Source organism: Dioscorea cayenensis, chromosome 8 (genome assembly GCF_009730915.1).
Source record: "Dioscorea cayenensis subsp. rotundata cultivar TDr96_F1 chromosome 8, TDr96_F1_v2_PseudoChromosome.rev07_lg8_w22 25.fasta, whole genome shotgun sequence".
Lineage (NCBI taxonomy): Eukaryota > Viridiplantae > Streptophyta > Magnoliopsida > Dioscoreales > Dioscoreaceae > Dioscorea > Dioscorea cayenensis.
Genome location: NC_052478.1, coordinates 7,276,270 through 7,400,175, shown reverse-complemented (window position 1 = coordinate 7,400,175; position 123,906 = coordinate 7,276,270). Strand labels below are relative to the sequence as shown.

Here is a 123,906-nt window from a genome sequence, read left to right as displayed (position 1 = left end):
TTAAATAGTATTAATATGAGTAAATGTTTATTATTATTATTTAAAAATAAATTTTAATTTTAAAATATTCCCTCTAATAGAAGTTTTCCTCCAACCCAAAATTTTTAAATAAAAAAATTCCTTATAAATGATTTGGTTTTTTTTTTTTTAATTGAGAAATTCACCATTTTATAATTAGCAAATAAATGTTAGTCAGGTTAGAAATATGAATATTTTAATTAAATTCAAAATTTTTAAAAGAGAACTCTTGTTTTCATGGCCTACTCAACTTTTTCATTGTCTTTGAACCAATTCATTGCTTGTTCATTACCTCTAAACAAGCTTTTCATAGAATCTCAGTAGATCAAGATCATGGCTCATGTGGGTGCCCACAAAAAGTTATATTAGAATTTGTATCAATTAATGTTGTGTTCTACTCTCAACGTTGGGCCAGGCCAGGCCAGCCCAGAAAATTGAAACTCTAGCTCAATCCAAGTCCAAATTTGACAGGTCTCATGAATAGTTTAGATTAGGCTGGGCCAGCCCACATTCCCTAAAATATACAACCTATGGCCTGACTCATGGGCTTGGTTCTTTGGATTAATTATTGGATCGGGCTAGGATCGGTCCATTGCATTTGGCTCAGATCGGCCTTTGTTATTTTATCCTTTAACTTTAGTTAATTAAACTTAGTGATGATTTAAAAATAAAAAAGTAAAATAAAAAATGAATACTTTTACTGATTTATATTATTACATTTTTACTTGAGAAAAATATTGCATTATTACAATATGAGTACATCACAACTAGGTTGGCACCTACTCATTTGTCGATCATATGCATTTTTTTCATTCCACATAAAATCGGATCTCTATGAACGATTGATCAACGAAAATGCGACTCTTTTAAGATTAATCATGGAGGGTGCTATTGGTTGGCATGACATCACTCATGAGGCTGACTCATGACCGTTAGCTATTTAGCTAGTTAGCTATCTTGTATGATGGGCTTATCTCAATCAAACAATCATTTGTAATATTTTTTTAAAATTTTATTATTAATATTTAATACTAAATTTAATGGGCTAGATCATGGGTTGGCTCATTGGATCAGCAAAAAAAAAAGTCAAAAAGGCCGGTCCGTGGGCCGGCCATCACTTAAAAATGATATCTATGTCCAATCAAGGTTTGTTTAGATCGGGCTTGGACTGGCCAGTCAAACATTGATTTTGGATCTGGTTTGAGTCGTGCTTAAGCCAGCCTTGGACCAAATGATGAGAGACTTCTACAGAGGAAAAACAGAATTTTAAAAAAAATTAAGAAGAAAAACTGTAATATAATTTTTTCAAACAAAGTGGAAGGTCAATTCAACTCCCTCTCACAAATTGATGAGACTTGTTTATTTTGTATAAAAAAAACCTTTAATAATTACAGATTTTTATTTTAATAAAATTAGACATAATTTTTTATACATAACTTTCACATTATTCTTTTATAAGGAAAAAAAATTGACATACTAATCTTGAAAGTAAAATACTACTTATGCTAAAACAAAGTATAATTTGAGTATAACTTCTCACTTGATTGAAACTAATTCTGTCATACATGTTTCATAGCTAAATCCAAGCCAACTTGATATAAATTTAGTATCCAGGGATGTTGACCTATCTTTCTAATATTTGAGTTCTTCTATTGATTTTTTAGAGAAATATATAATCTTTTTCAAAAAATAAGTGGTTAGGCATAAGGTTTTTAAAACCCAACCGAATCGGATCGATCGATCAAACCGATAGAACCGAGAATTGGCCAGCAGTCCGGTCCGGTTTTAGTATGTTTGTTGACGAATATGTGAACATATCAAACCCTGCCAAACCCGACGAACCGGGTAGTCCGACCTAAACCGGATAGACCCCGATTTTTTTTTTCTTTCTTTTTTTTTTTAAGCTAGAAAGTAAAGAAACAAAAGACTTAGGTCATGAATTAGCTCATTTTGTTCTTGGTTTCATGATGCTCTTTGAGTCTTGATTTGTTGAAGGTGTTATTTGAATTATTGGAACTTTAGAGTTTGGAAGTATGAGAATGTGAGAATGAAGAAGAAACATGTACATTGTTTAAGAGGTGTAGATCATCTAGGAATTATTTTATTCTATACTTTTATTTTAATGGTAATGATGATCAAATCTAAGAATTAAATTATGTTTAGGGGGTTTTATTTGTTGCTTCTCCTGGATTAAATCTTGAACAATTTTGATAAAATTGTAATGATACTAAAATAAATATTTAAGATAATTATGAGTAAAAATATGATAAAGTTTGTTATTATTATTATTATTATTATTATTATATATATGATGTCATTTGGTTCAACCAGAGGTCAAATATGAGACCGATTCGCTATTCGGTCCGGTTTTAAAAACATTGGTTAGGCACACATAAGAGGTTGTAGTATTTGAGTTCTTTTATTGAAATTATATATATATATATATATATATATAATTTGTGGGAAAGTGAGTGGCTAGACACACATCAAAGGTGACACTGGTCACAAAGTTATGAATCATCAAAATAAAAAGGCTCATAGTCTAGTGGTACTTAGCCTTATTGCAAAAAAATGAGAATAAAACATTCAAAAGATCTTGAGTCGAAGATTCATTTGAAACAATAATGGTAATGGGACATTAGTTATTAGTGTGACCTTGCAACTCAAATCCTCTCATCTTCGATGAGGATGTGCCGGTTGAATAATTAATTCTCAGCTTATGCATATGCCCCTGATATATATATATATACACACGCTTGTTGTTTTTATAAAATAAAAAATCAATTCAAAATATCAATGCATCAAAATAATAATCCAAATATGAATACAGATTAAAAAAAAAGCTCAACCAATAATCAAAATGGGAACTAGGCCTCTTCATGCAATAACCGAATTGTGTTTTACTTTCCCATAAAATATATGTCATTACAATTTATATAATAATTTTGTTTGATTTGCATGACTAATTAAATAATCTTTTTAACTAAATACAAAATAATAAAAAAAAAATACAAGATTAATAGAGGGGTCATGAACAGATCATCCTTTTATAATTAGTTATATTTTTTTTACTCTCTTTTCTGTCACTTAATCATTTTTATGGTTTTATATGACTTATATATTTTTTATTCTGGTCTAACTCTTAAATTTGTATTTATATTTGTTTTTTTAATACATTTTGGATGATTTATTTAGTTTTTTTTATAAAACTCAAAAATAGACCAAATTAATCAAAATTTTTGTGTTAAATTTTTTATTTTTTTACGAAATTGAGAGTCGCAGTTAGTTAAAAGATAAATAGATACAAAAATACACTAATTATAATAATTTATGAGTAACAAATTTTCTTGTGATAAATGATGTCGTGTAATTTTAGAGAGAAATAAAAGTGTTTCTCATGTGGACCTCCTATGAAAGATTATATGTATTGGTGCATTGCTAGTCAAGGGGTCTTGTGAATTAAGAGATGAGTACCATTGGGTATGCCCCGGTCCTTGTTAATTTTTTTTTTTTAAATTAAGACGCACTTGGAGATAATTTTCACATGCAGCTAATGTGAAACCTCCCACAAAAATTAAAACACAAAAAATAAAAATAAAAATAACTCACGAGAAACCTGCCCCGATTGAATGCCACGTGTCCAGAGACAACGTGCCACGTAACCCATACACAGTGCTACCATCTAAGCATAGACACAAATGGTTTTGGGAAGTTCATTGCAGGAACACTCCACTGCTTCAAATGGAAGTCCCCATTGGATCCCTAGCAAAGCTCTGGAGCTTCATCTCTTTCCTACCTTTCTTTTCCCTTCTCCTCCTCCTTGGCATCCTCAAAGGTACCATCTTTCAAATCATTCCATCTTTAATGTTCATATATATATATATATATATATATATGTGTTCTTTCAATCTTTTTTAACAGAGGCAACATTTGTGCTTGTGCATATATACTCCATTCAATTAGTATTTCTTTGAAGCTGTTTGTTTGTCTCTTCACTTGAATATTGAGTGAAAGTGCACTTTGGTTCATGAACTATATGCTTCATGAAAAGGAATTGAGTAGTTGTGGTCGCTGTTAAATAAAGGTTTTTTAATCCTTGGAAAATGAGGAACATTTTATGTTTGAGCCTAGCTCAAGACCAAAAGTGATCTTATATCTATTTCCTAATCGGTTAATTTGTTGCTTGGAATTATATGTAAATGTGTGTATCTTTATTTGAAGTTTTATATGTTGTTGAATTAATTTGTAAAGATTTTATTCATTATGGAAATTATGTTTCTTTGAATCATACTTATGCTTGTGAGTGTTCATGTTTTCTGCAATCAATCTAAAAAGGTGTAATTGTTTCGAGAGTAATGTTAGTTGTGCAAACTAAGTTTTCCTAATAGACTTTTCAATTGATTGAGAGGCAGTACCTTCTGTGAAATATTTGTATTTGTGTGTCTCCTTGCTTGATATATGTTTTTTCTTAATCTACAGAGAAATCTTAGAATTAAATTAACGCTTCTTTGAATCTTATGCATGTTCATGCTTTTCCTATCAGTTACAAAGTCACCAAACAAACATTGATTGCTAAACCATTGTTTTACAAAATTGTATGTAAATATAAATCTCTTTAGTTGAGTATTTATGGCTTTCAATTAAACTACAAAGATTTTCCACCATCCAATCTTTTAAAAAAACTTTTATACCACCTCTAAAGAAGGAGAGTTGGTGCTTAATTTGTTTCCCTCCCTAAGTAGGGTTGAAGGTTTTATCTATGGTTTGTCCATTTTTCTTTATATATATATATATATATATAGATATATATATAAGCTAGTTCAATTCCACTATCCTATTATATAGAAATATTAATATCCTTTTGTTTTCCTTCTCATTGCAGCTGTGGTTATTGGTCCAATTGTAGCTGCCATAATTTTCATTGGAAACTCTGCTGTGATCATTGGTCTTTGGCCTGCTCATTTATTATGGACCTACTACTGTGTCATCAAGTGTGTTTCTCTTTTTTTTCACTTCTTTTTAATTAACACTAAACAAGAATTCTGAAGCAGAATCCTTGAAGATACATTAATCTGTTGACTTCTCCATTTGCTACTTAATCTTTAATTAGTATTCATCAATGCAGAACCAGGAGATTTGGACTTACTCTGAAGATGCTAGTGCTGGTAGTTTTGCCAGTTCCATTGGTTTTATGGCCTGTTCTTGGTGTTCTAGGCAGTCTTGCGCTTGGTATAGGATACGGATATTTCACTCCTCTAATTGCAACATTTGAGGCTGTTGGCGAACATGTAGCGGACAAGCTCTATCACTGTTTCATTGTAAGCTTTACAAATTGGAATACAATGGATCAACATTTAATTTTTTTTAAAGTAAATGTCTAGAATTAAAATAAAGTATCTACTATGAATTTGTTTCGGTTTCATTGAGCAGGATGGATGCTGGAGCTCCATCAGAGGAGGCTGTACAGTGGTCAGCGACTTCTTGGATGTCTGCTTCCACTCCTATTTCTCGTATATGGATGACCTGAGTGAAAACATAGAAGATGATGAGAAGCCTTTGGACGTTGAGTATGAATTACAAAAAATTCTCTTACTACTCATGTTATCAAAATCATTTAACTAATTCACAAAATGAATTGTGGTATATGCATTTCTTTCTTGTTGAAAAGGTTGACGAAGATACCTGGTTGTGTACTTGTTTGCCTCCTCGCATTGCCAATTGATGTGCCTGTGATAAGTACTTTAGCAGTTTTCAAGAGCCCTTATATGTTGTTGAAAGGATGGCAAAGGCTATTTCATGATTTGATTGGAAGGGAAGGACCTTTCCTTGAGACGGTTTGTGTGCCATTTGCTGGTCTTGCTATCATTTTATGGCCAATTGCGGTGACTGGAGCTGTCGTCACTGCATTTATCTGCAGCTTCTTTCTTGGATTCTATGGAGGAATTATTGCTTACCAGGTTTATTACATTTCCATTGAGTTAGATATTATATATGACTGTTTGATTTTTTAATGATTCCCTTGCTCTTGATTTGCTTTGCTTCTTAGGAAGATTCACTAAAAATGGGACTTGCATATATTGTATCTGTGATTTCTTTGTTCGATGAGTACACTAATGACTTACTGTACTTGAGGGAGGGCTCTTGTTTTCCAAGGTATCATCTTAACAAATGTATCCATCTTGTGGAATTCCATATGGCTTCTTAATATAGAAAATGCTCTATTTTCTATTTGAGTGCTGTTTTTTTAATATTGAATGCTTATGACAGCCAGGCTGAATTATCGGAAGCACCAAAATCATTCTGCCACACCTGAAACTGAAAGAAAAAAACTGGGTGAACAATATAAGGTTGAGAATGATAACTTGAGATTAAATGTCAATAGAACAAAGTTGGCTCCTCAGCAATCAAAGACACTGAAGAAGGCCATTCAACAGCTGGAACCGATTCAAGTGAGATATATACTTCATTTGACTCAGCTTTGTTTTCTATTTTGATTGCTGTCGGACTAATGTTATAATCGACAGATATGGGATTGGCTCTTCAGATCTTGTGAGCTAAATGGAAGGATACTGATGAGTGAAGGCTTAATCCGTTTGGCAGACATCGAGGAATGTATCATCAAAGGAAGGTGTAAGAAATTAAGCATAAGATTACCTGCATGGTGCATTCTACATTGTCTTCTTCAATCAGCAAAGTCTGACTCACATGGTTTACTAATATGTATGACCTTTGAACACATTGCAATCTCATTGCTGCTTAGCTCCAGATAAGTCTTTTAATGTTAATTATAATCTTTGCTTTGTTTATTTCAGCAGATGGAGTGGAGCTAACAGACTTCAACTGGCCAAAAGATAAAGTACTCGAATGGTTGCTTGGACCACTAATTATAATGAAAGAGCAAATTAAACAACTCGCGTTGGAAGAAAATGAGGAAAATTATTTGAGGAAGCTGATCATGGCATATAACAATGATAAGCTGGAGGACTGGGATGAAAGCGGTTTTCCATCAGACGATAATGTCAGAAGAGCTCAATTACAAGCTATATTAAGAAGGTATGCTTCTTTCACTAGATAGTCTTATAATCTTTCGTTAAATCTTCGATCCTAAATTTTCTTAGTATTCTTTGCATTTGATTATTATTATAACTTCTAATCATTGTATCACCAAGACTCTAGACTTTGTGTTATTACCATTGCCTCTTAAATTATCGATGTATAAAAGGATGATACCTGCTTGTGGTAGGATACAATTATATCACGTCACATTTTGACATAGAGCTGGTGATAAAGTAGAAACTGTGGTGGCAATTACCTTCAACATCTAGATGGTTAAATTGACAGTTCATATTGCTCATTCAAGAAGTTTTTTCTTTACTCAAAATCTAAATTTGTAGTAATTAAAGTCAGTTCTCTTTTCAAAACTTTTTGTGTCAGTAGAAATCTGCTAATTAATTATCTCTTTAGCATGAAACATTGAATGACACTGTGATCAACTCAGTGTACTTGTTCATTGTTCAATTTTACAACCAGGTTGCAAGGAATTGTTGCATCGATGACTCGAATCCCTGGCTTTCGCCGAAGATTCAACAACTTGATCAAGGCTTTTTATCTGGATTCGGTAAATGCCGGTTCTTCGAATCAAACAGGAACAAAACTTAAATCCAGAAAGAGCAAAGACGACGATAATAACAAAAGGAAAGCGAGATCAAACTCACTTGATATTTCAAGTAGCAACAGAGAAATTGTATAATTAGAGTTTATGTTTTTTCAGTAAATCTCTAAACAAACAGACAGAATTTAGAGATGAAATTAAGCATGCTTGTTGTGATGCTCTCTCTTTTAATGGATTCCGTATTTTGATCCATGTTTGAATAGTTTATGATGCTTTTCATTAAGCAAGCAATGGTTGAAGGTTGTGTATCAACAATGGAATTGATGAACAGAGAGAAATGGAAACTTAGCATTTTTTTTAATAATTAAACATTTTATTATATTTTTATATTAATATACAAAAAATATAATGAAAAGATTCTCTCAATCAATATTTCTAAATAAAAAAAAGGTTTATTTTCTTAGATTTAAATTGAGGGTATTCCAAAAAACTTAGGATTATCCAATAAAAAATAATAGACAATCTTTTTATATAAAGCTTGAACAGAACTACAATTAATAATCTGCATTTTATTTGGATTAACTTCAATAATATTAATTTAAATTTGGTATATTATATTGGAAGTTACAACAATGATTCTGTGAGTTCATGGAGAGATAAGGATGGTTCTAACAAATCATGGAGTGATAAGGTTGATATCTCAGAGTAATATTAAAGTGCAATCGAATGTGGATAGTGACAAGAAGTCTCAAGTTGTAACAAATTCTGGTACAGATGGTTGTTCAATGAGATAAGATTATTTTAATTATTTGATAGGATTAGTTTGTTTAGTTTGTTTTTTTCTATATATAGTTGTATATGGTAAGCTGATGGGATTAATAAAAAATTCCAGCATTTCATATTTTTTTCCAGTTCTATTTTTTCTCTTGGCAGAGATTCACGATTCTGCCTCATCACCATCATGTCTTCATTGTCTTTAAATGTTGGAAACTTTGTCACCTTAAAACTCACACAATCCAATTACCCACTGTGGAGAGAACAAGTATTAGGATTAGCAGAGAGTCAAGATTTAGTTGGACATCTCACCACAGAAACAACAGCTCCAGCAAAATACTCTGCTACATCCTCAACCACTACTACTGAAAACACTACATCACAATTGACCAAGGAATTTATTGCCTGACAAAAGTCTGATCGTCTTCTTCAAGGCTGGATCATCGAAACTCTCTCTGAAGAAGCTCTTGGACTTGTTATTGGCTTAGACACAGCACTTACAGTTTGGGAAGCTCTCAAAGATGCTTATGCACAAGATTCTCAAGAGCGAGAATTCACTCTGCGACAATAGCTGACCTATCTTCGAAAGGATGATAACAAAACTATTACAGAGCACATTCAGATTTTTAAAGGTTTGTGTGACAACCTCACTGCTATTGGAAAACCAGTACCTGATAAAGAAAAAGTTTTGTCTTCTCACAAGCCTTGGCCCACAATACGAAACCTTTACGACAACAATGTTGAAACCTCCAAGATCAACTTACTCTGAACTGATCTCTCAACTACAAAATTTGGGTCAACGTCGTAATTAGTTTTTGAATCAACCAGATGTGTCTTTTACTTCTCATACTCCACATTTAGCTTTTTATGGCCAGCAACACAAACCATCTCAAAGCAATATCTCAAGAAATCACAATAGCAGTTTTAACTCTTCAGGCCGTGGATTTCAGGCACAGCAGTTCAAAAACAGAAATATGAGCTTTTCAAATAACGCTACATCAGTCACACAACAACGACGACCACCACCTCCAGGTGAACGCCGGATGACAACGGCAGAACGAGATCTATATCGGAATGAAACATGTCAGTATTGTGGCAAATCAGGTCATATTGCAAAAATTTGCTGGTGGATTCCAAAAAGAATGAATCAGAATGATGAGCTTCCACACGCGCTTGCAGCTCTTACCTTAGACAACTCCATTGTCGATATTGAATGGACTTCTGATACAGGTGCTTCGAATCACATGACAGGAAATCAAGGTATGTTGACTCATCTTCATAAATATTTTGGATCTGATTCAATCATCGTTGGAGATGGTTCATCTCTACCTGTAACAGGTATTGGAAATTCATGCATAAAACAAAAGGAAAATGTTTTGTCTCTTCATAATGTTCTTTTAGTTCCAGCTTTAAAGAAAAATTTGCTCTCAATAAGTCAATTAACTTCTCAATTTCCTGTTAATTGTGAATTTTCTGATGTTGGTTTTTGTATAAAGGAACGACAAACAAGGCATCCGCTAATAACAGGGAAAAGGAAGGGTGATTTATACGTGTTACCTACTGTTCCAGAAGCTCACTTCTCTTATCGATTCACGTCTGGGACTGCAGAAATTTGGCATCAACGTTTAGGACATCCTCAAAAATCAGCTGTTCATTTATTAAAAAATAAAGGTTTGATTGATGTTAAAGGTTCTTTACGAACTGATCATTTATGTGATAGTTGTCAACTAGGAAAACTAAGTAAACTTCCTTTTTCTTCTTCTGAACATTCTAGTATTGGTATTTTTGACAAGATTCATGGTGATTTGTGGGGACCTGCTCCTGTTATGTCTATTAATAAATTCAAGTTTTATGCATGTTTAGTTGATGATTATTCAAAGTACACTTGGATTATCCCGTTACAACACAAATCTGATTTTTTTGCTGCATACTTAGCATTTGAAAAATATATTGATAGACAATTCAATAAAAAGATAAAAGTCTTTCACTCAGATGGTGAAGGTAGAGACTTGGGTCTACATCTTTTCCATGCTCATCTTTTGTCAACTTCTGATTTACACTCATAGGTGTTCTCAAGTGTCTAGCCTTTTCCAAGCCAAACTTTTCACCAAATTCTGTGCATACTTGGTTTAAGAAATGAAAATTCCTTCTTTGCATTGTTTGATTTGAAAACCCAAAAAGTAGTTCAATTCACCTACCATGCTCATCTCAAACTCTTCTTGCATTAGATGAACAAACTCATCCACTTGCTTTTGTGATGTTGAACCAAATATGATATCATCAACATAGATTTGTGCCACCATAAGATCTGACTTGGACTTTTTTATGAATAGGGTTTTGTCTACTCCCTCTCTTTGATAGCCCTTTTCAAGCAAAAATTTTGTAAGCCTTTCATACTAAGCCATGGGAGCTTGCTTCAAGCCATAGAGAGCCTTTTTCAATTTGAATACATGATCTGAATGTTGAGGATCTTCAAAACCTTTTGGTTTCTCCACAAATACTTCTTCACTTAGAACTCCATTTAGAAAAGCACTCTTCACATCCATTTGATGTAGCTTGAACCACATACAACATGCTACTGCTAACAATAATCTGATGGATTCTAGGCGTTTAACTGGTGCAAATGTTTCATCAAAGTCAACTCCTTCAACTTGTGCCCTCAACATATTTGTACGCTCATTCTATGTGTTCAAACCCATTTCATCAACAGAACACAAAATACCCTATGCAAAGACTAATTAATAGACTGATTAAAAGGTTGTTGGTAACCTCTTGATTTTTCAGTCAACCAAATCATTTTTTTTTAAATTTACCTTTTTATTGTTATATGTTTTTACATTTAATAATATTTTTAAATTTTAATTTTAATTTAATTATATTTTTTAATATTACTTATTTATTATTGTTTAACTTATCTCTACTTTACATTTCCCCTCTGTATCTCACTCCTAAGCAAACTCTCCTCGGTAAGCTCAGGTGTGACTAAAGCCAGAGCGAGGAAAGGGCAGACCAAGTTCACATTTACATTGAGCATTGCTTACTATAGTGGAACTTGGCTCCTGACTGATAATACAGTCACACCTTAGTCAACTACAATGTGACTTATTAAGCCTTGTGAGTTTTTGGTTTTAAGGTTTTGCCAAGATAAGCGGCCAAGCCGCTAAAAAAAAGAGTATGCACAAGTCTCGACAGAGTAAATAGAGGCAAGGTCCGAGTACATATTGGCACTGGAAGTACCCACGCACAACCACTATTTACACTCCCTGAAATGTGCTCTCACTCACTTGTGAAGGGTTTTATGGGGACCCGACTACCAATAGACCACTTGGTCGTTGGTGTCTAGTGAGTTCATCAAAAGAGATGGAATAAATGAGAAAGAAAAAATAGAAAAAAGTAAACATTGTTAACAAACTCATAGCTTAACGGCACTACCCATCTGCATAACATGATGTAGGAGATTTTTATTGGCTCGAGTTTAAATCCTCCCAGTTGCAATGTGGTTGTAACAGGTTCTCAGTGTAGGCTCAAGTTTGCAACCTGAGCTTCACGTCCCCGAATGAGGGCACATAGTTGGATGATCAATTAATGACTTTACGTGTGCCCCAAATTAATTGTGATTGTCGCATTTATTAAAAAAAAAAAAGTTAACATACAATTTCATATGATAAATAAATGTTAATGGTGTGGGTTAAAAAAAATAAGGAGATTTTACCTATATTTGAAGTCTTTTGGGTAAGAAAATTCATTTTACATATATATTTTTATTATTATAATGTAGATGAACTCCTCTTCAAATTGGCTAAAAAAGTATTTTAAATATTCATGTCAAACCAAAAAACTTCACAACCACCGTTAGTAGGTGAGTTTGTATTCCATTCCTTCTTAAGTAAAAAGCTAGGTTTGGGAGTTCCTTTACGTGGCTTCCCCATGTTTCTTGAAAAATCATGATTATCTTAAAAAATTAAAATATTTTTTGATATTCATTGGGTCTATTCCCTCTCAAGTGAAAAAACCAGGTGTGGGAGTTCCTACAACTAATACTGTTTACACATTGTTTAATGGCTCACTAGAACTTATAAAGCACTGTTCAATAGGTTCTCATGTCAGTTTTTTATGAGAGGAGTTATATTCTTCACCCCTCTAGAATTGCATGGGAGAAAAAAATTTATCATTGTGAGGTTATGATCTCTCATAACTTTTTTAAGGAATGCATACAAGTCTTCATTATTTTTCATGTTTGTTCATCCCACATGGTAAATCTTTAGATGAACGTTAACCCACTATAATTAGTGCACCTTTGAATCAGTTTATTCCTTTAACGGTATTCGTCATGTAAAAAAAATTTCTAGATCTTATACTGGTTTAAGTTATTAATAATAAATACCATATGCGTTTAGAGAATCATTAAAGTACTTTAAGTTATTAATAATAAATATCATAAGCGGAGAATCATTGATTACATATTCCTATCTTCATGATTGGATGTGTTTTTAGAGACAACTAGACCTATTTGGATGCGAGTAATGCTATATAGAGCGAACCAACCACACGACTGATGTGGCTGGTGACGTGGCTGGTTCTCTCTCCTCTTTTAATTTTTTTTAAATTAAAAAAGAAATGAGAAGAAATTTTATACTCTCTCTCTCTATCACGTATCTCTCTCGTTCCTATATGTGCCCTAACTTTCTCATTTTCCAGCTCCCGCCGCTCCCCCCTCCTCTTTCTCTTGCATCCCCGCTCCTGTTAGCAGCTTCTTTTTGTCTTGCGGCATGAATTCCCGGCAGTCACTCCCCTCTCTGTTGTGCCCCCTATCTCGGCAGCCGCTCCCCTCTCGATTCCCAGCTTTACTTCCCTCTCTGTTGTGCCCCCGATCCCGACAGTTGTTCCCCTCTGGGTTCCCTGCTCCCATCCACTGCTCCCCTCTCGATGCCTTTGTCCGAGAGGCTCCGCTCGCCTTGAAATCAGGTACAGAGGTAATGATGATGCCCTAAAAAATTCTCTCGTGCCCTCGTCTTTCTATAATGACGGTGTAGTAGTTTGGATGGCCTAGTAGGCCACCGTTACTCCTATTGTTGTAGAGGGAGAGGGAAGGATAGGAGAAGATTTCCACTGTTGAATCTGAGCCTTTTTTTTAATTCTGTTGCTTAATATTTTATATATATTCGGCATGAATCATTTTAATGTGGCTAGTTTGTGTATTTGGTTCGCTCTATATAGCATTACTATTTTAGATGTTCTTGTGGCCATGATGATTTGTCCTATAAAAGAGTATGGAGATTGGGTGGTGTGGCAACTTTAGTTACAGCCCTTGATTTAGGTTTATCCATGTGAAAGAATCGAGGGGCAATATCTGAGCTTTTGATAAAACATGAATTCATTCTCTGAATTTTTTATGAAACCCAGGATCCCCTGATTTTTCTTGCTCAAATCCTCAAATCTACAAGAAAGTAACTTCGGTGAGTATATATGTTAATTTGACTGGATTTGTTAAAGAATTTTCCATGTTTTTGCTGAAAGTGTTACGTACTTGTGAAATTATTGGATTTCGATCACTTGCTATTTTATGTTATATGAATGGATGCGGATTTAATTACGATAAATTAAATCTAGTTGCGTAGTCATTGAGGATGTTGAACATAACAAAAAGATCCACTTCTATTGTTTTCCTAATTTAGTGATTATTCAGTATATAGAGTTCATAAGATTATATATATATATATATATATATATATTATGATCTGCTAATCTATACGAATATATTTTAGTATGTGTGACCGTGTTTGATGGCATCAATGATTAATATCTGTTACTGAGATGACTATAATATCTCATATATTTTAGTATGTGTGACCATGTTTGATGGCATCAATGATCAATTTTTGTTACTGAGATGACCATGTTTGTGAACATGTCTATTTTTTTTTCCAGGTCTCAAAGTCTATAATATCTCAAAATTGGATACAACCTCTTCCATCCCTGTTGATCTTAATTTGGAGAAGAACCCCAATACATCAAGCAAGCCTCAAATTTTGAACCAGAAGAACATGCAATTGAATATTTACTTCCCAAAGTTAAGAATGGTTTGTTGTTTTAGATCTTTGGTTTTGTTTGAGTAATATAAAAGTGCACATATTTATTTAGTAGCATAGGCCAGTTTCTTATTAATGAATACTGCTTGTATTTAAATTATTTTTTTCCCTTTATTTTTTTTAAAGCTCTGACGCCATATTTTGTACATCATGCATTGTCAATCAATTCTCTAATCACTCTTCAATCTTTTTGTAAGTCATTTCTAAGGAAACATAGAGTATCAGGAATTACGTATACATCAGTGCAATAACTGACTTTGGAATATACTACTAATCACAAAGGCATTATTATTTCCTCATCGTCATTCTTCATACCTCTCCATTTAAGCTTGTCATATTCATTAATCTTGATTTATGACAATTATCAGTTTGATTCGTATAGTGCTTATAGAATTGTGATGACTTTATATTGGGGAGTTATACCTATTCCCATAGTGGATTAATTATGTGTTCAGTTTTTATATCTTACTTTTCTTTGAAATGTCAACAAATTTTATATATCTTGCTTATATGTCTTATTTCTATCTGTGTTCAGTTAAAAGCATTTATCTTGTAGCAACTCTGTGATGCACAAGAAAGAGCTAAGCATCATGACTGCTGAGATGGACAAGATTTTTAAGATGGATGGAAGTGCTTCAGACAGACATACTACATTAGATATAGAAGTGGAGGATCTACCAGAACATTAGGTGTGCTAATTTAATTATTCTGGAATTTGTAGCAGTAGTTGTCTTGATTTATACAAAGGGATTAGTGCAATAGGGGGGAAAACAAAGAATATTGGCCTTTGCAAATGTAGAGTTAAATTTTGAGGTGGTTAGAATAATGTTGTTTACTATTCTATCAGTTATTTTTACCTGCATTGACCAGAAAGTATGGCCCTAACAAATGCCAATGTGCATTATGTTTCTTTGAAATTTCTGGAATCAAAATAAAGCAAGCTACATCCTTCCAAGGATGACATCACTAGAACCAATATAAAGTCATGTAAAAATCAGCACACTTGTGGTACCAGTGCAGATGACTTTCCAATAGCCATGCAGGTTATCATTGCCGTAGTGTTTAGGCTATTGTGTTTCTAAAATTTGTACAGTCATACAATTTTCTAAAATCAGATGTTAACTTCATATATCATTGCTAATAATGAATCCTCTATCTTAAATGTTTTATTACTAATGCTTCTCATTTTGATTACAGGCTTTAGAATCAAAATTTGAGCAACTGAACATCATCTCCAATAAGCTACAAGACTGCAAAATTTGCCGAGCATCTGAGCAGAATGTGAAAGAAGCGTCAGCTGCCTTGAATGTAAGTTTGTAATGACTTGAGTGCTGAAGGAAATTGTGATAAAGACGGTCTGTGTTTTTCTAAATTTGTAATATTCAAGATGGTCTTGTTCATAAATATGAAAAGATCATTGGTTGTTGGTATAATCTTGTTGTGTTTGTAATCAAAGTAGTAACAACAAACATGACCTGCAATATATCATTCCTCCAACAAACATGACCTGCAATATATCATTCCTCCAACAAACATGACCTGCAACAACTCCAAGTTTACAATCAAATATGCATGTATCCTGACATATTAACATTAAGAAGAATACAACAATTATAAGAAGAATACAACAATCAAATTTGTTTTTATCCCAAAACCTTGTGATCAATTTGCTCTTGTAATAAGATTCTCCTTCTATATTGCCAATCCCAAAACCTTGTGAACACAAACACGAACACAAAATTTCAGTTTTTCCTTATCTGAAACAATCTTAATCACAAAGTATTGTATACAAAAATAAATACATATGTCTTGCAACTCACCTTAATCAAGGATCATTGCATTGGCTTGTAAAATCTAGAGAAGAACTATGATGCATATCCAGATTGATCGATGTAGAATTTGAATTGACTTAAAAAAAATATTATAGTCCAATAATTCATTACAAAAAATTAAATGATTGAAATACGTAATTTGGACATTAATGACAATTACAAGGGAATAACCATGCTCTCTTGTTTGCAATGATCATCTGGTGCAAATCTCCCTTTGTTTGTGCCTTCTGCCAATAATAACATGGATGTTATACACGAAAAAAAGTGCATTGAAAAAAAAAATCAAAAGAAGTAATGAATATACTACATAAAAATACCTTTTTCTTGTTTTTGATTATTATTTCTTCAACTTTTGACTTTTTCCTTTTTAATGGTGGACGACCCTTACTCCGCTCCTTCAAAGGAGTCAAAAATATATGGTGTGGCACATCAGTCGCCTCCAACAACATAGATGTAAACTTTTTCTTGCAAGTTGTGTTGCCCATTAACTTCTCAATTGTCTCATCCACACATTTCATCAAGAAGATGTATTTGTCATTTGACTCTACTCCAAGTTCTGCAGCTTTAGGAAAATGAGAGCACAATTTATTGTGTTGTTGTTTCTTCTCACTGGTTTGTGGGTCATCATTACAGTTTAGTACATATGTATGCATGCATTTGATGTCCTTCTTCCATCGTGGTAAAATATACCTAGAAGGAATGTCTTTCACAATCTTTTCAATAAGAACCTTGCAAATGTGCCTACAAATAATCCCCTTGAACTCGAACAACCGACAAGAGCATTTAATGTCAAATTTTTCCACGTTATACCACTTGCTTTCACAATCTTCTCAATAAGACCATGTCCTGTTTTTTGACCTCTCGCCTTTTTTTTATTTTTGTGCATGCATTATGGGTAACATGGTAATTTTGCACTAGTGGCATCCTTGCATAAGTGCACAGTAGGTTGTGTGTCAAAGCCAGCTGAAAACCATGGGTGAAAAGGTCTTTTGGACCCTTTTTCATCCTATTTTCTCTTATATGGGCATTTTGGTAATTTCTCTTTTTCTAAAAAAAAATATTGAAAATCTGAATGAAAGGATAAGAAGCAACATGGCTTCTCATCCCTCATTCTTCTTTTTTTCTTCTTCTTCTTCTTCTTCATTTAGCTGAACCCCATTTCTTTGAAAAAAAATTCATCGGAGAGCTTTTTCTTCTAATCAAAGCCTCAAACAATGCGGTTTTACTGTAGCAAATTCGTGTTTACTGTAACAGATCCAAAATTACTTTAGCACCAAAAAACCTTAGCCTTTTCTTCTATTTCTTTGGTCCAAATCGAAACCCTTCTTCCTTGGAATTCGTTGGAACTTGTTTTACTTTGATTTGAGGTCGTTTGGGTCCAAAATGACGTCGTTTTCCTCTAAAACCCTAGAGTTACATATTCGACATGTAACCTTGCATTCACATGCATTTTAGTTTCGATTCTTGTATTCATTGGTTCTTGAATTCCTTGTTTGACTCTAGGTGGCGAAGCTTCCTCCCAGAGGAAGGAAATTGTCGACCTGTTAGCGCGTATCAAGGCGAGACGATTGGTTCGGTGAGTGGTTTAATTGTTAATAACATAAATTTAATAAGAATATTATAGTATTTCTTTATATGTTTTATATCATAAATTTGATGATAAATCCGATTTCGCTTGCTGTATATATATATATATATATATATAGATATTTTGAGCATGGAGTTATTTGGCAAAAATGATTCTAGTATACTTACGAGTATTTATTTTAAAAGAAACATGTTTACATGTAAATGTATTTATATGCAAATGGAATATGGATTGATGTATATTTCTATATTTACACATCATATGCTTGATTACTAGAGTTGGGATCGGAAAGAATTGCATTGTGGCATTTGAATTTTGATGGTGACGGCGGAGTTCAGTCCGACACTGCACTGTGGGGTTCCACGGTCCGGCCTAATGGGAGGCGGCGTGGTTAACCTTGAGATTACCCTAGTCAAGAGGTGCAGGGAGTCATTGACAGGGGTCTTTTATGTAAGAAACCCGATGTCACCACACGGGAATCTCAGTGGCCAACACCAAGGAAGGCAATATTGTGAATTTTAAAAGTCTTAAAACACCTTGGTGGTCCCGTAGCTAGTCGCGACCACGATTAGCTTGGGAATTGTTTGAGGCCAACCTGTATTTTGATCGGTGCTCAATGTGTTGGAAAATGTTAGTTACCTGTACCATTTATGAGTTATTGTATTATCTATTCACTTGTTGAATACATGGATCTACTTTTATATGTTATTATTATTGTGGTAATTACTATTTGGAATGCTTTAGTATTCTATTATATCTATGCTGTCACCACTCGCTGGGTAACATCTGTCTCTGTTCTTCTTCCTCAGGCTGCAACGTTGGACTAGGTTGTGCTGGGCAGGTAGCAGACTAACCGACCCCTTTCGTATTGTCTAGGTTAGTTTGTAGTGTGCATGTAAACTTTATGGATCCACTAAACTTGACTTTGGCGTACTGTTCTTATATTTGTACTTTCTGGTTGCATTTGGAACCCCGACAGGTTCTGTAGTGGAGGTTGTCTCCCTCTTCAGTAAGTTGTAATAGCGGGTTTGTTTTGAGCCTTATGATAACACACCTTCTTTCCCTTTGACAATGTCAGATACCTGAATTGAGCAGACTGCCCCATGCGAACCAGTGATAGTAAGATTGCAATATATCATTCCTCGCAACTCATCTTGGAACAATTTAAAATTTTCATTTGTGTTTGCTTCTTGTAGTTGCTTCTCAAAATAACAATCAGTGATCAATGGAAAACACGAGTAAAAGGAAGCAAAATCAGCTTTCTTCTCTTTCTCAATCTTGTTTTTCAAGGCATTATCATATTGCTTAACAAACTGTTTCAGTGAAGTCGTCGGACCAAGATAACCATCAATAAATGCATTCACACTTTTACTTCTTTGAGTGGTAGACATTCCAGCCCAAAATATGCCTTTAACATATTTAGGAGCCCAACGATTACGAATTTTGAATAGAGAATTCAACCATTCATTTTTCTCAATGTTATAGTCCGCCATCATCTTCAAATATGTGTCTTCAAACTCTTGAATATCCAATGCTTCATATGTGATGCATTTCAAAATCTTTTTCATTGCTTTGTATTCATTTAAACCTCCAAGCTTCTCAGGAACTTTCTTCATGATATGCCAAAGGCAAAGGCGGTTATGGGAATTTGGAAAAACCAATCTAACTATACCTTGAATTGCCATACACTGGTCTGTAATAATTGATTTAAGAGCCTTGCTTGACATACACTCCATCCAAGTTTTAAAGAGCCAAACATATATTTCTGCATCTTCCTTCGACAATAAGCCACACCCAAACAATACCGTCTGTCCGTGATGATTTACACGAACAAACAGAGGAAATGGAATATCATATTTATTCGTCAAGTACGTTGTGTCAAATCAAATTACATCACCAAAAGCTTCATAAGCAGCTATAGACCTCGCATCCGCCCAAAAGACATTTCTCAAATGACCTTCCTCATCCATGTCAATCAAATGGAAAAACTTTATGTTTCTTTGTTGCATGCGAGAGAAATATTTTCCAAATGCTGCGGCATCTCCAATGCCAAGCCTTAACTGCCTTGCTTTCGCAATATAATTTCTACAATCTTTCTTAGTGTATGTTAAATTTTCTTAACCCCCACTTTCAACCGCTAGGGAATGAAAATTTTTTGCTTAGACTTATCCTTGATTGGTCGTTTAATTGAAGCCTTCTTTTCACATATGCATCAATTTTTTTATTGCACTTTTGGAAACGAGTTTTTTGTGGGCTAAGTGCATGATTATGCTTCAAATTAACACTAGAAATGGTAAATCGCCTATCATTCCCAACAATGACATTAATCTTTGCCAGACAATTTACTTTGATGGATAGCCTTAGGTTGAAAGAGTTTTTTGAAGTAGATATTCATTTGCTGCTTCTTGCACATGCTATCGTGTAATATTTCAATTTTGGTATAAATATCAAAATGGTCCCTCTATTTTTCATTTTTTACCCTTTTAGTTCTTCTAATATAAAATCCGCATTTTTGGTCCTTGTATTTGCACATTTTCATCCTTTAGTTGTAAAATTCACCTTTTTGGTCCTCGTATTTACACATTTTCATCTTTTTTGGTCCCTCTAATTCATCAACTGGAAGGACCAAAAGGGCAGATATATCAATTAGAGGGACCAAAAAGACAAAAATGTGAAAATACGAGGACCAAAAAAGCGGATTTTATATTAGAGGGACTAAAAGGGCAGAAAACACAAAATAGAGGGACCATTTTGATATTTTGACCTTCAATTTTCCATCATCAGCTAATCTCGTGTTTTTTTTTGTTGATGCCAAACCGTTCAAGCCGTGCATATTGGACATACAATTTATAAACTTCTTCTTCAGAATCAAGTATCATGCCAGCCTCTGGCATAATATTTTCAATTAAATCCAAATCCACTGGTTTTTCTTTGGCATGTATTTCATAACTTGAACATCCAAATTCAACATTATCTTTTTCTTGCTTAGAATACCGAAGTACCACTTCTTCCATGTTCTTACTTTAGGTATGTCTAAACACAAATTAGACAAACAATAAATTTATAAATAATTTGCATTATTTACTAATTTCAAAATTTACTTTAAAATAAATTTCACTCATTCTTTGGTGGAAAGAGGCTGTGAAAGAAATGACTAATTGATATATAGCACAACTAATTGAAAGAAATGACTAATTGATATATAGCACATCAGAGAGGGAACCAGCGCTCAGGATTGGTGGTGCAGGAGAGAGGAAAGGGGAGCGGCGGACTAGAGCTGGGAACCGAGAGGGGAGTGACTGCCAGGATCGGGGGCACAACAAAGAGGAAGCAGTGGCCGGGATCGCTGGTGCAGAAGAGAGGAGGAGGGAGAGGCGGACCGAAGCTGGGAACCGAGAGAGGGGAGACTGGACATGAGAAAAAGAGAGACACGAGAGAGAGGAAGCGGCTGCCAGGGAGCGACTGCCGATCACTTGTGCTGCAAGAGAGAAGAAACGGCACTAGGATCGGTGGTGCAGGAGAGAGAGAAGGGGGAGTGACGGTCATGAGATGAGAACCGAGAGAGACACGAGAGAGAGAAAGAGAGAGAGTGATAGAGAGTGAGAAAAACATAAAAGTTCTCATTTTATTAAATGTTTTAATTTGAAAAAAATAAAAATTAAAAGAAGAGAGAGAACCCGCCACGTCACGAGTCACATCAGTCGTGTGGCTGGTTCATATGACTAGTTCGCTTTATATTACATTACTCATTTGGATGCACATCATAATGAATAGGGAAAATCATATATATATATATATATATATATTTTAAGAAAATTGGAATTTCCTGTAAAGTTTATTTATTTTTTTTAAGATATAAAGGCACGTGCTTTGCACAAGCCATCAAGAGTCGAACCGAAACTCAAAGCTCCATTTGTCATCATCTGGAGCCCAGAAAAAAAATCAATGCTACGTGGTGCAGTGCCAATTTCATATAAACACGTGGCATGTTAAATGATTGACACGTGGAATTCCACCTCACCGCCTCAAAACAACGCTCTGCTGACTGCTGCTTCTCTCCTCAACCAACTTTTCTGAGCAATGGATCCCGATCCCGTCACCTCCGATGAGCCTAAGACCACCGCCACCAGAACAACAATCACTCTGCCTCCCTTCACTCTCCATTCGATCCCTCATCTCGGTAACCTCACCGTGGAGAACCCCATCGACTTCAGCCCTTACTATCACCCCTCCCCCTCCTTCTACCTCTCTTCGCACGATCTCATTCTCCGCCGCATCCTCTTCGATCTCTCCTCCGGCGAAGCCCTCGCCGAAGGCGACCCTATCATCGCCTACCACCGCGCCGGCCCCCGACGGATGATTCACTTCCCCCCATTGATCGTGCGGGCGGCGATCGTCACTTGCGGCGGGTTGTGCCCCGGGCTGAACACGGTGATCCGGGAGCTGGTGGTGGGGCTCTGGGAAATCTATGGCGTGCGTGATATCTTCGGCGTGGCTGCAGGGTACCGCGGGTTCTATTCATCGGAGCCGATCCGATTGGAACCGAAGATGGTGGATTCGTGGCACAAGCGAGGTGGCACCGCGCTCGCCACCTCCCGCGGTGGCTTTGATCTGGAGAAGATCGTCGATGCCATTGAGAAACAAGGGTTCAATCAGGTTTGCATTTTGGATATCAATTGATAGCTTTTTTTTTTTTTGATTGATAAACTTCATTAATTCTTTGCATTTGTATACAAAACCCTGAAATATTCATTGTATTTGCAGTGCAATGAAAAAGCCTTTGTTAGGGATTTTTCCCCATTTTGACAAATATGGAATATTTTGTATGCATGTATAGACGCACACAAACAAATGAAGTTTTTTGTTGTGGATATATGCTATGAGTTGCATTTTTTTAATCATGTTGGGGTAATAAAAGAAATGTTGAAGAATTTTGATCAACAAAGACATAAGAAGCATTTAACAACATTGAGGAAGATTTTAATATTATAAATTTTACTTAAAAAAAAATTAAAACTTAGATCTTTTTTTTTTAGATTTTAAAGATAGTGGAACTAGATTTCGTTTGTATATTCCTATAGTTAATTAATTTTGACTAATTTTATACTGATTTAGTGAGTTGTAGTAAACAGAGTATCCTGAGTTTATAGGCATTGGTTTGCAGGTGTATGTAATTGGTGGGGATGGAACTATGAGGGGTGCTGTCAAGATCTTTCATGAAATTCAACGTCGAAAACTCGATGTATCAATCACTGGGATCCCCAAAACGGTGGACAATGATATTGGCATCATTGACAGATCATTTGGATTTCAAACTGCTGTGGAGATGGCACTGCAGGCTATCAATGCAGCTCATGTGGAGGCTGAGAGTGCAGTGAATGGTATTGGGCTTGTCAAGCTCATGGGCAGGAGCACTGGCCATATAGCTCTCCATGCCACATTGAGCAGCCGTGATGTGGATTGCTGTTTGATTCCTGAGAATGACTTCTACCTGGAAGGCAGGGGTGGTCTGTTTGAGTTCCTTGATCAGAGGCTGAAGAAGAATGGGCATGCTGTGATTGTAGTGGCTGAGGGTGCTGGTCAAGATAAGATACCGAGGACTGACGCACAGAAGGAAGACAAGGATGAATCTGGGAATCTTGTGTTTCTGGATGTGGGAGTATGGTTGAAGTCTGAGTTGAATAGTTGGTGGGCTCAGGAACATCCAGGAGAGCTTTTCACAGTGAAGTACATCGACCCCACTTACATGATACGAGCAGTCCCAGCAAATGCTATTGATAACATGTATTGTACATTGTTGGCACATTCAGCTATTCATGGGGTTATGGCAGGTTATACTGGATTTGTCCCTGGTCCAGTAAATGGTAACTATGCATACATTCCAGTGGAGGAAGTTGCAGCAGCCAAAAACATAGTTGACACGAAAGACCATAAGTGGGCTTGGGTCCGATCAGTGACAAACCAGCCAGATTTTCTGAAGATCTAGTGCTCTGCTGGCCAAGTAATGTGTGGACTTCTATGCATCCTTAATTAGCACCTTAGCAGATGGTGGTTGGATGATGTAACACTTAAGCCTGAAATACTCGGTTTGGCATGTGCTTTCTCTAACTTTTATGATTTTCATAATTCAGAAATGCTCTTTGATCTCTCTCAGTTCACATATGTCGGTTTTTGGCTAGATTCACACTTGAGTGGTTGTGTGCCTTGCAAATAATCAAAGAAAAAGTCCATTTTCTCTTTAGAAACTGATTATATGCTCTGCTTGATACAATGATGACCGTTGATTGGTATTATTTTGTGATCAGTAATGCCATCACATCATTAAAAGATGACCTTGCTGTAGTACTGATTTTTGACCTTTCATTCTAATGGTAAGTCTCACATCTCAATGTGTTTTGATGTTGCTGAAATGGTGGCTGAATGGTTCTCTGTCAATTTCCAAATATTGTATTGAGCTCAATATAGTTTCACAATAACTTTGTTTATGTTGAAATATTTCTTTAGGAGGATACAGTACACATGCAATAATTTTCTTGCTTATTTAGTAGTCATCAACAAGCACTCGTCTTTGTTCGTTTTGCTCTGTGATATATCTACTCATTGATTAAATTGATTGCTAATGCATTTTGGTTTGCGTGGTTATATGTGGAAGCAATAGCTTATTTAACTACTTGAACGATAAAACTCAGAAGAGATCATGAAGTTATTATTATCACAATAAATTGTGAACAAAACATAGAAATGGTAGCATGATAATATTTTCATGCGACCTTTTTAGTATTATAAAAAACAAGTAGCACGCCTTCCTCTCGGTGGAAAATATGTAAGTATATCTTCTCATTTATTTATTTGAAGTTCATTCTGGTAGCTTAACTCCAATTTCAGAAGGCTTTTCATATTGGTTTCCTAGTTGTCTAGCAACAGTTGTCTCCACAGCATACTCGGACACACCGATAGAGGGGCTTGCTGAAGTCAAACTGGCAGCATCTGCATCCTTTAGTTATTTTATTTTAACACAAATAGGGTCAGTCTCAGAATTAATTACAGAAACCAAAGAGAACTAGTGTTACTAATAGAGTGATCTGTAGAGTTCAAAGGCGTTGAGATTGATAAGTGAGCTTCAATAAGAAATATTTTAGAGTTGATTCAGTTGGAATGGTAGGACTAGAAAATGGATTAAGTTTAAAAATACCATTTGGATAGAAAACATGCTCTGAAGGTCCAGTTCGAGCACTAGCACTCACAATGGCTAATGCTGCCAACATTGCCCATATGAGAACAGCCACAAGAAGGTTTCTCTTCATCTTCTTTCCTTTACCTTCAGAGGTCTGCACTGAATGGTAAGCAACTCTCATCTTGGCCTATTTATACAAGAATGTCTTCTCTAGCCTTCCCTTATCTTGTACTATTGGTTTTTATTCAACTCATGCATGTGTGTGTGATCTGCAGGGATCTTCATAAAATAAGTGCAAGTTGCTAGCTACTGCCAACAACTTGTTTGGTATGTTCGTCTCAATCTCTGTATCTTTATTCATCTTTTTTCCTTTTCTCAAGGGAGTTTTGTCAGTTTCCTTGAAGCTTTGACTGGTAAGATGTCCTGTTAGGCTGCCCATGCTTTAGATCTATGACATTGCTGACTGCGGGTTGTGAGAATGAGTGCTATATGACTGAGAGATGAGTAAGCAATCTGCATGCCAGGCCTTTCTGATTTGTAGCTGATTCTGGGAATATTTTGGGGCTCGGAGTGCTTGTAATCTCTAGGAATAATGTGAACTTGTTGACTCAGTGGTGACTTTTGTGTGAAGCGATTGAAACCATAATCATGAAAGAAAAAAGAGACCTTGATTCCTTGTCCCAGCCCATTGGTTTCAAAAGCGGCTGGGTTAATTTGATAAAGTTCTTGTGAATGATTTGATTTTTTTAATCATAGAACTACTCTTTGAAAATACTAAAGCCCGAAAAGACCCCATTGGCTATAGATTTTCAATCATATCTCAACTGAACAAATTATGCCTTCACCTTTGCTGCATTGTGAATCAAATGATCCATGATACTGCAATTCTTTGAACATTTGTTCATAGATTTTGGGACTATGGTCATATATTTCAAAGATTTAAATTACAATCTGTATGTGAGAGGGTTCAATTATATTCTTTTTCACTAATGGATGCATTTTTCTAGTTTTGAAGTACAAGTAAGCAGATGATGATAATTTAGAGAATGAGGCTTACATGAGAGCCAAATAGGTGAATATAATTCCATTCCTAAATTGTTGTTCATAACTTATCAGATAACAATTGTAAAAGTGGAAGGCTCAAGCAGAAGCCTACATGATTGATTGTTTCTCCTCTAAGCATGGATATTTTGAACTTGAATATACAACGCAGAGCTGGAAGCATGCTAGAGATAATGATTAGCTTTCTTTATGAATGTGCACCTTTCCTTTGTTATAAAGCCTACCATTCCTTTTAACTTGGTCACAGAGCACTAAGTGCTGTATTCATGGAGGTCTCTCTCTCTATCTCTCTCTCTCTCTATATATATATATATATAATATGTATGCATGTATGTATAATTTGCAAACACATGCATTATATGCTAAGCTTTTGGAATTAATTGTGTTAAGGTGATGGAGCTGAAGGTGAATCTACATTGCAAGGCATGTGAAATGTCAACAAGGTGTTATCCAAGCTCAAAGGTTGATGAAATCTTTCCCTGAGGTTTATTTTTCTGTCCTGATTTATATATATTTGCTTAATAGTTAATTAATTTGTTGGCAGGGGTGACTTGTGTAGACATAGATGTGGTATCGAATAAGGTAATGGTCATGGGCTATGTTGATCAGAAGGCAGTCATCAAAGCTGTTAGGAAAACCGGCCGCCAAGCTGAGGTCCGGCCGTCACCACACCGTGATTCCAAGGTGATAAATTGTTTATCTTTGTTCTTCAACCTTCTTTTATTTCTCTTGTGCGCATATGAGATATCCTTGTTTGGAATTATCAATAACTTCATTAGTCATTAGAGATCAACAACTTGATGAACTTCATGTTTGATGTTGATAACCAAATGGGAGTTCTACTGCATTTTTCATATGCAATATGTGGCACAGATCTTAAAGATGAGGTCTTCCGACATTACCTCGAGATATGGCTATCCTGCATCACCTTCTAGAGTTTCCATGAAGATGCATAGAGCCTCTCCTTCAAGCTTGCCAAAGCCATCAAAAGAGAAGCAAACACCGAAAGCTCTTTGTAGAATAAAACACTTGTTATGCATGAGACCTCGTACTGTTGATGAAGAGCCAATGTATACGAAGATGCCATCTAAGTTAGGGTTTCAACGTGATAGAACTTCTGATTTTGGTAGACCATAGGTTATATATACTTACACATGTATACAAATGTATGTGTGACTTGTATGATGTATTGTTGTGGCTTGTCTATTGTTGATCTGTTGGTTTGAGCAAGTTTGTTGTGATTCTACTCAGTGTGGAACTGGCGGGAAAATTTCCTTGTAAAAGTTTAAAATTACCTTGCAAAACTATGGAGATTAATTTTCTTTAACGTTGACAACCACCGTAGCAGTAGTGTTTATTTATTAATCATGGGTAAAAGTTTATTTATAGCAGTACTGTTTATGTTGTGTCCAAAATTTCAAATAGGTCTGGGTGGGTCTCCTATGAGAGTTCATGCTTTTTACTGCTATGGTTGTATAATAGAGGATTTATTTACTTATTATGGTTATTTTAGATTTTTTGAGTGTATACGTGGTGGGTGGTGGGTTTTTATTATTCTATCTGGAGTCTGATTGAATTAATAAATTAATAAATCATTAGTAGAAGGTAAATAAGCCATTGATGAAATGTTTTATCTACTGTTTTTCAAAAAACTTTTAAATGGGGTGTTTAGTGTTAAAAAAAAATGTTAGTATTTGAAATAAAATATTTAACAAAATTGTGCTTATTTGATCCCTAAGTATCTGTACTTGATGAAGTTAATATTAGTTGTTAGTTGTTGGAAAAAGGTTAATTGAAGAAACTGGAATAGGTATAAATTATTTAAAATGATAAATATATAATTAGTGATTAACTAACTCATAATACAGTCTTGGATTCAATGGAAGCAAACTGCTTGCCAATGATGATTGACATCATCGTATGCCTCCATATGATTAATTTGAGTTCTTAATCACAATTGTTAATGGCTATAAGCTTTCGTTAATAATCATAATTAATAACCAATTAACATGGTGACAATTTTGAGGTAGTAGGTTGTTAGCCCACCTTACACTCCTTTGTTGGATGTTGACAAAGATCCATTAGTAACTCTTATTCCTACCAAGTTTTTGATAAAATGTGTTATTCCTACCAAGTTGATATTATTATTAGTGTCTTGATTATCATCCCTTCAAAATTTAAAAAAAAGATTAATATAAAAGTAAATATCAAGATATCTGTATATATATGGATATGTTGTTGTCTAGGTCCCATGTTTTGTCTATATAAGATAGGATATCTCAATCAAAACAATAAAAAAAATTATTATTATTATTATTATTAATTATTTTAAAAATAGAAGCAAGAAGCCTTTTGCTTGCATTGGTGGATGTCTTGCAAGCTAAAGATTCTAGAGAGGACCCCATATGGAATAATTGATACTTTTCTTGTCCATTTGGGATCTCCAAAGAATAATTTAGTGAAGAACACTTACTCTATACTTTTCTCCTCTCTCTCTCTCTCTCTCTCTCTCTCTCTCTCTCTCTCAAGCTATCCCTTTTTTTTTTTCCTGAAAACTTTCTCCTTAAAGAACTTGTAAATAAAATTTTCAAAATTATAATTTTCATAGTAAATATTCTTGAGCGCAAGATCGGATGGTCATACCAGTAAAACAACCATGTCTGCTAATTTACGGAGGTCTTAGATACCAAAAAGTGAATTTTTGACTTATCAGTTGCTTTATCTTCTTTTTTGTCTTTTTTGTGTTATTGTGTGGTTGTTGTTGAGATGTGCTTCACTTCTGATGACTGTTTGTAACCTCATGTTCGGTTGGTTGTTATATATGTTTTTTTTGTCATTTTATTTAAGTTTAGTTTTATTTATATTTGTTTTTCTTCTTAATAAACAGTGGTTTATTTATTTTATTAAAAACAAATAACAAATCAAAATTTGAGACAAAATTTTGAGTTGTTATTATGTAAATATAAATCATTATGACAACATTTAAAATTCACATTGAGTAACTGATTTTCTTAAACATGAAAAATTATAAATTCGAAGTTTTTATTTATGATTTATGAAGGGAATACAATATGAATTAGGTGGTTTATTTTATTTTCAGTAATGAATAATCATATTTACTTTATTTTGAATAAAAAAAATGTTATTTCTCTGATTTGTGTACCTACAATCTCTTGAAAGATAAAAGCTTTTATAATATTAATATATTTATAAATATCATATATATATATATATAGTTGCTAGGATTGGTATTAAAATATGATGCACTGTAATTTCTATCATATATTTTGAAAATTATGAATACTAAAATAAAAATTGAAGCAAATAAGAATTACCATTCTTCTGAATACTACAATGGTAATTCCTCTTACTCTTAACTCAGAGTGAGAGATTGATGGATTTTTTGATTTTTTATTTTTGAAAGTGACAACATTATACACATCAAGAGCCCATGCCAAAAAATTAATCATTCACCCTACGCATTTTGATAAAATATGTGAACAATAATTTCACTCATAACCAAAATAAATTTTTATCACGGTCTTTAGTTACACTTGAATTCGAGACCTCTTAGATGTTAAAAGACTAATTTTTTATAATTTATTAAAAAATTAAACCAAATAAATTATTTTGAATGTTTTTTTAAAATAGAGTAAATTTTTTTTATATAGCACCCAATTATAACATTTTTTCATTTTGGGGTCAAACTTCAATTTTGTTTAATTGAGTAGTTATTTGAGAAATTCTAGCCTATTTTTGATGATATATTTGCTTAAAATTCTCTGTCATTATATATGTAATATACTGCATGTTTAGCTGATAATTCCACGTCACTTACTAATAAAAAATTTAAATATCATATATCATCAAAAATAAGCCAAATTCTATCAAATAATCATACTCATATGGTGAGAAAAAAAAAATGAAGCTAATTAATTATTTTGATTAAATTTAAAACTTAGACCTTAAAATAAAAAAAAGTGTCATAACTCCTTATCAAAAAATTTATCCAATGTCATGAAGTGAATAATATGATACAATGGACATAACTCCAATGTGTACTATTTTGAAAACTTTTGTCTCTTTGTCCAATAAAGTTTTGAAGTAAATAAACATTTATTTTTTTTTATTTTAATTTTTTTTAAAAAAAAATCATATCTCTGTTCATCTTTTCTTCAAGCCAATACAAAGAACCTCTCTCCATCTTTCTTTCTCACTGTCTTTCCAAGGAACAAATCATCTTCGTCAAGTGCAAGCCACTACAAAGCACTTCTCTTTCCCTTCATATTATATATACATAATCCACAACAAGCACCAATCTCCACTGGCGTAGAAGCAATTCCCATTCTCCTTCTCCTTCTCCTTCTCCTTCTTCTCTATCCCCTTTTTGCCATCTCTAAACCTCACAAAGTCTATCCTTTATCCCTTGTATAGCAGTACATGAGGGCGTGGAGTAAAGCTTGGAGCGAAGCTGGGAAAGGCCGGGGAGTTTCTCGGGATATTGGATTGTATCAATGAAGTCACTGCCGCCATTGGTGCCGCCGCGAGCTGGACCGGAGGGATGAGTGAATCGGCTTATCGTGTTGAGACTGCGCCTCGCCTTGCCCAATGGCGTGTCGATGCTTTATCATCCACTACTTACCGCAAGTCCGATCCTTTCCGGATCGGCCTCTGGAACTGGTCTCCATTCTATTTCTCCCCCTTTCTTTTAATTCTCTTTTATATAGGTTTTTTTTTTGTTTTGGTTAAAAATGGTTGTGCGATTGGGGTTTTGGTTGTCTATTTGAGGATCATTTATTGAAGAAAAGATAAGAAAGTTAGAATTTTGGGAACAATTGTGGAGGAATTTCTTGCTATTTGTTTGTTTCTTTTCCTGATTTCTCTAATTTTGTCTCTTTTTTTGGATTAGAGGGTGAACCATCCTTTTTGGTTTGCCATGTGAGTTCTTCTTTCTGTGAATTATTGAGGAAAGTATAATAAAGTTGGGGGTTTTTTTTGGGACTGATGTTAATAGGAGAAAGTTGTGATCTTGGGACCAGTGGTGATGTTTTGGTTTTGCTTGTAAATTTCCAGGTCATTTGATTTTTAAAATCAAAATTTCTTCTTATTTTTCCTTGTTTCTTCATTTTCAAATTTGGTGTTCTCCTTCTAGAGTGAAAACAGATGAAAAAAAGATAAGGTTTTGCTTTTGTAAGTGGTAACTCTACTTCGAATTTCATCCAAATTTACTTTTACCATGATTTTTATTAGTTTCTTTTCTTCTTTTGCTTTTTCTTGTTTGTGTTGTATTAAACAAACTTTTTTTTTTTTTAAATGTTAGCAGACTAGTTAAATACATTTTCAGCATATTAATAATGAATTGATTGAATGACTGATTTAATTTTTTTTTTCTGATAATAAATGTGAAGGTACTTGACAGTGGAGAAAAATAAACAGTTGTTTGTGAAGCTGTATCCTGAAGTATCAAGCTTGACAAGGGAACAACCTCCCATTGTATCATTCATTATCAAACTCATCTCCATCTCCTCTCCCAATCGCAGAACACTCGTTCACCCTGGTCACTTTTCCTTTCCTTTTCTGATTATTAATGTCATGGAATCTAATATTTCTCATGAGCATCATTCAGTCATCTCAACTTGCTTCTGAAATTTAATTCGGAACTTGTTGCTCGAATTATGTTTGTACATGAAAATGTGACTTTTTATTATGCACAAGGATATTAGATTCCCAGGAAATGAAAATATTATTTTGATCTGTAGGATGAGTACTGGATTTCATCCTGAGATATATAGTGTTGTGAGAAATGCGAATTGGAGTAGCTTTTTACCTTCTCTTGTGTGCTAAACAATGACCATTTCAATCCTTTGTTATATAGGAATTAGTGACAAGCTGCTGAAAAACAATGATGATTTTGTGTGGGCAATAGATATCCTCTTCAGTGGCAGATTCATCATTGATGTAGAGTTCCTTGACATCAAGATTGTTCCACAATCTGTAAGCAATTCTGACTCTTTCATTTCGAAATTTTCTACAATTGTTTATTACAATGGAACATCTGATCTGACATAACTTTTTGTAGTTAAGTCTTCAAATGCCTTAAAGATCTTGTCATGTCTCCCATATGGCTTACTTACAAAACCAAGCCTATTTAATCAATGAAAACTTCAAGTCTTCTACTCTATTATGTCTCATATATATATATATATATAAATCCCAAAGATTTAAAATTAGCGTTTAGTATATCCACAACTGAAAATAACTTTTGCTAAATATGTTATTTTCTTAGCAAACCGATAATTCCAGTTTTCAGTGTTATAGGTCCTAAATCATTTTTCAAATGCTCTAATGTCTCAGCATATTTCTTCCTGCTACCTAACTGCAACTCAATGTTGCTTCTTCTATTTCTTCTAATACTTGGCTCTTATGTTCATTTCAAAACACAGGGAGGAGAGCCTTGCTCAATTTGGACTGGCTATCATGTGGAGAAACAATCGGTTGGGACTGCACTTACCTCTTTGGGCCGGATGCTTTCTGAGGGTATCCATACTGATATCATCATCAATGCTGCTGATGGCACAATTGGTGCACATCGCTCAATCCTTGCTACAAGGTCCCCTGTGTTCCGGAGTATGTTCTCCCACAATCTCAGGGAGAAAGAGCTCTCCACAGTGAACATCTCTGACATGTCTTTTGAGGCCTGCCAAGCCTTTTTCAACTATATTTATGGCAACTTCCAGGCTGATGAGTTCCTGGCTAATCGCCTTGCTCTCCTCCGAGCAGCTGACAAGTATGATATCTCTGACCTCAAGGAAGCTTGTCATGAGAGCCTTCTAGAGGACATTGACACAAAAAATGTCCTTGAGAGGCTTCAAACCGCTCATCTTTACCGCTTGCCATTGCTGAAGAGTTGTTGCATGAGGTATCTGGTAAACTTTGGCAAGATTTATGAGATCCGTGATGATTTCAATACCTTCCTTGAAAACTCTGATCGAGAACTAATTGCTGATGTCTTTCATGAAATCCTAGCTGCCTGGAAGGGCTAATACAACAAATTTCTATTGTGTGGGTGTGTGCATTTGTGTGTGAGTAATATTGTTTAGGGTTGTGACTATGTATAGATGGTTTCTCCAAAAGATTGTACAGTATTTGTTTCATTAAACGGAAAGCATTCTTTGGGGTCAAGAATTCATAGCTTACAATACAAATTCCTGATTATAATGAACCAAATAAATATCGATCTCCATTATTCTTTTCATTTTAGATCTGTGCTTCATCTGTTATTCACTGTATTGAACTTTGCCCACTCTGGAGTTCACGCTTAGTCAAGGTATTATTATGCGCGCATTCCCGAGGGTGAGTTCTTGGAATCCTGCTTTGAGAGGTGGGGCTTTTGCCAGCCTTCTTGATTACTTATTGTTTTCTGACAAATATTACACTATCTAATTATATATCTTTTTTGACTTAATGTAGGAACCAGGATTGATGAGGCTTGAGATGTTTAACTTCTGCTTGTAATTGAAGTACCTATTGTTGAAGAGAAAAGCAATGAAGATCTCAGGTACAAAAATGAGAATCTCAATGTCATTTGCCTTTTCTACTCATTTTTCTTGTTTTCACTGTTGCAATTTGTTGGACAAATCTTTTCATTTCTTTTGAAAATTCTCCCCTCAGCAATATCCTGCATAATTATAGAATAATATTCATGTTTTCATCATATACCAATGTGTGATTTAAATGATTTGTCATTTTCCTTCATCTTTATTTTTCTGATTCTATGTATCGATCCCCCTTGCAATAAATTCAGACAGCAGAATTCCCTGACAAAAAATCATGCATGCCTTTGCATGCATTCAAAAGAACTACACACACTTTGAATTGCTTTTTTTTTTCTCATTTGTGGAGCGCATGAGATTCTCAATATCCATAAAAGGATTTTTGTTCTTCTTTGACAAATGTTCAAGCTTTTGCAGCCTTATATTTCAGACCAGAGGAAAGTGTTTTCACTGCCACCACCAAAACAGGTGCCTTTGATACTCCATGTTTAGACTTCTTTCTCATATTTCCTTCGACTTGTGAAAAGTGCAGAGCCGCACAATCTACCACATTAAGCATTGAGCTTAAACGTCTGCCTGATGAATACTCCAAAGCCGGAGGACATAAAATTTCTTTCATGATTTCACAGTTACAGTACAAACAAGATGAAAGTTTTGCATTCTTTTTTCCCAGCATGAGTATGAAATCTCTCTAGTTAAATCAATGTTAATTATCTGTTTACTTGTGTACCATTGTTTGCAGCAAATTTCTCAATCTTGAATGTCATACTCAAATGCAGGATCTTGGCTACCACAATTCAGAAATGAAAAGAAACAGGATGAAAGTTCTGCAGTGTTTCTTCACTGCATCAGTTGAATTTTTTCTCTGATTAATTTTTTATTTTACCACAATCTATGGAAATTTGCTGAACATTACTGAACCACTTGCATTTGCAGAAATTGGACTTTGTATGATAAATTTATTATTCTTCTGGAATAGAAAGAATCTCAAAATTGCAGCCAATTATTGACAATGAAAAAAAGTTGGCAACCAGAGGGAGAATGCAAAGTCAGCAATGTGAAAAACCATTTCAACTTAATAGCCTTGGAAAATTTCATTTATCAATGGAGTTAGGTTCATCCAGAAGAATGAGAAAAATTCAAATTTCAAATCATATTGTGTTTTGTATGAAAAACTCAAACTCAATGGTAGTCATTTTGGGTTTTCTGTTAAATATTCAAATTTAAGCAAATTCCTATTTTGGAAAAGAATAATTCAAATTAAATCACATTTAGAAATTAGAAAATTCTGATTTGCAGAATTTCAAAGAATCAATTATATTTAACAAAGCTAGAAAGAGAATCAAGAAACAAATAAATGAGGATTCCATCATAAAACCAATAACTAATGAAAATTTAAATTTACACTGAGATCAAGGTATAAATAGATAATTGAGGTCACCAATCAATATAGATTGCACAGCCTGTAGCAATTGCATGTATTAAATGCTGAGGCGAAAGTTGTCCCCAAATGATAAATTAATGAAAACAGGATTGAGTTGAATAATCCCCCAATTTGAAGGTCAAAGGAAGGTGTATCACGAGAAATACTACTTCTTTTATATCTTTTTTCAAGATATAATTTTTTTTTTTATATAATTTTCTCAAAGAAGAAGACAAATAATATTTAAAGAAGCTTCTCTGTCCCCCTCTTATATTAGTCTCTTTGAAACAGGGGAAAAACAGAGTGCTCTGTTTCTCTGCAAAACATTGAAAAGAGACAGAGAGAATGAAGGAGAACAAAATGAAGATCACTGCTTCAATTCTCCTAACTTTTATCTACTTCCATTTACTGTTTAATCCCACAGTAGCAGACAAAAAGGTTTGCTACTTTTCCTTGTACTAATTCATTATTTTTTTCTGCTTATTCTCCACCAATCTGCTTGTTTTGTGACAGGCCTACATAGTATACTTTGGAGGACACTCCCACAACTCAAGAGAAGCTTCATTGCTTGACACTGAGACAATAACTAACTCCCACTATGATTTCTTAGAATCATTTTTAGGGAGGTTAGTAATTCCAAGTTTTCAAGTTTTCGTATTTTTTTTTGTAATCTAAATATATAAGCTTGAGTCTCTCATCTTATCAAACACAGTAAAAATAAAGCACAAGAAGCTATTTTCTACTCATACACAAAATACATTAATGGTTTCGCTGCTGAACTCGAAGAAGAAGAAGCTGTGGAGATATCAAGTATGTCATTAACTCCATCTCTTGTTACAAAAATTATTTTTCATTGACTCATTGCCATGTTCTTGTTTGTAGAGCATTCTGGTGTTATCTCAGTTTTTGAAAACAGAGGACATGAACTCCACACAACAAGGTCTTGGAAATTCATGGGATTAGAAAGAGATGGAGGACAAATCCCCAAAATGTCCATTTGGAGCAAGGCAAGGTTTGGAGAAGACACCATTATTGGCAACCTTGACACTGGTTAGTTTTTTAATTATTATTATTATTTACTTTTTTGACAATACGGACCACCATTAAATTCTCAACCATATTTTGAAAAAGAGTTAAATCCTCGATTTTCAGTATAGAAATTAATCACACTACTACCTGTCTATTGCAGTAATGATATTGATTAGTTGTTTTTCAATAATTTTATTTATTATTTTTTGTCTTTTAGATTGGTCATCTATCTGTGTTTGTGTTTGTTAGCATTAGTATGTCCTTGCTCTCAAATTTAAATATGGTGGTTGATATAGGTTTTATTATTTATTGTTAACTAAAATTGGAAGTGCAATAGTAACTGCATTTTTTTTAGATTATTTAAAGATATTTTAAAGATTGTTGTTGAAAAGCCCTTAATTAATTTATACATGACAAGATTTGTTATTATTTTGAAACCGTCTAGATGTTGGTATTGGTTTTATTAATCATTGTTAAGTACACATGGAAGAAAAGATGTTGAATTTTCTCAAATTTTTAATTTATATAAACAGAGAAGTTGTGGAAGCCACTTATGACTATGAGTATATTTTTTGATATTTATCTAAAGATATTTTTGAGGTAGAAGGTTGACTAATAAAATATTTATTGAAAAATTAATTATTGGTGTTTGTTTTGAAGTGTATGTCCATTTGTATAAACACACTTGAGCTTATTTAGATTCTTTTTCTAAAAAATATATTTGAAATTAGAGTTGAAGGTCTTTTATTATTTTAAATATGGCAAACTTATTTTGAAATTTATTTAAATTAATTAGTGGTAAGTTTTTTTGTGTTAAGGTGTATGGCCAGAATCAAAGAGCTTCAAAGATGATGGTATGGGTCCAATTCCTTCAAAATGGAAGGGAATATGCCAAAATAACTCTCCAAACAAATTCAGTTGCAACAGGTTTGTTTTTCAGTTTTTTTTTTCTCTGATTCATTATTTTTTTTTAAAAAAAAGAAATTGATCTCAGTAAGGCTACAAAACGTTATTTTCTGTCTCTCTCTTTTTTTCTGTTAAAGTATTGCATGAAACATGGAAAAGTAAGAGATGATTTTTTTTTTTTTAATAATAGACAATAATAGCTTTTTTTATGTGAATATAAAGTGTATGACAGGGGAGGAATTTGAACCTATGACCTCCTTTTTATACTTTGGTGTCATACCATTGGGCTATACAATGGTTGACAAGAGATGATTTTTATTTGTGTTTTATTTTATTTTTATTATTTTTATTTTTTTAAATATAATAAACACATAGTCAGAGATGTGGGTACAACCAAAAAAATTAATCATCCTGTATTTTGTACATGAGGCCCCATCATATGAGAATGAAAGCCTTATCCGATATGTTAGCCCAACTTTGATCTTTCAATGATTTTCAAAAAAACAATTATAGCGGGATAATTTGGCATTTATTAGTGGAAATATTTTTGTGTTTTTCAATTTTTTTTTTCTTCCTTAGTTGCATGCAAGTCTTTCTCATGACATGACAGTAGGGAAGAAGTATCCATCATCTACAAACCCCCGTGAATTTAAAATTTAGCGGCGTTTGTATTAACTATTGGATTTCAATTTAATAGTTGTATATTGTACTATGAACAATGTCACTATAATTATAAACAGTTAGACAGTGCTTTGATCTGAGTCATTTAATCAATTTGTGTACAGTATTTTGATCTGAATCGTTCAATCAATTTGTGCACAATGTCTCAGTTAATCTCAACTGTTGAACTCTATTTCTTTTAAACTTACAACGACTATAAAAAACCATAACCAAAACCAAAACCTAATCATCCCCAAATGAACTCTATTAAATTTTTTAATTAACACTTACTGTAGTTAATCGTTATTAAACTCAGCTGCGGACGTTCTACAAACGTCCATAGGTGATGTTATATATATATATATATCAATTGCACCTCTGCTCACCAAGTAATTGTTGATTGGAAGTTTTTAATAGAAAAAAATTCCCAAATTTCAAGCCCGCATGTAAATTGTAATCTTGCATTTAAAATTAAGTTTGATATCTTGCAATTAAGTTTATTGCTTATAATAATAAGATGGGAAACAAGAATCATTCACCATTCTTAAATATTTTCATAAATTTTATTAAAAACTAACATCAAAATACAGTATTGCTGAACCGACTTGTAAAGGTAACATTTTACTGGAGAAGTTTCTTTCCTTACAAACAAACAAATGCATTATTGAAAAGAATAAATTTAAACAATTTCAACTCAATATTATTATACTTCTAAATTCCAACACTCAATATATATATATATATATATAGAAATATGAATAACCAAATTTACTTAGAAAATATGATTTTAGAGAAGCATTGGAAAATTCTAAATTGACCTTCATTGACCATAAAATAATATAAATTATATATATATATGGATTTACTGAACTAGTTTAGCAATCAAATCAATTAAAATTTGAAAATCAAACTCAAAACTTAGTTTAAAATCTTGAAAATTTATTCACCGTATAAGATGGCTTCAAATTTAAATCTTTACATGTATAAAAAGCATTCTATTTTTTTTTTATCATAATTTCCGGTATCTCACCCAACTGTATTTATAATCCTGACTTCTAAAATACAAAGATTAAAAATTAAAAAAGAAAAAACTTAGAAAATTCGAAATGAGTTCCCGGCAAATAGACATTTGCATTCATGCCCCCTAAAAATTTTGTATTTGAAAACTTATTGACAGGAAGCTGATCGGAGCCAGATACTTCAACAAAGGCTACAACGCGGCGGCTGCGGCGGCGGCGAGGCACCCTCTCAAACCCAGCTTCAACTCAGCCAGAGACACCGACGGCCACGGCACTCACACTCTCTCCACCGCCGCCGGCTCCTTCGTCCCCGGCGCCAATCTCTTCGGCTACGCCAACGGCACCGCCAAGGGCGGATCGCCGAGAGCCCGCGTCGCAGCTTACAAGGTTTGCTGGCCACTGGACCCATCCGGCGGCTCCTGCTACGACGCTGACATCATCGCCGCCGTGGATGCTGCAATCCACGATGGGGTTGATGTGCTTTCGATGTCGATCGGTGGGGATCCTGGTGATTACTTTGGGGATGGCATTGCCATTGGTTCGTTCCATGCGGTGAAGAATGGTATCGTGGTCGTGGCCTCAGCCGGGAACTCTGGGCCGAAGGCCGGCACCGTGTCGAACACCGCGCCGTGGATTTTGACTGTGGCGGCGAGCACCATTGATAGGGAGTTCCCTTCTTATGTTTCTTTCAATCATCAGCATATCAAGGTTTGTGAATTAAATTTAGGGAATTTTTTTTTAGGGCTAATTATTAGGGCAAAGTTGCTGTTTTTTCTTGGATTCAGATCTTTTTAGGTTTTTATTTTAATAAATGTACACAATTCCATGAATTCAAGAGTTGAAAATTTGTATTGATGTTTTGTTGATTTTATTGTTTTTAAGGGGCAAAGTCTCTCAGAATGGGGACTTCCTGGCAATAAATTCTATCCAATGATCAAATCTGAAGATGCAACAGCTGCAAATGTTTCACTACATGATGCGTAAGTAATCAAAACTGTTAATTTTGATTCACAAACAAACTCAATTTTTACCGAAAATTTAGTATTAGAATTGATGATGCTTGATTGTGTTCCTGTTACATTCAATAGAATAACTAAGAGAGACTCAGTTCTATATGTGAAATAATGAATATGATGTCGGTCAAATCTGAAGATGCAACAGACTCACTTTTAATAATCAAAACTGTTAACTTTGATTCACAAACAAACTCAATTTACCAAAAATTTAGTATTAAAATTGATGATGCTTGATTGTGTTCCTCTTACATTCAATAGAATAAATAAGAGACTCAGTTTTGTATGTGAAATAATGAATATGATGTCGATAGTACAGGAAATTGTGTTTGCTGAAATCTCTAAATCCTGAAAAAGCAAAAGGAAGGATTCTTGTATGCCTTCGCGGGAAAAATGGAAGAGTAGAAAAGGGGGAAGCGGTTCGTGAGGCAGGTGGAGTCGGAATGGTATTAGCGAATGCTGAATCAGATGGAAACGAAATCATAGCTGATGCTCATGTTCTTCCAGCCACCCACATTTCCTATTCTGATGGATTAACTCTCTACTCCTACCTCAATTCCACCAAGTAAGAGCTTTTAGCAGTGCTTCAATACTCTCAATTCACAAGATATCAATACTTGGCTTTATGATTTTTGATTTGGAAATTCTTGTAGGCCTCGATATGGTTATATTACAATTCCTAAAACAGAGTTGAATACAAGACCAGCTCCATTTATGGCTGCTTTCTCATCTCAAGGGCCAAACACTGTCAATCCTGAGATCCTCAAGGTGCAAAACCCCTAAATATTCTTTATAATGTCATGTTGTCTAATTTAAGCATTTGATCAATCAAACAGATGTTGGTTTGATTATGTATTTGTAGTTTTTTTTTTTCTCTTCGTATCAGCGCAACATGATGTTAGAACTGGTATATATTTTACAAGTGTTTACACTATGATTTTAGATGGCAATATAGAATTATATTACAAATAAGTTTTTTCAGAACTTTATAGCATCTCTTTTTTCCTATAAAAGATTACATTTTTGTGCAGTTTCTGCAAGTTCTCTTCTATTACTTGTTCTCTTCTCTCCTTATTCAGTTTCTTGGTTAAATTTGCAGCCTGATATCACTGCACCAGGACTGAGCATTCTTGCAGCCTACAGCGAAGAGGCACCACCCTCAGAACTGTCTTTCGACAAGCGCCGTGTTCCCTTCAATGTACTTTCAGGCACGTCCATGTCATGCCCTCACATCGCAGGCATCGTTGGCCTTCTCAAAACTCTTCATCCTGACTGGAGCCCTGCTGCAATCAGGTCTGCAATCATGACTACTGGTAAGCAACAAAGAACCAAGTCCTACTGCTTCTGCTGCTATTGTTACTACTCAAAACACTTCTTGTCCATAATGAACTGATTGCGTAAATTATCATTCAGCAAGGACAAGAGATAATGAGGAAATGCCGATAAAAAACTCAAGTTTCACCAAAGCAACTCCATTTAGTTATGGTGCTGGACATGTAAGACCGAACCGAGCAATGGATCCCGGTCTTGTTTATGATCTAACAACAAGTGATTACCTCAACTTCTTGTGCACCATGGGCTACAACTCCACAAAGATCGCAAGATTCAGTACGGAAAATTATGCTTGTTCAACCAAGCCTGTAAAGCTTGAAGACTTGAATTATCCTTCTATAACTGTGCCTAAACTTAGAGGTGCTGTTACAGTGACTAGGAAGGTGAAGAATGTAGGATCACCAGGGACATATGTTGCTAGGATTCAAGAACCAGCAGGGGTTTCAGTTAGTGTTAAACCTGAAAGGCTTGTGTTTGGTAAGGTTGGAGAGGAAAAGGTGTTTGTTGTTAGTTTACAGGCTCAAAGAAAAGGTAATGGTTATGTCTTTGGGAGGTTGATTTGGTCTGATGGGAAACATTTTGTCAGGAGTCCAATTGTGGTGAATCTTTAGTTTATGTTTTATGTTCTTTTGGGGATGATTTATTTGTTTGAAATTTAAGCAAAGCATAGACGATGTTTTTCTTTCTTTTTTTTTTCTTGTGCATGTATTTAATTCATGCTGAGATAAGTACAAAGCTAATAATTCAGACCTATTTTTCTTTGTAATGTTTGCTATAAAGTCATCACTAAAATGCTTGCTAACCGTCTTAAGAGAGTGATTCACACCCTAATTGGCCTGGAACAGAATGGTTTTATTCCTGGGCGTGGCGCTTTTGACAATATTATCGCAGCCCAGGAAATTGCCCATAGCTGAGAGACTGAGATTGGTATCCCCCCTAGGATGATTTGCAAATTAGACATTGAAAAAGCCTTTGATACAGTAGAGTGGCCTGCCATTGTTGCTACCCTCCGGAGGATGTTATTCCCTGATGTTTGGATTATGTGGATTCAGGCTTGTCTCTCTTTTGCTACTTTTTCACTTATGGTTAATGGGCAGCACACTTCATGGTTCAAGAGTAGTAGAAGGGTTCGTCAGGGTGATCCTATCTCTCCTCTACTCTTCCTTCTTGTCTCTCAAAATCTCACAGCAATTCTTAACAAAGCCCTCTCCTTTGACCTTGTCCATGGTTTCAATAGACATCTTCCCAGGAACTTTAATCACTTGATGTTTGCGGATGACTTGATTCTTGTTACCAATGCTTCTAGGAGATCTGCTAGAAACTATCAAATATGCCTTAACCTTTATCAAAATCTTACTGGTCAAAAGCCAAATTTGTCGAAGTCTGCCATATATGTTCCCACTTGGTGTAATCGTAAGTTGGCTAATGCTATCTCTAGAATTCTCGGTATAAATCTAGGTTCATTTCCCTTTATTTATCTTGGCATACCTATTTCTCCTAGAAGGCGGCTGATGGTTAACCAACTCCAGTTCATACCTAATAAAGTGAGAAACACAATTCAGGCTTGGAATCACTCTACAATCTCTATAACCGACAGAACTGTTCTCCTGAACAGTATAGTTTTCTCTATACCTAATTACATTATGTCAGTGATGAATTTGCTTGCATCCATCCTGGATTGTATTTCAAAGCTTGCCCGAAATTTCCTTTGGGGTAGGACTAGCAACATGCATGGTTTTCACTCTATAGGTTGGACAATTACTGCTCTTAGCAAATCTGAGGGGGGTCTTGGCATCCGAAATCTTAGGGTTGTCAACCACTCTCTTATGGCTAAGAATATTTTTTCTATCCTAAATTCTGATAACAAAATATGGCTTGACATTTTCAAATTCAAATATAAAGATTGGCATTATTGGAATCTGGTTTCTATTCCCAACTCTTCCTGGTTTTATAAATCTATCTGCAATTCTGCTAATGCCTTGAAACACAATCTTAAACTTCTCTCTTGTAATCCCACAATGGTTGATCTATGGAATGATACATGTATTTTTGATATTCCCATTGCTCAAAAGCCCACTTTTCTTAATAAGACTCTTGATTTGGATGATATTCATTTTAATGATCTTCTTAACTCAAATGGCTTTTGTTTAAATACTCTGGAGACTATGTTTGGTTGCTCTTTGGATTGGAAAGGGATTGGTAAAATTAAAATCAATAAAGAAGAACCTAACCTTTGGATCTGGAACCATCATTCTAGTAAGGCTTCACTCTCCTCTGCAGTTTATGAGATTATCAACAAGGATGTCTCTTCTTGTGATGCTTGGAAGGGTTGGTTGGCTATTTGGAGACTTTCAGTGATGCCCCGCATCAAGATGCATATTTGGAAGCTGGCTCATGGGAAATTACCAACCGGAAACTACTTTTATAATCTCAACATTAGTCCAAATAACCCTTGTCCTCTGTGTGGTTTGGAACCTGAAACAGTTGATCATCTTTTTTGGAATTGCTCAAAAATTTTAGATTGTTGGCATGAATTGTTTGTTAAGCTTGGCCTTGATTTAAATTTGATCCCTTCTCCTAGCTCGGGTTCCTTGCTCTTGGAACTTTATGACACTTGGGCTAAAGCTTTAATTGCAACAGTGGTTTGGCTTATTTGGAAGCAACGATGTAATGTAATATTTAGAAATTGCAATCTGAATGCCAGACTGATCATCCCCCAAGGTTGGTCTCTATGTTCTCAATTCAACAATAGAGCTACCAATGAGTGTTCTAAATTGTGCTTTAATTCAAACACTATCACAATTTATACTGACACTTCTTGGTGTGCAGCCACAAACTCTGCTGGTTTAGGCTTCTTAATTATGCTTAATCTAAATTGTGTTATGATTGCAGGGGTTAGGGATTGACTACGGATTCTCCAATCCAAGCTAAACTGGTGGCGTGAACCTTGCTCTTCAGACTTGTCTCTCAAATGGTTTGTCTCCGTCTTGGCTCTTATGTGACTGCTCAGGGATTGCACAATTGGTGAAGCACAATAATGCCTGCATTGCTTGGCACGTCAACAAGGAGTTTCAGAACCTAAAGTCTACTCTAAATCTATGTCCCAATATTTCTATGGAGACCATACCCCTGGAGGAAAATACAATCACTGACGCCCTTGCAAAATTTGGAAGAATGAGTCCTCATTTATCTCTCTTCTTTCGTGGGATGGCCGCATGCGCTTAATTTTAACTTTTAATTTTGTTTTGCTTTGTTCTTTTATTTTCTTAGTTTCTTGCTCTTTTTGTTAAAAAAAAAAAGGTTTTATTATTACAGTTGGTGAAATAATGACATAATTAAGTTTAAGTACAATCAAATTGATCAAGTATTATACAAGCTCCCTAAGCATCGTTTAGGGTTTAATTAAGAACTAGAAATGAAGTAAATTGTGGATTGATAAATAGTCATGATTCATGAGGGATGCATAAATTAACCCCCAAAGAGAAATCCAGCTGCTTGCTCTTCATTGCCATTGAAAAGTTTTAGGGCTTGTATGACAGCATTCCGGTCAAATCCAAGCTCTACAAGCTTCATAACCTTCGCTTCAAAATCTGGTCCCTGAATTTGCATTAAGAACAAATTAGTAACATAACAAGGAAAATAAAACATTTAAATGTCCCAAAAGAAAACACACAAATTCCTTATTGATATATATATATATATATATATATCTGTTATATCATTGTGTATCTGTATGTTAATGCTAAAAAGGATGGGAAAACAAAAGATCAAAGAATAGTTTCTTATGACGCATCTCAAGTTATAAGAACCGATGAAGGCCATTCAAAGAACAGTCATAATAAAACCATTGACAATATATTCAACTTGGCTTGTCATCAGTCTGGCCTATAAATTGCATTATAAAACTAGACCAACTGAAAATGGTATGCATCAGAAAAATGCTTGAACGAGAGGCTAAGCACAGAAATTTACCTGCGACTGATCTCTTTGTGGATTACCTGAGAAAAAAAAACGAAGCAGAAGAGAAAACATCAATACAAAGGGTATTCAACAAGGCAAAAAAAAAAAATAAATTGAAGGGTATTTGAGGAAATTAAATTTTTAACAAAGATAGGAAAATCTATATAAATAAGTTAATATATAGAAGACAGAGTGGAGGCTATGCTTAAATATAACATTCTAAGACAAACCAGAATTTTGAGATCTTGAAGCAGAACCAGCATTCTTGGATTGAGCTCTTGATGATTCCTGTGCAATTAGGTCAGATCATCAGGCTTATGAAACTGCCCCATAATCAAATTAACCAGGAATAGAAATAGTACAGTTCACCGATATCAGACATTTTCATGGCAATTCGCAAGCTAAAAACATGAACAAATTTTAATAAATTCAAACTAAATATAATCTCTTTCTACAATTCCACTTGATCTCTCTGACTTAAATTTTCTCTTTACAGCAACTCCAAATAACTACTGACTAAAGGTACTCGGATTTTACCATGCATGAGAACAATCAGAGTGTGCACCAGAGATACAATTGCTTACCACAGGGCAATGTAGAAATGATATAACTACTAAATTATGACTTGTGCTGCACAAAATTTAATATGCAATGAAGAAGATGAAAATAAGAAAGGATTTCCACCACACTAAGCATTGAGAAAATGTATCAAAATAGAATAAGAATCCAAGCCGGTTAGTTTTACTCACAGCAGGCGGTCCTTGGCCAAGTGCATGTTGCTTGACGTTCTCTTCAAGATGAATCTGTGAAGGGATATCCTTCTCTGCAATAAAGAAGTTGATTCAATGGTAAGCCCATGTAAAAGTGAAAAACAAACAAAAACAGACATAAGTTGTGAGTTGCCTCACAGACATTCTAAATCCAAGAACAAGAGGATAAGTTGCTAACTAACAACTACACCAAATAAGCAATCCATTTTAGACTGGAAAACATGAACATAAAATAAACAGCTCATCAGAAATAACCTTGCAAAAATGGCACTGAAACCTCTCCACCACCCACTCTTAAAACATTCTCCTTCAAATCAATAATACACTGCACAAAAACAACTTGGAGGTCATCACAAAAGTCTTGAGCATATAAAAAGGGAATATAGCTAGTTAGGCAATGTACCTGATGCTTCCGAAGCATATCCAGTCCAAACAGAAACTCCATATTTTGAGCATCCAAAACAGTGAAGGAGCAGTGGTAAAATAGATGGCCAATCTATCACAAATAAAAGCAGCATTATGATCAATCAGATTGACAGATTTTGAAATTTTAATGAAAGTAGTTTCCGGCCCTCTGAGATCTATGTTTTGTATAGCAAATAAAATAAAAAAATTCATAGCAGCTGAGTAGAGATGAAGGGACAAATGAAATTAAAGCATGAGCAGAAAAGTATAATGAAAGCAGGCACTTTAAGGAAAAATGCACGTAGGTTTCTCCAGCTAGGATATTTCAGTACAATATCTTGCTAACATGGACAACAGAAACTATAACTGATTTTGACTTGTTAAAAAATTTATCTATGGACTGTCTGGTAAGCATGCTCAAGACTATATGAACATGTCAAATTTGAAGAGTTCTAAAAAATCCCATACAAGATGCTATACCCAGCCCCAAGGATCCATTGCTTCACCTCTGTGTTGCAGCTAGACTCAAAAGCATGAGCTAGGGTTGTCAAAAGATTGATGCGCATCCTCGACATCTCAGTAGATGACTGAGAAGTTCTTTCAGAATATTTCCTATAGTTGATTTTTGGTAGTGAAGCAGATGTGTGGGTCTCACAATTTGTCACTTGATCTACTGGCAAGGGATCCAGATGACAACATGAACCTGGAGGATTCACAAAGGGTAGGGGCACAATAGATCCTGACCCAGTGGAGTTTCAGAGGGCTGTGGCCCGGGGAGAAAGAAAAAGTTCAAGTGCATGATTGATAAGGTAAGAGTTCTACTTGTGAAGTAGTTCACTTCCTACTTAGTATTGGATTGAATGGAGGTGTTGGGAGTGGAAGAATGTGCCTAAGTTGCTATGCTCAACATGTAAACTCAATGACCAGCAATGTATTTCTATACTAATACTTTTCTATCTAAAGTATGCTAACTATATATTCATTTTTTGACAACCAGATTTTGTTTACTCACATTTACAAGAATAAACTTTCAGACTTTCAGTTGAATAAAAATATTACCAACTAAAACTGACATCAAGTGATGTGAAAAATCATGCGGAAATTGATGGAGTGCCAAGTTATATAGATCAAAACTAGGATGAACATGTGACATGTACAAAGTGTTAACAAAATGAATGAATCATCTTGACCAACAAGAGAATGATCTGTATAACAGATGCTATCAATGAATAACCGCTGGAAGGACTACCTTGATTGGGGCAACATGTATCCTACCCAGTATCTCTGACTGGCCAACTCCGACTGCAACTCCCTTGTATCTTTGATCTAGTAGCCTCAACAAGCTGAATATATGACAAAAGATATTATATCAGATATGTAACCACAGTCAAAATCATCTAACCTTATATAACACGTACAATATATTCTAAGCTATTAATATAAGTTAATCTATATATATATATGTATTATGAACTACAAGCCTAACTAAGCTGAACAGACAATCTGGTATGTCAAAGAAGAGGCAGGAATTAGTCAAATTCTAAATTTCATTATAACTGTCTATGAATATTAAGAAGTGAATCCTTTATCTTCAATACAGCCATCAACCAGTGATGTAGATGGACTCAAAACCATGCCAACTATGGCAGTTGATATGCTGATGAATATAAATCATTTTCTATTGTATTTCCTCATTACAACTACAGATCACATCCAATCAGAAAGTGTGCAGCATAATTAATGTTTTGCGTGCATGATGTGTACTAAAATCTCAATTTAACTAGTTAAATCAGGTTGAAGCCTCTATGCCCACCAAGAAAGAGAAAGGATGTACTTTACAAAGGAAAAACTTAGCAATCAAGAAGTCAGAGATCAGATATGAGGGCAATTACTCCAGGATATTATATGATTCTTGTTAACATTAAACAAATAAATGACATGTTTCATAAGGTGCACATCAAACCTATAGATCATCTAACTCAATGCCTGCCCTATGTGTAAGTCGGGACGAAACACTAGGAAAGTTGAAACCTTGATGCTAAGTATGAAATAAATATATAAATAAATAAAAATCTCAAAGTAAAAGAATTCCTTCTAGAATTGGCGTGACTTCGTACATTAAAGGTGCTCATAGTCTTAAGCTAACCTTGTGCCTACTTCATATGATAGTTTTTCTAGTTTATATATTTAAGAGCTTTACTAGATGTACATCAAAACTTTAGTTTCATTCAAATGATTATTATCTTATTTTAGGTTTCTATATTTTTGAATCTCCAATGTGGATTTATTCTCTTAATATGCTGTGCCATGTTGTACTTCTCCGCTCACCATTACCAGAAAACAAGAGAAACATAAAAATGTTAAATCTCTTCGAAGCAAGATCATTTCCATATCTACTACAGTCACAGTCAAGATACAGCCAAAAGATCAAAAAGGAAATCACAGTAATATTATTTGACAGTGATTGATTAGCCATACCCACAGCGTTCAGCACAGTTTTTTGATATTATTGTAGATTGTGCTCCACTGTCAACAAACGCCTTCAACCAAAAAGCAGAAAAGGAAATGAAACACCAGTCAGTCATAATTTATGATTGTGCATGCCATTAAAACCCAGAATGTGAATTTATCTGGGCTACTAAACAATTTGAAGCATTACATAGCTCCAATAAGACAAAAAGGAAACCTGCAGACGATAGTATTAATGATCCCTGTTTGAAAGAGAAAGCAACCCTTTTTGAGGCATTCTAAATAACCAAATAATTCATATGCATTGTCCGAACACTTTGGTGACAATTTCTTCTTGCTTTTCTTGAGCTTGATAATTTCAAAGTTACATAAACACAAACCAGGAAATAAATTTTTTTTACAAGACAGAACTTTTTGATACTACCTTCAGAGGTATTCCGTTGACTTCCATATCCACATACAACATTACCTGTCCATAAAAAAATGTATGAATTATATTTGTACAGTTAAACAGCTACAAAAAATAGTAAGCAGCCACATACCACTCGTGCAAATGCTTCAGGATTATACTCCAGTGCAGCTTCCCAATTTTCATCAATCCCTTTCTGCAACCAATAAAGAAATCAACCTACATCAACCAAAGTATGCATATTGATCATCAATGTAATAATGACAATGTTTTTCAAAAGCTGTGGAGTTCCAATGCTGCTTTAACTGGCTTCTGATAGAAATACCAGATATGAACAACATAACTAGCTAAGAGATATATTTATTTTCTACTTTAGCCACAAAGATGATAACGGCTCAGGCAGGAGTGACAAACTTTGTTAAAAAGGATGTGGAAACATATATTTCACGTCAATGATCGAGATTTCATTTCATGTCAATGGTCATGATCTCATATTAGGTCAATGAACATGACCTCTTTCCTGCTCTAGTGACTTCCAAGGTCATGCTCATCATATCAATTGGAGGAAACAAAAATCATGCCACTTTACTACTTTGCTACTTATATATACAAATTGAAAGATGGTATGTAAGTAGATTATGTTTACAAACACATAGGTTTTCTGTTAAAAAAAATCCTCAAATAACCTTCATAACTATTTGATATTTTTTGCCATTATTAGAAGTCTAAGTTTTATTTAATTATAAAATAGCTAAACCTCAAGACATAACTAATCGGCAACACCACAAGGTTTTCAATGTAGCCTCATTACTCTGACAGCATAATTTGAAGAATAGTATGATCAGTATGATCAGTAAATGGATGGCATACTAACCTGCCGAATGGCAGCTTCAATTTTTTTCTGTGCTTCAACATCAAAAGGATCTGCAGACATCAAAGCCTAGAAACCCAGGAGGAAAAAAGCAGCATAAGCAAGAGTATACTTATTAATATTGCTCATAGTCTAGCACTTGCATCATGCACATACTCAAGAACTAACATAAAAAATTATTTATCCATAAATGTCACATTCACACAGCATCATCAAATAATGAATACTTGATTAGCACCACAAAGACAAACTACAACAGCCAGATAAAATTATGAAATAATATGTCAAATAATAGCTCAAGTTTGTGTCCTTTATTTTTAAGATAGATAAGTTAGTATCTACAAAAGATAGCATGGCTAAAAGTATATTTTTCCCCTAAGACAAGAAAAAAAATAACATGAGTTAAATTGTAATGGCACTTACAAGCTCCTCTTCTTGTTTACGTTGATACTCCAATCTCTGTTGATGACGTTCACGCAGCAGGTTCTGCAGTTTATCAAGGTCATCTCCAAGTATTGCTTGTGACATTGGTGGATCAGCCTACAATATAAGCAATTATGATTGATCTTAACAAATATACCAAACAAAGTAGAGATGCTAATGGCCAACAAAAAAAAAAACGTAGCATTTTGCCCTCAACAGTTAAAATTGTTGAGAATTACCAAAATATACATATTTACATTCATCACAAATACCAAGAATCACCAATGAGAAAAAAAAAAAAAGAATCATTTTAAACAACTAAAAGAAAAAAAAGTCAGAATCAGTTTACACAACTAGTTAAACTTACATAAGTGACTCATTCTCAAGTAAAAATTAACCAGAAGCTAGAAACAGAGAGCAGTAAGAACTTGGCAACGAAGTCTTTTATATCTGAAGATGGCATGTGCATTCAGCAGCAGTTTTCCAATATGGCTTACAAGGAAGCTATTATCTCTGTGTAGATTTCGAGACCATCTAGATTAGGGATCTGCAATCAGCCATGCTAGCTAACTACAATGCCAATGAGATTGCCTTCTAGAGGTAATTCAACTTGTGGATCACCACAAATCAAGAAGTGAGCCACTCAATCAGAAATCCCAAGGTGCGGGCATCTATATAAGTTTTTCCTATAATTGATTTCAAAATGTTCATATAAAGCAACACCATACATGAGTCCATTATATCTGAAACAATAATATGTTGAGCACTTCAAATGGTGACATTGAAGACAAGAAATACATAAGAGAAACTATGCACAATGGTTTAATGAAGCACCTACATCATAGGATTAACTAAATGATGACATATATAATTACTGGGGAAATCAGATTAAAGAGAATTTGATCAACATATATACCACAAGAAGTAAAATCATAAACTACATTATCAATTGTTGGAAATCTTCCGGTCCTACACATCGACGCAAACATTTCAATGGATGGCTATTGTAAATTTAACAGTTCAAAGTGATCCAATTCATAAAGAAAGCCCAGGAAAGGAACAGGCAACCATTTAGAATTCCAAATACATCCACTCACAACACAAAGTTTTGATCTGAGTGAGATCATGTGACTTATTATGCATAGCTTAACAACCAGAAGCAGTTCATTCAGTAGTCACCTGTCTCTGGACAAAGTCATAGCTTCAAAAATTTCTTAAAATGTGCATACAATAAGAACTTTCACAGATACCTACCTGAACCAATCGAGCCATTGACTGTGGATCATTACGAATGTGCTGCTGGAAAGCACTAGGATTTACAGCTGAACCATCAGGATTCAATCTTAGACTATCGTTGTTCGCCCTGAAACATAGAACATAAATTCTCCATTGAAATCCAAACAATCAAACCAACTGAGCAAAATCATGCAAAACACATTATTTCAATTCTACAAAATGAACCAAACATTCAAAAGTAAAAAATTCCGCAATTTAAGAAAGAATAGAATTATCCAAACCTCGAGGCGACAGAAAGCATCATCATCATCATATCTCCATCCTTCACACCAACCCCACTCAATCGATCAGAATTGTTGAGCTCCTTCCCATTGAAGTGCAGCTTCTGCTGATGCAGCGAAACAGTCGTCTGCATAAAACCCAAACCCACAATAAGCCATCAAAACCTCAATCTCCACCACAGCACCAGCTTAATTTTCTCCCATAAACTCCTCACCTCGACTTCAAGAAGCGCTTTCACGTTCTCCACCTGCAAGAGCAACAAGACGATGAGAAAAAAAAAAGATCAAAACTTTAAAACCCTAGGAACGCAGGAAGAGGCTCTAACGGATTCATCAGGATCGACGTCTAATGTGATAAATTGCTCGTCAGAGGTCATCACAGTGATCTTCATTGCTCCTTCTCGTTCGAAACAATCGATGAACGAAACCCTAGAAACCAAATCAAGCGTTCGAATTTGAGAAGAGATTGAGAGACAACGGAGAAGAGAGAGCGAGATCGACGACAAGAGACTCTGCGACGAAGTGCTTTTACTTGCAAAGAAAGCTTGAGCTTTTTTTCAATGGACGGATTAACCCTTCGATCTCTTAACGGATTCGGGTTTGTTTGCGAATTACAGTCCGATCCGATTTGGAAAATAGTTATAATTTATCTAATAAAATAATTTAAAAAATCATTTTCTTTACAATTAATCAATTATTAATTTATTTAGGATTTAACTCGTTGGGAATTATTACCCAATTTTATTTTCAAATATTATTAGTTTATAATTAAAATTTAATATTTAGTTTTTCATATTGATTTGATTTAAAAATTATTATTGTATAAGTCTATAAAAATTAACTGAATAATATTATAATTATTGATGAAATCTATTTTATATAATTTTTATCCACTTTTTTTTTTATGAAAACAAGACATGAGGATACAGTCAGTCGTATTATTAATTAAAGACTTATCCATTTTTTATAAATTCATTAATGAAATCATTTATATTATGACGTTAAGTGACATTTCTTCAAATTTAAAAAGAACACATTACTCACTCCGTTCCTAAATGTATGTCATGTTATACAAAAATAAAAAATAGCATTAAATTATCTAAATTTTAACATAAAAAACAATCAAATTACTAAACTATCCTTCTTTTAAAACATTGTATTTTTTTTGGGATTATAAATATCTCTATTTATATAATTTAAAAAATTGAAGATGGATAAAATTAAAAAAAACATTACCTAAATATTGTACAACGATAACTATTTTGGAATAATTTTTCCTTTTAAAATGACATGTATTTTGAAAGAGGGAGTATCTTTTAGTCAATTTCTTTACCCACAATTTTTTTTTATTTTTTTATGAATTACGGATTCTAAAATACTTTGAAATACTGAAAATTTTTCAAAATATAATTTTCTCTCACTCCACTTAAAATTAATTTAGTTAAAAGATCCAAACAAGTTCCAAACCTCTACCACTGAGACCAATCCCAGATGATTTATGAACAAATTATTATTTTTATAACATAATAAAGCATGATGTCTATATATAAGAAATAAAACATAAAGCTAATATATATTTATATATATATTAATGAACTTAATACATCATCTTGGCTCTCACACTGCAAAAAGAATAAGATCTCATCAAAATGATGATTCCATTGGAATTGGTTCAATCTCTAATGGAAGTGCTCTAGGGAACTCCACATAAGGATGAGCAATGGGACAATCTTCACCTTCTTGTTTCCATCTAAAAAGAAAATTTACACAAAAATAATTAAACCATTTACTGGTACATTTCAGCAGATATAAACTATCTATAGCATATAAATGATATATCAACATATCTCCATCTCTCTCTCTATATCTATATATATATATATATATATCATTATCCTAATCATGTCTTATTTTAGAGATAAAACATTAAAAATAAATAAATAAATACCTGAAATTGAGAACAAGGTGATGGAGAAAAACGGCAGTCTCTACTTTGGCAAGTTCAAAGCCTGGGCATATTCTTGGCCCACCACCAAAAGGAGTAAACTTCTTGCATGTCATTTGACCTTGCTTCTATGGATTCAACACCATTAACAACTTAAAAATTAAAAAAAATAAATAAATAAATAAAGATAAAGAAGTAATGATTTGGTGATGACTCTGGCCAGGCCGCCAGAGGGTTATATTATTCAAAAAGTACAACTTTATGATATGATTGAACACTAATCAAATCCTTTTCCAAATAAGAAATAAAGAAGTCCATAACTTTAAGGAACAATAAACAAACCTTTTAAAAGAAAAAATAAATATCAAGATCATGAAAGGATTTTTTGCAAAAGTAATTAATTAATCACCTCCCATCTCCATGGATGAAACTCTAGTGCATTGTCATGAAGTGATGAGTCCAAGTGCACTGCACTGAATACAGGGAGGACCTTCCAACCAGCTGGAATCAAATGTCCTGCCAGATAAATTAGGGTTAGGGTTAGGGTTTTTAAGACGCATGCATTCATGGTCAAAGTGAAATTAAGAAGCACCTTGGAAGGTGACATCTTTGAGAGCCTTTCTATGAACAAACTTGACAATGTTTCCACATCTCAAGGCCTCATTAATCACCTGAAAAGCAACAAGACATTCAAAAAAAGAAAGTGATAAATTAATGAAACCTTTCCCTCTCTCTCTAAATATATAACACTTACATTTTGAGTGAACTCCATTTGCTTATAGTCCTCTAAAGACAAGTAATATTCATCCTTGTTTCTCTTGGCCTTTATTTCTTCATGTTCTTGCTGCTTATAAAAACAAGAATAGTAATACTTATCTTCATCAAGAAAGAATATTAATAGGCTTATAAAGGGTTTGTTTTGGATGGGTTTTTATAGAGAGTTGAAGGATGAGAGTGGTGATCATGCACCTTGAGTTGTTGTAAAGCTAATGGAGATTGGCCAAGGAAAAAGACAGCCATGGACATCAAAACTGAAGTGGTTTCATAGCCACCAAATAAGGAATCAAGCACAAAGCTAACTTTCTCATCTTCAGATAAGTTAGTGAGAGAGAGAAGCACATCAAGGAAATGATCACCCTTTTGCTGTTGCTTTGCTGAATCCTCTCCATGCTTTCTTCTTCTTGCCTCCATTATGCTTTTCACTGTGAAAGATATTTTTGCTCTAGCCTGTAAAGCGAGAGAGAAAAAGACGAGGTTTTAGAGAAAGTTAGAGCTGAGAAGTTGAAAGTTCAGAGAAAAAAAAAGACACATTTACATATTTATATAAATACCTTAACAGCCTTTGCATAAGAAGTGCCAGGGATGTAGAAAGGAAAAGAGATGAAGCCTTTCATAAAAGTAAGGAAATCTTCAAGTATTTTACTAGTTTGTGGCTCATCTGGTGACAAACCAAGCACTTGTTTCACAATTACACTGAAAGTGAACTGCATGATAAGAAATAAACATAGATCACTTTAGAAAATTAAGCATTGGTAACCTAATATATATAGATCGAAAAAAAATACATACATACATATATATATATACCTTTTTAGCTTCTTCACAGAAGAAAACAATGGATTTATCCTTCCAAGAGTTCAAGACATGAATGGCTATGCTCTCCATGTCGTAGAGATAAGAAGGTTTGGATTTTGTTGTGGTGACTAGAGTTAAGGCCAAGTTCCTTAGCCTCTTGTGAGTGTCTCCTACAACAACTATCATGGAGGACTTGCCTAGAATTCCATGGATGGGTTTAGGATAGCTACACTGGAATAACTTCTCTTCATTCTGAAGTATGAACTGGTTCAGCTCTTGGTCACAAGACACCACTGTTGGAGTGCAAAACAGATGAGCCTTGAACACCTTCCCATATCTTCCATTCATTACACCCAAGCATACCAAAAAAAGTGAGTTTTAGACCTTAAAAACATTATAACAAAGTTCATCAGGATCATATATATAGAGACATGCATATACCTTGAGACATGGTGTTCTAAGAAAGCACCAAGAGAATTAGAAGCATGGGGAGTTAAAAAGCTCAAGGTTTCACCAACTAAAGGCCAGCCAAAAATCCCACTTGGAATACTAGCTCTAAAGTTCAAGAACAAAGGGAGGAAGTGAAAGAAGAGCACAACCAAGGGAAGAAGGGCAAGTAACAGCAGCAAAACACAAGAGAGAAACACCGGCACTCCAACCATCATTCTCATGTTCCAATGCCCTTCAATGAGCTTCCTATTTATCAACACTTGTGAGAAAGAGATAACGCATGATTTACTTTCCATATTTTCAGCTCCTTCCATTTTATCAAAACTTGTGAGAGAGAGAGAGAGAGAGAGTGATAACGCATGATTTACTTTCCATGTTTTCATATATTCTGGCATATCTCCTTCTATTGATATCTCATATCTTCCATATTAGTTAGTAAATATTCTCTGTATATTTTTAGTCATGAAATCCTCCTAGAATATTTCTGTTAAGTATGTGTAAAATATGGCTAGAATTTTTACACATGTTGTTCATGCCTAAACCATAGGGTAACCCTTAATTTTTGACTAGCATGTATGAAGCTTCCATTCAAATATGCATGGAGCCACAACTTTTGACATCCATGTATGAATGCATGGACTTTTGGTTGGTACATTTTGTCTATAAATACATGGCCTTTTGGTCATGTTAAGAAATACACACAACAACAAAGACATCAAGAGTGGTCCTTAGATGAATGAGTGTGTTAGGATTTTTTAGTTGAGAGCCATTGAGTGAAATCTCTATTTGTATATCTACAATTTCTATAGTAGAAAATTTCTCTTCCTTCTCCCGTGGACATAGGCATCAAAAAGCCGAACCATGTAATTTTGGTGTCTTCTTCTTTTATTTTTCCCACTTTATTTTAATATCTTGTGTTACTACTGTCTATCGATCTTAACAAATTGGTATTAGAGAGGGTTTCATTTTTGGGTGAATATATCTACTTGTCGTATGCTCTGTGGTTGCTACTAAACGTAGATCCTCCACATCAAAAAATAAGTTAGATTTTATTCATCCAAAAATTTGTGTTGGAAGCAATGGCGACTACAAGATTTGATATTGAGAAGTTTGATCGTAACACAAACTTCACTTTATGGAAGATAAAGATGTGTAACATTTTGATTCAAAATGGACTAAAAAAAGCCTTGTCAGAGAAAAATAATATGACGGACTCAATGAGTGAAGAGAAGGATGAGTTAATTTCAAAGGCCTTGTCAACACGATCCAATTATGTTTATCAAATGAAGTTCTTCAAGAAGTCATCAAAAGATGATACGGCTGCTAGCTTATGGTCAAAATTGGAGTTCCTCTACATGAAAGACTCTAACTGACAAGCTATATCACTTGACTCAGTATTACTCATTTCAGATGTAAGATGGTACTTCTATCAGAACCCAACTTGAAGAATATACATCCATTCTACTTAATTTAGAAAATGTGGGTTCTAAAATTGAAGATGAACATGTTGCTATGAAATTATTGTGTTCATTACTTTCGTCATATAGACATTTTAGAGATGCACTATTATATGGGAAAAATGTTGTGTCCTTGTCAGAGGTCACGACAGCTTTGCTTTCTAAAATTATAATTGATAAAGAAATAGTTGGAGATAAAAATGATAATTTGGCTGAAGGTCTTATTGCTAGAGGAAGACCTAAAGAAAGGGGTTCAAGCATAATAAATCTAGATCAAAATCTAGATATAGAAATTTGATTTGCAATTACTGTCGTAAAAAGGAGCATATTAAGTCGGAAAAAGGGGCATATTAAAGCTGATTGTTACAAATTAAAAAATAAAGAAGAAAGAAATGTAAAATCCACTAAAGCAGGTGTTGCTGAAAATGAGTCTACATATGAAGTTCTTTCAGTCACTAACATTGATAAATGCAGATTTAACAATGATTAGATCATGGATTCAGGTTGCTTATTTCATATGAGTCCCAATAGGGATTGGTTTTCCACATATGAATCTATTGAAGATGGAATTGTTTTGATGGGCAACAATGCTGCTGCAAAGTTGTAGGCATTGGATCAATCTAACATCAAAACGCATGATGGGATCATCAGAACATTAATTGATGTTCGTCATGTTCCTAACCTGAAGAAAAATCTCATTTCAATGGGCACCCTTGATGCTAGTGGGTGCAACTACACAGCTGAAGGTGGAGTAATGAAGGTTAGCAAAAGTGCTCTTATTGTGATGAAGGCTCTAAAATTTGAAAGCCTTTATATCTTAGATGGTACAACAGCTACATGTATTGTTGTTGATTCCACAATAATGCCAGAGTCTGATGTCACTAAACTTTGGCATAGGAGGGTAGGCCACATGAGTGAAAAAGGCCTAACCTTATTAAGCAAGAGGGGTCTTTTATGCGGCCAAAGCACAGGAAAGCTGGAGCTCTGCGAACATTGTGTCTTCAGCAAACAAAGCGTGTAAATTTTAGTTCGGGTACTCATAAAACCAAAGATACTCTTGACTACATCCATTCAGACCTTTGGGGGCCATCAAAAGTTCCTTCAAAAGGAAATGCCAGCTACATGCTTACCTTCATTGATGATTATTCAAGGAAAGTTTGGGTTTATTTTTTGAAGCACAAGAACCATGCTTTTTCCACATTTAAGAAGCGGAAAATAATGATAGAGAAGCAGACTGAGAGGCATATCAAACGTTTCAGAACAGACAATGGCTTGGAGTTCTGTAACAGGGAGTTTGATGAGTTTTGCAGCAATGAAGGAATTGTAAAACATCACACTGTCCGAAACACACCTCAACAAAATAGAATTGTTGAGCATTTGAATCGAATCCTTATTGAGAGAGCTCGGTGTATGCTCTCAAATGTTGAACTGCCTAAAAGTTTTTGGCAGAAACTGTTAACATGGCTTGCTATTTGGTGAATCAATCTCCATCAGTACCACTTGAATTCAAAACTCCTGAAAAAGTATGGTTAGGTAAGCCTGTTGACTACTCAAATTTAAAGATTTTTGGGTGTCATGCATATATGCATGTAAATGACGGAAAATTAGGGCCCAGATCCAAGAAATGTATCTTTCTTGGATATCCATCAGGAGTAAAAGGCTATAAATTATGGTGTCCTGATCTAACATTTCCCAAATTCATGATCAGTAGAGATGTTATTTTTTATGAAGCTTTTATACTTAAATAAAAAAAAGGAGTTCTTTATACAACAAAATCAAGACAAGAAAGATGATGACATCGAGAAGGCCGAGCTAAATGTTGATGATCAACCAGCTCAGCACAAGTCACCATCAACAACAGAGGTAGAATCAAGACCATCTAGTTCACTTCATGATTCAGAAACAAGTTCAGATGAAATCGAACAGAAGCGACCATACTCTATTGCTCTAGATTGAGGAAGGAGAAAACCACAAGTACCTTCTAAATTTGGAAGCAATTATGCGGAATTGGTTGCTTATGCTTTGATAGCAGCCGAGGACATAAATGATACTGGAGAGACATCATCATATTCAGAAGCCATTTTAAGTACAAATTCATATAAATGGTTAATAGCAATGGAAGAAGAGATGGAGTCTTTGCACAAGAATCACACTTGGAAACTTGTCAAACCACCAACAAAAAAGAAAGTTATTGGTTGTAAGTGGGTTTTCAATACAAAAGAATGCACAACAAGCATTACAACAACAAGATATAAAGCACGGCTAGTTGCAAAAAGATACAACCAAACACAAGGTATAGATTTAAATGATGTTTTCTCACTTGTTGTAAAATATAATTCTATTCGTGTTTTACTTGCTTTGGTGGCCATGAATAATCTGGAGTTGGAGCAGTTAGATGTTAAAACTGCATTCTTACATGGCGAGCTTGAAGAAAAGATCTACATGCAACAACCAGAGGGTCTCAAAGTTGAAGGTAAATAAGGTCATGTTTGCTTGTTGAAGAAATCTTTGTACGGACTAAAAACAATCTCCAAGGCAATGGTACAAAAGATTTTGATTCATTCATGATTAGTAATGAATTTGCAAGAAGCAACTATGATAGTTGTGTTTATTCTAGAAAAATAGCAAATGGATTATTCATATACTTATTGTTGTATATGGATGACATGTTAGTTGATGCAAAAGATATTTCTGAAATTGAGAAATTGAAGGCTCAATTAAGTGAAGAATTTGAAATGAAGGATCTTGGGGCAGCAAAGAAAATCCTTGGAATGTAAATTCTAAAAGACAGGAAAGCAGGAAAATTACTAATTACTCAAAAGAACTATGTTAAGAAAATCCTAAAACGTTTTAACATGAAAGAAGCCAAATCTGTGAGTACTCCTATTGCTGCACATTTTAAGTTTTCAGCAACACTATCACCTCAGACAGATGAAGAAAGAAACTTCATGGAGGAGGTTCCATATTCTAGCGCAGTAGGTAGCCTCATGTATGCTATGGTATGTACTCGACCTGATATTTCACATGCAGTTAGTGTTGTTAGTTGATATATGACAAATCCAGGTAAAACTCATTGGCAAGCAGTAAAGTGGATTTTAAGATATTTAAAATGTACTATTGATACTTGTTTACAGTTTTGCAGTGGCAGTAATAATTTGGTTGGTTATGCTGAATCAGACCATGCAGGAGATCTCGATAAAAGGTCTTTGATTGGTTATGTTTTTACATTAGGAAACAGTGCCATTAGTTGGAAATCAACTTTACAATCTACAGTCGCCTTATCTACTATTGAAGCGGAATATATGGCGGTGACTTTTAAGCTATTAAAGAGGCAATTTGGCTACGAGGCCTGTACAATGAACTTAATTGGCAAATAATTTTGGTGATATGTTAACCAAGCCTCTACCACTAGCCAAGTTCATCCATTGCTTGAACTTAATTGGCATACTCAACACTTGACTACCCTTCAGGGTTACTTCGGAGGAAGAGGAGATTTTGAAGCTTGAAATATACAAAATTCAAGGCAAGATGAAGATTTTATTAAATATGTGTAAAATATGCCTTAAATTTTTACACATGTTGTTCATGCCTAAACCCTAGGGTAGCCCTTAATTTTTGACAAGCATGTATGAAGCCTCCATTTAAACATGCATGGAGCCACAACTTTTGACATCCATGTATGAATGCATGCACTTTTGGTTGGTACATTTTGCCTATAAATACATGGCCCTTTGGTCATGTTAAGAAATACACACAACAACAAAAACACCAAGAGTGGTTCTTGGATGAATGAGTGTGTTTAGGTTTTTTAGTTGAGAAGCATCGAGTGAAATCTCTACTTGTATATCTACAATTTCTATAGTGGAAAATTTCTCCTCCTCCTGTGAACGTAGGTATCAAAAAGCCGAACCACGTAATTTTGGCTCCTTTTATTTTTCCTGCTTTATTTTAATATCTTGTGTTGTTACCGTCTATCGATCTTAACAATTCCACTTCTTTTCTTATATATAGAATAGTTTATAAATAGTCTTGTAGTCTTTTATTTCTGAATATACAAAATACAAGTTTGAGTTTCTTTATAGAGAGAGAGGCTTTGTGAGGACAAGCAAGCTACAACTTTTTCTTCAGATAACTCAACAAGTTTAGATTTAGTTCTCTCTAGTATAGCATCTAGCTATGCTTTTGTCAGCTAAAAGGTCAGATATGCACATGAATCTATAGACAGAGAGAAATCACTACCTATATATTCACTAATTAATACAAACATGCTCCCATTAAAAACATTCAAAAGCTTATGTAAATATATATATGTTATGTATACATAATGATAACACATGATCTACTTTCCATATTTTCAGATATTCTGGCATATCTCCTTCCATTGATATCCCATAACATATCTACATAATGATAACACATGATCTACTTTCCATATTTTCAGATATTCTGGCATATCTCCTTCTATTGATATCCCATAACATATCTTCCATGTTATTTAATTAATATTCTTTGTATATTTTTAAATTTGTGATCGTATTTTCTTAGTCATGAAATCCTTCTACAATATTTTTCACTTCCGTTCTTAGATACAGAAAAGTTGTATAAATAGCCTTGTAGCCTTTCATTTACGAATATACAAAAATACAAGTTTGAGTTTCTGCATTGTATCAAGAGCCCACCTTTAATTTTTTCTTTTTCTCCTTTCAGCCAACCACATCCACTTTTTTTCTCTAGACATTCCCACCACAATTGCAACCACTACATTGCCAATTTCCAACATCACCAATTTCATTACCATCACTCTCAATGAAACAAACTATTTCATATAGAAAAACCAAGTGCAATCCATACTACTCACCCACGACCTCTTCAGCTACATTGACGGCACTATCCCATCACCTGCCAAGCCCAACACATCAACTTCTACAGAACTGACCTCAGATTTCCTTTAATGGTAGAAGAATGACAAGTTTGTCTATTGATGTCTAATGGCTACATTACCATCTACTGTTGCATCTTTGGCTTTAGACTATACAACCTCCCGAAACTTGTGGATGACTCTTGAATAACACTTCTTGCAACAAACCTTCACTCGTCGATCTGTTCTTCGACACCACCGCCACACAACAAAGAAAAGAGGATCTTCCGTTGTAAAATACTTATCTACCCTTTCTAGCACGACTGAAGACCTCGCAGCCACTAGTGATCCTGTTTCTGACGGTGACTTGGTCCTCTTTGCACTTATTGGACTCCCGTCAAACTATGAGAGTTTTGTGACTGTGATGGAAAATCGTGACACACATTTTTCAGAGTTACGCGCCAAACTGCTTCTTCATGAGCAACGTCTTGCTGCATATCACTCAACTCGCGATGTGTCTTCTGAAGTAGCTTTCACAGAGGTCAATTTTCCTAATGACAGATCTAGTGGATACGATGATCAACGTGGCGGCACTCGGACATCCATAAGGCACAATTCCTTCCATAAAACTACTCGTCCCACTTATTCACATGTTCCACATCCATCCCAAACCCAATCCATTTTACACCCAAGCACCGCACTGCAATCCTTTAGCCATTCACATTAATCCACCAACTTAAACCCATACCTCTGACCATCTTACACCTATACCCTAAATGTCAAATTTATTACAAACTTCGTCATAATGCTACCAGATGTCGATTTCATTACTTTGACTCTCGCAATGCTCAACCCTATGAAGCATGAACATGGGTATGGAGACACCACACGACACGACATGGACACGGCGATACAACAATTTCTGAAAATTAAGGACACAGGTATGTCGGGGACACGACAATAAAAAAATATTTTTTATATATATTTTAATGTAAAATACTCATTGTAATGTAAATAATTATATGTTTTGTTTAAATATAAATAATTTTCATATTAAATCTATTGCAATTATGCTTAAGAAAGAGTCTTCAACATTGACATAACAATAGTAAATACACTAACATCAACAAAAGCTTCCTTCATGTTCAATTTAAAGATAAATAATGATATAATATAATATAAAATAGAATTATAATTATATTAAATTTGTTATTTAAATTTGATATTTCAGTTTATAATATCATACAATAAATATTTATTAAGAATAAATTGCAAATGAGACTAAACAAATTTGTTTAAAAAATAAATAAATAAATCAGCGGTCAAGATTGATGTTTGTGGAGGAACCCTAGATCTTAAAAGGCCTGGAACCCTATCAGCCGTCGTGCCTCTCTTCTTCTCTCCAACCCTCGTCACTTACGCGCACAAAGCCTCTCCTCCACCAAACCACCTCTCTAACCCTCATCACCTTTGCGCAAAGCCTCTCCTCCACCTCTCCAACCCTCGTCACCAATGCGCGCAAAGACTCCCATCCACCTCTCTAACCCTCATCATCTCCGCACACAGCGTCTCTCCTCCACCAACGCGCTTCTCCGCAAAGCCTCTCACCGCGCAAAGCCTCATAAAACACCTTCCTCGATCCCTCGCAACTGCCGCCTCTGTCTTCATGTGCAGCACCCCTCTTCTCTCCACCACTGCACCCCTCATCACCTCTAGTTTCATCTTCCTACGAGCCTCATGCCAACGAAGATCTCGACCCGAACCTTTGTAATCAAAGATTAGACGAAATTTGCCACCAACAATCAAGTTCGGCCGTGTCTAGGTGAGTTAAGAGGTGCCCAATCATATTTAGAGGGTGTCAGATACGGTGTCCGACCATGTCCACGGCGTATCCGTGTCGGACACTGACTGTTTTGTCATGTACATGCTTCCCAGGCCCAACCTAATCCTCGCACCAATCCTACTACTATTCACAATGCCCTTTCAGCCATGAGTCTTTAAAATAACCACAACAACCAACCTTTTACCACAAGCAACATTATCAAATGGCTACCAAACATTGGTGCAACAACCCACGACCCCTAACTAACTTCTGGAATCTGTGGAGCCTTATGAAGGTCCAGCTCAAATGCTCGTCAGAAATCGTAATTCTCCTCCTATAACCTCCACAGGCACAATAACACTAATAAAACACCCTAAACCTCTTTACCTCATAATATCTTAGTTGTTCCCCAGCTCACTGCAAATCTTTTAACCGATGTCAAATTTGTCCCTAATAATTTATGCTTGATTGAATTTAATCCTTTTGGTTACATTGTGAAAGACCTAAAAACCATGACACCCTTTTCACAGGTAAAATCACGGCAATCTCTATCTAATGCTGCTTTCCCATGCCTTCAACAATTCCATCAAGTTTCATCTGCCATCTGGCATCAACGGTTAGGTCATCCTTGCAATAAAAAATTTTCTATTTTATCACAAATTCTACCTTTTAAGTCTCATGTAATAAAATCTTGTACTTCATGTCTTCAAGGTAAAAGTACTAGACTTTCTTCTCCATCCTCATCTCGTGTGTCTACAACACCCTTCCAATTAATTCACTGTGATATTTGGGGACCATCCCCAACTCTTTCTCCATCGAGTTATCGTTATTTTATCATCTTTATTGATGACTTTAGTCGTTTCACATGGATCTTATTTAACATATAAAGCCCATTACTATTTACTCTAATGTATATATATACTTGTATACATTGTGACATTAAACATAGATGACCATTCTCTCTTCATCCTTCTATTCTAACATGGTATCAGAGAGGGTTGAGAAACCTTAACTCCGGTCATCTTCCGTCTCAACTTCCGGCCAAGATCTATCTTCTTCGGCCACTATCTAATATTTTTTCTTCTCCGATTATCTTCATCCTCTCCGGCCATTTCCAGCCATCTTGGTCAGATCTCCATCCATTTATCTACATCTCCTCCATACCTTATATCAGATCCCGCACCTACACCGGATTTGCCTGCGCCGGCCTTACTCAAGTCGTCGTCGCTGACCACTCTTTTCTGAGTTTCAATCATCTTCCTGGAATCCAATTCAAAGAACTTTTACAAACACAAAGAGACACCTGCATGGAGACAAGCACACAGACGGCGCACAATCCCGACACACAGTGACAACGTACAGTGACAACGTACAGTGACATGCAACAATAAAGAATGGCTAATCCAATTCAGCCCTCTGATCCTATTATTGGCAGTGGTGCTCTTCTTCACACATATTAGACTTAATGGTCATAATTATCGTGGGTGGGCATTTTCGATACGCATGCTTTTGCGATCAGATAGTCTCGCCTCTCATCTCATTGACGATCCTCCTGATAAGGCGACAACTGCTGCAACAGTTGTCAAGGCTTCGCGGGTTACCGATGATCGTGTCATGGTATCTTGTGCATGAGTACTGATGTTTCCATCGGGATTAGCTTTGTCGATCATTTATCAACTTAGGAAATTTGGGACTATCTTCAACGACGCTATCTACACACTAGTGAGCCACTCAAGTTCTCCCTGCTACAAAACCTACATAGTCTTCACCAACGGGATCTATCAGTAGAGGAATTCATCATGGTCTTCACTCGTGTATTTGGTCAGTTGGATGCTTTGATGCCGAAGGGATGCTCTGGTTGCAAGAATTGTGCCGAAAAGGAAAAACATGAGCAACCGAACCTCATGTTCCAGTTTGTGATGTGCCTTCACACCAAGTTTGAGCCAGTATGCGTTCAACTTCTTGGACATACTCCATTTCCTACTTTTGCTACAACACTTACAGATTTAATTGCCGAGACACGTCTTCATGCTCTTGCTGCTACTTCAGTGATCTCACACACTGTTTTGGCGGCTCCTCATCGGGTTGGAGTGATCAAGGCTTCTTCTGCAGGCACTATCATCTGCACCCACTACAAGAAGACAGATCATCGTGCTCATAACTACTTCAAGTACATCCTGAGCAACTTGCTGAGTTTTGGGTCACACACTCCTTAGAATCTCATCGCGGAGTTGTTACTAGCGCTTCTTGTTTTGATCCTCCTGTCCGTGCATCTGGATCTGCTGCCTCAATATCAACATCATGTACTATTGCTTCCTCTTAGATCTTAGACTTAGAGGTTTCTTTTCACATAATCTCAAATGGTTCTCCGCTTTCATCCTACAGACTTGCTCCTCATAGTACGTATATTCAGGCCGCCGATGGAACTCCTTATTCTGTCACACATTAAGGGATTATTTATACTTCTTGATTTATTATTCCTAATGTGTCCCTCGTTCCTAAGCTGTCTATGAATCTTATGTCTCTTAGCCAACTCACCGACCTTCACTGTTTTGTTGGGTTTGATGATTCTTCTTGCCATGTGCAGAACCATTAGACCAAAGCTGTGATTGGTATCGACCATCGCCGTAGTGATTATCGCTACTCTACGTTCTAGATCGCCTCTCTTCCTTTTCCTTCCACTATGCCTACGCTTTCCACTGTTCCTACTTCTACGCTTCATGTTCAGTGATTTGTTTTTCCTGCTTCTGCTACTTTTCCACAGCAGCATCATCGCCTAGGTCATCTATGGGGCTCACGTTTGTCTTCTTTAGTTCATCTCATCAGGGTGTTTTGGGTCGTGTGTCTATTGATGTTGGTTTTCATTGTTCCGGTTATAAGCTTGGCAAGCAAGTACAACTCCCATATTCTGTAAACATCTCTAAGTCTAGTCGTCGTTTTGATTTAGCTCATTGTGATGTTTGGGGTCTTGCGCTTTTTAATTCCAAGAGTGGTCACAAGTAATATGTCATTTTCATTAATTATTACTCCAGATATACATTGGTCTATTTCATGAAACATCGATCTCAGTTGTTATCTATCAGTCGTTTGCTAGCATGGTTCACTCAGTTTTCTAATGTCATTCGTGTTTTTCGTTATGATTCTGGGGAGAGTATTTATCCACTATTTTTCGTCAATTTCTCTCATCAGAGGATGCTCTTCCTCAACTTTCTTGTCCTGGTGCTCATCAACGGAATAGGATCGCTAAACGTAAGCATCGTTATATGATTGAGACTACTCGGACTCTTCTAATTTCATCTTTTGTACTTGCTCATTTCTAGGCTGAGACAGTCTCCACGGCAGTTTATCTCATCAACATGCAACCATCCGCTTCTTTTTAAGGTAAATGTCAAGGAGAAATCTTGTTCGGTTCTCCTCCTCGTTATGATCATCTTCGAGTTTTTGGTTGTCTATTATGTCTTACTTACACCTTATGAACGTACCAAGTTAACAGATCAATCAATTAAGCGTCTTTCTTGGGTATAGTCTTGAGCATAAGGACTATCGTTGCTATGACCCTTCTGCTTGTCGCATTCGCATATCTGGCGATGTCACTTTTGACAAAATTCATCCTTATTTCTACTCTTCTACTACTCAACCTTCCTCTTCCTCTCCTTCTTCCAAGAGTCTATTTCGTTTCTTCAACTTCCTCCTTTGGAATTGGTTCCTACCAGTCTTCCATTGTTCCTTCTTCACATCCTACTCCACCTCTAGCTCCATCTTCTGTTATACCAACCCCATCTTCCATTATACCTCCATCCTTAGCTTCTGACACTTATCCTTATCACTATCGTCGTCGGCCTAAAGTTCCTCATGATCCCAGCTCTCCATTTCTGCTCTTTTTGAAGCTCTTGCTAGTACCACTAATGTAGTGTCTGATGGTCTATTACCTGCCTCGACATCTCGGTATGACTTTCGTGATCGTACTACTATTTTTATACCTGACCAAAATGGTTTTCCTACTGTTGATGTTGTATATGAGCCCAGAACTTATCACGAGGCAGCCAGTATCCCTGAGTGGTAGTTGGCTATATCTGAGGAGCTTTCAGCTTTGGAAAAGACAGGCACTTGGGATCTTGTTTATCTACTTGCTCAGGTCATTTCTATTACATGTCAGTGGGTGTATAAGGTCAAAACAAAGTCTGATGGTTCAATAGAACGCTATAAGGCTTGTCTTGTGGCTCGTGGTTTACAGCAGGCACATGGTCGTGATTATGATGAGACTTTTGCTCCTGTGGTTCATCTAACAACAATTCGCACTCTGATTGTTGTGGCTATTGTTCGCTCTTGGACTATCTCTCTGATGGATGTGAAGAATGTTTTTCTTCACGGTGATTTACATGAGGCATATATGCATTCATCCCCTAGCATTGAGACATCTGAAGGTTATGTTTGTCACCTTCGTCGTGCTCTCCATGGTCTCAAGTAACCTCTATGTGCTTGGTTTGAGCAGTTTAGTTCTGTGGTACGTGCAGCTGGTTTTTTGCCCAGCAATCATGATCCTGCATTATTCATCCATATCTCTCGGCGTGGTCGCAGCTTCTTTCTGCACTGTTGATGATATGTTGATTACTGGTGATGATATGGAGTATATTACTTTTGTGAAGCAACGTCTCAACCAACAGTTTATGATGTCTGATCTAGGACCTCAACTATATTCTGGGGATCGAGGTAACTTCTGTAGATGATTATTCAGCATCAATATATTCAGGATCTCATTATACGCTCTGGCCTTACTGACTCACAGGCTGCCGCTACACCAATGGAGCTTCATGTTCAACTACATCCCACGGATGGCACACCACTAGAGTATCCTTCTCGCTATTGTCATATTGTGGGCAGTCTTGTCCATCTTACCATCATCAAGCCTAATATTGCTCATGTTGTTCATGTGTTAAGCAAGTTCGTTAATACTCCTACTTTAGTTAACTACGGCCATTTACTTCGTGAGTTGCGTTATCTGAGGACAACATCTCGACGTCTGTTCTATGCCCATTCCAGTCCACTTCAGCTTCATACGTACTTGGATTCCACCTAGGCGAGTGACCCTGTTGACCGCCGGTCCATCACTGGCTATTGCATATTTCTTGGCACTTCTCTTCTTGTATGGAAGTCCAAGAAACAGACTGTGGTGTCACGTTATAGTACTGAGGCGGAATTTCAGGCTCTTACTACTACCACATCTGAAATTGTATGGCTTCATTGGTTGTTGGTTGAATTTGGTGTCTCATGTAATACTCTTACTCCTCTGTGACAACACCGGTGCTATACAGATTGCCAATGACCCCGTGAAGCATGAATTTACCAAGCATATTGGTGTTGATGCATCTTTCACATGTTCACATTGTCAGCAGTCGATCATTGCTGTTCAGTATGTGCCGTCTGAGTCTCAAGTTACCGACTTCTTCACCAAGGCCCAGATTTGAGAACATCGGTTCCATCTTCTCAAACTTTGTGTCTCAGATCCTCTTGATCTACCTTGAGTTTGAAGAAGGGTGTTAAAACATATAAAGCCCATTACTATTTACTCTAATGTATATATCTATATACTGTATACATTGTCACATTAAACATAGATGATCATTCTCTCCTTATCCTTCTCTTCTAACAGATCTATCCTTTAACTCACAAATCATAAGCCCTTCACCAATTTCAACATTTCAAAACCATAACTGAAAATTTCTTCTCTAATAACATTAAGATGTTATAATGTGATGGCGCCAATGAACTTATCAAGGGTTCCTTTGCTCACTACTTATCCACTTAATGTATATCCTATCAAATCTCTTGTCCTCACACACCTCAACAAAATGGGCTTGCTAAACGAAAACTTCGCCACATCACTGAAACCGGCCCTTGCTTTGCTTGTTCATGCATCTCTACCCAAACCTTTCTGGTTCGAAACCTTTTCAACGGCTGTCTATCTCATCAATCTTCTTCCCACACCTATCCTCAATCATAAATCCCCTCATGAAACCCTCTACCTCATAAAATCTAACATATCACACCTTCGTTTTTTCAAATGTGTTCATTTTTACTTTCTTATATCCACTCAATCTGACCAACTTACACCTAAATTTATCATGTGCGTCTTTCTTGGCAATTCCTTAAATCACAAAGGTTATAGGTGTTTTGATCCTCAAACCAAAAAAGTATATATTTCTCGTCATGTACTTCATGATGAATCTATAAAGGGATGTCCTTTGAAATAAAAAAAAGTTGATTCAATGGTAAGCACAGGTAAAAGTGAAAAAAAACAAACAGAAACAAACATAAGTTGTGAGTTGCATCACAAACATTCTAAATCCAAGAACAAGAAGATAAGTTGCTAACTAACAACTACACCAAATAAGCAGTCCATTTTAGATTGGAAAAACATAAACATAAAATAAACTGCTCATCAGAAAGAACCTTGCAAAAATGGCATTGAAACCTCTCCACCACCCACTCTTTAAACACTCCTTCAAATCAATAATACACTGCACAAAAACAACTTGGAGGTCATCACAAAAGTCTTGAGCATATAAAACGGGAACATAGCTAGTTAGGCAATGTACCTAATGCTTCCGAAACATACCCAGTCCAAACAGAAGATCCATATTTGGGGTGTCCATAACAGTGAAAAAGTAATGGTAAAATAGATGGCCAATCTATCACAAATAAAAGCAGCATTAAGATTAATCAAATTGACAGATTTTGAAATTTTAATGAAAGTGGTTTCCGGCTCTCTGAGATCTATGTTTTGTATAGCAAGTAAGAAAAAATTCATTGCAGCTAAGTAGAGATGAAGGGACAACTGAAATTAAAGCATGAGTGGAAAAGGATAATGAAAGCAGGCACTTGAAGGAAAAATGCACGTAGGTTTCTCTAGCTAGGGTATTTCAGTACCATATCTTGCTAACATGGACAACAAAACCTATAACTGATATTTACTTGTTAAAAAATTTATCTATAGACTCTATCTAGTACGCATGCTCAAGACTATACGAACAAGTCAAATTTGAAGAGTTCTAAAAATTCACATACAAGATGCCAAACCCAAACCCAAGAATCAATCGCTTCACCTCTGTGTTGCAACTAGACTCAAAAGCATAAACTAGGGTTGTCAATAGATTGATGTGCATCCTAAACATCTCAGTAGATGACTGTAAAGTTCTTTCAGAATGTTTCCTATAGTTGATTTTTAGTAGTGAAGCAATGGATGTGTGGTCTCACAATCTGATCATTTGATCTACTGGCAAGGGCTCCAGATGACAACATGAACCTGGAGGATTCACAAAGGGTAAAGGCACAATAAATCCTGACATGGTGGAGTTTCAGAGGGGCTGTGGCCAAGGAAGAAAGAAAAAGTTCAAGTGCATGATTGATAAGGTTAAGTGTTCTACTGGCGAAGTAGTTCACTTCCTACTTAGTATTAGATTGAGGGAGCGTTCATTTCGGGAGAACTGGGCGAAAGTGAGGGGAAGTGGTCTGACTTCCCCCACTTTTAGTGATCATTTGTGCTTAAGTGGGGGGAAGTGTCACTTCCCCACTTCAGATTGAAGTGGATTTTTAATTAAACCCACTTCAATATTTTTTTTACTGAAGTGGGAGGAAGTGAACCAATCTATAAAAACTCCCTTCCTTTCACTTTCAAAGTCATTTTTGAACTCATAGAACTTCACCCAACACCTAAATTCTCCGGTTCTATTTCTCACTTTCTGACAAATGAACACCAGAACTACTGAAAGTGATGTCACTTCCCCCTACTTCAGGGAAATGGCACTTCCCCCACTTCTCCACTTCCGCCCAATTCCCCTAAAATGAACGCCCCCTGAATGGAAGTGTTGGGAACTTGAGTGGAAGAATGTGCCTTAGTTGCTATGCTCAACATGTAAATTCAATGACCAGCAATGTATTTCTGTACTTACACTTTTCTATCCAAAGTATGCTATTAATATACTAATTTTTTAATAACCAGATTTTGCGCACTCACATTTACAAGAATAAACTTTCAGTTGAATAAAAATATTACCAACTAAAACAGACATCAAGTGATGTGAAAATCATGCCGAAATTGATGGAGTGCCAAGTTATATAGATCAAAACTAGGATGAACATATGAACATGTGAACATGTACAAAGTGTTAACAAAATGAATGAATCATCTTGACCAACAAGAGAATGATCTGTATGAAAGATGCAATCAATGAATAACCGCTGGAAGAACTACCTTGATTGGGGCAACATGTATCCTACCCGGTATCTCTGACTGGCCAACTCCGACCGCAACTCCCTTGTATCTATCAAACATGAACAAGATTTTATTATTTCTTGATGTTTCTCTGCTTTACAGGAGCTTAAATGGCTGAATAATTACAAGATAAGTAATCTCTACAATTAAAAGGTAATCTCTACAATCATGAGTGCAATCAACCAAAATTAGAATATCTTAATATAGCCTAATCACAGCTATAAAACAGATTACTTACAGCTAATATACATAGTTGTATACAACTATTATTTAGTAGGCTATTTTTCAACACTATCTTTGATCTTATACAGCCAACAAGCTGAATATATGGCAAAAGATATTATATCAGATAAGTAACCACAGTCAAAAAATCTAAGTTAATATATATATGTATTATGAACTACAAGCCTAACTAAGCTGAACAGACAATCTGATATGTCAAACAGGCAGGAATTAGTCAAATTCTAAATTCCATTAGAACTATGTCTATGAATATTAAGAAGTGAATCCTTTATCTTCAATACAGCCATCAACACATGATGTAGATGGACTCAATATCATGCCAACTATGGCAGTTAGTATGCTGATGAATATAAATCATTTTCTATTGTATTTTCTCATTACTACAGATCACATCCAATCAGAAAGTGTGCAGCATAATTAATGTTTTGCATGCATGATGTGTACTAAAATCCCAATTTAACTAGTTAAATCAGGTTGAAGCAACTATGCCCACAAAGAAAGAGAAAGGATGGACTTTTCAAAGGAAAAAACTTAGCAACAAAGAAATCAGAGATCAGATATGAGTGCAATTACCCCAGGATATTATATGATTCTTGTTAACATTGAACAAAGAAATGGCATGTTTCATAAGGTGCACATCAAACCTGTAGATCATCTAACTCAATGCCTGCCCTAAATGTAAATAGGGACGAAACACTATATTTTTGAATCTCCAATGTGGATTTATTCCCTTAATATGCTGTGCCATGTTGTACTTCTCCGCTCACCAATTACCAGAAAACAAGAGAAACATAAAAATGTATCTCTTACAAGCAAAATCATTTCCATATCTACTACAGTTACAGTCAAGATACAGCCAAAAGATCAAAAAGGAAATCACAGTAATATTATTTGACAGTGATTGATTAGCCATACCCACAGCGTTCGGCACAGTTTTTCGATACTATTGTAGATTGTGCTCCACTGTCAACAAACGCCTTGAACCAAAAAGCAGAAAAGGAAATGAAACACCAGTCAGTCATGATTTATGATTGTGCATGCCATTAAATCCCAGAATGTGAATTTATCTGGGCTACTAAACTATTTGAAGCATTACATAGCTCCAATAAGAAAAAAAGGAAACATGCAGATGATAGTATTAATGATCCCTGTTTGAAAGAGAAAGCAACCCTTTTCAAGACATTCTAAATAACCATATAATTCATATGCATTGACCGAACACTTTGGTGACAATTTCTTGTTGCTTTTCTTGAGCTTGATAAGTTCAAAGTTGCATAAACACAAACCAGAAAATAGATTAATTTTACAGGACGGAACTGTTTGATACTACCTTCAGAGGTACTCTGTTGACTTCCATATCCACATACAACATTACCTGTCCGTAGGAAAATGCATGAATTATATTCATACAGTTAACCAGCTACAAAAAGTAGTAAGCAGCCACATACCACTCGGCACTCGTGCAAATGCTTCAGGATTATACTCCAGTGCAGCTTCCCAATTTTCATCAATCCCTTTTTGCAACCTATAAAGAAATCAACCTACACCAACCAAAGTATGCGTATTGATCATCAACGTAATAATGACAATGTTTTTCAAAAGCTGTGGAGTTCCAATGCTGCTTTAACTGGTTTCTCATAGAAATACCTCATATGAACAACATATCTAGCTAAAGGATCTATTTATTTTCTCTTTTAGCCACAAAGATGGTAACAGCTCAGGCAGGAGAGACAAACTTTGTTAAAAAGGATGTGGAAACATATATTTCATGTCAATGATCAAGATTCCAATTCATGTCAATGGTCATGACCTCATATTAAGTCAATGATCATGACCTCTTTCCTGCTCTAGTGACTTCCAAGGTCATACTCATAATATCAATTGGAGGAAACAATAATCATGCTACTTTGCTATTTTGCTACTTATATATACAAATTGAAAGATAGTACATAAGTAGATTATGTTTACAAACACATGGATTTTCTGTTTAAAAAAAATCCTCAAATAACCTTCGTAACTATTTGATATTTTTTGCCATTATTAGAAGTCAAAGTTTTATTTAATTATAAAATAGCTAAACCTCAAGACATAACTAATCGGCGACACCACAAGGTTTAAAATGTAGCCTCATTACTCTGACAGCATAATTTGAAGAATAGTATGATCAGTAAATGGATGGCATAATAACCTGCCAAATGGCAGCTTATTATTTTTTTCTGTGCTTCAACATCAAAAGGATCTGCAGACATCAAAGCCTAGAAACCCAGGAGGAAAAAAGCAGCATAAGCAAGTGTATGCATATTAATATTGCTCATAGTCTAGCACTTGCATCATGCACATACTCAAGAACTAACATAAAAATTATTTATCCATGGATGCCACATTCACACAGCGTCATCAAATCATGAATACTTGATTAGCACCACTAAGACAAACTACAACAGCCACATAAAATTATGAAATAATATGTCAAATAACAGCTCAAGTTTGTGTCCTTTATTTTTAAGATAGATAAGTTAGTATCTACAAAAGATAGTACGGCTAAAAGTATATTTTTCTCCAAAGACAAGAATAAGAAAAAAAACGAGTTATATTGCAATGGCACTTACAAGCTCCTCTACTTGTTTACGCTGATACTCCAATCTCTGTTGATGACGTTCACGCAGCACTGCAGCAGGTTCTACAGTCCATCAAGGTCATCTCCAAGTATTGCTTGTGACATTGGTGGATCAGCCTACAATATAAGCAATTATGATTGATCTTAACAAATATACCAAACAAAGTAGAGATGCTAATGGCCAAAAAAAAAAGAGTAGCATTTTGCCTTCGACAGTTAAAACTGTTGAGAATTACCTACAGATTTACATTCCTCACAAATACCAAGAATCACCAATGAGGAAAAAAAATCATTTTAAACAACTAAAAGAAAAAAAATCAGAATCATTTTATATAACTAGTTAAACTTACATAAGTCACTCATTCTCAAGTAAAATTAACCAGAAGCTACAAACAGAGAGCAGTAAGAACTAGGCAATGCAGTCTTTTATATCTGATGATGGCATATGCATTCAGCAGCAGTTTTTCAATATGGCTTACAAGGAAGCTATTATCTGTGTAGATTTCGAGACCATCTAGATTAGCAATCTGCAATCAGCAATACTAGCTAACTACAATGCCAATGAGATTGCCTTCTAGAGGCAATTCAACTTGTGGATCACCACAAATCAAGAAGTGAGCCTCTCAATCAGAAATTCCAAGGTGTAGGCATCTATATAAGTTTTGCCTGCCTATAATTTATTTCAAAATGTTCATATAAAGCAACAACATACATGAGTCCATTATATCTGAAACAATAATATGTTGAGCACTTCAAATGGTGACATTGAAGACAAGAAATACATGAGAGAAACTATGCACAATGGTTAAATGAAGCACCTACATCATAGGATTAACTAAATGACAGAATATATAATTACTGGGGAAATCAAATTAAAGAGAATCTGATCAACATATATACCACAAGAAGTAAAATCATTAACTACATTATCAATTGTTGGAAATCTTCCAGTCCCACGCATCCAGGCAAACATTTCAATGGATGGCTATTGTAAATTTAACAGTTCAAAGTGATCCAATTCATAAAGAAAGCCCAGGAAAGGAACAGGCAACCATTTAGAAATCCAAATACATCCACTCACAACACAAAGTTTTAATATAAGTGAGATCATGTTACTTATTATGCATAGCTTAACAACCAGAAGCAGTTCATTCAGTAGCCACATGTCTCTGGACAAAATCATGGCTTCAAGAATTTCTTAAAATGTGCATACAATAAGAACTTGCACAGACTCATACCTGAACCAATCGAGCCATTGACTCTGGATCATTACGAATGTGCTGCTGGAAAGCACTAGGATTCACAGCTGAACCATCAGGATTCAGTCTTAGACTATCGTTGTTCACCCTGAAACATAGAGCATAAATTCTCCATTGAAATCCAAACAATCAAACCAACTGAGCAAAATCATGCAAAACACATTATTTCAATTCTACAAAATGAACCAATCATTCAAAAGTAAAAAATTCCGCAATTTAAGAAAGAATAGAATCAACCAAAGCATCATCATCATATCTCCATCCTTCACACCAACCCCACTCAATCAATCAGAATTGTCCAGCTCCTTCCCATTGAAGTGCAGCTTCTGCTGATGCAGCGAAACAGTTGTCTGCATAAAACCCAAACCCACAATAAGCCATCAAAACCTCAATCTCTACCACCCAAAAAAAAAAAGCTAATTTTCTTCCATAAACTCCTCACCTCGACTTCAAGAAGCGCTTTCAGGTTCTCCACCTGCAAGAGCAACAAGACGATGAGAAAAAAAAAAAAGATCAAACCTTTAAAGCCCAAGGAAAGCAGGAAGAGGCTCTTACAGATTCATCAGGATCGACGTCTAACGTGATGAATTGCTCATCAGAGATCATCACAGTGATCTTCATTGCTCCTCGTTCGAAACAATCGATGAAGCAAACCCTAGAAACCAAATCAAGCGTTCGAATTTAAGACAGAGTTCTTTGAACCTTGCTTCGGGTGAAACCGTGAAAGAGTTGAGAAGGGTTTAGGAATCAAGGGTTCTTTGAACCTTGCTTGGAGTGAAGGGTTGAGGGTGAAGTAAAAGTTTGGGAGATAATTCGGGGATTGAAAACTAAGGATGGCAATGGATCGAATCGGATCGGGTCGGGTCGGGTCGGGTCAGATCGGGTACAGGTTTTACCATACCCGCATCTGAATCCACTACCCCGGCCCCATACCTAAACTCGAACCCGACGAGTTTTCAAAATCCCAACCCACACCCGCCTTGACCCTATTTAAAAAATTTTAAAATAAAATAAATATACCAAATAAAAATTAAAAATATCAATAAAAATCATAGTTTTTTTTATTTAAATGAACACCATAGAGTCGGAATTAAAAGTATATATATCAAAGCAATACTAAATAGACAAATTCAACACCATAGAGTAAGAATTTTAAAAACCCTAACAAAAAAATTAAATATATATAATTGGGTATATTTGTTAATTGAATTTTGGGTCGGATTTGGGTTTGGGTTCGAGTCAGGTATTAGGATTCCCATACCCACACCCGCACCTGCTTTACATTAGTCGGGTATTACCCGAATCTGACCCGAAACCCGGTCAAATCGGGTTTTACCCGTCAAACTCTGGCCGGGTCGGGTCGGGTTTGGATATAATTACCATCCCTATTGAAAACACCCCATTTTACTTCCATTTCTCAATCTTATATAAGGTTGAGAAAGTTGATATTTTTTTAAGACAAAAATACCTTACTACAATATTGTAATTAACTAGCATCCTATTTTATTACAAGATGGGAATGAATGGTAGAAAACTCAACCCCTAACCTTGAGAGTTTTGTCTCCTCCTCCCATCTCCGGTGATCCTCGGTAACTCTCGTTGGAGACCTGTCAAACCTCCGATAAGTAAGTTTTTTTTTTTTTTTTTTTTTTTTTTTTTAATTTATCATTTTATTAAATTAAACAAGTAATATTCTTTATTATTGAAGCTATATCTCAAAGGGTAAGCATTTTATATTGGTAATATTATTTTATGTTTCTTAATTTAGGAAAACAAACATTAAAAATGCGCTAGAGACATCAAGGATATTTTGGTAATATTAGCACAAACTCTTATTTTTCTTTACCTCCAATCCAAACACAAAAAGTTACATAACATTTCTTTACTTTACTCTTGCCCCAAGCAAGATATAAATTCAACCCTTACATTCTCTTCCCTTCCCTTACTTAACCTTACTTTATGAACCTTCACCACGCTCCATCCAAGCAAGGCCTGAGAGGCAACAGAGAAGAGAGCGAGATCGCCTACAAGAGACTATGCAACGAAGTGCTTTTACTTGCAAAGAAAGCTTGAGGTTTTCAATGGACGGATTAGCCCTTCGATCTCTTTACGGATTCGGGTTTTTTTGACAAATTATAGTCCGATCCAATATAAAAATTCTTAAATATTGGCTTGATATCCTTGGGATGAAGCCAAATCTTGATCTCTTTTAATCCAATGGTCTAGATTGCTCTATTGTTTATATAGGGTTATGTTTGTTGGGTGTTGTGAGAATGAGAGAAAAGGGAGAAAGATAGAGAGGTGAGTTCTCTTGTATTTGGAGAGTGGAAAGAGTGAAGGTGTAGAGGAGAGCTCTTGTTTTTGCTTAATCTCATTAAAGCAAGGTAAGATCCTTGTTTTTGAGGTAAAGCTTGTTTTAGAGCTTGGTAATCCTCTTGTGGCTTTATGTCTATTTCTTGTACTCTTGTACTCTTGTTATTCCCCCATGATATAGTGAAGCATTGTTCTCCCGTGGATGTAGGCTTGTTCTTAGCCGAACCACGTTAAATTGGTGTCTCTTACTTTATTCTTGTGAGATTGGTTGTATGTTATCCTTGTATTGCCCATTCATTGTGTGATTGCTAGGTATTGTGATATTGCACACCAAGTGTTCGACGAATTGCCATACTAGTTCCGCGCTTCTTCACACGCAACAAAAATAGTTCCAATTTATCTAATTAAATAATTTTAAAAAAATCATTTTCTTTTAAATTTCAATGAGTTATTATAATTAATCAAGTATTGATTTATTTATGCCAAGCCCCAAACCCGGCTCTTTGGACCAGTTGCGCTAACAAGCGGCCGCATACCCACAAGGTTTAGACCAAGTGGCACACAAGGCCTCAATATTTGTCTCACAAAACAAAAAAAAAGTAAAACAAAGTAACAACTTCACAAAAGCAAAGGAATTCAAGGGATACAAATAACCAGTTTGCAACTATTGATCAAAGGAAATTCTAAAATACAAGAGTCAAAGCTTTAAACAAATAACAAGTTCTAGGTTCACAAGTAGAAGAACTATTTACATGCTAATCAACTAGTATTCGCTTAATGGTCCCACTAAACTATTCACCACACACTTGCTCCTGATCTGAAAAAGAGAAAACAATTATTTATGAGCTTGACAGCCCAGTAAGCAACCACTAAAAATATTGGGATTATAAAAAGCCTAAAAAATTCAAAATAAAAATCAGTAATATGATATAGCAGAACAATTACCAAAATACAATTCTAAAAACAAAACAAAAACATCCAACATAGGCTGATTTTCAGATAAATACAGTATATATCTCCCAATAATTATAGTCAAAACAAAAATATCAGAGTTCATTTGTTTATCCTCTGTAAACCAAGCAAGAATATCAGAGGTCGTTATTCTTCACCGACAGAATGGTGCGGAACTATAGTCTCTAAACAGAATTACATGTCGACAAGGTTAGTGTTTAACCCCCAGTAGGGGTGGCAAAAATTCAGGTCCGGACAAAACCGAGTCCGGACAACTACTAATATAAATAGAAAAACTTGTGTTCGGACCCGGCCCAGTTTAAAATTCGGACAAACTTGGCATGTCCAAACCCGGTTTATTTTAAAATCGGGTTGTCTGGATGTCCAAATTTGTCCGAATTCTATAAGCTATTTTTAAGTTCGCTCAAATATTAAATTATACAAAAATAATTTAATTCACATTAAATGCAAAAAAAAAACATCAATAATCCAAAACTCAACTCAAATTATAGAAAAATCTAAGTCTTAATAGAAAAAACAATATATGTTTAAAGTTTTTAGAAGAATGGGCTTAAAACAAATGGGCCTAAGGTTGTGGGCTTTTAAAGTTTTAGGGGTTAAAAGGGCCCGGTTGTCCGAATTTCTATGTCCGGACCCGGCTCGGATTTAAATCCGAACAACCAAGCCATGTCTGGACCCGGCCCGCATTTGCAAACCTTATGTCCAAACCCTTTTTATTCCGGGCCGGCGGGTCCGGACAGATTATTGCCACCCCTAACCCCCAGTGACAGGGTTAGTGCATAATTAATTGGGACTAATTTCTATGTCAAAATACTTTATGTTCAAAAAACAACAAAGTATCAAAGTTCAAATCAAGCAAAATACAAATTAATTTGCCAAACAAAATTTTAACAATCGCATGATCCCACTTTTATAATATCAAAATAAACCAGTTGTTTAAATTCAAACTTGAACAAATAATTTATACAAATTCCAATTAAATAAATAATTAAAATAATTAAAAAGAAAAGATATAGTTGCCCAAAAATTTATAAACTAAATAATTCGAGAAATAATAACAATCATAATTTTGAAAATGAATTAATTCAACAAAATATGATTATATAAATTAATTAAATAATCATACAATATTTAATAAGTGATGAAGACTACGTAGATATAGTAGGATTTATATGTGGTTATTAACCTGATTAACACCCAAAAATACTCTCAAAATCTTACACCAAATCAAGGCTTTTGGCATATCCAATATTTGGGAAGAGATCCTGTTAGTTTTCAATAACAATATTTGATGATGTTGCAAAGCTTAAGAGGCTAATAATCAAAATAATATTACAAAATGAGATTGTAGAAGGGTACAAATGCAAAAAGTTCAAATTATTATTCTATGCTCACAAATATTGATTTTTGCTATGGTACAATAGCGATTACCCACTCTAAAGGCCATATCAATAATTCCAACTTGACCATTGAGTACTAAAACCATCATAACTTCATATATACTTCTCCAAACCACAAATTTCAAGATTTTGGGAAAAATAGACACCTAAGACTATAACATAGCTGAAATTTACATAATTTAGAGTACTACTCAATTTATAGCATTCAATTGAATATCCAACTATTTCTGCAGGCTTGTAATTCAAGTGTATCCCTTTCAAATATGTATATCTCTCAATCTACAACTTCAAAAGCAATAGTATTTTATGTACAATCAGATAACTCAGTAGTGCATCACTTTATTATTTTATACTTTACCAGATACAGCATCTAAGCCCATGAAAAACACCGAACAAACTTCAGATTCTGCATAATAATATCATTTGGCACAACTACACTAATAATGCTATAACTTTTAAACTACGGATCCAAAGAATCCGAATTTTTGCAGGTATCTAGAAAACATCAAACTCTATGACTTTCTTATTTCACTCTTCTCCAAATTCCACCTATAAGACCATGAAATTGTCTAACCAATCTTTATATTTTTTTCTATAGAAATATCATATGAGTACAAGTATAGTAATATGCCTATAACTCAACCATTACAGAGCCATAAATTCTGAAATTTCTCAAATCCATAGACCATGTCGACTTCTACAACTTTACTAATATAATTCTATAACTAATTCAAGCTCTATATAGAATAAGAAGCTAATCTAACCCATCAATCATTAACATCTGACATTAATAGATCAAGATCTAGAAAACAACAATGAAAATTTTACAACTTAGCTAAAGATCCAAGGAAGAGGATGCTTACCTCAACAAAAAGTGAAACACCCTTGATGATGAGACTCTTTTTCCCGTCCACGCCAGTGGCACCACACGCAAATAGGGAGAGAAAGATGAGGCTAGGTCTCACTTTTCCTAAACGGTGATCTAAATCAGAAGGAGGCAAAGAGGTGGCTAGGGTTTCAAACTGAAAACATAAAATCAATGGGGTAGGATTAAATATGCCTAGGATTAAATAGGGATGGGGCTTATAATTTACGATTTAAGTGGTTAGAAATTATTATTCGATTTTATTTTAAAATATTATTAGTTTATAATTAAAGTTATATATTTAGTTATTTATATTTATTTGATTTATCAGTTGATTATTATATACATCTATAAAAGCTTTTTTTTTTTTTGAAAAAGTGGATAAACCACGAATTCATTGCAACAAAAAAGGGGTTACAGAGGGAGAAAAAACAACAGAGATGACAGGGGAAGAAAAACAACAAAGAAACAAGAAAACACACATCACTAGGGGTGAAGGGACACCATAACAACACAACAGACTTGAACAACAAGGGTGGAAGTAGCGCAAGCTACCACCATAGGGGGAAGATACTCAAGAGCTAGGAGTGCCACCCGAGGGAGGGTCTACTGGCACGCTTGCCCAAGTAGGCGGCTCGTTAGGAGTGTGAGACCTGGATTCCAAGAAGTCCAAGCTGCGCTTGATCGTCTGGAAAAAATCCTCAAGTTACACTCTAGCCGTATCAGGAGCTGCAGAGATCCAATCGATGAGCAAACGATCAATTTTACAGATTATAGTTGAGACATCATAAAATGTAAATGTAAAATGATGCCAATTTCGCTTAGTCCAGATACTCCAACAGATAGCCCTAATTACGATATTTCCCAGGGGTTTCAAGTGTTGGGAACCAAACGTGGCCCAGTAGGACCAAGCCTCCGCCAAAGAGGACGGAAGAGGGGCATTAAAGAGTGACGCAAAGTGAGCCCATATCCTCGATGAGAAATGGTAAGTAATAAGAAAGTGAGAAGTCCCTTCCTTAGTAGCGTGACAGAGCACAAAAGTGTTGGTGGAGATAAAGTTGCACCTCCATTTTGCCAAGTTATCCAAAGTGAGGATTTTGTTATGGAGGACAATCCAGAAGAAGGCTTTCACTTCCAGCGGACAATGACCCCTCTAGAGGGCCTTGGCCCAAGCACAGTAAAGTCCACTATCGTTGAGGAAGGAGTAGAAGGATTTAACCATAAAACCCTGATTAGACCAACACCAAGTCTTGAAATATGAGCTTAAGGATAAAACCAAAGAGAGTCTTAAGGGGAGGAGCTCATGAAAACATGGGTCCGAATTAGCCAGAATAAAATCTGCCACTTGTTGTTCAATGCAGATCTGTCGATCCAATTGTCCAGCCAAAAGGAGGTATTCCTCCCATCTTTGATTGAGACCTCAATACTAGAGATAAAAGGGGCTCGACAACTTAAGGTACCATTCCAGAAGAAGGATTATCTCCTAGGTATGGTGTAAAGGAGGGAAATAGTGTCACTATAAACCGCATAATTAGAGGCAAAGATGTCAGACCAAATATACTTCCTGGGGTGGTAATCTTCTACCACCATTTGCCCAGTAATTCTAGGCTAAAGTCTCAAAGATTAAGGATTCCCCAACTGCCATGCTCTTTAGATTTACAAATTTGGGACCAACTCATGAGGCGAAATTTAGGTTTGGTGAGGTCATAGCTACTCTAGAGGAAGTCCCTCCAAACTATATCAATATCACGCCTTACCCAAACAAGCAGCTCAAACACTGACATCCAGTAGGAAGGAATTGAGGATAGAACCGAGTTGACTAAGATGATACGCCTGCCCCTCCCCCAGCGAAAGGTATCACTATTTCCAACTAGCCAAGCGGTTACAAATAGAAAGGGTGAGCTTAAACCAATCCTGCTTTTTGGGTCTTCCTCCAGAGAGTGGGACACCAAGATAGGTTATCGAGAGAGGATTGATGGGGCAGTTTAGTGTTAAGGTGTCAGCTCAAGAGGGGGTGTTATTCCGGGAAGTTGAGTACAAGCAACTTTTCCTGAAATTGACTACAAGGCCGGAAAGACCATCGAAGAGGAGAATAATCAATTTGAGAATGGGCAAGTCATCTGGTCCACCAATAGAGATCAGTTGGTGATCATCAGCAAACTGTAAGTTACAAAGGCTAACTTGGTGACCAAGGGGGACACCCACCAGCACTCTTGAGGCGAGGGCATGGGTGCACATGACATTCAGTGCATCTGTGACAAGGATGAAAAGAAAGAGTGACAGCGGGTCACCTTAATAGAGGCCATGCTGGTAGCGGATGTACCCGGACGGAGATCCATTAATAAGAATATTTATCTTGGAGGTCTCTAGGAAGGTCCTAATCTAGGAGATCCATTTCCAACAAAAACCTCGAACAACAAGAATATCCAAGAGAAATTCCTAATCAACCATGTTAAAAGTTTTGGCAAAATCCACCTTAAAGATGTGGTCATTCAGTTTACGCTTCTGGATGCTAAAAATTAGTTCATCAGTAACAACAATGTTATCAGAAATACAACGTCCCTTAACGAAGGCAGCTTGGGACTTATCAATCAAAGCATTTATCACTTGACTCAACCTGGTGCCCAAGATCTTGCTAATGATTTTTAGAGGAGTGTTGATAAGACTGATTGACCGAAAATCTCCAATCTTAGAAGGGGCGTCCTTCTTGGGAATAAAAATAATATTTTCCCAATTGATTCTTTCAAGGTTGCCTTTCCATTGAGGAAGTCATAACAGAGGCAAGGCAGATCAGCCTAAACAGTATCCTAATGATTTTGGAAGAAAGCGAGTGGAAAACCATCAATACCCGGCATCTTATTTGCCCTAAGGTCAAAGGTAACTTTTTCAATCTCCTCCAAAGTGAATAGGATTTCCAAGGAACAAAGATCCATTGGATCTTTATGATTAAACAATCTGGGCAAATTGGCTAAAAAGCGGAAGTTTCTCTTAACCCCAAAGATAGCCTGAAAATGGTTGGAAAAGGCGGTCCCGATGTCCTTTTCATCCTCAAGCCAAACTCCATCAGACATGATATGGGCGATGTCATTACGATTATACTGACCATTAGCCACTGCGTAAAAAAATTTGGTGTTGGCGTCCCCCTCCCTAAGCCAAGTGGTTTAGGCTCTCTGCCTCTAGAAGATTTCCTATTACCGGAGGGCAGTATTCAAAAGAACCCTGGCTTCTGATTCTTTAGCCACCTTAACCAAGGAGAGAGACCGATCTTCCTTATTGGTGTTTAATTCATGCAACTCCAGGAGAAGACACTTTTTTGAATGAAGATAAAGTCAAAGGGCTCTTTAGCCCAGCGCCGGAGTTTGTGCTTTAGCAGGTAGAGCTTCTTGCCTATGGTAAAAGCACCACATCCAAGAGGTAACAGAAGAAGCTACCATTGGATAATCAGATTGCTGAAGCCTTCAGTAGTTTCCTAAACATGATCGAAATGAAAACATTGGCTTATGCTGCGAGAACATCCCAAATTAAGGCATATGGAAGCATGGTCGAAGCCAAATCTTGGGAGGGCCGTCTTGACACACCTCGGAGCTAATGACATCCAAGTAGAAGAAAGCAAGAAACTGTCAAGCTTAACCCAAGTCGTGTTTGTTTATATATAAATAATATAACATATGTCCTAATAAATCCCAATTTAATTAAAATTCATGTATATCTTAATCATGGATATATTTAGAATTAAAATTTAAATGTCCTAATCTTAATTGATTTTGAATTTTCCCTTTAAAATAAATTATTTGGTTGTCTTGGACTAGAATACAAATCCCGAGACAAGTAAAAAAAATGCAAATTACAGGATTGCCCTTGAGAACACCTATCTCAAGGCAATTTCAGATCTCGGGATAGCCCTAAAGGCAAATTCCGAGGCGATCCTAAATTTCATATCGCCTGAGAACATATCTCGAGGCAACTTGGGAAATACAAATCCCGAGGCACCCAAATACAGATCCCGAGACAAATTGGATTTTATTAATTAAATTTCAAAAATTTAATTAAAATTTTAAATTAGATCTTATTCTCTTCTTAGTCCATGGAAGGTTGTGATTCTACGGGAGGGTTTCGATATGGAAGATAAGAATGAGAAGACTCTTTAAAAATGGGAAGGAAAAAAAAGAAAAAGAAGAGATAAGACGGGAGAAGAAAAATAGAGAAAAAAAAGAGAAAGTACACGCTGCCATCGTCTCTGCTGTCGTTGTTACTTCCGCCGTTGCCTACTGCTGATGATGTACGTACGCTGCCATTGTTTCTGCTGATGTTGCTGCTTACCATCATCATTACTGTTATCGCGTCTCTCAACCACCATAAAAGGACAAAGAAGTAAAGCTTGAAATCGTCCCACCGTCGCAAGTGCTCACTGATGATGATATGGCTAATAATTGAAGTAAAGAGGATAAAGGTATTGCATCGGTGGGCCATCATCGGAGCGCTGGCCATTTATCCCTGATGAAGACAATATCATTGTCCATGCTCATGCTCGGTTCGGTGTACGATGGACCAATTCTTTATGGGGCGAGAGCTCAAGCCTTTTTGAAGTTGGGCCTGTTAGTGTGGCTTTATTTCCTAATCGAAGTATCAAAACTCAAAACCGAATCAATTGTTTCCTTCATTCTTGACCTTTCTGAGCTCCGGATATGGTTTGTGAGAGGGATCGATCTACCTGGAAATCACTAGAGGACCACGACCGAGATCGAGATCACCAGCCTAGGCACCATCAACATACTGAGAAACATGTCGATGAGCGCCACCACCGTAGTGACCGTGATAGCAATCATTGCTCCAGGGGCGACTTGCCAGAGGATTTTGAGAAGCGGCGTGAACGATCTATTGATAAAGGCAGGGATCCGGTTGAGCGTGCTAGGGTTTTCTCCCATGATGATTTTGTGTATATCACCGCAACAGTGGGGATCGTTGACTCGCTCGGGGAGGGACTCGCTGGATGATGTTGAGAAGCGGCGTGAATGATCGGTTGATAGGGTTTCCCGAGAAGATTCCAAGAAGTTTTGGGAGCGGTCCTCCGAGAGAGAAAGTTTGCCCCATAAAGAATCCGTAGAGAGGCTTCAGTCCTCTTCGAGGAAGTGGAAAGATCAGAATGATGAACCTCTTGAGGAGTTGGAAAAGAGCGGGAAACAGGTTAGGGTTTCTGAAGGCATGAGGGAGAAGAGGAGACAGAGGTGACAGTTTTGAAGATCAGGTTTTGGAAGATGCCGATGAGCTTAATGGCATCATGTACCTTGTTTTTCTTAGATCTTTGTTTCTCTTTCTCGTGGTTGCCATGGCGCTCCTTAATGATCTCGTCAACCTCAACCTTAGTGACACCATAGAGAAGATCATCGCTGAGTACATCTAGATTTGAGGATCTGGTATGGACATTAGGAGCAAAGCAAGGACATCCCCTGCCCTGTCACCGATCCTAGCAAGCTTTCAAAGTGGAATTATGATGGTTCCAGCACAGGCCAAGCACCAGGAGAAGACAGTGAAGTAATTCTTTATCCTTAGGCCATTTTCAAGGATCCTTTCAGGAGGAGAAACAATATCCTTGTCATGTGTTATTGCTATACTCCTGCAAGAGAGCCAATTCCTACTAACAAAAGGTATAATGCTGCCAAGATATTTAGCCACCCTGATGTTGCAGCTGAAGTACCTTGGTATGGGATTGAACAAGAGTACACTCTTCTGTAGAAGGGTGTTAAGTGGCCTCTTGAGTGGCCTATCGAAGGCTATCCTGGCTCTCAGGGTCCATACTACTGCTCTACCAGTGCTGACGAATCCTTTGGTCATGATATTGTCGATGCTCACTATAAGGCCTGCTGGAGCCTCCTAAACCTAAGGTCAAGATGAGCAATCTCATGAAAATTCTTGGTTCTGAAGTAACTCAAGATTCAGCAAAACTTGAGATGGAAATACGCACTAATACAGCTGAGCGGGAAAAAGCTCGTGTTGATAGGAACACCATACGCAAACTCACCCCTGTAGAGCGTCATGAGAAGAAGCTCTTTGGGGATCCAACTACACAAAACTTACCTGTTGTAGCTAAACCATCTGTGCATGCTCCTAGTGTAATTTATGGACTCAATGATGTGCATAATCTTGAAGCTGTAAAATGAGCTCAAGAGCTTGCTGCTAAAATGGGGTTTCATCAGGATCCGGAGTTTGCACTTCTCATAAACATGTTCCCAGGTCCTTCAAAATGGATGTTATCACACCTCAAAGGCCGTCAAAGACTCCAGTTCTTCGGTTAGATGGACAGGGATAGAAAAATAGATAAACATGGAAATGTTGTTAACATGCCTACGCTAACTAACCTTAGTACTATCAAGGTTAGTATTAACAAACAGAAGAAAATAGCATTCCAAATAATTAGGCCCGTGTTTGATGTTACTACAATATCAAACCCGCATTTTGATTCAAAGATGGGTATGAATATGACAAAGCTAATCAGGCCTGGAAGGGTGACATTTCAATTTGTTAAGGAAGGGCACAAAAGGATCCTTGTGGCCACTGATTTGGTTGGCATGGGCATTGATATTGAGCGAGTGAACATTGTCCTAAATTATGATATGCCCGAACCAAGAGGCTCGCAATTACATTTGTGTCATCTGCATTTGACTCAAAAATTCTCAATAAGTTCCAAGAAAGGTTTGAAGTTGACATTAAGGAGCTTCCTAAACAAATTGATACCTCTACATATATGCCTGCTTGATAGCCATCCAGGTTGTTTGGTGAACAATTTCGGTTGATCTTTGTTTATGAAAGCCAGCTAGCTATAGGACAAACGTTTGTCAGGCCTTCAGTTGGGTTGCTAAACAAGGCGTATTTTGACTCTGTCTTTATTTTGGTAGCAGTCATTGAGATGTTATCCTAAAGTTAAGACTTTTAGAATCATTCAGTCATGTTACTAGTCTCCCTCTTTATACTCATCCATTATGCAGTGTCATGCAGATGCTATTATTATCATTTTGAATCTACTTATGACCTATGTTTAATATTTTTTTTTAAAAAATTATAAATAAATAAATAAATAAAATAAAATAAATAAAAAAAAAGAAACTTACCATGCACGTGGAATTTTCAAAATGAGAAGCATGCATATTTATGTTCATCATGTCATGCATGCATGCACAATTTAGCTTTGTCATGATATCTCATGAGTTTAAGCAAGAGGCTTGATTGATTGTAAAAGGGTTAGCAATAGTGATAATTTTGGCTTCATGTTTAAATATATATATATATATATATAAATATAAATCATTACCAATGTTTCCAAACCTGGGAGAGGATCCCAATAATCCATTTGAAATGTTAGTGATGCCGATTAAATAAGGAAGAAGATGGTGACTACAATGATTCGAACCATGAAGAGGACTATGGGATGTGCAACAATGAAGAAAAAGGTTTGAACAAATATATCAAATACTGATGTTGCTAGTAACTCCGAGAGTAAATGACATGTTGTTATCCTCTTTGGTATTAAGGAGTAGTCTCATGCCAACATCTGACACTTATGCAGAGCAACGACAAAATTACTCGGTCCGAAGCAATAACAAGAATGTTCAATTCAAGGAAAGGACAAATTTTAGAAAATATATGAAAGATGGAAATGAGAGTATATATATATATATATATATATATATATATCTTAAGGCAGTAATGAGAAAGACATTTTAATAGTGGGACATGCAACGCGGTGATAAAGTATAGGCAATGGCGAATTGCAAGGCAATAACGAAATATATATCTCAAAGTGATAATGAGGCATGCAACATGGTGACAAGGCACAGGCAACAACAATGATATATATATATATATATATAACATAAATAATAAGATTTATAATTTACAAATTTTCTTGCCTTTACTTGTATTTGAGCCCTTAATCGGAGGTTCCCAAGACACTATTTGGGGTAATTAATAATAGAGGCTTCCCTCTATTGGGAATGGAAGAACCCATGAAACAAATATGATATTTGTGCTTCGATGTGCCGTTTGGTGTCTGTTTCACAGACATGGTGCAAGACGTGTATTTTCGATCCCAGAGTGTTTCCCTGGTTGTTAGACCAGGTGAATTTTTGTCCTCGAAGTGATGGCTCAAAAAGGGAGAGATCAGAGACCAACATGGACGTATTGGCGATATCATCCCAATTAGGGGCCCCTTGACTCTTATCAAAGGGGAGAAGATCACGTTGAAGTCCCCACAAATGATCTACGGGGTCGGAGTAGAGAACTGATAGGATCTGATCTCATCCCAGAAAAGGTTCTTAAGGGAGTGATTGTTAAGGCCATAGATAGTAGTGCAACGCCAAACTGGAATGTGCACGTTGTGCGGGTAAGAGAACTCAATAGACAGACAAAAAGTCCCCCAAAGTGTAACTCTACCAGAAACCACAACACTGTTCTAAGCGATGATGATTCCCCCCGAAAAGGCCACTACAGGGAGGGAGACAAAGCAATGGAGATGTTTCCCACCAATCGACCTCTAGCACACAGGGGTGATGGAATAAAGATTAGATTCCTAAAGACAACAATAATTAAAATGCCCTGATTCCAGGGTGTATTTTACTAGGAATTGTTTCTCTAGCCTACCTAGGCCCTTCACGTTCCAGGAAAGAACTTTCATTAGGAACTATCAAGGCTCTGAGGACAGACCTCGAGAGGGGTCTCTGCCGCTAAAAGGGACGAGGGAAGGTCTGCTTCCTATGCTCGAATAATATTGAAGTTGGGCCCTATGACCCTAGGAAATCTCCAAATCTACATCGCACGCGGTCCTAAAGCAAGCCAATTGAGCATCAATCCAATTTGAGATAAGAAGGGGGTGTAGAGGAAGTACCTGGGGGTTGTCGGTGCCACTTTTCTTCCTTAGCAGGCGAGGGGGATCCTTAACATAGCCTAATTCCTTGGTCCAGTGTGCTGGCGGCTTCTTATTTCTGTCACTAAAGCAAGGGCTGGGCGGGCGATAAGAGTGGGTTGCCAGCCTCCAGATATTTTGCCGGGGCCAGGAAGTTACGGTGGACCCCATCTTCATCTTCATCAGTTTCGTAGTCAACTTCGTCTAACAATAGGAGGTCATCGATATACCCAGGAGACAACAGCTAAGGAGGTGAAGCATTTGGGATCTCAAAACGAGTATAGACGGCAAGGTTTTGGCATTGGGGTCCAGGGGCCCCTGAAGGGGGGACCAGGGACTGAGGGGGTCCTGCAGAGAGGAGAAGAGGGGTTCAGGCGGGCACGGGATCCGAGAGAGTAGAGCCCATGCCCACTTATGGGGGATCCAGGAATAATTAGGTGGAATGCCACTAATGAAAGGAGGGAGAAGGTTCAAGCGGGTAGCGGGCATCGACAAAGCAAAATGTTGGGTGTCATTAGAAGAACTCAAGGGGATACAAGGAATAGGGGCAACCCCGAAGCTCAAAAGGATAGACTCTAGACCACTAAGAGCCTCTCCTCTTAACACTGAGGGGAGAGTTGATACAGGATAGAGAGGCCCAAGTGAAGCTTCGGGAATGACAACAATGTTTGTCTCGGGATTAGCAACAGAAGGAGTCTCGGGATTGACAACCAAGATGGCCTCAGAATTAACAACAGAGCTTGCCTCCGGATTGGCAACTTGAAAGTTCATGGGATTAGAAGCAGAGATGGGCTTGGTATAATCCTCAAGAACTGCCTCGGGATTGGGAAGATCTTGGTTTTGGCAAACTCAGACACAAGGGTGTGGATCAGCTGTCTTAGGATTAACAACCTGTCAAGAAGGGCATATGTGTGTCTTGGGATAGGCATTAGCATGAGAGGAAGCAGAATTATCCCGAGGCACCATACTACCGCTGGAAATACCTTGAGATTGGGACTCCCCTTCTGGTTAACGACATTGTTCACTTTGCCTCGTAATAAGGCTTCGGGTAAGGGGGAAAATCTTCCATGCGATGGAGAATGAATGAGGTCTCCTCGCGATATGTAATTCCCCAATTGACCAATGGTAGGCATCAAAGAAGGCGACGCGAAGTGGTGCCGTATGATTAGGTTCATAGTGTTCGGCGGGGAGGCCTTGACACTCTCCGGTTGCTTCCAGACAGCATCGGCGCGAATTATGGACACGTTACCCGAGCTAGCAACCATCGGGTAACCAGGTTTAGATGGCAGGGATGGACTAATAGTCTGAGGGGTGCTGTGACGTCGAACGGGGGTTTGACGGCCGGATGGGTAAAAAGCGGGAGCTTGGCTGCATCGCTGCATGGAGAATGTCGATAGCATCGATGGAGCTAGGCTCAAGAACGGAGCTACCAGCCTCTACGTCGGTCTTCCCAATGAAGTTGGCAGAGAGAGGATGGGCATAGTTCGTCGACCTCGGCAGTGGATTGCAGCAGTGCAATGGCAGGTTGGAGAGACTAATCCACGAGGTGGACGGGGGGAGAGGTGGTTGCACCAAGAGCTGGGGACCAAGCACCGAGTTACATCGAGCAGGGCCCGTGCTTGCTATTCAAATTGAACGGGCTGAGCTCCTTCGCCACCCGGGCGTCTTTTTCAAGTTTAAAGGAAGCTTCGAACTGCCGAGGCCTAAATGAAGTCACCTTCAGGATTTGGGGTCCAAGCAGGTTGGAAAGACCCTCCAAGAGAGCCAATTCAGAGGTCTGGCCGGAGATAATGGAGACGATGAAGAATTTTGTAAGAAAACTATGCGACTTCCGAATGGCTTTCAGAAATAGGGAGGGATACAGTGGAACGTGGTAGAGGAGGCAGTGCTCGAGTGCTGGACGCGTCAGGCGTAGGAATGATGCCATCCCGCGTTGGTGGTGAAGAACATTTGTGTTTAGTTCTAATGGGCGCGTTTACGGCATAGGGACCTTAGAAGCAAATCTTCCGAAAAGGGATAGTTGACGGCCATATGCCCTGCTCCGAGGCATCGGCAAGTGAGACGGTGTCTGCATTCTGAAGAGGAATGATTAGGTCGCAGGTAGTAAGAGAAGAGGCCTTGCACTGCCGGCGAATGGCGTCTTTTGTTTCCAGAATGGCCCGCTGTCTGAGGAGAGGAACGCGAAGAACGAAGGTGGGGCTACGGCGGCACTGTCGCACCGTCTTCTATCCATCAGAGCGACCATCAGAAGGGTCCGAGCGTTGAGGACGAGAAATAGCAGCCATAGCAAAGGAAGTTGCCTCACGGACTTCGCCTCTACACTATGACGGAACAAGTTACTTCAGGGCAACTGAAATGGGTTTAGAACCATCACTCAGGATCTCTGGGAGATTGCCCCAGTCTTCAAAGTCATGAATACCCTCTCTGTCATGTTTGGTCAATGCTCCATCATAAGCGCCAATCGTGCCACCTAGGAGAGAAATGTCTTCCATTTTTTTCCTAGGTTAAAAAATAGCTTGCCACCATTGCTTGGATCTTAGCAAACTCTATAAAAGCTAATTGAATAATATTATATTTTTTTATTAATTTTATCGATTTTTTTTTTTTTTTATCAAAACAAGACATGAGGATAAAGCCGTGTTATTAATTAAGGACTTATCCACTTAAAATGAGGTAATAAATGGAATCATTAATATTGTGAGATTAAAAGTAACTTTTCTTCAACTTTGAAAAGAACACATTATATTTTTTTCCTTCCGTTTTTTTATTTTTTATTTTTGTTTTGTGAATTACGAATTCAAATAGTTTAAAACAAGGTACTGAAAATTTTATGACCAAGCTGATTTCTCCCACTCGACCTCAATAATATACATATAATAAAGCATGATGTATATATAAGAAAATATAAAATAAAGCTAAAAGAGATATATTAATGAAATAGATACATCATCTTGGCTCTCATACTACAAGAAGAACAAGAAGATCTCATCAAAGTGATGATTCCATTGGAATTGGTTCAATCTCTAATGGAAGTGCTCTAGGGAACTCCACATAAGGGTAAGCAATGGGGCAATCTTCACCTTCTTGTTTCCATCTACAAAGAAAATTTTCACAAAAACAATTAAACCATTTTAATGCATGGTACAATTCAGCAAATATAAACTATCTATAGCATCTTAGAGGTTCCTTGCATTTAAATGATATATCAACATCTCTCTCTCTCTCTCTCTCTCTCTCTCTAGATATATATATATATATATATTGTATATATACAATTAAAAATAAATAAATAAATACCTGAAATTGAGAACAAGGTGATGGAGAAAAAAGGCAGTCTCTACTTTAGCAAGTTCAAAGCCTGGGCATAGTCTTGACCCACCACCAAAAGGAGTATACTTCTTGCATGTCATTTGACTTTGATTCTATTGATTCAACACCATTAAAAACTTAAAAATTAAAATTAATAAATAAAAATAAAGAAGTAATGATTTGATGATGACTCTGTTCAGAGGGTTACATTATTCACAAAGTACAACTTTATGATATGATTGAACACTAAACATACCCTTTGCAAATAAAAAATCAACTAGTCCATAACTTGAAGGAACAATAAACAACAAACCTTTTAATAAATAAATAAATATCAAGATCATGAAAGGATTCTTTGCAATAGTAATTAATTAAGATTAACTAAAGAATTATTTTATCACCTCCCATCTCCATGGATGAAACTCTATGGGATTGTCATGGAGTGATGAGTCCAAGTGTACTGCACTGAATACTGGGAGGACCTTCCAACCAGCTGGAATCAAATGTCCTGCCAGATAAATTAGGGTTAGGGTTAGGGTTAGGGATAGGGTTTTTAAGAGGCATGCATTCATGGTCAAAGTTGAAATTAAGAAGCACCTTGGAAGGTGACATCTTTGAGAGCCTTTCTATGAACAAACTTGACAACGTTTCCACATCTCAAGGCCTCATTAATCACCTGAAAAGCAACAAGATATTCAAAAAAAGAAAGTGATAAATTAATGAAACCTTTCTCTGTCTCTCTAAATATATAACACTTACATTTTGAGTGAACTCCATTTGCTTATAGTCCTCTGATGACAAGAAATATTCATCTTTGTTTCTCTTGGCTTTGATATCTTCATGTTCTTGCTGCTTATAAAAACATGAATATTCATACTTATCTTTATAAAAAAAGAATAGTAATAGACTTATAAGGGTCTGTTTTGGATGGTTTTTTATAGAGAGTTGAAGGCTAAGAGTGGTGATCATGCACCTTGACTTGTTGTAAAGCTGATGGAGATTGGCCAAGGAAAAAGACAGCCATGGACATCAAAAGTGAAGTGGTTTCATAGCCACCCAATAAGGAATCAAGCACAAAGCTAACTTTCTCATCTTCAGATAAGTTAGTGAGAGAGAGAAGCACATCAAGAAAATGATCACCCTTTTGCTGCTGCTTTGCTGAATCCTCTCCATGCTTTCTTCTTCTTTCCTCCATTATGCTTTTCACTGTGAAAGATATTCTTGCTCTAGCCTGTAAAGAGATTGAGAAAAAGATAAAGAGTTTTTAAGAGAAAGTTGGATAGAGCTGAGTATTTGAAAGTTAAGAGAAAAAAAAGCACATTTACATATGTTTATAAATACCTTAACAGCTTTTGCATAAGAAGTGCCAGGGATGTAGAGAGGAAAAGAGATGAGACCTTTCATAAAAGTAAGGAAATCTTCAAGTATTTTACTGGTTTGTGGCTCATCTGGTGATAAACCAAGCACTTGCTTCACAATAACACTGAAAGTGAACTGCATGATAAGAAATAAACATAGATCACTTTAGAAAATTAAGCATTGGTAACCTCATATATATAGATCGAAAATATATATATATATATATGTACCTTTCTAGCTTCTTCACAAAAGAAAACAATGGATTTATCCTTCCAAGAGTTCAAGACATGAATGGCTATGCTCTCAATGTCATTGAGATAAGAAGGTTTGGACTTTGTTGTGGTGACTAGAGTTAAGGCCAAGTTCCTTAGCCTCTTGTGGGTGTCTCCTACAACAACTATCATGGAGGACTTGCCTAGAATTCCATGGATGGGTTTAGGATAGCTGCACTGGAATAGCTTCTCTTCATTCTGAAGTATGAACTGGTTGAGCTCTTGGTCACAAGACACCACTGTTGGAGTGCAAAACAGATGAGTCTTGAACACCTTCCCATATCTTCCATTCATTACACCCAAACATACCAAAAAAAATTAAGTTTTAGACCTAAAAACATTATAACAAAGTTCATTATGATCATATATAGAAACATGTATATACCTTGAGATATGTTGTTCTAAGAAAGTACCAAGAGAATTAGAAGCATGGGGAGTTAAAAAGTTCAAGGTTTCACCAACCAAAGGCCAGCCAAAAATCCCACTTGGAATACTAGCTCTAAAGTTCAAGAGCAAAGGGAGGAAGTGAAAGAAGAGTAAGACCAAGGGAAGAAGAGCAAGTAACAGCAGTAAAACACAAGAGAGAAACACTGGCACTCCAACCATCATTCTCATGCTTCAATGCCCTTCAATGAGCTTCCTATTTATCAACACTTGTGACACAGAGAGAGAGAGAGAGGCTTTGTGGGGAAAAGAAAGCTAGAGCTTTTTCTTCAGATAATTCAACAAGTGTAGATTTGGTTCTCTCTAGTGTAGCATCTAGCTATGCCTTCTGTCAGCTAAAAGGGTCAGACATGCACATGAATGTATAAAGACAGAGAGAAGTCTCTACCTATATATTCACTAATCCAAACACGCTCCCATTAAAAACCTTCAATAACTTTTGTATATCTATATATATATCATATATATATATATATACATAATGTTCATTACAGTGATGATGAATAGTAAAGAAGTAAAGAAGAAGTAGTGGAGGGTGGAGAGCTTTCGTATTATTCTAAAGAGCCGCACGAGGGGGAGGCCTTGCAGGACAGAGAGGTCCACCTAAGCCTCAACTAGCAATGATAGATGAGGCTAGCTAGTCTTGTGTCTTTTATTGCCGTTTATTGCTCATCTATCTTCCCCACAACCACAAGGCTTTTATTTATTATTTGTTTATTATTCTTTTTTGTGTGTTTTTTCTTTTGATGCTGTTTTTGTCCTGAAGCTCTAAATTTGTTGTTTGCGTTGTGTGCCAATGCCATTGAAGGTATCTTGCTAAACTTTGGGATAAATCTAATTCATTAAACACATTTATTTATTTCTAATATTCCATTTTAAATTTATTCTATAGTTTGTCATGGGTTAGATATTTTTATTAAAAGTTAATTATTTTTTATTTTGTAAATGACACTTTGTCATGGTTTATTGAAGAGAAAACCCATGTGTTACAGCTAATTTGATGTTTTCTATGTGTGTTGATTTAGATTAATTTATCACATAATTTTGCTTATGACAAGTGGCGGTCTATAATGGGCATTTTTTATTTTAAATAGATTTTTATACATATATATCCCTTGGAAAACCTCATAATTTCTGCCGTCTCTATCCTCCTTAATACAAAATTATTTCTAAACATCCTAGCAACGGGTGTGTGTACATATCAAATTTATATATATTTGATATATGTATAGATACATATCAAATTTATGCTTTTTTTTTTATATTGACCCCACAAAATGGAGTGGCTTACAAAGACCATTCTAAGAGATAGATCTTTCCCACTAGGTACAATGTAATGAGGTACTGATAGCTTTATACTATTTAGATCTTTTTCAAAAAGTTTTGTTTATGTATATAGATTCAAGCTTGAAATCACTTGTTTAAGCCATCCAAATCACCACCCTGCGGTTAGGGCAGTTTTCTTTTGATAAAAATTATAAATTTTAGAAAATTGTATTAAATGCCAAATTTTATATGGGAAACTTATCGTACTATCCCCTAATACATTCATAATGATCAAATAGGGCCACCAACTTTCATAGGATTTCCAACTTTTATATTTATTTGAAAAGCTTTACTTTTTGCGAAATTGACACTACATACCCTTCATACATCAAATTAGATCATTTATAATTTTTTATTAATTGCAAAGACTAAACTGCTCTCAGTTTGTGTTTTGATGGGAAAAATCTCATTATATGCAAAGTTTCCTTTTGAGATCTTTAGCCATCATCATAGTCTCCGCTCATAACCACATCTCCTTTCTGGATTTCAACGATCTAATGGATTCTATCATTAGCAAGGTGAGGAGGCACGGAGAAGGCCATATTGTGAACTTTACCATAGTTACACTATGGGAGTCAATGGAGATGATCTGCACCATATGGGAGTTGTAGCCGATCTCCATAAGGGTTACATATATCATCCTCGATGAGCGTAGAGCTTGTTGCAAGGGAGGGTGACTCCATATGATATGCATGGTTCACAATTTTTATAAGAAGCAGCTCAAGGACATGAAGGTCGAGAATGTGGACCGCAATACAAAGAGAGCCTCATCCTTCACATTCACAAAGTAAACTTCTAGCATTGATCTTGTCTTATTTGTTATTGTATAGACTGTGAAAGTAAGAACTTGAATGCCTTCTAGGCAAGTTCTTCATTGTTCAAATGTTAACTATTTGGTCATCTGTTAAATGTCCACTTGCACATGGTGTTGGTTTAGTACGTAGTCAATTCTAATGGTTATATGTTTGGTGCGTGCATATATATGTTTATTTTTCATATAATAAAATTGGATAGTTTCCACATCATGTGGTGCAGCATTTATATGCCACCCCACACATCACTCTATTATTGTAGTAATTATTGTTGCATCGTCCAAAAGTTTATTGAGATCTACATAGGAGTGTAGTGATGCACACCGCAAGCGCAAGGATCGTTCAAGTATTAAATTAAATATCATTCCCACAAGGACTTTGTTGTTAACTACCAATTTTTTGCAATTAGAGTTATTTAGGTGAATCAATAGGTATGTGAATTATGGAAATAATAAGTAATGAAAACTAAAACTAACAAATTTAAAGCTACTAATGGCTTAAGTGATTAATTCATATTACAAGGGCTTCTATGATTAAGGTTCACCACAATGATAGATAAAATACTTTGTATTGACTCTTTCTTTGTTAAGTTTAATTGCTTTGAAGGTGAAATATCCTAGGATACTCACTATTTTCTTTTTCAGAATATAGCGAAGTATCTAACTTAAAACAACTTCTACTTTCATGGTAATTGAATATAATTAGATCCTTTAAGTTATATGACATCTAGTAATCCTCAAGAAATCATAATCTAGGATTTCATATTTAATTTTAGGGTTTCCAACACCTCAGTTTACCTTTCGGTCCTTTCTTTGGTATCTAAATCATGCAAATATGCTGGTCCAACTCATTCACAAACATTAAGTACCATAAAATTGAATCAAAAGCAATTAAATATTGATATGAAAAGTAGAAGTCAGTACATCATTAATTATCTAAACATTGGGCTAATCCCAATCCCAGAACAAAAGATCTACTCACTCATGTTTGATTTATAAGCAAAAAGCTTCATATCAATCATAGATCGAAACATGGAATAACTCAAAGAAAAAGAAGGAAGAATTCTTAATCCAACATGCGTGATGTTCTTGTAGATCGATAAATCTCTTCCTTGATCTTTGTCCTCTTTCTCCTTTTTGATAGCTTTAGATGATCTCTAGCCTTTAGAGAAATTATTTCCTTGTTCTCGTAGCCAAAAGATGCTTTAAAATTCTATTCTTGGCCTTATATAGAGTAGGTTAAATTAAGGTTGTGACGATGGCAAAGATCCACGGCTATGTTAGCTAGCATGGGCTGGTTGTGCTTCTTCTTGGGTTTTAGTCTTTTAAATTTCTACACCATGCATGATTTATGTGTGTGGTAGCTACCATAGGTCACCTGAGTTTTAAATAAAGGCCGAACTCCACTTATTTGGATGTAAACTGATGAAGAACAATAACTTGAACTAAAAGAGTAAAATTCAATTAAAAACACAGGAAACCATGTATGACGGACTAAGAAATAAAACCTAAATCTATTAAAATATACTATAAATTTAACACTTATCATGTAGCACACATGAGCATGAGTTTAGCCATTATGTCTGTAAAGACCAGCAAGGGTACTGCTGCCTTCTAGATGTTTTTATTAAGTAAAACCCCAGTCTAGATGTTCGGCGAAGCCTGCATAGTTCATTGCACTTGTCCATATGTTCAAATTTTACGTATGCATAGACCTATATGTACCGTTGTGCCCTGATATTGTCATTATTAATGTTGACTTTGTATAGACATTCGGCAAGATTCATGCAATAGTTCAATGCTTTTGACCAATCATTTGGATTTTAGACCTGTGTAACTTTATAAATGCACCGATACTCTTTCAATGTTGCCATAATAGTCAACTTTATTCAGAGATATAGAGAGATTTGTGCATGAGGTTAGCATATCTGACTAGAAATTCAGTAGTCTATGTATGATTCTTCCGCGGGATGTTTAATTAATTTGTTAAAGAAATTGCATGTCCTTTCAGATGAAGCGCGTAACAATCCAACAGGGATTGAGAAAGCTAAAATGAGTCGATTTTCACGAACTACCCTTATGTGTGTCAATGAATGTTCCTATTATCAGCATGACTTTCTGGAATTTTGACCATTTCAAGGAGAAGCTTATGGATTTTGCAATATTCCAAAATTTTAATTTTTCTTAAATTAAGAATTACAAGAAGTGGGTAACCATTCGTTGCTTCGACGAGTATTGCGAGTGGCATATTTATGCTTCGAGGGATGAATTTTTGGTGAGTATAGGATAAGGACAATGAGATTGTGACACAACTACGGCAATGGTGTCATCAGTTCATCACATCTGCAAGCGTCGAAGAAATGGTTGAGCATGCATGCATATTTTACAGAAGCTAAAGGATCAATCAACACCATCGCCGCCATCTTCCCCTATTCTCCCCATGCTTACTACCTATGACATCTAGAGACAAATTAACTTCCACAAAGTGTTGGCAAGTACACTTAAACCATTAAGGGAAATTTGAATGTGATTACTAAAAAGAATAGCCTTCACACTAGGGCGGACAAAGTACAACCATGGTATGATTATACTACGCAACACCTTCGAGCATGCTTAGAAATGGTTGATTGAGAAGACTAATTAACCAACTGCATTATGGCAACTATTTGTTTGATTATAACAAGTGGGGTAAGATGTACCCCAGCATCGTGGAATATTTCAATGCATGGATTAAGTAGGTGAGAATGCTCCCTGAAATAAATATGGTCGACATGATTAGGTAGGTTAATTTATGGTGCGTACTGAACCTGCTAAGGTATCAATATATTGTATTACCCAACATAAGATGTTTATCTATATAGATAAGATGTCAGTTAATCGCCATCTACTTTATTGTCCTTCTCTTTTATGACATGTTTAAAATGATGACAATGATATGTATACAACTAATGGGAGGAGTGTAGCTGATGGAAGATTGATTTGTACCTAACAATTCATAAGAAACTTGAGGACACTATCAGTGTAGTGAGATTATTGAATCTTAGGGGTCGAACGACATATATATAATTTGAGATGGTTGACCATTAAAAATGCCATCTATATGATCAGGGAGTGACATATTCATCTAGATAGTGTCATGTTCATGATCTTCTCCGCAAGCATGCTTCATGGGAATTTTGAAAACAAACACAAACGTTCACCGATACGTTGATGAAGTAGTTGACATATAATGGGCTTAGTACGAAGTAGGGATTGCCTAAAACCTTATGATGATAATGCGACCACCAATGACAAGGAGGAGGCCTGATTGACTATACTGTAGGAGAATCAAGTTGTAGGGTTTTCACATGGGGGTATTACACTGCAGTTATTATACTGGTACATGCCACAATATATTCATGCAATGTCGCATCATTAGTGATTGATTGGTATGCCAAGATGTACAAGGGGATGAATAATTATGGACTAATATTAATTACCCAATGTAACCAAATTATTTTTTGTAATGAACAAAATAACAAAAAAAAAATTCTATGTTAATGAACATAGTGACATTTACAGTCTTAAATACTCTTATTAAGAATTTATCATAATTCTCATTAGTAATGAACATTTTCACACTAAGGTCGAAGGTGTACAACCAGTTGACTAGTCGTTAACCTTTTCCCGCCTCATACTAGTTCGGCGAAGTGTGCACTATTGAGGATTAAAACTTGCAACGCTTAATAATGTCTCTAGGATCAAGCTCGCAACCATGCACCAAGGAATGTGATTCCCTGATATTTTGATAGTAGCAATTTGGGTATTCGTTTGCCTTTTCCAGTTGCAATTGTCACATAACCAGTTGGTGCCTCACATAGCAATTCTGTGAAGTATGTACTATTGAGAATTAAAACTTGTAAAACTTAGTAATGTCTTAAGGCTTAGGCTCACATCAATTATGGTATATGATTTTCATTACTATGTTCATACTAATTCATATATTCATTTGCCTTTTCTTATTGCTATTGTTGCATAACCGCTTAATGTCTTGTGTAGTAGTTTGTGTAGTAGTTTGGCAAAGTGTGCAATGTTGAGGATTAAAACTTGCACTGCTTAGCAATGTCTCTAGGCTTGGGTTTGCGACCACCAAGGCATGTGATATCTTGATGCTATGCTTATAGTTGTTCAGATATTAGTTTGCCCTTCACCTTCACAATTGTTGGATAATATGTTGGTGCCCCGTATAATTATTCAGTGAAGTATGAACTATCAAGGATTGAACTTGTAGTGCTTAATTAGTAATGTCTCTGGGCACGGGCTAATAGCCAATAAGGTATATAATTCCCCAATAATGTACTCCTACCAGTTCAAATTTTTGTTCACCAACTCGTCTCAATTGTTGCGATGCCGGTTAGTACTCTGTGCAACTATTTTTTGAAGTGTGCACTCTTGAGACTTGAAACTTGTAACAAATTGCAAGTTTGCTTACCCATGTTTCAAATCCATTTCAAGTGTGGCCCATGAGTTGGTCGAACCTGCATGGATTCTAAATTCTCAGGATAACATATGTTAGCAAACTCTAATTTGCACCCTCACTCTGATGACAAAAGAGTTACCCTTATCCTCGGCTACCAGGCTAGAAGCAATTCCTTCATCGCTACTAATACTTCCCTCCCCTCATCTTGCAAAAAAGAATATTATCATATCATTTAATGCAATGCACTTTTTATGAATTAAAAAATTACAAAATGATACAAGTAAAAATGTCATTTCTTGGACCATTGAATTCCTGATGAGGACTAATGTGACCACTAAATTGTAAGTGCACATGCAGATCAAATAATATAGTGTAAGTAAAAGTAGTGTTATCGATCAATGAGGAATATGGAATTACTAGTAATAACTGTTCACCCCATTATTTAGCCAACTAAAATGATGGTAGATAGAATTTAAAAGAAATTAAAACAAAGAAATTCAACTAATGACACAAGCACCTAAGAGTAAACCAACCATGAAAAGAAAATTTTCCGAGCACAGACTCCCCCCTAGGGCTAACAATAAGTGTTGAACAAGGATGTAATATGAACAAGTAATATGGATTAGACCAAGAGAATAAGTGCACTAATCCCTATCTCAAGGTTATTAACACCTAATCTTATATGGAGTTGATACAGATATCCCGATAACTGCATTAATACTCTATGAATTCTAACTAAAAATCAAACATGGATTCCTAAATTAGTTGATCCCTTTCTTAAGGTAAGCAACACTAATCCCATCGGATACCAATTGGAATCTCTTTCTAACCGGCACTTCCTATGATCACATTAGCCATCAAAAAACCCTAATTATATTGATTTCACTAGAGAGAATCTCAGGATCACTACTTGATCCCAAAGTGCCCTATCTCTAGGTGGATTCCTTATTCCCTCTAATCATAGTTGAGTTACACAAGGTGGATCTCTCAATCTTTACTTGAGTAAATCATACATGGATTTCTTAGCTCTCACAACATTAAAAATCATGACAATACATAACACACAATTAAATTTCAATCAAAGCATTGCAATAGAAATAATTAAGAAAGTTTACATCTAAGTCTCAAAGAAAATATGTCGCAGGGTTCATTTATGCCCAATCACTTAACAAATAAGTTCCCCATTATTGGGGAATAACAATCCAATCTAAAAGAGAATAAAAAATATTAAAAAAGGTATTGAAAACTCCCTCAGGTCTCTTCTCCCCCAGATTGGTGACACATGCCCAAGGATCTTCCACAAACACCGTCGAGATCTCTCTTCAATGGCTTCTCTGATACCCAAGAACTTTGTTGAGGTTGGTTGTCCTCTAGATTGATGCAAAAAATCCCTTTCGAGCCTCTCTTTCTCTTTTTCTTTGCCTAACCACCAAAAGTTCCTTCAAAAATAGTTAAATGCCCTATTTATACTTCTCAACTTATGGGATCAATTTATGGGAGTAACCACAGTTTGTATAGATATGGAGCTGAAGATTTTCGAACCTTAAGGGCAACTGGATGGTTACTTACAAGCATAAGTCAACCCATAAAGGCTTATATCCGAGACTTACGATTTGGCTTACAGATGTAAGCCCCTACTCATAAGTACCTATATTTGGTGCTTGTGATCAAACTTATGGGTGTAAGTCCAGCTTATGAAGTTTGCTATTGGGTCTTACGGCCATGTTTATGAGTGTAAGGCTAGCTCCAAAGCTCTTCTGTCTTGGGCTTAAGCTTACTAGCATAAGCTCATCTGCAAGCTTTCATGTCTGGGACTTACGACCATAAGTGTAGTCTTAAATCCAACCGCAAGGTCTTCTATTTGGCTTGATTTCCTTGTTATGTTGCCAAGGGGTCTACTTTACATCCTTACGGGCCTAAAGACCCCATTAGTTGGGACAAAGACAATGATCCCTACATCGTGTTCATCGGCCTCAAACTCAATAGTGATGTCCAAAACTGCGATCATAATTGAGGTGGCAACATTGAAATTGTAGCCATTGGTGAGGACACAATTGATGTTGACGGTGGGAGAAGGATGTGTCTTTGAGGCGGAGAGGTTGAAGCCGGAGGGAATGAGTAGGATGTTGACAGCAAGGACGGATATTTTAGGCGCTAGCAAGGTCTTCTTCTTGTTGGTGATCCCCACAATGCATTCATTCACCTCTAACTTGGTAGTGATGTCTGAAGTTATTAGAATCAAGTTGGTGAAGTTGAATCATGGCCGTTAATGAAAAACGGCAAATGTTGATTATAGAAGAAAAACTGTTGTCTAAGCATGTGAGGTTGAAGCCTTCAAACAACCGCATGTTACAATAAAAGAATTAATATTTTATTTTCCTTCTAAATAGAAAATTGAGGTTTGAATCCGTGGTTTACTAACTTTTCTACATCAAAATAATTGAATTATTTAATTAATAATGTAACATCATTAACATTTATTAATACACAACAATTTTATTTTCATTTTTTTAAAAATAACTTTAATTATAAAAAATATTTATTTTTATTTAATTTTATTTAAATTGAATTCAAATTTTCTTAAAATACATCCGATGGATTTCAACGTATGATATGATCTAATAGAGTCTGCATGGTCTTGGCATGCACATGGTAAGATAGCCCTATGTTATTTTTAAGCCATATGTTTATATAAAAAGGATAATAACATGTATTAATAAAGTCCAAGTTGCTAATGGAGCTATCTTTATCAAACAAAATTATTGGCTATGTATGGCATTATCACTGAGGAAAAAGGCACAAAGGTTTGAGCCAAAATTAGGCTTAAATCAAGCCAACACTTGGCCTAGAATCTTGTTGACAGTCCAAGCATCCAACCACACAAAAATGATTTGTTTCCCACATGCTAAGCAAAATCATTTCAATCTAAATTATTCTCATTCTCTTTCTATCTTCCTTTCTCTTCCCTTTTCTATCCAATACAATTCTTATTCTCTAACTCGATATCGATCCGCATCAAAGTTGGATAAATTTATCTAATAAAATTATATGAGCACTTTTGGATAAAAAATTATTTGGATTATTTTTTTCTATAAAGTAAAACTACTTTAAAATATTAAAAATAACTTTAAAAAAAAAAAGACAAATGCTTGTAAGAAACTAATAATAATTTCAATGCCAATCGCCAATCGCTTGATCTATTAATACTAGATCGTTTATGTAGGGTGTTCATATTATACTAAAGAAAATATTTGAAATTTAGTTCACGTAAAATAAAATCATGAGTATATTGAAAGATTAACTTCATATTAATTTGTGGGTATCCTTGACATGATTTGTGCACATTTCGTAGTAATACATATATATATATATATAATTTAATTATCTTCAAATCTATAGTGTATTATCGATCTAATTTTATTTTTCTAGTTTCTCAAAAAAAAAAAAAATTATTATGGTTGGTTTACAATTATTTCAACATAGCAAAAGTACAATTGTTGAGAAAAGAACCTTCCCACTAAACTTTAAATAAATAAATGTTTGCTTTGTTTATCAAAAGAAAGCGTAGATACCACATAAATCAAATTGGCAAACAAAACATCCATGTAAATTGACCACATTTATATATAATAAATTCATAGTGGCTGAGTTGGATCATTTCATTAATTAAACAAGTCACATTCAAATCATAACATACCTCACATCTCTACCATCTCCTCCATAATTGTGCATCATTCTTAGACATTCCCCGGATTAGCACTTAATGCAAGTGATTGGATGGAAAATAGTTGATTAATAGTCTAGAATTATCTAAATAAAATAAAATAGTGTCATAATGAAAGCATGTTGGTGAGGATGAACAGAAAACAAAATGAAGTTTTTGTAGTATAAGTAAATACCAACAAGAATCTAATGGCACAATGCCGCCACTAGGAACCCAACCACCCTAAGTTGTGGTTGCCACTAACTCTCAAAAGCTTAGTCTAAAAAGTGGCCTTTTATGGACATGTGTAGCTTAAGTGGAGGTTTATCTTGCATACTTTTCTCATTAAGTCTTGAATAATTTTGTTATTAAGGCTTGATAATCTTCATGGTTCAAAAAGCAATGAACTGTTTGTTTTAAATTTTTATAATTGAGGTTTGAATTATTATGAGATATTAATTTGAAATAAACACAACTTTTATGGTGCTATCTATTCGTAACTATTTAAAAAAAATCAAGTGTACCAATCAATATTCTGTTTGAGACTAGGTCAATTTTCATCAATTAATGGATAAAAATCGTATAAAGTGGGAAGACATTATTAATAGTAAGGAACAAATCTTTGACAAAAGTTATAAGTTTTGAGATGTTTATTATAAATATTCTTTTAAGATTAATTTAAAAGGGGACTTTCGAGTATTTGTACTTGCTATTGAGAAAATTGTCTTCTTTTTGTGTGCATGCATTTATGGAAAAATTATTGCGTTTATCATTTTTGCACTTGTTTTTGCCAATACTCAACTCTTCTTAATTCATTTTTTTAACCATCTTTCCTCTTCTCAAATTACTTGTTCTACTGGTTCTTTATAGAATCTATTTTGAGGTTTTAATTAATAAATTGAAGATCATAAAAGAGATGTAAAGTGGCAATAGACTCAATAAGAGAAATAGAAGACGTAATATAATTGAGAGAAAAGAATTATCCTCAATAATGAAGGCTCATAACACTTTATAAATATGCTTCGGAGGGATAATTCATTTAATGCAATTAGTGAGCTTTATATAAGCACACTTGGAGATGGATAGACACATTTTCTCATTCATTACATAATCCCCGTATCTGTGTTAAATAAGAATACTTAGCAGCAAACCCCATTATCACTAAGAAATAGTAATATAAATAAAAAATTCCGTTGGTGATAATACTAAATTCCGTTGGTGATAATAAGAAATTCCATTGGTGATAATACAAGAATTATGTCGGTGATAGTAAATAATTCTGTTGGTAAAAGTGTTTAATTCCGTTGGTGATAATACAAAAGTATGTTAGTGATAACCCAAAAATTCCGTTAGTGATAACACAAAATTCCGTTGATAAAGTGATAAATTCCGTTAGTGATAACACAACATTCCGTTGATGATAGTACCAAATTCCGTTAGTAATAATCCAAAAATTCGGTTGGTGACAATACTAAATTCAGTGGGTGATAATAAAAAATTCTGTTGGTGAATATATAAGAATTCTGTCGGTGATAGTAAACAATTCCGTTGGTAAAAGTGCTCAATTATGTTGGTGATAATACAAAATTCAGTTGGTGATAACATCAAATTCTGTTGGTAATAATCCAAAAATTTAGTTGCTGATAATACTAAATTTTATTGGTGATAGTAAAAAAATCCGTTGATAATAATTCAAAATTCTATTATAAATATATTAAAAAATATTTTAAACCTTCAGAAAAAATTAATAATGTTCACCAATGGAATTTTCGACAAACTATCACCAATGGAACATTCCGTTGTGATAGTATGAATTTCTGTCACTAATGTTTTCATAAATGCCAAATCCTTTTCATTGGAATTCCGTTATAAAATCCGTTGTGATATTAACTTTCACCCACGAAAAAATTCCGTTAGAAATATTTCGTCTCTGATACCTGTTTTCTTGTAGTGAAAGCAACCATCAACCTAAAAACTCTATACTTGGTCAAGTAAGACCCTACATGTTGATGTTGTGATTTTAACATATATTTGTGAAGAAACGGATATGTCTAAATTTAAGTGAAAGAGGTGAAACAATTAAAAAATTATAATATATTTAATTGAATGATTACATTAATAGAACTCATACAATCATAAGAAGATTAAACTCATGTATTCTATGGATTTATATGAGCTAGAGATTTAATTAATCAGTCTATACAGTGCATAAATTTAGAAAATCCTATAATTAACTAGTTCAATGAATCATGTCATTTTAAATCTACAACATAATAATATGATGTAAAATTAATGGTTAGTATTCATCATTATTAATATACATATGTTAAAGATAAAAAAAAATACATCAAAAATATGTTAACATATATGTCAAAGTTCAGAAAATTATTAACCTATATATATGCACTCTACCTAGTATAAATATCACCTTCGTATAAAGCTCCAATATAATAAATATATAGAAAGATAGATTTTTATTTCTTTTTTAAATTCGATTTATTTCTTAATGGTTTTAGAGCCACTTCGGTTTCCAAGCCTTATTCTTAAGAATTTCATTCTTATGTGAGCTAGGGAAAAGATAATCTAAAATTTAATAAATCCTTCTAATTTATACAAACACAATAAAATTTGAGAATAGATAAATGATTTTATGCTTTTTTCCATTTAGTTGATGCTTGAAAAGAAGAAGAAGAAAAAAAAAGAACATAAAGAGAGGAAGACATCAAATCCCAAAAAACTACACAAAATGCAAACATAATACCAAAATAGAATCAAGGTATTAGAGACGCTATTAGGGCATCCTAGTAGGTCAGCAAAGAACAATGGTGGTTATACTTAAAAGATAGAGGAGTTCTAGGTGGAACAGTGGTAGTTTTTGTTTGGATTAGCTTTTTGAAAACCCAACTTTTTATAAGTTAAACACTTCTGGGTTCAAAAAAAGTTGTTTGTATTGGGGTTTTTTAGAGATGGTAATTTGTACCCTACCCGACGGGTATACCCGTACCCATACCCGGTCAAAGAAAATATTACCCTCTTTGACTGGGTACAGGTAAGGGTATTACCCGTTATATTTTGAATAGGGCAATGTGCCCGAGTAAGAGTATGCCCTCACCCCTACCCTGCACTCCTTACCCTTACTTTTACCCGTTGAAAAGAGTACGGGTTTTACCTGCATCTGCACCTGCACTCTTTACCCTCTTTTTATATATATATATATATATATATATATATATATATATATATATATATATATATATATATATATATATATATTTTATTAAACTAAACATTTACTCATAATTTACCCAAAATCTATTTTCATGGTGATTAATTTGAAAATAATACTTCAAATATTTCTCTTAATATGTTATTTTAAATTTTATTTAATTTTTATATTTATATTTGATAAAATATAATATTATCAAAATTGAATTTTGGATATATATTAAGAATCATATTTAAATTAAAAAAATAAACATTATAAACCAAATATAAAAAAATAATGTTATAATAATTTATTCTATAAATTATAAGAACATCCTGAAAAATACGATACTAATAAAAATCAATTGGATATAACTTAGAGAATTATTTAAATTATTTTTTATATTCAAAATCTTACTAGACATTTATAAAATTTGAAGCTATATAAAATATAAATAGTAGATATATGAAAAAATTTAAAACAAAAACCAAGATAGTTAAACATAAAAAAAAAGGTAGAGTTACCATTCAGTCCTAAATAGACGTCATTTTTTATGTGATTATATTATTTAAGATAAACAAATATATATTAACTTGTAATTTTGAATTTATGGACATCTATTTAAATATTGTAATATAATGTATAATTAATTTATTATTATTATTATTTAAATTTATATTTAAATTTAATTTAATAATTTGAATAACGGATAAACGGGTACCCTACGGGTATACCCATACCCTGCGGGTATACTCGTACCTTGCGAGTAAGGGTAAGGGTATGATTTTTTCCACCCTGAAGGGTACGGATGATGGTATGGGTATGGGGTAAGAATTATGGGTACGGATAAGGGTTTTGGCATACTCTATCCATACCCTACCCGTTGCCATCCCTAGGTTTTCTGCAAAAAAGGAAGCTGTAAAAATAAGCTTAAAAAATAGTTTTTGTAGCTATTTTTCAGTTTATTTTACAATTTCTGCTTTTACAGAAAAGTTAATTCAAACATAAAATAAAAAAAATGCTTAATTTACTCTGAAAAAGCACTTTTTTCCCAAAGCACTTCTACTAAACTGGAAAAAAAAACACTTTTTGAGAAGCCAATCCAAACAAGGCAAGATGTTTGGTGCTGAAAAAACACGGCATAAGTTGCCTATCCCCCCATGAATCTCAAGATTAGCAGATCGATGGGTTTGAAGCAGAATTAGCAACAAAAAAGAAGATTATTTGCAATAAAACTAAGGTTTGTGGATTGAGATTTTAAAGAAGAAGATAATAGAGTGACGTGACAAACCTCACTGACGTGTTAATGTTAATGACTTGATATGGCTTTCAGAGCAATGTGTCATGCATGGTTATTGGGGTCCATAACATGCTACTGTATTATTGATGTAGTTGGTCCAGTATCCACATTACCAAATTTACACCCAAATCTCTTAAATGATCACTTGTTGAAACAAAATTAAAATTTAGTGACAAAAAAAATACAAATTAAAATTCAATACCCAAAATATAATTTGGTCATAATTCGATGACCTACCAAGATGTTTGATGTTGATTGGGTTGGAAACTTAACTGATTTTAGTTCCACCGTTAGCTATTATTATTATTTTCTTTTTGGACATATTGTTCATGTTTTTGGCACAGTAAAAAACAAACATTTATCTTAAACTCTTTTGCAATCTCTTTTTCAATGTGACAATGAAAACATAGTAAAAATTGCTCAAAATGATGTCTTCCGTGAACACAGCACATAAATAGGGATTAATTGTCATCCGGTGCAGCATCATATACCTCAAAGCACTACCTAGCTTGTTCCTATTTCTTCACAATTTCAAATTGCATATGCCTACGTCAAATCATATTCACTTTATCCATTTTAAGATCTGGTTTACAAACTCAAACTAGTGAATTTTTTGTTAACTTGAGTTATAGTGGGGATGTTTATATATATATATGTGTGTGTTAAAAATAGGTATAATACCCGAATTGGTCCATCTACTTTTCTCTCTCTTCCCTTTTGGTCCCTCTACTCAGAAATGCTCCCAAAAGTAGTCCCTCTACTCTTGAAAATAGTTCTACTTAGTCCCTTCTACTCTAAAATAGGCCAATTATTGGCTGTATTTTTCAAGAGTAGAGGGACTAGATGGGAAAAGATTAAGGATAGATGGACTAAATTGGATCATTTTCAATAGTAGAGGGATTAGTGGGGTGCATTTCTGAGTTGAGGGACCAAAAGTGAAGAGAAAGAAAAGTAGAGGGACCAGTTCAGGTATTATACCTTAAAAATAAAAAATGTGTTAACATATGTCAAAAAGATATGTTACTTTAAAAAAAGGTAGTATATGTTAGCATCACATCATAATTTATGAATATTAACATTATATTGCTCAATATATAAACAAACAATTTTTTTAATAATATTAAATTAAATCACATAATGACTTCAAAAATCATTTTGATTCTATAACTATCAACTATGTAATTTTTTTTTTTAAAAGGATGACAAACGCTTGTCTCTATGGTGTGTGAGTTGATTGCAATATCAACCATGAGTTAATTCCTCCAACGAGGATTCGAACCCTCACCACTCTGCATGCCACACGAGACACTTTATTTTAGTGCCGTTAACCACTTGAACCAAATGGCTTTGACTATCAACTATGTAAATATATACATGTTTTAAGTCATCGTCTGATATGAAATAATATAAACAAATCATATCTATGGCTATAATATTGAATACAAGTGAAATTAAAATTACATTTTCAGTTTAAAATTGAAATTAATATTAACATAGAATTTCCAAGTTACCAATGATGTTAAATTCTTAACTTTCCTAAAATTATCACACACATTATATTCCATGATAGTAAAATAATAAATTAAAAACTTGCCTAGATTTTGGATTCCCATTACAGATCTTCTCATTTTTTTTTTGACAAAATCGACAAGCAACAAATCGAAGAACATATTGATAAAGAGGTGCACTAGTTAAAATGACTTGACTAACTTTCTACGGTTATTCTTCCATCATACAATTATAGAAGAGAGAACAAAAAGTATTCCTCAACTTTCACATAGAATCCAAAAATCTAAACTGTATAATGAACCAATTAGAAGGAGAGAAAATAGTAGATCTTTTCTTCAAAAAACAAAATTAGTAGATCTTGATCTCAGCTTTCTAACATACTAAAAATCATCTCATTGTCGAAGAATGAGTCTCTTGGGAAGCTTTAGAGTGATGGAACCACGTTGTAGAAGCTGCAAGGATTGACTACGAGCGTGGAAGGAAGTTTAGCCGAGAAGGGGATGACGTACTCAGAAGCTGTTAGCTCATCTTTGAAGGATAAGCGAAGTCCGAAAGGAGAGAGGGGCGAGATGCAGAGGAAGGCGAGGTCACTCACAGGCGCTAAACGACCTAGATCTCCAGGTGAGCAGCATTGTGGACGGTGTTTCAGATCGACGCATAAGACATCGGAATATCGTCATTAGGTTGTGTGTCTTCGCTGTGCTGGGGTTGGACATGTTGTTGTCACTACGAGATGTAAATTGGAGGCTCGTCGGAGTCCTAAGAGGAAAAGGATGCATGTTCGATCCAAGAGATCGTCAGAACTTGATGACCAGAAATTAAAGGTGTCCCCGACTTTAATAGCACCACCACCTCCGGGACCACGTCTACAGATACCCGCATGGTCATTTCTTTCCCCTCTCTTGACGTCGGAGATCGCAGCGGTAAGAGAGGAGTTGTCTTTGGTGGTGGTAGTAACTATTATTTCTAAATATGTGATGGATTCGGCTATGGACGAGGTGCTCCCCTCCGTCATCAACCGTTCTCTCGCCGGTCCGCTCACCCCATTGCATGATAACACACATCTAATTCCACTATCGAGCCACGCGGACGTGAAAAAGTTTAGCAAAATGGAGGTGGCGAAGTTTGCGACCAAGGATGGGTGTGCTCTGTGAAATTTGCACCATGGTTGGCGGAACTTGGGGTGATGGATAGGGTGTCTGGTGAATGTTTATGGGTTCGTATATGGAACCTCCCCATGCATGGTTGGTGTTGGAGTGTGATTTTGAAGGTGCTGAAGTCGGTGGGCGAGTTGGTGTCACTATCACAGGAATTCAAAATTAATAGGCGGTTTGTTTCGGCTTTGGTTCGTCAGAGGATGAGGATGACCTTGCCCATAGAGCTTGAGCTCAGTCTGGGGATGCGAAAATACATGGTGCTCCTGACAGAAGATAGAGGAAATCAATCGAAGTACCTGCCTGAACTTGGTCGCTTTATTCTCCCCGATAGGAGTGCAGATGGAGATATAGGTCTTCCGTCAAGGTGGGCCATTCATGAGATAAATCCAGTGGAGAAAGGGAAGCGACCAGCTGTGTTGCCTATCTTAAAGGAGCCTGAGGGGTTAGTTGAGTGTAGCTTAAACCCCGGTGACGCTGCAGGCTCTGACCAGACTGAGGAGGAGGCCGGACCTGCCCTCAACAAGAAGGTCTCTCGATCATCCATGCTGGGTGACGCTAATATGCGGCTGGAGATGGAGGGGAGGCCAACATTGGTTGAGCGCGCATCCCATGTTGGAAGATCCGGGGATGCCATGTGAAACTGTGGGATGGTGGTGGAGCCACGCTCCCACATAGCCAGTGTCATGGCCCGACCGAGGTTGCTGGTTTGAGGACTGATTGGTCAAAGTGAATTGTGGGAAGAGACCGATGGGCGGACGTCTGACGGTATAGAGAAAAAGAGATTAGACGAGAGGAAGACTGGGACGTCGTTGAAAGGCTCGATGCGGCAAGGTGTCGAGAGATGGGTGGCTCAAAAGCAGATAAGGTCAGAGACATGACAGTAGGTCAGACAAAAGGATAATTGCATATGAGGTTGTTGGCAATCAAGGAAGTGAGTTTTTTTGGTGAGTCCGAGGTTTATCTCACCACGTGTCATGAGGAGAAGCGAGTTGAGGGGAAGTGGGATGATGTGAGTGCTAGTACTTCCAAGCTGGACTTCGTGGACCCGTTAGAGATAGAAGCTGGGCTTGAGATTAGAAGTTGGCCCAGTGGCTAGCTAGGAGAGGGACGATATCGGACTGGACCCATTTATTGTGAGTGAATTAAGAAACTCCTTGGACCAGACATCTCATAAAGGGGATATTGGGATCCAATTTGGAAAATCTTTGGCTTTTATTGGATGATGTTGGTGAGCCAGTTACTGGGCTTCACAAATCTGATAAAGATAGGCTGATGGAGCTTGCGGTGACTAGGCCTGCTTGTGGGCTGGTGAATGAGCAGCGTGAGCCCGAGGAATACTCTGTGACCGGGCTTGACAGTGATGGGGATGCGGCCCATAGCCCCTTGGGGCGACGGGGATGTTACTTGAGGGGGTAGACGTCATAGATGGTAAAGCAAGACCTGCTACTTTTCCTCCTGAGGGCTTTCATTGGCAATTTTTAGCAATTTTTTGGGTCCTAGATCCAGTTATGGTGGACAAGGAGACTGATAAGGGGATGGATATTAGTGAACCTCATGTCTCTGAGACGGAAGATCTCAATGAGGAATATGCATCGGATGACTCTATTTTTGAGTTTGAGAGGTTATTAAGGGAGTTAATGCCAGGGTTGAAGGGAGGAAGTTCTTCCCGCTCTATTGATGCACCTAAGGGGGTTAGGAAGAGTGAGCGTCAATAGAAGCCATCATCCAGATAGAACGAGGATACGGGTTATTTGGTGGAGCCCCCAAGATCGATTAAGAAGAAAGTCTGGCATGATGATCCCATGGAAAGTATACTTCCCAAGCCCCTTCTTATTTCTGATTGGTCCAATGTGCAAATTGCTATTTACTGTAATGTATGTGGTATTTCATTTGATGGATCTTATTTACATATGGATGCTTGCTTTGATTATATTCGTAAAGTTGAAAAGTCACATTCATTAGCATGTGTTGTCTCCAATTTGGAGAAGGCGGAGACCTCCTCGAAGGTCCACGGTAATTAGCATGTTGTTTATGAATATTATCTCCTAGAACGTTAGGGACCTGGGTAGGCCTGCGAAGCATTTTTTAGTCAAGGATTTTTTGAATCTTCATTTTGTGGACGTGTGTTGCTTACAAGAGTCCAAATTGCATACTATCTCAGGGATAACATGGAGAGAAATTAGTGGTCCACGTTTAGACCAATTTTCATTCCTTCCTTCCGTTGGGATGTTGGGTGACATAATTATCGGGTGGAATAGTGTTCCAATCAAGGGTTCTATTGCTATGAGGGAGAGTTTTGCTTATCTGTCGATTTTTGTTCTAAGAAGGACAACCTCACATGGCGGTGCATCTCAGTTTATGGACCGAATGCATGGCATCGTAAGAGAGCTTTATGGGATGAATTTAAGAGACGTTGTGGCGATTCGGGGGTTCCCTGGGTGATATGTGGTGATTTCAATGCTATTGTTTCCTTGGAGGACAAACTAGGCGGGAACCTAAATTTAGCTAACATCCGTGATGCTTCCACTTTCCTGAATGATTTGTGCCTCCTCGAACCACCAGCGATTGGGAGAAGGTTTACTTGGATGAACGGACAATCTAACCTTATTTGGGTTAAGTTGGATAGATTTCTCGTTGACAGAGCTTGGGCTGACTGTTTTCCTAGGTTGATTCAGAATTATCTTCTGAGGCTGGGATCGGATTATGTCCCTATTAGACTCGAGGTGGGGATACATTGTGCCAATCATAGACAGTTCTGCTTTGAGCTTGTTTGGACCACGGTGGAGGGTTTCTCGAACTTGGTGGCTCAGTGGTGGGCTGGGTACAATACTCAGGGCTGTGGGGCCTTTATTTTGGCTAAAAAATTGGCTTGGCTTATGGTTCATCTACGAAGATGGTCTAAGGATAACTTTGTCACAATTAAACTTCGGAAGCTATCGCTACTACATGATTTAGAATTGCTTGATATCATCAAAGAAACTATGTGCCTTAGCACTGCTGAATCTCAACATGAGCGCGAGTTAACTGAGAGTTTAGCAGTAATTTGCAGGCAAGAGAAAGTTTACTGGAAGCAGCAATCCCGCTGCAATGGTTGAAGAAGGAGATGAAAACAGAAAGTACTTTCATTCTGTGGTAAACGGAAGGAAAAATGGCAATTTTAGGGTTCTTTAGTCCAAAAGCGATCTTTTCGCTTCAAAGTGGACCTCCGTGATCTTTTGAAGAACAAAGCTATGGTAGATTTGTCCTTTCTTGAGAGTCCCTTCACACTTGAGGAAGTCAAAAGGGTGATCTTTGACTTAGGTAGTAACAAAGCACTTGGGGCGAATGGTTTTCCTATGCACTTCTTTAAAACTTACTGGGAGATAGTAAAAAGAGATGTTATGCAATTATGTGAGGATTTCTATTCTGGGAGGGAAAATTTAGAAAGAGTTAATTGGGCTTGCATTGTTCTCATCCCTAAGGTCTCAAGTCTGCCATCCCCAGGAGACTATAGACCCATTAGTCTGATTAATTCTTCCCTGAAAATCATCTCCAAGGTTTTGGCTTCGAGGCTTAGCACGGTGATGGACTCTTTGATGGACCATGCACAATCTGCTTTCCTTAAAGGGAGGTGTATTATGGACAATATTGTTGCAGTGAAGGAGGCAATTTTCAGTATCCATAAAAGAAGACTATCCGACCACATCCTCAAAGTGGACTTCGCTAAGGCTTTTGACTCGGTTGATTCAAACTTCTTGCTAAAGCTTTGAAGGTTAGGGGTTTTGGATCCAGATGGTTAGGGTGGGTATCTTCGCTTCTCAGTTCGTCAAAAGCTTCTATCCTAATCAATGGGTCCCCTAATGGTTATGTTCGATATCAAAGAGGTTTACGTCAGGGTGACCCTTTGTCGTCGCTTCTCTTTGTGTTGGTATCGGATGTGTTGTGTGCTATATTTGACAATGCGCTAAATTCTCATGTCCTAATTAGGGTACTGTTGGGGGAATTCAGTAGTATTTGTAATTTTCACTATGTGGATGATCTTATGGTTCTGACGGTTGGTGGAGCGGAAGATCTTCGGGTGATTAAGCTGATCCTGCTGATCTTCGAAGGCTTTCTAGTTGGAAACAAATTTTTCTAAAACTTGCCTTTACACCACCAACCTGAACCAACTTCCTTACGTTTGTGCGGCAAAAACTATTAGTTGTGATGTTGGCATTCTCCCAATTACTTACCTAGTTACCTTGGTATTCCTGTTTCGAGCAAGCGGCCTTAAAAATAGGACTGGGAGAGTTTGGTCGCTAAAGTCAGAGGGCGCCTGTTTTCTTGGAAATCTTCTTACCTCTCCATTGGAGGTCGGCTCACCTTGCTCAACTCAATATTATCGGCTGTCCCGACATACTGGATGTCATTGTACCAACCTCCTGCGTGGGTTATCAAAGATATTGATCAGATTCGAAGAGACTTTTTATGGTCTGGACCTGAGATTCAATTGCAACGATCCCATCTGGGATTTGTTTCTGCACCCAAAAGGCAGTCTCCCTTTTCTAGTGGGTGTCTCTCGTTGTCTTCCGGCTTTTAGAGGATGTGTCTCAGTTCAGGTCAAATCTGGGACTGAATCACTTTTCTAGAATGACAGATGGTTCAATGGTCTCGCACCTATGCATCTCTGGCCAAAAGAATTTCTTGTGTCTCCTAGACCTAATGGGACTGTCAGAGGGTTGGCGTCTTTACTTGCGAGACCGCAGTTCGCGAATGATCCTATGTCTGTGCAGCTCCTATCTAATCTGTGTTTGGCTAACGGAAGTGATAAGGACTTAAAGGTTTGGAGTTTGACTGCGAATGGGTCATTCTCTATCAAATCCTTTTATTGTTTCCTGAATGAGGGAGGCTTACGATGTCCGCTTGCTAACTCCTTTTGGAAAGGCCCATGCCCGAGGAAGGTCAACATTTTTAACTGGTTAGTTTAGAAGAACAAGATTCTTTCCCTGGAAAATCTGGCTAAGCGCCGCTGTAACAGGCTCCCGACAGACACATGTATGCTATGTCATTCTGCTGTTAGATCGGTAGATCATCTTTTCCTTCGATGTCGGTTCTCACAGGAGGTGTGGGAGTAATTCAGTAGGATTCTTCAGTTACCGGCGCTTCCCCTTCTATGTCCCTTTTGTGGGGTGCCTGGAGGTCTACCTTACGCCCAGCGGTCCGGGTGTTTGGGGATGGGGTGGTTAAAGATTTTGTGTGGTCATTTGGCTTACGAGAAATGATTATATATTCTCTGATATATAAATGTGCTAATCCTCACTCTGTTATGGTAAAGACTGATCATATGATTTTATCTTGGTACTTTGCAGCTCCTGAGCGTTTGAGAGTGAAGCTAGATGATCCTATTTCCTCTATCAGGCACAGCTTAGAATTTATTAGACCTCGTTTTGAGGGGGTGGAGGGGAATCCCGCGATCGAGGTGGCCTAGGATGTTAGTCTGGAGTAGTCTTTGTATGTGACTAGTGTCAGGAGGAGACCCGTTGTTCCTCCTTTCTTTTATCTTTTTCTTATTTTCACATTTGGTATGATACCCTAATTGGTCCCTTTACTTTTCTCTCTCTTTTCTTTTGGTCCCTCTACTCAGAAATGTTCCCGACTAGTCCCTCTACTTTTAAAAATATGCCCACTTAGTTAGAAATACTCCCAACTAGTCCCTCTACTTTTAAAAATAGTCCAACTAGAGGGACTAAGTGGGCTTATTTTTAAAAGTAGAGGGACAAATTGGGAGTATTTCTAACTAAGTGGGTACATTTTCAAAAGTAAAAGAACTAGTTGGAAATATTTCTGAGTAGAGGGACCAAAAGAGAAGAGAGTGAAAAATACAGAGATTATTTTGATAATTATACCTTCACATTTAGTGGAAAGGTTGTTATACTCTTTTTGTTATTTTTCTTTTAATACATGTAATTTATTTATTTTTTTAAAAAAATTTATAAATTATCGTATGAGAATCTCAAATCTTTCTAATCATAAGTATTGATGGATACCGTAAGGGGCCGTTTGGTTCGTGGTAATGACATATTACCACGTAACGAGATTACCATGGTAATATGAGTGGGAATGTTATATGGTTGGTAATATTGTGGTAATTTAATATAACCATGTTTGGTTGGAAACTCTTATTACCGGGAATAATTCATTACCGTGTTTGGTTGTGATGATAATCTATTTGTTAAAATATACAAAGTTATAAGATTACCACGGTAATCTAAGATAGACACCAAATTTGGTGGTAATGGGATTACCACTTTCTTGGTAATATTTATAAGTTGGTAATGTGATATTACCATCTAGATTACCACTTGTGTAATGCCAAACATGGTAATATTTTCAGATTACCACGTAACACGTGGTAATCTTTCTACATTACCGCGAACCAAACAGCCCCTAAGATTAATCTACAGGTTCTCCTTGTCATCTCATTTCTAAAAAAAAAAGAAAATTAACAATATTTAAAAGAAAAGTTGATAGGTAGGTAGAAATGCATACATAGATTTGATATAGAGTGGTAGGGTTATGAGTACAACCTCCAAAGTCAAAGGGATGCAGTTAATGCAACCCTCGTGCACTATCATCTACAAATAAAAATATACATATATATATACAAACATTTACTTGAAAAGATGCAACACTCTGTCCAAAGGACATGTTTTTCTTTTCATTTCTTTTTAAAGATAAATATAGACTCATATATATATATATCTAGAGAGAGAGAGAGAGAGAGAGAGGAGTGTAATTAAGTTGTAAGATGGTTGTGTCTAATCAAGTCTGACAGGTCCCGTGGGATCTTGGTTGAAGGGAAAGCCTGCTGGTTTTCAGCGATCAGCACCACACACTACAAAACTGCGAAAAACTACTACAAACATCCTTTCACTTCACGGTTTTGACCATGCCATTATTAATTTTATAATAAATAATAATTTCTTATTAAAAAAAAACGACTTGAATTATTGCCACTAGTCTTATTATATAAAACTTGTTTTAAATAAATATTTGATATCAAATTTAAAAAATTTTAAAAAAATAAAAATATAAATGTATTGAAATATTATTTTTATATTTATATTTTTTAATTATTTAAAAATAAAAGACATGCAAGTTCTATTTATATAAAAAAATTTATTTGATGATGATGATGATTTTTTTTTTAAATAGCAGTAGTTGTGTACAACTATTTCAATTCTCTAAAAAAAAATCAAATTTATTAAATCTAAAATATTTTTTATTTTTAAATTTTTATTTTTAAATTTAAATTTAAATAAAATTAAGGAATTATCTCAACTTTGTCGTTTATCGCCTTTCTTTTTACCTACCCTAAATCTACTTTCGTTATTTTATTTGAATATTAATAATAGCACAAGATAATTTTAATAAAATTATAATTAGTTATATAATTTTGATGTATTACTTTGAGTGAACAATGATAAAAATATATTTAAGCTTTTAATCCACAAAAATCATCCAAAAGACAGACGTTCGGGTTATTTAAAAATATAGGTTCAGTTCAAATTTTAGATGTCATGTACCAGCCTCGTAGTATGTTATTGCTTCAAGGAATTTTATTAGGTGTAAAAAATAAAAACAATAAAGAGATGGAGTTTTTTAATTTCATCAATGTGATAGGCGCAAGAAGGATGTTGAATCTCATTAATTAACTATATATTTCCAAGGTCCTTGAAAATGTGATATTTTTGCCTATAACTGTCTTGAAACTCATGAGAATTAAGTCATACATTAAGACTGTGTTTGATTGGTAACATGGAAAATAGATGAAAAAGAAAAAATTTCATGGAATAATATTCCATTGAAAAATTTTACATTGAAAATGAAAAAATATTCGTTTGATTGGCATTATTTTTTAGCTATAAAATCAAAAAATTTCTATGAAAAAATTCAAATTTTGTTGTTTAATTGCTCTTATTATCCACGGAAAATGAAACATTTTCCACAGAAAAAAGCTCATTTGCTATTTGATTGCATCAATGTTCCCTAGAAAAAGTTACATTTTCTATGAAAATTTTTTTAAAAAATTATTAAAATTATAACTAGCGCTACATGGAATTGAATCTTACCATATCTGTTCACTGATATGGATAAATTTATTTAAAATATTATTAATTTATATAATTTATCTTTTTTAAAAAAAATTAAAAGAAAAGCAAAAAGTTTTCTTTTAAATTTTTAAAAGAAAAGTTATTTAAAAATTATAAACAACGCTACATGGAATTGAATCTTACCATCAAAACAACGCGGGATCTGTTCAGGGATAAATTTATTTAAAATATTATCAAATTATATAATTACATTTTTTAAGAAAAGTGTAAATAAAAAAAATACAATGAAATCATAGATAAAGGAGAGAAGCTAAATAATGGAGAAAAAAAATGTAAATCTATTTTTTTTATTATATCTTATCTATTTCTATCTTGACTCTTAGGTCGGCATGATAAAGTGGGCCAATAGAATAAGACTATCATATATGATATGATAATCTATTATATCCTATCATTTTTAAACAAATAAAAAGAAAAAAAACTTTTAAAATGTAACAAGTAAAAAAAATGTAAGGAGTATCATATTGAATTTCATTGATAGAGTTGCATTTTTACAATAAAATCTACAGTTAAACTAATAACAAACACATACACAACATAACTTGTTCGCTGCTAGTATAATAGTCGGCATCTGTTCAAACTCATGCTCCTCTCTCTCTCTCTCTCTCTCTTAAGTTTTTTTCTCTCTCCACCTTTTTAAAATTTGGGGGCTTTTTGCGAACATCCCCACATATGCACCCTTAAATTGTGATTACTTGTACATACCTTTACTATTGTTGCTATTAGTGTTGGTTTAACAAGCAAATAGTATAAAATAACTATCAACACAGGGCCGGTTCAAGGGTAAAGCCCATGAAACAATTGCTTTAGGTCCCAATGGTTTTTAATGTCTCATTTTTAGATTTTTTGTTATAATAATTTTAATTTTAAGAACACATATTTAAATTTTTTTAATAATAATTTGAAAAACATAAAATTTTAAATAACTCCCAATAATTATCGTAATACAAAAATATTTTCATTTAATATTTAGCCAATGCAATATAATTTTAGCTGACTTTTAAATTTAAATAACACTGATATTAAATATTTTTATTCTGATGCTTAATCAATCTCATATCTTCTCTAACCAACTTTCCAAATCCTATTTTGCTTGTCTCATGTATTTATTTCTCCAAAATTAATATAATATATATTTTTTTAATGGTAAATAAGAGTTTTTTTTTAGTTTTTATATAATTGTTATATTTTTATTTTTATGATTCTATACACAAATTTTTTATATATCTCTTATCTTCATCAAGAGTTAGTAACATGCAGAAAGACAAACAAACATATATTTATTAAAATAAAATTTAGAGTTTATTGTGAAATTTTGTTTTAAGTTCTAGTTACCTTAAGCTGCCCTTGTATTAAAGATTCCGCCCCGACTTGCTCCACTAAGACTTGTGTAGGTTTTTGCCTTTCTTAGCAGTTTAGTAGTTCATCTTAACCATCTAGGGGGAAAAAAAGAGTTCTAACTCAGTCTCTTGAACAAGTCTTTTGTTACACATGAGACGCATATACAATAAGTAATTTCAACTTTGCAGGGGGCTTCTTCAAAATCTTAAGGCTTTTTAGGGGTATTCTGCAAAAACACCATGGATTCTTATCAGATGCAGCCCACTATGTAAAATCATTTCCTAATAGATCTGGCCCATGAAATAGTCAGTTCTTAAAGGATCTGGGCTTCCTTCATGCTTGGGTTTCCTCTTTGTCGCCCATTTTCACGATTAGTTCTTATCGGATTCGGGTTTTGCTCTTTTCCCGTCCCATTAAGACCCCTAGTTATATAATAAATAGTTATAAATTTTATGAGGATATCTTTATCGCTATGGTATGGATATTATTATTATTATTATTATTTTTTTTTAAAAGCTCTACAAAACTTTTGTGTTATAGATATCACACAACAAAAATAAGCTGGCTTATCTAGATTCTTTATTTTTAAATTTGATTAAACTCCTAAAATTACAGGGAATTATCTAAAAAAAGCTATTTTCCTTTTAAACATTTATTATATTTACAAAAAAAAAAAACAATCATTAAATACTGTAAAATGATATTTTTGGAGTTTTTCTTCCAACAA

The 123,906-nt window shown here is 35.6% G+C and overlaps 7 protein-coding genes, 1 long non-coding RNA gene and 2 pseudogenes across 12 annotated transcripts; 6 read left to right on the top strand and 4 right to left on the bottom strand.

Moving 5' to 3' along the window:
* Positions 1 to 3,756: 3,756 nt before the first annotated feature.
* Positions 3,757 to 7,936, top strand: LOC120267728 (uncharacterized membrane protein At3g27390). Of its 2 annotated transcripts, none has more exons than XM_039275405.1 (10): positions 3,757 to 3,853; positions 4,901 to 5,009; positions 5,144 to 5,336; positions 5,449 to 5,585; positions 5,687 to 5,975; positions 6,065 to 6,171; positions 6,290 to 6,467; positions 6,543 to 6,738; positions 6,834 to 7,071; positions 7,549 to 7,936. In XM_039275405.1, the coding sequence occupies exons 1-10, from the start codon at positions 3,760 to 3,762 to the stop codon at positions 7,766 to 7,768; spliced, it is 1,761 nt and encodes a 586-aa protein (XP_039131339.1). In that variant the 5' UTR covers positions 3,757 to 3,759; the 3' UTR covers positions 7,769 to 7,936. The 2 variants fall into 2 exon arrangements, with proteins under 2 accessions (XP_039131339.1, XP_039131338.1); XM_039275404.1 differs by having other exon boundaries at positions 6,831 to 7,071.
* Positions 7,937 to 21,978: 14,042 nt separating this feature from the next.
* On the top strand, positions 21,979 to 24,066 carry LOC120267054 (ATP-dependent 6-phosphofructokinase 2). The gene is made up of 2 exons (XM_039274737.1): positions 21,979 to 22,569; positions 23,078 to 24,066. The coding sequence occupies exons 1-2, from the start codon at positions 21,994 to 21,996 to the stop codon at positions 23,897 to 23,899; spliced, it is 1,398 nt and encodes a 465-aa protein (XP_039130671.1). The 5' UTR covers positions 21,979 to 21,993; the 3' UTR covers positions 23,900 to 24,066.
* A 1,102-nt stretch (positions 24,067 to 25,168) lies between these two features.
* LOC120267056 lies at positions 25,169 to 27,480 on the top strand. Of its 3 annotated transcripts, XR_005538383.1 has the most exons (5): positions 25,169 to 25,253; positions 25,363 to 25,414; positions 26,540 to 26,611; positions 26,694 to 26,833; positions 27,023 to 27,480. It is a non-coding gene; the product is annotated as an uncharacterized LOC120267056 (long non-coding RNA). The 3 variants fall into 3 exon arrangements; XR_005538382.1 differs by lacking the exon at positions 25,169 to 25,253 and having other exon boundaries at positions 25,298 to 25,414; XR_005538384.1 differs by lacking the exons at positions 25,169 to 25,253; positions 25,363 to 25,414 and adding an exon at positions 25,431 to 26,421.
* Positions 27,481 to 30,332: 2,852 nt separating this feature from the next.
* Positions 30,333 to 33,331, top strand: LOC120267570 (BTB/POZ domain-containing protein At1g55760-like). Its single transcript, XM_039275249.1, has 4 exons — positions 30,333 to 30,829; positions 31,558 to 31,706; positions 32,025 to 32,143; positions 32,593 to 33,331. Exons 1-4 carry the CDS (start codon positions 30,711 to 30,713, stop codon positions 33,190 to 33,192), a joined length of 987 nt encoding a protein of 328 aa, XP_039131183.1. The 5' UTR covers positions 30,333 to 30,710; the 3' UTR covers positions 33,193 to 33,331.
* A 2,091-nt stretch (positions 33,332 to 35,422) lies between these two features.
* Positions 35,423 to 41,833, top strand: LOC120266539 (subtilisin-like protease SBT5.4). Its single transcript, XM_039274180.1, has 11 exons — positions 35,423 to 35,563; positions 35,639 to 35,751; positions 35,838 to 35,935; positions 36,008 to 36,175; positions 36,973 to 37,081; positions 38,898 to 39,447; positions 39,622 to 39,719; positions 40,072 to 40,317; positions 40,406 to 40,520; positions 40,852 to 41,065; positions 41,166 to 41,833. Exons 1-11 carry the CDS (start codon positions 35,471 to 35,473, stop codon positions 41,693 to 41,695), a joined length of 2,334 nt encoding a protein of 777 aa, XP_039130114.1. The 5' UTR covers positions 35,423 to 35,470; the 3' UTR covers positions 41,696 to 41,833.
* Positions 41,834 to 44,403: 2,570 nt separating this feature from the next.
* LOC120267917 (protein DNA-DAMAGE INDUCIBLE 1) lies at positions 44,404 to 52,451 on the bottom strand. The gene is made up of 16 exons (XM_039275592.1): positions 52,235 to 52,451; positions 52,124 to 52,156; positions 51,909 to 52,036; positions 51,646 to 51,754; positions 50,392 to 50,508; positions 49,972 to 50,037; positions 49,231 to 49,293; positions 49,113 to 49,157; positions 48,698 to 48,759; positions 47,469 to 47,562; positions 46,218 to 46,310; positions 46,070 to 46,139; positions 45,794 to 45,867; positions 45,275 to 45,332; positions 45,057 to 45,082; positions 44,404 to 44,681 (listed from the first exon to the last, which is right to left on the bottom strand). The coding sequence occupies exons 1-16, from the start codon at positions 52,298 to 52,300 to the stop codon at positions 44,553 to 44,555; spliced, it is 1,233 nt and encodes a 410-aa protein (XP_039131526.1). The 5' UTR covers positions 52,301 to 52,451; the 3' UTR covers positions 44,404 to 44,552.
* A 1,019-nt stretch (positions 52,452 to 53,470) lies between these two features.
* Positions 53,471 to 73,510, bottom strand: LOC120266534 (cytochrome P450 724B1-like). 2 transcript variants are annotated; one of them, XM_039274174.1, is made up of 13 exons: positions 73,446 to 73,510; positions 72,267 to 72,336; positions 70,632 to 70,704; positions 70,466 to 70,533; positions 55,870 to 56,124; positions 55,441 to 55,765; positions 55,185 to 55,337; positions 54,823 to 55,080; positions 54,608 to 54,697; positions 54,446 to 54,524; positions 54,263 to 54,369; positions 53,857 to 53,981; positions 53,471 to 53,658 (listed from the first exon to the last, which is right to left on the bottom strand). In XM_039274174.1, exons 2-13 carry the CDS (start codon positions 72,281 to 72,283, stop codon positions 53,553 to 53,555), a joined length of 1,656 nt encoding a protein of 551 aa, XP_039130108.1. In that variant the 5' UTR covers positions 72,284 to 72,336; positions 73,446 to 73,510; the 3' UTR covers positions 53,471 to 53,552. The 2 variants fall into 2 exon arrangements, with proteins under 2 accessions (XP_039130108.1, XP_039130109.1); XM_039274175.1 differs by lacking the exon at positions 55,870 to 56,124.
* Positions 73,511 to 73,870: 360 nt separating this feature from the next.
* Positions 73,871 to 77,180, bottom strand: LOC120266535 (annotated as a pseudogene).
* Positions 77,181 to 87,282: 10,102 nt separating this feature from the next.
* On the top strand, positions 87,283 to 87,848 carry LOC120267228 (annotated as a pseudogene).
* A 5,917-nt stretch (positions 87,849 to 93,765) lies between these two features.
* Positions 93,766 to 96,533, bottom strand: LOC120267561 (cytochrome P450 724B1). The gene is made up of 9 exons (XM_039275240.1): positions 96,178 to 96,533; positions 95,751 to 96,075; positions 95,503 to 95,655; positions 95,135 to 95,392; positions 94,921 to 95,010; positions 94,759 to 94,837; positions 94,563 to 94,669; positions 94,150 to 94,274; positions 93,766 to 93,946 (listed from the first exon to the last, which is right to left on the bottom strand). Exons 1-9 carry the CDS (start codon positions 96,405 to 96,407, stop codon positions 93,841 to 93,843), a joined length of 1,473 nt encoding a protein of 490 aa, XP_039131174.1. The 5' UTR covers positions 96,408 to 96,533; the 3' UTR covers positions 93,766 to 93,840.
* Positions 96,534 to 123,906: the final 27,373 nt, after the last annotated feature.

Excerpts from the sequence above, each read along its gene's own strand:
- LOC120267728 (XM_039275404.1), top strand. The coding sequence starts at position 3,760 with ATGGAAGTCCCCATTGGATCCCTAGCAAAGCTCTGGAGCTTCATCTCT. Across the intron at positions 5,337-5,448 it reads AGCTCTATCACTGTTTCATT|GATGGATGCTGGAGCTCCAT; the intron begins GTAAGCTTTACA and ends TTCATTGAGCAG. Across the intron at positions 6,468-6,542 it reads AACAGCTGGAACCGATTCAA|ATATGGGATTGGCTCTTCAG; the intron begins GTGAGATATATA and ends TATAATCGACAG.
- LOC120267054 (XM_039274737.1), top strand. The coding sequence starts at position 21,994 with ATGGATCCCGATCCCGTCACCTCCGATGAGCCTAAGACCACCGCCACC. Across the intron at positions 22,570-23,077 it reads AGAAACAAGGGTTCAATCAG|GTGTATGTAATTGGTGGGGA; the intron begins GTTTGCATTTTG and ends ATTGGTTTGCAG.
- LOC120267570 (XM_039275249.1), top strand. The coding sequence starts at position 30,711 with ATGAGTGAATCGGCTTATCGTGTTGAGACTGCGCCTCGCCTTGCCCAA. Across the intron at positions 31,707-32,024 it reads CAGAACACTCGTTCACCCTG|GAATTAGTGACAAGCTGCTG; the intron begins GTCACTTTTCCT and ends TTTGTTATATAG. Across the intron at positions 32,144-32,592 it reads TCAAGATTGTTCCACAATCT|GGAGGAGAGCCTTGCTCAAT; the intron begins GTAAGCAATTCT and ends TTCAAAACACAG.
- LOC120266539 (XM_039274180.1), top strand. The coding sequence starts at position 35,471 with ATGAAGGAGAACAAAATGAAGATCACTGCTTCAATTCTCCTAACTTTT. Across the intron at positions 39,448-39,621 it reads TCAATCATCAGCATATCAAG|GGGCAAAGTCTCTCAGAATG; the intron begins GTTTGTGAATTA and ends ATTGTTTTTAAG. Across the intron at positions 41,066-41,165 it reads GTCTGCAATCATGACTACTG|CAAGGACAAGAGATAATGAG; the intron begins GTAAGCAACAAA and ends ATTATCATTCAG.
- LOC120267917 (XM_039275592.1), bottom strand. The coding sequence starts at position 52,300 with ATGAAGATCACTGTGATGACCTCTGACGAGCAATTTATCACATTAGAC. Across the intron at positions 50,038-50,391 it reads GTAAACAAGAAGAGGAGCTT|GCTTTGATGTCTGCAGATCC; the intron begins GTAAGTGCCATT and ends CTGGGTTTCTAG. Across the intron at positions 45,083-45,274 it reads TTCAAGATCTCAAAATTCTG|GTAATCCACAAAGAGATCAG; the intron begins GTTTGTCTTAGA and ends TTTTTTTCTCAG.
- LOC120266534 (XM_039274174.1), bottom strand. Across the intron at positions 56,125-70,465 it reads TTCAATGCCATTTTTGCAAG|GAAGCTCATTGAAGGGCATT; the intron begins GTTCTTTCTGAT and ends GTTGATAAATAG. Across the intron at positions 53,659-53,856 it reads CACCTTGTTCTCAATTTCAG|ATGGAAACAAGAAGGTGAAG; the intron begins GTATTTATTTAT and ends TTTTCTTTTTAG.
- LOC120267561 (XM_039275240.1), bottom strand. The coding sequence starts at position 96,407 with ATGAGAATGATGGTTGGAGTGCCAGTGTTTCTCTCTTGTGTTTTACTG. Across the intron at positions 96,076-96,177 it reads TTAGAACAACATATCTCAAG|ATATGGGAAGGTGTTCAAGA; the intron begins GTATATACATGT and ends AATGAATGGAAG. Across the intron at positions 95,011-95,134 it reads CAGCTTTACAACAAGTCAAG|CAAGAACATGAAGATATCAA; the intron begins GTGCATGATCAC and ends TTTTATAAGCAG.